This window comes from Thunnus thynnus, chromosome 24, assembly GCF_963924715.1.
Source record: "Thunnus thynnus chromosome 24, fThuThy2.1, whole genome shotgun sequence".
In the NCBI taxonomy this organism is placed as follows: Eukaryota; Metazoa; Chordata; class Actinopteri; order Scombriformes; family Scombridae; genus Thunnus; species Thunnus thynnus.
In genome coordinates this window covers 13,473,255-13,616,572 of record NC_089540.1, presented here as the reverse complement: position 1 = coordinate 13,616,572, position 143,318 = coordinate 13,473,255, and the positions used below count along the sequence as shown (strand labels likewise).

At 40.7% G+C, this 143,318-nt stretch overlaps 6 protein-coding genes across 14 annotated transcripts; 4 read left to right on the top strand and 2 right to left on the bottom strand.

Moving 5' to 3' along the window:
- Window positions 1–15,072: 15,072 nt before the first annotated feature.
- igfbp5a (insulin-like growth factor binding protein 5a) lies at window positions 15,073–25,751 on the top strand. The gene is made up of 4 exons (XM_067583671.1): window positions 15,073–15,999; window positions 22,669–22,877; window positions 23,335–23,454; window positions 23,584–25,751. Exons 1-4 carry the CDS (start codon window positions 15,666–15,668, stop codon window positions 23,719–23,721), a joined length of 801 nt encoding a protein of 266 aa, XP_067439772.1. The 5' UTR covers window positions 15,073–15,665; the 3' UTR covers window positions 23,722–25,751.
- A 931-nt stretch (window positions 25,752–26,682) lies between these two features.
- igfbp2a (insulin-like growth factor binding protein 2a) lies at window positions 26,683–42,716 on the bottom strand. Its single transcript, XM_067583669.1, has 4 exons — window positions 42,046–42,716; window positions 30,195–30,376; window positions 27,872–28,012; window positions 26,683–27,410 (listed from the first exon to the last, which is right to left on the bottom strand). The coding sequence occupies exons 1-4, from the start codon at window positions 42,443–42,445 to the stop codon at window positions 27,252–27,254; spliced, it is 882 nt and encodes a 293-aa protein (XP_067439770.1). The 5' UTR covers window positions 42,446–42,716; the 3' UTR covers window positions 26,683–27,251.
- A 4,859-nt stretch (window positions 42,717–47,575) lies between these two features.
- stk11ip (serine/threonine kinase 11 interacting protein) lies at window positions 47,576–70,260 on the top strand. 5 transcript variants are annotated; one of them, XM_067583665.1, is made up of 26 exons: window positions 47,576–47,647; window positions 48,062–48,129; window positions 48,595–48,797; window positions 49,208–49,282; window positions 49,461–49,556; window positions 49,666–49,773; window positions 49,868–49,939; window positions 50,077–50,206; window positions 50,397–50,500; window positions 50,639–50,728; window positions 51,198–51,239; window positions 51,434–51,601; window positions 51,710–51,791; window positions 51,992–52,480; window positions 52,751–52,974; window positions 53,271–53,381; window positions 54,362–54,599; window positions 56,210–56,367; window positions 56,461–56,713; window positions 58,203–58,312; window positions 59,672–59,769; window positions 60,843–61,024; window positions 65,205–65,289; window positions 66,476–66,558; window positions 67,648–67,916; window positions 67,979–68,900. In XM_067583665.1, exons 2-26 carry the CDS (start codon window positions 48,063–48,065, stop codon window positions 68,096–68,098), a joined length of 3,657 nt encoding a protein of 1,218 aa, XP_067439766.1. In that variant the 5' UTR covers window positions 47,576–47,647; window position 48,062; the 3' UTR covers window positions 68,099–68,900. The 5 variants fall into 5 exon arrangements, with proteins under 5 accessions (XP_067439766.1, XP_067439769.1, XP_067439767.1 ...); XM_067583668.1 differs by lacking the exon at window positions 67,979–68,900 and adding an exon at window positions 68,912–70,260 and having other exon boundaries at window positions 47,579–47,753; window positions 60,846–61,024; window positions 67,648–67,874; XM_067583666.1 differs by having other exon boundaries at window positions 47,579–47,753; window positions 60,846–61,024; window positions 67,979–68,901.
- Window positions 70,261–74,115: 3,855 nt separating this feature from the next.
- LOC137176878 (gap junction gamma-1 protein-like) lies at window positions 74,116–82,027 on the top strand. Of its 4 annotated transcripts, none has more exons than XM_067582886.1 (6): window positions 74,116–74,342; window positions 76,749–76,844; window positions 78,653–78,924; window positions 79,066–79,294; window positions 79,399–80,073; window positions 80,635–82,027. In XM_067582886.1, the coding sequence occupies exons 3-6, from the start codon at window positions 78,685–78,687 to the stop codon at window positions 80,646–80,648; spliced, it is 1,158 nt and encodes a 385-aa protein (XP_067438987.1). In that variant the 5' UTR covers window positions 74,116–74,342; window positions 76,749–76,844; window positions 78,653–78,684; the 3' UTR covers window positions 80,649–82,027. The 4 variants fall into 4 exon arrangements, with proteins under 4 accessions (XP_067438987.1, XP_067438986.1, XP_067438988.1 ...); XM_067582887.1 differs by lacking the exon at window positions 74,116–74,342 and adding an exon at window positions 74,349–74,515; XM_067582885.1 differs by lacking the exon at window positions 76,749–76,844 and having other exon boundaries at window positions 74,117–74,342.
- Window positions 82,028–82,298: 271 nt separating this feature from the next.
- On the bottom strand, window positions 82,299–85,799 carry inha (inhibin subunit alpha). The gene is made up of 2 exons (XM_067582889.1): window positions 85,316–85,799; window positions 82,299–84,405 (listed from the first exon to the last, which is right to left on the bottom strand). Exons 1-2 carry the CDS (start codon window positions 85,617–85,619, stop codon window positions 83,654–83,656), a joined length of 1,056 nt encoding a protein of 351 aa, XP_067438990.1. The 5' UTR covers window positions 85,620–85,799; the 3' UTR covers window positions 82,299–83,653.
- Window positions 85,800–87,598: 1,799 nt separating this feature from the next.
- LOC137177319 (striated muscle preferentially expressed protein kinase-like) lies at window positions 87,599–142,995 on the top strand. Of its 2 annotated transcripts, XM_067583501.1 has the most exons (45): window positions 87,599–87,779; window positions 88,767–88,853; window positions 92,181–92,676; window positions 93,286–93,327; window positions 93,873–94,435; window positions 110,594–110,692; window positions 114,391–114,541; window positions 115,739–116,626; window positions 116,824–117,278; window positions 118,563–118,709; window positions 119,022–119,204; window positions 121,506–121,669; window positions 122,037–122,125; window positions 122,297–122,472; window positions 122,564–122,747; window positions 122,850–122,923; window positions 123,257–123,415; window positions 123,503–123,692; window positions 124,495–124,724; window positions 124,811–124,930; window positions 125,021–125,125; window positions 125,482–125,688; window positions 125,784–125,907; window positions 126,577–126,749; window positions 127,163–127,275; window positions 127,376–127,544; window positions 128,001–128,100; window positions 128,939–129,139; window positions 129,636–129,693; window positions 129,775–129,852; window positions 129,983–130,155; window positions 130,284–130,310; window positions 130,414–130,566; window positions 130,675–130,717; window positions 130,833–130,898; window positions 131,454–134,190; window positions 134,315–134,482; window positions 135,995–136,117; window positions 137,141–137,305; window positions 137,955–138,618; window positions 139,620–139,859; window positions 140,128–140,351; window positions 140,451–140,526; window positions 140,717–140,866; window positions 141,414–142,995. In XM_067583501.1, exons 5-45 carry the CDS (start codon window positions 94,054–94,056, stop codon window positions 141,649–141,651), a joined length of 10,266 nt encoding a protein of 3,421 aa, XP_067439602.1. In that variant the 5' UTR covers window positions 87,599–87,779; window positions 88,767–88,853; window positions 92,181–92,676; window positions 93,286–93,327; window positions 93,873–94,053; the 3' UTR covers window positions 141,652–142,995. The 2 variants fall into 2 exon arrangements, with proteins under 2 accessions (XP_067439602.1, XP_067439601.1); XM_067583500.1 differs by lacking the exon at window positions 93,286–93,327.
- Window positions 142,996–143,318: the final 323 nt, after the last annotated feature.

Sequence of the window (143,318 nt, the reverse complement as noted above, 5' to 3'; positions counted from 1 at the left end):
AAATTGTTTAAGACTTTTTTATGGTAAAAACATTTCTTTCTCCTGCTGTAGTACAGTGAAATAATCTTTGTGCAAGTCTAAAGTTGGTCACATTAGAGTATTTTCAATGCATCATTGAAAAGAGGGTTTCTAAGTTATTTGTAGCATGCTTTGTATTATGAAGAGGCTTGAAACATGGTCAGTAAGCTGCAGGATAGAGTTATAGCCTCTTTTTAATTGTCTGGTCACTTCTGTTCCAAATCATTGCCTGGATCCACTGCAACACAAGCCCAGGCCACTTAAATCGCTCTTCATCTTTTTCACATTTAAATTTATGGCCGTTGCAGATCGTGATTTAGCTGTGTGTGCTGTACGGGTTCTGCTTTTTGCTTGAGTTATGTTGTTGTTTACTGCCAGATCCGTGACGTCGCCTATGCATGCAGGTTGTTTGAAATGTAAACAAAAGGGTTCCGGTGTAAATGCAGGAATCAGATATGGGTCACAAGAATAAGTATAAACAGGAGGTCAAGAAAATCAGACATTGCGAAAAGAAATCTGAGTTAATCATCAAGACCTGTGGGGGAAAATGTAGTCCAAGTTTCGGTTACGGGATGAATTTATTGGTCCTCCAACTGGCCTCAACAATGCATGCTGGTGGTGATGTGTAATGGTTATCAGTAGGCCAAGAAATACCAATTGCACAACTGGGATAAATCAGACCTATTTTTAGCAGTGTTGATAATATCAGCATGTCAACAGGCTTTTTAAAATTGCAGAGGAATTTCTTAAACTCCCTTAATGTCCAGTGAGCATTGTGTGAGGTGATGGGAGACAGAAAATCACAGGCTTCGACACAACAACTCCCTGACGATGTGAGCATACTATTGCTGTTTTGTCTTCCTGTGAGACTCTTGTGGAAAGAAACTGATGATGGAGGCATTGATGACAGTGTTGTGGTTCACACACACACACACACACATACACACATACATCTTGGGAGGCCTTTTTTTTGTCAGAATGGACACAAAGCTATTTAAAACCCCTGAAAACATGGTTGTCTATAATAGTCATGACTGGCAACAATCAAATTTAGAGTTTAACGGTCAAAAACTCTAATCTGCTTCATCAGGACTGAGCGAGAGTGGTTTAATCAGATTTGATTGATAGTTGCCTGAGAACTCAAACAACCAAACATCTGTCGTCCGATTCTGATATTCAGATCTTGCGAAGTCCTGATTGGTGCATGGAATTTCGTGACATCATGTTTTTCCGACTGAGCCCCGCCCACCCCAAAACCAGTGCAAAGAGCGCTGCCAAAAACACAAATACAGAAATCTCTCAAGTGCAATAACCAGAAACATTTAACTTTGGCAGAAAATTTTGTGTCTATGTGGGATTCTATCATTCATAGTGAAAGAAGCTGGCTGAGAAAATAGGTTTATGGGGCCTTTAAGTCTAGGCTGGACAGCAACTTTTCTCAGTTCTTGGTTTATTTTGGATTTTATCACCTATATATACATTTTAAGATGCCAGTAGCATGTGGCTTTGAATCTATTTACAGGGTCTGACCACTCAATTATTGATACTGTACACTGAAAACTATAGATAATGTTTCATGTCCAGTGTGTCCTAATTCTGACTAACTCACATTGTTGCTTGCATATTTCATTTTAGCAGTCTAAGGCTGGATAAAAAGTTTTCACGCAACAGCTGAACTTCATACCACAACCTGCAATCAACCAAAAAAGTTGGGAAACTTTCCTTTGAAGTCGGAAAGTATCAAATTTTCTTGCAGCCATCAAAAATGTTGATGACGTTAATACTTTTAGTTGGTTCTGCTCTGGCCAGCAGACAGTAAAATCAGCTCATTGAAACAAAAGAGATGAGTCAAGAAATACACGTCGACTTTGAAAAGTCAAAAGTACTTTCAAGGTTTGGGGATTAAGAGCTCCTGAATAAAAAGCTAACATTTTTCTTTAATAGCACACAGATGAATTCTTCATAATTAAGGACTATGTAGGTTGCTACCACTGTTACTATAGGGACAGATGTGGTCAATAGAAGAGATAAAGCTGGGTGACATTTATAAGCAGTTGTCCAGAGGAATTTCTTTGACAGAACTGCATGTTCATCTACTCTGAGTTAAAGACTCACTGGTCTATGTTTGAAACCAATTTGAGTCAGTGAATTGAACATGAACCAACTGAGCACTGTCACCATTTTCCCTATAATCAGCACTAAATTACAGCCTCATTCCAGGAAACTTCCTAATAAATTGTGGTTACATATCAGTTCTTTTTTTAAAATAAATGATACCATGGGATCTATTAAACAAAGAGTTGCCAAACATGTTACATGTCATTTTGACAGTTTGAAATGTTCAGTGTATTTGCTGAAACTCTGAATGCCCACTGTTCAGCATGCACAAACGCAGCCTGTGAGCTGGTACTGTCATCATCATCCAACAACATCAGCAATGTTGTTTAGCGTAGCAGCAAGCCGTGAGAGTTTTCTCTGCTCGGCAATGATCCTGAGGCCCCCCGTGGGACGCACAAATTCACTCCGCACACATAAACAGCAGCAGTGTGTACCACCTCAGCTGTCACTCAAACAGCCCACTGGGTATCATCTCTCTCGCACACCTCCACAGGCAGATCTCCCTCCACATCTTTCCATCAAAACAACACGGTCTAGCCTCATCCATCATCCTGACACTGAGTGTTCTCCCTTTGACTGCACAGGATGTCCTTTCCTCACAGTTTGCAGGTAATGTCAAAGGAATAATGGCTGTTTACCAAGTGTTTATGTGCAGTACTGCGGGACGTTGTCGAGGGGCCCCCAGCTTTAAAGGTTCAAACTGTAAATTGACAGTTTTGAAGAGTTTCGGTGTAACTAAATCCTTTTCTAGCTAAATGAGGGTGACTTGATTTTGTTTTGATGGGTTCCACCAACAGAAAAAGCTTTGATGGGCTGTAAAAATATATTTCCAGTTACATAAATGTATCATGTTTTTAGTAGACCACCTCATGGAAAACCAAGTTTTTATCATCACATCTCAGTTCTTTCTTGACCTCGGAAAGGCCTCCTACAACAAAATGTAACATCTTGAGTGTAATGAATGCAATTTTCCCTTTTTTTCCTCACGTGCTGTTTTGCAGGGTTGATATGGTGTTATGCATGAGTTTAAAAACTCACAGCCTCCCACATAACCATCTGCTATCACGCCGTGTGTTGGAAAGTATTTATCGCGCACTCATGCAATCAGATTCATCTCATTCTGCAGAGGTTTGTTCATACAACTTTTTCTTGCTGCAGGTTTTGTAAGTTATAAACTAGGAAATACAATAAAATCACTTTTGCATGTTGCTTTCCCATCAGTTTCATAGTCAAGAAGTGAAGATGAAATGGGAATTATGATGCTGCAGCATGCATGATAACAACCCCCTGCCCCCCCCTCCTTCTCCCTCTCTCTGATCTGCTGTAAGAGGATCTGTGTGCCTGGATTTGGCACGACAGCTGTACAAGGCACCAAGCTTCCAAGCACACCGTATCTGTTTGCTTTGGATACTGGTGTTGTTGCGAACCTCCCGCAAGAGGATAATATTTCTTTGTAATTAATAGCAGCCTGCTCTCTTTTTTGGCTGGGGAAGGAAGCTGGTTTGCAAACAGAGAGACGGAAACTTTACTTCCTTGCCGGCCGTGGTTGAGTTGGATCAGCTGGATGGAGGCAGCAGGGAGACCGCCCCTCCACCATGAAAAACTCAGGTTCAGGCCCCTGCGGATGCGAGGAACTGCCTTTCTGAAGTACTTTGAGCAAAACTCTGAATCCCTGCCTACTTACCTGTGCAAAGTGAACTTTCCAAACTCTTTTTTTTTTTTTTTTTCCAGAAATCCTTTTGAAACCAGCTGTCTTCTTCACTAAACTGTTTCCAAGTTTCTGCAGCTACTTTACACAAGACTTTTAGACAAGAAAAACAATATTAAAGTATGTGTCCTGAAAATGAATGACATAGATGTTAAAGGTCTGGCAAATCAAACTTCACCTCATGCATGTAATAATTCAAAAATGGCTCTGCAAGCTGATACCCTTTCAACAATGTTGATGTAACAAAGCCTGAAAGGTGTGAGGTTAAATTGCCTGTCATATTCACATCTTCTGCCTTATCTAACGTCAGCGGGTTCATTAAGTTGACTTGAGCTCTACGTAACTTTGGCATCAAGACGAGTACAAGCAGTACATGCAGCATAATCCCGAAGAAATGCCACTGTCTAAAGCCATAATCCTGGAGGGCTTTAAGACTCTTGCTTTGCAAATACAGTACAACAAAAAGCTCTGTTAAGATATTAGTTCATCCCTAAATGAAGACATCTCACGCAGATTTCAAGAATCAAGGTGAAGACGTCAATGCTTAGGTGCATGTATGAACTAGATTTACCCCTGCACCAGTACAGCTTGGACAAATTCTCACAGTAGTATTCAGCAATTATAACTTATTTAAGCCTTATATAAATAATAACTCCTTTACACAATGGTCATAACGTCATCGTGCACACGACACATCCGGCTCTGGCCAAAAACAAGAGCGGCTCTGTATGTGTAGCGAGGAAAGAGACGCATCCCTCTGACAGATTTCCATCAACCCCCGAGTGTGATTGTAAGAAACCTGGTCTCCGCCAAGAAGTGTGACTCAGGCAACACTTATGACATGTCATTAAATCAAGGCTGTAGTGGGTATTAAGACGTGTCAGTGACAGCTTAGTGAAAGGTTTGTTTTGTGTTGTTTTTCTTTTCAGATGAGTGCAGACTGTCGTAGTACAGCTCTGGATGGAACGAAGTGAATGGAGAAATTAGGCCTCAGAAGTTGAGTGAGAAGGATTCAAAGTGTGGAGGTGGATTATTTTACCCACAAGTCTACAAATAATAAAAACATTTTATGTTGCAATCAGGTTGTGCAGCTCTTTTATGGTCCAATATGTTGGGAAATATGCTTATTTGTTTTCTTGCAGACAGTTAGATGAGAAGATTGATAATATGTTCATTTTGGTCCAGTGAATGTGAAGCTACAGCCTAAAACTCACTAATGAACACATTAGATCTTGTTTAATTTGCACAAAAACCCAAAGAATCAATATAATCAATCTAAGTGTATTTCCCAAATATTACTTAATATTACAAGTTGACATTTTTGGGTCAACTTTCAAGTGAAGGTGCTTCTAACTTTTGTGTCCTATAATTCCAGCTTTGTTTTGTCGCCATTTTCACCCTTCTTTCCACCTCTTTTTTTAAAAACATCTCCCTGCTGAAAGTGTCACGTCTGTATCTCTCAAACCGCAGCACTCTAAGCTCTGGAAACACAAGACTACATTGTGTCTCTCATTCACCGGCAAATACGTGCGCTCACTCGCTGTTTCTGAGTTTCTGTCTACAAAACACAACACCCTCTGACTCATTCCAGGGGCTGACAATGCCCTCCTGTTACAGTATTGCATGTCCTGCAAAGAGACACGGCTCTGGCAGCGACTCAGAGATCACCAAACATGAGAACAAGAGCTTCAATGGAGCTGATTTTTGGAGGCTGTTGCGTTGCACAAATCTGATACGTGACCAATTTTAAGGAGAGAGGAAGAGTGAAAAAGACAGGTTGGTTTTCTTTTTGTTTTGTTTTGTTTTGTTTTGTTCTTTTCTCACAGGAGACATTTTTCATCACGCATATTACCATGATTCTCATCAGTGTACAATCTCGGTATCTCAGCGTCCAAAAATGCGGAACTGACAAGCTCAGCACCTCTTGATAAGAATCTGCAATGCTCACGGAAACCTTTTTTTTTTTTTTTTTTTTTTGCTCACGTCCCCTCATCATGCTGGTCTCCTTGGCCTCTCACATTGCCGTCATATGCAAGATCCCCAAGGACACCGACGAAAGCAGGATTTCTTGAATTGCTGAGATGACTTACCTGATGCAAGCTGTGCCAGCATCATAAAAAAAAAAAAGAAAAAAAAAAGTCTGGATTGTACTCCCACCGCAGATTCTCCACATACTGACACATCATTATACACAGGGCAAAATCGTCAAAGATAATTTAAATCTGAGGGTGTAAAACCACAGTGTACCAGTGTTTATATAAGCCCACACCCACAAGAGAGATGATATAATCATTTCTCAGTTTTGCACACTTAAAAACAAACTTCTTTCTGTCAATTTGTTTATTAATAAAAAAACTTGCCAATTCCTGTTTCATTAATTTCTTAGTGAGTATCTGACTAAATCTGGAAAGGTATCAGGAAAAATGAGACTCTTTTTTTCAGTTGTTTTTGTGGACATAAGGACTTAATTACTGACAAAAAACGGCTTGCTAAACAGTCAGGTTTTCTTAGTCAGAGGATGCTGGGTTTTGTCTGCATGCATGTGCAAATGTGGAGTAAAAAAAGAAGTGTGCGTAAGGGGTGAGTGTGCACCAGGGGTATGTCAGGGCAAAGAGCTTTGACGTGCATCTTCCGCAAAGTGCGCTTTTCCGTTGGAGGCACATTCTTTTCTTTGAGTCAAGGATATACTCCCTATATAATACCATACTATAGTCTAACAAGATTAAATTAGGGGTGTTGCTTTATGAGCGTTCAAAACTGACATATTTACTACTTGATTGAAGGTTGCAGCGAGGTGTGCAAGCATTCCCTTGTCAGCAAATTTCAATGGATGATTCAACTATTTTGAATCAAATTACTCACTCAGGCTTAATCGAGACAGGAACCAACCTGATTAATCTGATTACACAGTTGCTTTATGGAGCTGGATGGAGGACACAAAGTTCTACATTTATGAAGATAGAGCCTCTGGTTATTTATGGTTGGAATAGGTGCAAAATTTGAAACTTTATGAAGGAAAGATATAAAGCACACATGAAAGGAGAATAGTATCAGCACAAAGAGGTCATAATCTATATAAACTTTTGACCCGAAAGAAATGTTTTGGATCCACCAACTGAATATGCAATTTCTTTTTTGGCAATTTATTTAAAGTCTTTGAAAGTTTCTATCCAGCGCATCAAGTTTTAGATCTTCCCAACCGTTCCTACCCAACAAAAACAAAAACAAAAACAAGAACAGAGAAATGAACAATTGTTTTAAATCCTTGTTATCTCATTATCTAGTTAGTGAAAAGTCTCTATTGTGTGTTAGCACCTCCCCTACACACCTGGGGATGATCACTTAATCACAATAAAAGGAGGATGGTGAAATTGCAGATAAATCGGTGAAGACAGTATTGAGAAATTTTCTTTGTGTTTTTGTTTTAAATCCAAATTCCTTTTTTTAACCACTTTTTTAATGATTAAAAAACACACACACACACAAAAAAACTAATGAGCCCCCGGAAATGCTAACAAATGTCTTGGTCATTGACATAGTTTGAGTTGAAGCTTAACACACACACACACACACACACACACACACACACACACAAACATAAAGATTAATGGGAGAGCAGAGATCGAATGTCAGCCAGGGCACGTCTGTTTCATGCCTGCTGAAACCTGGTCATCCACATTCTCTGTCAGTGGCTGTGTTTGTGTGTGTGTGTGCATATTTATGAGTACTTGTGTCTTTTTCATCTGTTTGTTTCTGTGAGCGAGCCATGTCAAAATGAGGACGTTAACTAGAGGAAACAGTTCTCTGGCACTTGACGTTTAGACAGACTGACACAAATGATGCACGAGAAACGTGAACGAGGCCAGGAGGAGTTAGTTTAGCCTCTCCAAGTCACACTGACCCCGAAAACCACAGCGGGACTTATTCTGGGAAAGACCCTTTACAAAACCTAACCATCACTCATTGCATTGTGCACCGAGGCCAGTGGGAAAGCAACAAAGCGGAGGACATCGTGACCGCAGCTTCAAACTGTGTAGGCCACAACAAGGGCTGAAGCCTCACAGCAGTAAATCAAAACGATTCCTCGGAGAGTCTCCTCTCGCCAAATTCATCCATATTTTCTTGGGAGATCTTCTGCATACCACGCTGCAGACAAGTAGAAACCGCAAATTCTGAGAAAGCACTTTGAAATGAGTGATGATGGTAACAAGAATGCCAAATTCCTGTTTTCCAAGAAATGTTTTGCTAGTTTCCGACGTTGCACTTTGCAGGTGCTATGGCCGGGTCGCAGTGCATCGTGGCCCTGCCCTGAATTTAGTGTCGGGTAAATCATTTGCAGAGAACTAGTGTACATTTTTATACTTTTAATAAAAACACATTAGATTTAAGAGTGTGTTTTGCATGTGGGATATTGGAAATACAGGAATTCCTAAAGAGAGTTAAAGGTTTGTGTAAATCCCCTCGCCGCGTGTCTGCATTCTTATGGATCAAATCTGAAGTGCCTCCCTCTGTGAGAAAGACCACCTGACACAATTTGTCTTCGCTGCAAGCCATCTATATACTGTACAGCTCACTTTACACAAGACAAATGATTTGCCGACAGATTTGAATATTCTGGTTCCACGAACTCATAAAAAAAACACTTGTTCTTTCAATAGAAACGCCATGGCACAAGCGCACCAAAGCTTTTCCAACATCTGGATCCAATGATCTGCCTTTGTCCAATCCACGGTTGCCAGGGCCACACAGATGTGCTGACAGGGTTTTAGCCAATCTGCCATCTCACGTACTGCTTCCTATAATCCTCCTCCTTCACCAAACCCCGTAGCCTGCAGAGCTCTTTAAACGCCTCGCTTCTGGTTGTTTTTCCCTCCTCTTACCTTACGCTAGTTTTGCATGCAGATCACAGCACCCTGCTGATTTGCGGTTTAGATTTCCCAAACATGCGCTCCCGATGTGTAATTTGGTGTTGGTGACTGCAGTGGCTGTGTCATGGAAATAAAAGTGCAAGGTCATCTTAACAAGTTTGTGAATCAGAATGACCGCAGACAGTTTACAGTAATAGGGAACTTTTTGGAGGATAAAAACAAATATTGATTGATGCAAGATCTTATAAACAACACTTCAGTTTTTTAACCATTTTTTTTGACTTGAATACGTCATAGGTGCTGAGCAGCCATAACAGTGGTATTGTTGGACTTTACTTCCCACAGATAAAGAAGAAATCAGACATTGTGGCCATGACCGAAACTTGGGATTTTCCCGAGTTGGAACTTGATTGTGTGTAGGTGTCGCTCTGCTGGATTGCTGCTCATATTCCTCATCGATTTATTCCAAACAAACATTTGCTGCTGCTGTCAGTAAAATGAAATGCATTACTTCCTGTGCAGCATAAAGAGTTGACAGCTGAGTTAAAAAATGGACAGTTATTCACATGATAATGACAGCTTGGTATACTTAAATAGCCATTAAGCATTCTTTAGAGATACAATATATCTTATTTATTCTTTTTTTTTTTATCAGTAATTTTCACACAAACACTTGCATCACTTGGAGTGTTCAGGTTCAATCTATCCAGCATGGACTCCTCTAATTCCTTCTGAAAATCAAGTGCTTACAGTATTCTGGGAATTGACTCCATCTCTGTGTGAGAACATGTATGGGGGAGGGCGACGCATGCTGCTTCAGCACATTTCCAGCGGTTTGCTCGGCTTTGTCGCTTACAGTAAGCTCTGACTGTGTCATAGAGCGCACATCAGTCACACAAACTAGTCATCTTATGATCTATAGTGGGCTGAGTAGATAGCAACAACTTTGTATGAACTGTAAGAATGTACTTGGGTTAAATCTATTTTCTGAGAAGTAGCCAAAATGCTCTTCTCTTCAGCCAGTAGTCTCTCCAGCATGGGTCTGCTTTGGGTCACCTCCAAGTCGGACCTCCACATTCAGGAGGAATCCTCATCAGAAACCATCTCAGCTGGCTTGTTTCGACACAAAGGAACAACTGTTCTTCTGAGCCAAGGCACCATGCTGCGCAACAGATTTTGTTGTTGATTGTAACCACAACCACATTCTTTCAGTCACTATCATCAGTAAAGGGGTTAGAATATAAATTGACTGGAAAATCAATACCAGTTTCAATCATTTTTAAAGTAAAATAACTTCACCACCATTACATGTGGTCCTTAGCTCTGGATGCTAAAAAAAAAAGTGTCTCACAGGTTGATTTACAGCTTTTTTCTTTAAAAGAGTTACAGGTTTTCTTTTAGAGGCACCAAAGACAAAGATGAACTATGTTTTCAGGGTATTTTACACAGCACAGCACTGGCTTGTATAGAAACATTAAATTTGTCATAAAGTCAGTTATGCTAACTGGCCAAGCTACATCATTTGGCTAATGTTTGAAGTGAGAAGCGTTTGTGATGGAAAATAGTAATCAGGTTGATCACACAAGACATATCCAAAATATTAATGTTGATGCTTAAGAAGGTTTTGGCTGGCTTGAAGTATGATTTACAACCTGATCAAATACATTGTGTTGGACCTATCACAAAAACCCTAGAAAACTTCCTGCAGCACAAGCTTTCAATGTATCACTTTCACAAAGATTACTTCATTGTCTGGCATACTTTTTCTCTCTCGACTCTGTAATGCAGCACGTTAGCCTGAGGTCCTGGGGCTGGAGAGAAATACGACACTCGAGCGCTGTTTCCCATAGATTGTATCGCAGCGTCGAACCGTTTTTGTGCTGAGGTTGCTTCTTTTCTCTGCTTTTGATCATTTTCTCCGTTTTCAGACATCGCTCAAGTCGAGCTCGAGCTCCATTATCTCTTCCCGAACAAGTGCAGCAGCAGCTTCAGTGTCTTTTGACAGATAATAAAGTAGGTCAGGATATGAAAGCCAAGCTGCAGACAGAAGCAGAGGAACAATGGTAGAGAAAAGGAGGGAATCACTAGATGAGAGGGTCAAAAGATCTTGAATGCTACTGTATATGACTTTTAGGAGAAAATTACTTCTCAAAACCTCTTGAGAAGCTACAGGCAGAGCTCTTGTCATAGATAACAACTTAAATATCTATCAGAATGTTCTCACTTTTGTGCCAACTTCTACATTATCAAAGTATGTATGATCCTTTTCCAAATATTTCCACAGGTTGAAGGAGTACAGGTACATGAAATAATCTACAGAAAGCATGTTTCTGCAGAAAACCAGAGAGGGAAGGATATAAAATATCTCTCATTTTCTTATACTCACAAGAACATAAAAGTTATCATCTTGACCTGACAAGCTTGTTTGTTTTGTTTGTTTGTTTGGTTTTTTTTTACCACAAAATACTTAATTTTTGTTTGCATGGTCATGAAAAAAACATTACTTCCTGATTAAGACTGCAACTCCTCTCACAAAAGAACAGACAGGCAAAGGTTAAGAATCAGGAAAACAGGGAGAGAAGAAGTTGCTGGAGGACATGGGTGTTGATAAGATTTGTGTGTCTGCTCACTCTGTCTGTACTGTTCATCTGTAGCCTGAGGGCCCTTCTGAGGCCCCCCCGAGACACAAGATTTGGTGGGTAGTAGTTCTGTCACGAGCCTCTTAGACAAACAGGTACAGTATGACATATACATACATCTCTTTCTCTACCACACACATGCTCTTTTTTTTTTTTTTTCTTCGTATACGGCTGCTATAGGAGTTGGATGCAGACCAGCACTGCAGGGTGGGGAGTGTCCAAGCATGTGCAGCAATGACATCATTTGGCTGGTGGATGTGTATTTTTAATTTACACTACCTTTCTGTTCCTGGATGTGATTCAAGTCAGCGTCTCCTCAATTCATGACATGTTTCCTCAAGAGTTCCTTAATGGAAATGAGCTGAAAAATTGAACTAAATAGTAAAAGGATGGGTGCCTTGGCTTCTTTTCACAGGCCAGAGGTCAGCATTACTTGAGCTGGTGCAGTTTTTAGTAGCGTCTTGCCTCAGTGTGTGATGAGGGTGCTCCTCGTCAACTTAAGGCAGTTCTATATTTATAATCTGGAAGTTGATTCATCAAAACCTACTGTAAGTCTTCAAATATTATTAATGGAGCGGTAATTGCCAAAATGACCACCGGCACACTTTATTAGAGGGCCTGAATGTGGGGCTTGAGACCATAATGACTCATTGAAAAAAAATATTGACTTAGTATTTCCAGAGAGAAGTTGACGCTTTTTGAATGGGAGTCAATTGGAGCCAGCATCTAGCTGCAATCGGTGGCATTGAACTTTAAGGGACTTCGGCATGGCTTCAGCCATGATAGTTACCACTTGGTGTCAATTAAACAACTGGCCAGTACAAAATGGATTGTGGGATACTGAATTACACTGATTTAAGGTATTTCTCAGCCACATTTTTGATGTATTTAGTCTAGAAGTGTGGACTCTGGAAACATTTGGTACTGGATGTTAGGTACATGTCTTAGCCCACCTGAAGAACTTTCGCAGTTGTCTGTTAGCTAAATTATGCTAATCAGTTTAGCCCCTGGATGTATAGGTCACATAATGAGTGTCATCGGGATGGCAAACACAAATAGAGTTGGAGGAGCCTCTACAGTCATCATCTATTGTTTGGGAGCATCAAGGTTTCCCAGTAAGTTACTTCAACACTGGACAAAAAGTGGTGGAACAGACATGGTCCAAGATGGGTCAACCAAAGTTAAACGTGCCACATGGTAAACCAAATACTGTGGTAGGCTACATACATGTTGCTTAAAAGACCTTCAGCAATGTGTTTTCTCTTTGATATAGATACCTGAAGCCCTCTCACAGACCTGGAATTGAAATCTGCAGGACATATTTAGCCTTGAGCTTAATTGCAAGGGAAACCCCAAACAGTTACCTCTATCCAAAGTAGCTTCATCCACCATCTGTGCATCATATGGCCCATACACACCAACGGACTCAGACCCCAAACTACACAGGAAGCCCAACCTTAACAAACGTAACGACAAGGTTTACGAACCCTAGCAGCAGTTAGACCACAGTTCCTCCATGTCCCACATCTGGAGAAAACAAAACAAGTGTAGACATCAGCATTGCCAATATGCCGCTGGGTAATAAATCATCAATTTATGAATCATAAATGTGCAGGAGAGTCTCAGGATGATCTTTGAGAGGGAGGTTTTTTTCATGTGGAGTCCGTGAAAGACAGATGTCTCCTATAGGTTTACAATCTGAATGGCGCTCTTTCTTCCACCCTGTACAGGTAGACGAGGGAAAAGTGAGCAGGGGCGAGGAGGCGACACTGAGCTGACCTTTCCGCCACGTGTGACGTCATATGACACCTGATACGCGGCAAAGGTCAAGGGCAAAGGCAAAAAGGGGTCACATGATCTGAAGAGAGCTTTCACAAAGGGGGGAAGCGAACTTTCACAAAGGGGGGAAGTGAAACTCGACGCAGCAAAGGAATAAAAGCTTTGATCAGTGTGGGGTTTGAAAGGTCAGTTTCAGGACTGACTGACGTTACAAACTTCTGAAATTGGATTTATGCCATTATGGGACACTAAAACTCCATTTAAACTGCAAGATGAGGAACAACAGGATGTAATCAAAGAGGAAAATAAAACTAAATAATCAAGAAACTACACAGAGATATCATAGCCTGCGCCAAGAGAATGAACATGACCAGGGTCGAAAGCATTAAATTAACTCAACTTGGACTCCGCTGGGACTTTGTTTACTAAAAACAAAAACATGCTGATCATCTACAACCCTCAGACATATATTGGTATCTGCCAAAACATCGAGTGAATTACGACCATTTTGTACTCAGTAACACTCCATGAGATCTGACCGCTATCTCGCTGGACACTGACCTCGCTGAGTCATAAAATAAGGTCATTCTGAGTGCAGTTTGCCCTGATCTGAACGTTTTATAGTGAGTCACTGCGCAGATCTTTGGAGAATACATTTGTTATGGTTAAGACAGCATCGTGCAAATATTTAAAGCTACAGTATTTTGGCAAATGAGAAAAACCCAAAGATATCTGAGGGGAATTATAAAGCTTTCTTGTCTCACATTCATGAACCCACCCTTAAATCTGGAGGAGTCTGACATATTGTTCTACAATAAGCTTATTTGGCGCCATTACACAGTCAATCATCCCTAAATAATTTCTTACAAAGACAGGAAAAGACCAAATGACACATACTAGGTTTAGGGTGTAGTGGGGTCTCTCTGTCCATCTGGCTGCTCCACAGGGGAACCATGTTTGTGGTCAACACAAGTATCTGAGTACTGGAATTGCTTTTTCCAAGGAGGCTGGAAGTAGATTTTGGTGGTGATCAGGATCTGTGATTTCTATTGTTAGCAGCTTTTTTCCATGATCGAGACCGTATCTAAATATTAACACTAGGGGTCAAGGAATCAAGATTTGGAATTTGAAAGCAGTTTTTTTTTTCTGGCAACGTGGAAATTCAGCAAGTCTGCTTATATCTTTTGTGCACTTAAAACACAAAATTAAATCACTATCACCACTAGATCAGGGAGTCGAGGCTGTAACAGATGTCCATGTGAGTGTGAGCAGTGAGTGAAATGAGTCTCTGGATTCTGGCATTATAATATAGGTCACTGAACATGCAAAAATCACCACATATTTATTTAGAGGCCCTTTTTTTTTTTTAAAAGAAAAACTACAAGAAGGGAGCAATCAGGATCAATATTTACTCTGTCTAACAATATTTTAAAATTAGAAAACAACAGGCAAGTTTTGTGGCAATAATTTGACATAAATCTCTGTCTTAACAACTCATTTAGTCTAGTTGGCTCCTAAAAATACCTTTATTAAAAGAAGACAAAAATAATGCCACTTGTTTCCTGTTAAATCTGCACCTGACATGAATTGTGGCAAATTAAATCACATTTTCTTCTGTTTCTGTCTATTATTTCTTTGCAATAATGTCAATTTATTAGCTACATATGACTCTTCCCTATAAGAGGCATGTAGTTTCTGAGATTGCATTTTTCTTTGAAAGCTTGGAGGTTTAATGGCTTTCCATTCAAATAACCTCTTCAGTCATTTAAATAAAGTGTCCCCAACCTTTTTGGCTAAAGTGTGATCCTGTATGGAGTTATCTGTACTTGTTAAACACAAGCATTCTTGTTCTAAGATAAATAATATATTCATAAACCTGTGAATAGTGGCCACTTTGCAGCAAGAGAGAGAGGTTTTATTCAATCGCCTTCAGGAGCATCGTCTCGTATCTGGCAGATCTGGAGGCATGCCAGCACCCGCCCTGTGAAATCAGCATCGCAGCGCACAGAGTTGACAAGTGCGCCTCCCACTCCAAACGTTGTTTGACATACCCATCGTTATAGGCTTCGCCTCTGGCAGTTTCTTTTTTAAAAGGCAAGCTCAAAGCCACAGATTATACATTCTGCTCACAAACCGTGCGGGTAAAATACCCTACAGAGAGAGCGACAGGGGGGATCAGGCTCGTTCTTTCTCATTTGGAGACGACAGCTTGCGCGTAAAACGGCACCGGGCATCACTGGAGGAAGAGATACGTGGTGTCTGGATATTTTATTTTCTTCTTTAATTTATTGGTGACTCTGCAAGGTTGAAGGACAGCGGAGGGGAGCAGCTTGACTGTCTTTGCTGTGGATTGCGAGCATCGGATGCGGTGACACTGTGGACTTTAGCGCGCAAGACACCTGTGGATGCAATAGACAACCCCCCCTGATGTTTAGACTGAAACCTTCTGCAAAGAAAAGATTCACCACAAGATTTAGTTGATAATCGTTGCGGTTTCGCTCAAACACACTTCAGATTAGACGAGAGAGACACACCATGCTGCTGAGTGTTTCCTTCCTGGTGGTTCCCCTGCTGAGTATTACCGGCTGCGGCTCGTCGTACGTGCCGTGCGAGCCGTGCGATCAGAAGGCCCTGTCCATGTGTCCGCCGGTGCCGGTGGGATGTCAACTGGTGAAGGAGCCCGGCTGCGGCTGCTGTCTGACGTGCGCGCTCGAAGAGGGTCAGCCGTGCGGCGTGTACACCGGGCCGTGCACGCGCGGGCTCCGCTGCCTGCCCAAGAACGGCGAGGAGAAGCCGCTGCACGCGCTCCTGCACGGCCGTGGGGTGTGCAGGAACGAGAAGTTGTATAAACTGATGCACCCGTCAAAAGGTAAGCCTGTGGAGAGACGGGATATGACTGATTCTGATCACAAGTGCTGTAATTTGGCCTTTAATTGGAATATTAATTAACTGAATGAGCCCTTAATTGATTGATTGGATTATTTTTAGTGTTAATATTAACTTCCTTTTACCAATTGTATCCCACTATAGGAGTTTAAAGTCAAATTACAGCACTAAATGTGCAGTGGTCTCCTTTGTTAAGCAATCATCTCAGTACTTCTATGATATTTCTGTCAGCTCTGGTGGTATTTGCGCAGCAGAAATCACGATTGAACCACAGATCTAAAAGGTTTTGATGCAAAGAAATCACCCGGAAAAAACAGCTGGATAGAGATGTTACTCCTCCCTTGTCAATGCAAGAATTTTAATGAAGCCCACAAGTCTCACACACACTCACACACAGAGAGAAAGAGAAAGAGAGAGAGAGTCAGCCAGTGATGCAGTGGTAAATGGAAAAAAAAGAAGAAAGACCTCCAGACTGTAATCACCAGTCCAGAAATCAATTACACTAATTCACACCCTGTCATAAAACTGAACTCCAATAACTTCTGCCATGAATTTACTCTTTGAGGGAGATGATGCACAAAAGGGTGAAATGAGTATGACTTCCCTCCCACCTCTCTTCAGGGGCCAGTGAGGCTGATGTGTGCTGATGTCAAGTCACAGCCCTCTTAAGATGGGCTGACACCAAGGGTTTTAACATTTTTTGTCAAACGGCCAAAATAATTGTGTATGTGTACTTGCTTTCTATCACTCTTTATCTTTCATCGGCCCACGTCCACACACACACAAAGAGCCTGACTCTGCAAAATGTTTACTTTACTCAATACGCATTTGCTGACTTGGCTGAGAGGCTGCGGCTCACCTGCTTGTTTGTCTCTGTGACATCAGAGCTCACCTGAGAGGCTGCAGCTCACCTGTCTGTCTGTAAGTGACATCAGAGCTCACCTGAGAGGCCACTGCTCACCTGTCTGTGTGTCTCTGTGACATCAGAGCTCACCTGAGAGGCCGCAGCTCACCTGTCTGCGTCTCCATGACATCAGAGCTCACCTGAGAGGCTGCAGCTCACCTGTCTGTGTGTAAGTGACATCAGAGCTCACCTGAGAGGCTGCAGCTCACCTGTCTGTGTGTAAGTGACATCAGAGCTCACCTGAGACGCTGCAGCTCACCTGTCTGTGTGTAAGTGACATCAGAGCTCACCTGAGAGGCCACTGCTCACCTGTCTGTGTGTCTCTGTGACATCAGAGCTCACCTGAGAGGCCGCAGCTCACCTGTCTGCGTCTCCATGACATCAGAGCTCACCTGAGAGGCTGCAGCTCACCTGTCTGTGTGTAAGTGACATCAGAGCTCACCTGAGAGGCTGCAGCTCACCTGTCTGTGTGTAAGTGACATCAGAGCTCACCTGAGAGGCTACTGCTCACCTGTCTGTGTGTCTCTGTGACATCAGAGCTCACCTGAGAGGCCGCAGCTCACCTGTCTGTATCTCCATGACATCAGAGCTCACCTGAGATACTGCAGCTTATCTGTCTGTGTGCATGTGACCTCAGAGCTCACCTGAGAGACTGCAGCTCACCTGTCTGTAACATCAGAGCTCACCTGTCTATGTCTCTGTAACATCAGATCTCACCTGAGAGGCTGTAGCTAATCTGTTTGTGTGTCTCTGTGACATCAGAGCTCACCTGATAGGCTGCAGCTCACCTGTATGTGTCTCTGTGACATCAGAGCTCACCTGATAGGCTGCAGCTCACCTGTATGTGTCTCTGTGACATCAGAGCTCACCTGAGAGGCTGCAGCTCACCAGTCTGTGTGTAAGTGACATCAGAGCTCACCTGAGAGGTTGCAGCTCACCTGTCTGTGTGTAAGTGACATCAGAGCTCACCTGAGAGGCTGCAGCTCACAGGATTTTCATAATTAAATGATGACAGTCACAAACAAATCAGTTGAAGTTATGGCTAATTTAGCTCATAAATAATGTTCATGCCTTAATGACACATAAGCAATAATAACTCTGCTCTTGATCCACTCACAGAGAAGAGGAGAGATGGCATTAAATAATAAATATTTCTTCCACTAATTTCAAAGATTAATGTTTGGATTGATTACAGAACATTCTTATTAACTAAGCTCAACTATTACTAACACTTTAATTCTTCTTTAAAAAGGTCAGATGTCTTAATTTGCTTAGTTGTTTAACTAAACAGCATGTCTGAGCAACGATCACACAGTAGCTAACAACACCTAAAGCCTGAAATTAATATAATATCAAATTATCTTAGTTCTGTCCAGTGAAGTCGTTTTCTATTCTGTGATGTTTATAACGGTTAAACTATAAATACTAACCGCTTCAGATTCTCTACCTCAGCGACTCCAATACTGTTGCATCTGCCAGGCTGCTGCTAGTCAATATCCCCCCCCCAGTATCCCCCATATCCTGCTCTTTCACTCTTTATCATAACAGTGCTCTTTTTTGCAGAAAACACACAAACCTGGCAACTCTGCAGACTAGACAGACTAGACTAGAAAGCGACTAGATTTTTTGAGATCTGTAAAAATATTGGTAGGGACAATCCAGCAACACCTTGATATTGGTAGGGACATGTCCCAATACCCATACCCAAATCTACACGCATGGCAGACACCTGTCATTACTGAGGCACACGACTCAAAAGCCCCCCCCTGCGCCCTGACCCCGTGAACTCTGTCAACAATTGGTGCCGAGTGCCGATCAACCTGTCATCTCAGTTTGAAAGGCCCTTGTGGGGCCGCGAGCTGTAAATCAGTAGGTTTCGTGTGAGTGGCCCATCGCCTCGGGGCCCCCAAGCCAACATAAAACAAGGGAGAAGATTACAGGTGGTGCTCTGTGAGGCTCCTTGTTGGCTCCTTTGAATGGCAGTTCAGGGACAGTCACTGTGTCTGCTGGGGAGCGTTGCGGAGAGCTTTGTGGGAAATGTTGGCTTGTGGCCCTTGCACTCACTTTAAGGTGTGAAATCATATTTTAGCCTGTTCCCTTCCTCTACAGTTTCTTTTTCACTTTTGTCCCTCAGCCTTTCTCTGTCTTTCTTTTGTCAAATGCCCCGCACACCTCTACTTTTCTTCGTCCACCACCTGTGCCTTTTCCCACACCTAACCCACCTTTTTTGTCTCCTTTTTCTCTATTCTCTCCCACCACACTGCCTCTTCTCCTCTTTCCCTGCCTGGCCACTGTCCCTCTTCATCTTTTCCACCCTACCACCCCCCCTCTACACCTCCCCTTCCACCCTTTCCATTCTGTCTTTTGCTTTATTTTCCTGCAGAATGGAGTTTTAGTGTAGAGCAAAGCTAGTCTGGAAACATAAATAATCTCACTGGCTGTGTTAAACCTCAGTGGGCTGAGCCAAAGAACCACAGTTTTTCTGGCTAAGTAACATTAGCCTGAAGCCCAGAAACAAAAGGCAGAAGATAAGAAAGGAAGACACTTATATTCTGAAGTCTACCTTAGAAAAAGCTTATCAGTGTCACATTCAAAGTGGCCCAAAATAAGCTCGTTTGCTAGGAAGAATTTCTTCTTTTAGAATATTTTGTGATTATTTAAAATTCCAGCCAATGTGCACTTTTTTTGGCTGCACTCTGTCAGCCAGGGTAAGATCATTTCAGCCTTCAGAGCATCTGAGAAAAGGTTGTATAACCAAAAAAACTCCAATCAGCTATTCATCTCCCCTTGCCTTTTCCTCCCTTTCCCACACTATCCTCTGCTCCCTCCCACCGCTCTTTGTTGGTCCCACCCTGGTCTCTTCACCTCCCCCCACCCCCTCCCATCCCCCCACCCCCTCTCGGCGCTGCAGGCAGGCCCAGGCTGTGCAGTGATTCAGCAGAATGCAGGCTGAGCGTGGGTTACAGTACTGATCCCCCATCTGTCTGCCCGTCAGCCAGCTTCTCCATTAACTCCACATCTCCTGCTGGGCGCTCTCTCAACACATAAATTAAACAAAACCCATATGCACACAGATAAATACACACTAAAATTACATTTTATAGACACACAAAATGAGCCAAGAAGGTGCATGCATGCATACTATACATAAAGGAGTTGCCAAGAGATTCAATATGTATTTTTGACAGATCCCTAAATATTCCTGAGGTATGATTTTGTACTGCTACATAAATACACCACTATGCATGTATGCATTTTGTGCATTTATCATGTGTCAAAGATCAGATAACAATGAAACAAGCAGTCATTAACTGATATAAGTATAAATAGGAGTATTTAGTTGCCTTTTTGTTATGTTTGCAAGTGCATGTAGTAATATGAAACTCAAGTTGTAAATCTTCAGATTTTCCAGATAAAGCAAAGTTAAGGAGGAAAAGAAGGAGGGAGGATGAGTTTTCTAACAATATATGCTGTAGGGATCCTGCTCTCCAGGATCACAGTTTCTCACAAATCAAACATGAGGAAAAGGGAGAGGAAGAAGGGGGAAAAAAATGAAAGATCAGTCAGCACAGGTCAGATTAGACGAGCGCAAGGATTAGTGAGTGAAGACTTGATTGGACTTACGCTGGCTGCTGATCTGCCTCAGCTTTCTCTGGAGGAAATCTCTCTTGCTGTTTCCAAGAACCTGTCATTATGGGGATGGATGACATCATCGTGATCTTTATCATCGTGATCATTGTGTGGGGGGGTGAGTGGGGGAGGGAGAAGGGGCTTGGGAGGTTTTAAGCATCATTTGCAACGAGGCAGTGACCTTGTCTCACCGCCCAGTTAGCTTAGTAGCTTAGCGATCACGTCTGTGCAGAAACGGAGGGGTTTATATGCAGAATTTGCAATCTGCCAAAATGAAACGGAAACAAGTGCGTGACACAGCAGTGGAAATGGGCCAATCGTGGCTTAGGACACATACAAGACTAATGCATGTCTAAAGCTATAAATGAAGTGAAATATCAGTTTAAAGTGCTTTTGGGAAAGAAAGCCACAGCCACTGGCTCTGGCCTCGACACAGTCGTTGTGGTCGTATGAATAGAGGGTGGGACGAGGGACAGGGGCGAGTGCTGAGGTTTGTGCGACTCCTCAAAATTTAGCAGAGAGCTGTATTTTTGCACAGATGAAAGATGCATGTACATGAGGGTTTCTGTGGGGGTTGGGTCCCAAAATGGGCTGTGGCTGTTTCTGGTGGCTTGCCACATGACAAGTGTAATAGCATGTTTTCATGGGTCTGGGTGCCAGGGTGAGACTAAATATCTCATTTAGGTCACTGGCTATAAAAGTTTTAAAACCCCTGGTCTACATATACCCCAAACTGGCAACCTAACTTGCCATAAATGTAGGCTATGTTGTCCCGTATGTCAACACATCCAATCTGAACCTGGCCAGTAGCCACTAACTGTGCTAAATAAGCATTTAGCAGCGCAGTGAAATCATCACGTCGTGTTGTGACGTTTCCAAATTCAACACTCTTGTACTGTGTCCACTGTCCCTCCTGAGTTTAGCTTTACTTTTTAATTTTAGCCACTCAAATAGATACAGTTCCAGGTGGGAGCCATCATAGTGCTCTTGATTCTGACCCTTCTTCAAACAGTCTCTTGAAAGCAGCAGAAAAATGCTTTGAAGCCCTGTTCGCACAGGACTAATATTACACCTGTGGACATTAAGTTGTTTGTAATAATTGGTATCACTGGTTATTTTAATCCTGCTACGTCTGTAATTTGCAAAGTTCCGGTGTAAATTACCGAGTGTACTTTGGTGAAGACAGAGCTCCTCTGATAACAGTAATCCTGTGTGAATCAACTTCCAGCGAACTGCAGCTGCTCTTTTTTTTTTTTTGGTATGCTTTTTTTTTCTTTCTTCTTTCTTTTATTTGTATTCTGTCATCATGCTGATAAACATTTAAGCAGTAGTGCAACTGATTTCTGTTTTGATGAATGGACTCAGAAAGTTCTGACTTACTTCTTCAGAAAGTGAAGTTTTGTTGAATTTGTCTCAACTTTAGTTTGAGCAATAGTGGAACTGATTTTTGGGAGATACGTAATTCATTAAATGAGGCCTCCTAATAATACGAGTGCTCTGCAAGTGAGGCTTAAAGGGATAGTTCATATTTTTTGAAGTGTGGTTGTATGAGGTAGTTATCCATAGTCAGTGTGTTACCTGCAGTAGATTTGGGTCAGCACGCTCCCAGTGAGAGGCAGACAAGAGTACTGGCACGGAAACTAAGCCATGTACTGAAGTGAATGGGGCCAGCAAAACGTATTTTATCCACCTAAAAAAGGCACACCTATAAAAATCAATATCAGTTTAAGTGTATGCTATATTTAGAATATTTTCACCGCTTTACCTTGCTGTCACACAGCCCTTTTCTTATAGCACTATAAGTTCTCAATGGTAGGGCTTTCATATTCCTACACATGCTGTGCACTGTATTACGCCGCAGATCAGCTGTTTGGGTCAGAAAGCGCTGCTGTACTCGTTAGCTGTAAAGTGCCAAAAAAACGAAGCAATGCACCAACAAAAGATGTGGAAGAACACTTTAAAATATTCAAAGAATAGCTTCGCAGATGTTTTATGAGGAAGGAAAAGCATTTAGCACTTTTATTAGGCCTAAAGTATATACGCACCTTTGTTTACAAGAAAACTCTAATGAGTAACTCCAACCCCCCCCGTCCCTCTTTGTCTTTGCCTCTCTATCAGGCGGAGAATCTCATGATGGCGCCCTGCTACCCATCCCAGAGTCGATGCTGCCTCAAACTAAGGTGCCCATACATGGAGACCGCATCAGCAGTCTAAAGGTCCAGGCAATGAAACAGGCCAAGGACCGCATCAAGCAGCTGGCCAGGCTGGGACCTGCCAGCAACCTGGATTTCCCTCCTCACAGCTTGGATAAACTGGAGCCTGAGTTTGTAAGTGAGGAAGAGATTACTAAAAATGCATGCCAGGTTGGAAAATTGACTCAACTTAGAGAGAAGTTTTTGGGCAATTTTCTGAATCAGCAGTAGATTATTCGATTTGGATATTGGCAATTGAACAGACATTTGCTTCACTTTAAACATACAAATCTCAGATACTGCATCCTACTGCTTCAGGCTTCTTGCACAGTGGAAAGAAACCAGTTCTGACAAATAAGCCAAGATGCCCCACGGGGCCACTTTCACATGTGACAACATGGTGTGAACATAGTGAAATACTTAAGTCCTCATTATAGGTCTGCCTCCATTTTTTTTCTTTTCTCTGGGGGCATTTTACAAACTTTCAAGGGCATGTTGTACCAGAGCCTTAAGCTGTTAATTTCTAACTCTGGTGCAAGTTAACATTTCATTTCACACTTGTGATCATGTATACCTGTGTTTGTTTATGTAGGGCCCCTGCAGAAGAAGACTGGATAATCTCATTCAGAGCATGAAGGACACCTCTCGGGTCTTGGCTCTCTCTTTGTACATCCCTAACTGTGACAAGAAGGGTTTCTTCAAGCGCAAACAAGTATGAATACATCCTTTTATATCATGTCATTCATTCAATCAACAAACAAATTAAACAAATTTGGTTCTGAGACCAAAATGAAGTATTTCAACTATCCAATAAAGCATTTATACCATTCTTTTTTTGCAGTGTAAGCCGTCTCGTGGTCGTCGGAGGGGGATCTGCTGGTGTGTGGACCGGTTTGGTGTGAAAATCCCCGGCACCAACTACGCCGGAGGAGACCTGCAGTGCAAAGATCTCGACAGCAACAGCAACAGCAACGAATGAGAGTGAACCAGCCGTACTCGTTGAGCCCTGTCCTTTTTAAAACCTGCCAATCAAGCTAGCACACTTAATGACTGCTAATCAGGAAAATATGGCACAAATGCTTATATATATGGTCAGGTGTGATGGACTGCGTTGTTTTTTTTTGTTTTGTTTTGTTTTGTTTTTTTAAGGGAAGCCAACCTGAAAGCTTGCTTAGGTGAAAATCTGCACATGTAGGTCTTAACTCTGGCTCCCCACTGACTGTATACTATGTTTGAGGTTAACCTCATCTCTTTATATCCATAGATAATAGAAAATTATATATATTTGTATGATATTGAAAACATGTCATGTACTGAGTCTGAGTGGCAAGTTATATATATTGCTAAATTTACTCCATGAAAGTATGAGACAAGACATATATGAAATGTGGCTAAAAATCAATCCTTTATACTTGTTTTTCTCAAGGTGATGATCAAGCAAACAAGTTTGGAGACATTATCCAATAGTGAGTCAGTTATCGTCGTTTAAATCAGGCCTTAGCAGTGTCCGAATAATGACTGCTGCCATTGATTTTTGCCCTCAACCTACTGTCCCTGAACACTATCACACTTGTAGGCTAGGGGGACAAGCAAAGGGGGGTCGGTTCTGCAAGACTCCTGTAAGACAACCAACCATTTCATATGCCATGCAGTCAAATCAGTAGACCTACAGCTAATAGAGGCCTACAATTTATCGCTTAAACTTTTTTAAGTGTTGCCAATTCTTTAAGACCTCTGCAGGGTCTTTAGGTAGAAACTGGACTAGAAATAATTACTTGAGTTGGAAAAGAATCACCCTTTTCCCACCTTCTAAGCAGCAGTTTGCACGTGGTTTGTGTCAATAGCTACTCGTAAACTACCTATAAAATATAGGAATTAAACATCAAATTACAGAAAATCAATGAGAGATCAACACCAGTTTGCTTGGGGTTCTTGTAATTGTAATATTAACTGTTGAGTAATTCTCAAAACTGCCAGGTTTGAATTTATTTAGGGTTAATAATCGATTAAAATCGCAATGTGATGATGTTGACATTGATTTGCTCTTGTCTAAATCTTCCTCCTTGCAGTGCACTTCACTTTCGCTGACTATTCTGCTGCTATCAGATAAACCTTGGATGCTTTTTTTTTTCTTGTCAGACCTGATATTCAGTGGTAAAACTGGTTGTGTTTGAGGCAGTTATGCTCTAACCTTCCTCCAAAGATGAAGTGATGCTCATATAGTAATATTCAGACTTCCTGTGTGTAGTCTTATGGTCGGTTGTGCCCAATGAGCAGACATTGAGGGCAGATATTTTTTAATTTTTCCGTTTCCGACAGTGGTGCTCATTGTTTGATCAAAGCTCAGACAGACCCATGGTGCGTTCATGAACCAGCAATTAGGACAAAATAATAATCCTAAAAAATACTCACAAACAAACATGTCTTATTGTACTGTAAAATGTTAGATATTGTTGAAAGGCCTTCTTTAAAACTGCTTCCATGTTGCTCCACTGTTTGTAAATGTATGTACAGTGTGTGTGTGTGTGTGTGTGTGTGTGTGTGTGTGCGTGCGTGTGTGTGTGTGTACTGTATGTGCCATGCCCTTCAAAAAGTTCTCATGAGCCCAGCCTACCCAAGCTACTGTCCGGCAATCACGGTGCCGTGCACCTCCCTTCACAGCTCGCACACAAATCGTATGCAAATGCCACGCATTGTTTATGTCTGCACGTGCAGGGTCTTTACTGCCACCACACAGGCAAATCCGTAGGTCAATGGTGACTTGCTCTCAGGGTTTGTGGGGTTCTTTATCCTGCAAAGAGCAAGGTCGCTGAGTTTGTATGTAAATTCAAGTGCCTTCTGCCCCACGCCACTTTGAATTCTGATTTGCATTGTGTTGTTGAATGAGGGATGGTCCAACACAAGAGAGGAAAACAGTTTTCGGTGTGGATGTCGTTGACGGAGGACAAAAGACTTTTGTTCTGTCGCTTATATCATTTTGTTGTTATAATCTAAATGTTCAATTAATGACTCAGACATTCCTAATGCCTGCACGTAACATGCTCACTTTATAGCGATATATAGGAGAGCAATGACAGGGGCTCGTCAGCCTATTCTTCCCAATAAAACACCTCTCTCATGCTGTTGATTCTAGCACACATGTAAACACAACACGGTGACACTTTGAACATTTCAGAATCTCATTTAAAAAGAAAAAAGATTAATGTGAACATTATAGTGAAATATTTATCAGGCGTGTAATTGATGTACTCTTTTTTTTTTTTTTTTTTGTAATGACGAATCACTATTTAAATAAAGTTCCTGTACTCACAAAAATGCATATGTGCACTTTTCTCTAACTTCCATGCAGGTTGTTTCCATCTGCTGTCGATGGCAAAACTCCCGCTGTGACATCACTGATTGGGGTGTGGCCAAAAGTGTGGCTATGGAGTTCATAGAGGGCCTTGCAAACATGAAATACAAATACTTTTTATTATTCTTTTACTAACTTTTTGCCACATGGGGGCAGTGGAAACTGTGGATTCATCACTACAAGCCACATTACACTTAGTCATTTCACCAATCATTACAATAAAAATATTGATTACAGCAGCCTTACGATATTTGGGGCTAAATTCAAGGAGTGACAACTGGGTCAAACATAGAGTTGAGCAAATCACAGAGAGTTTTTTTTTTACTCGTGATGTTGTAAAGTGGTGAAAAGCATTTTTCCCAGGATTTGAACTGTTCATACTAGAGCCAAAAACTGAGTCATATAAATGAATGTGGGTTTTAATTTTAGGGAGATAAAACCCTCCCTCAATAACCCGAAACCCTCAATAACTTTCCCGTCCTTATTAGTTTTTCTTTATTTACCTCAAATCCAAATACTTTCAAAAGAAATCCTGCTTAAAGCACACTTGCTGAGTGTGTCTACAAAACAAAACACACAGTCACAAACTGAATTTATTATCATTTTAATAGCTTTACCCGTTAATCACTAGGCAGTCTAAAATCATGTCCTCCCTAGCGTTGAACATTTAATGCAAACATGTACTACATTTCATCTTTAATACTGTGTTTTAAAAGCCATGTGTATTCAAAGCCTACAGTATAGCATGAGGCGCAACAGTAGTCTGCAAGCTAGGACATGAAAACACACCTAAAAACACCAAATATGTTGAAGGCTTTTTCAACACATACAGTACAAAACACTGATTACAGAGCAAATTTGTCACAATTAGTATAGCAATGTCACTGACACTCGTCTACTGGATATCTATGAGGAGAAAAGGAGTCTTATCTTTACCAAAAATTAATCTGCAGTTACATCCTACGCAGCAAGCTGGATTCTATCATTTAATCCATTTTGGTGGTTAAGATTTCAAATGTCACTGTCATCAAGTGAACTAGAGACACATACACACAGAAAGATAATATATAGCTTACTCAGATGTTCTTTGTTCCCATGTACTTTACAGTTTGTTTTTTTTTTGTTGTTGTTATTGTTTTGTTTTATTTTGTGCCACACTATATCTGGGCCATGTCGGGGAGCTCCAGCTCCAGCTCTCTGAGGTACTGGCTGCAGTTAGGGTCGCCCCTCACAGTGGGGGCTGATGGGATAGGTCGGCCGGTGTGAGGGTGGACGCACCAGCACTCGCCCCTCTGACCGTGGAGAGACATCTTGCACTGAAACACAAAATTGTTGTTGTAGATTATTTTTGCACGTTTCCGTGTAACTTTAGGTTGTTTTGAGACATCTAATCATGCATGTGCATGTAGTGCTTGTGCACAAATATACAGCACAAGTGTGTAATTATCAGTATTTTTAATATCATATTATAATAAATGTAAATATAATTACTATGTTTCAGAGGTTTTTGCAGATATTAATATTTTTCTGACATTATCAGGGAAATATAGTCATAGCTACATGAACATATAGTGTGTTAAGAGAGAAAAACATATGAATCAAAGGTGTCACTCTAAAAGTATAACATATTTCTGTATACATTGGTTATTGTGATGATTTACTCACCTTCTCCTCTAAATTCTTAGGCCATTTATCATATTATTATTATTTATTAGCATATAATCATGTGGCTACTATTCTGTTTCCCAATGGAGTAGTAGGAACTGCCAGGAGTTACCTGTTTGAGGTTATACTGCCCCCTCTTGTCACAGTTGGGGATGTGCAGGGCGTACAGGTCTTCCAGGGGACCTCGGTTATCTCTGAAGGGCATCTTGGATATCCGCTCTAGGACCTGGTCCAGCTCCTGCTGACACTGAGTCTTGAACACAGTGAAAACAAACAACACAAGTCAGCCCGTATAAGCGGCAGCTGGGTGTGTTAGAGCCACCAGGTTTCTGTGACAGACGGGTAAAATGTGCTCGGCCTGCGGCGAAAAATGTTCTGCACAAATTGTTCTATTTATTCCAACTTTTGTGCAAAGAAATAAGAGGTTTTTTTTCATTTGTTTTTTTGTTTGTTTGATTACAAATCAGAAAACTGGTCTTTTACATCTCCTTTTTGTTTATATTTTGGAAAAATTTGATTAAAAAATGCTCAGAAATGAATCCGCAAACCAGAAAACTATTCCCGAGATGTGTTTGTAAGGCAATCAGCACATTTTTGACTCGCTACATAAAATTTCACATAAAATACACACACATAAACACACACACCCCCACACACATACACACACACACACACATTCACAATAAATTTAAGGGGCTTTCTGTAATGGGCAAATGAATCATGTTTTCTTGCCAGTAATGAATAACAACTCTTGCCAGTGACCTCAGGTTTACCTCACAATTCAATGAAGCCAAAGTCTTGTTGAGACAGTTATAAAGTTTCTGGTAGAGCTATAACCTTTAAATGATTTTAATGGCGGATGGAAAATACCACGATGCCGGTTAGAAATGACCGGAGTTCACCTGTGAGTCCAAGCTCCAGGATGTAGAGCTGGTCAGGTGTATTTAAAGTCAGAAAATATCTTTTGATTGAAGTGGAAATAGAAAAAAAAGCCTTTTCTTTGTTCTGTAATCCATTTGAAACAGTTATTTGGTTAATAATAGATTTCCTTCTCGGCCTTTGAAATAATTCCTAAAGTGCACGACTATTATTTATAACTGCAACTAATGATTATTTTCATTATCAATCAATCTGTAGATCATTTTCTTGATTAATCGCTCAGTTGCTTGGTCCATAAAATGTCAGAAATTTGGGAAAAATGTCTTGTTTTGTCCACAACCCAAAGTTATTCAGTCATATATATATATATTCTGTCATATAGGATGAAAAAAACTGAAAATATTCACATTTATGAAGCTGGAATCAGAGAATTTGGACTTTTTTTCTTAAAAAATGACTCAAAACAATGAATCGATTATGAAAATAGTTGGCAATTACTTTAATCGTTTGCAAATCACCAATTAGTTGCAGCTCTACTATTATTTACCAATAGGTTCAAGCATTAACTGTACTTTGAATGATCCTCAAATATGGCAATAAAACACTTTTCAGTGCATCATCCAAACATGAACAGCTGCTGAACCAGAGGGAGGCGGCACTGCGCTCCTTTTTTTCCTTCCTCTGCAGTCTTAGCAGCTGATTCTCTACACTGACCAGGACTGAGGGAGGTTTACAGAGGACCTGCTATTTACACTCTCTTATCTTCAGTTATTTGCTGGTTGCTGACTGGCATCATTATGCCATGTAATGCAGAGCATCATGGACTTTTTTTTTTGGATGGATTAAAAATATCTCCAGTCATCTACAGGCCTTTGTGTTTAATTCCAAACTGCTGCTCATATCTTATATGATTTGAGCTGATTGATCCTGTCTGTTCTGTGCTTTAAACCACTTCTAACAACAATACAAGCCCACTCAGCCCTGCACCCCCTGCACTGATGTTTCCTCTTTGATGTGTACTTCCAGCCACATGTGACTTTACACACAGAAGACTGATCTCAATCAGTGAGGTAAACAGATTTATAGATCTATAGTAAGTTTAGTTTATATGAATCACAACTAATCAGAGTAAAATAATCAACAGAAACAGAAAAGGTGGGATTGGTGCATAAAAGAGTCTTTGGTTACTCGCACTTAACTGACATTTTTCTACTAAAACTACTGACAAATTCCTTACAATTAACAATAACGACATTGGAGTTGTTGCTGCAGTGCCACAGGATGTGATTTTGTACTACATACAGTATCCATTTATTGTCTTTTCTTGATCAAGCTAATTAGAAAACATCATCTGTGTCACACATGAAGGGAAATGTAACAGCTGGTGTGAAAATTTGTGATTATGGCACATAAAAGAGGCTAAATTCAGGCATAATTGACACATAATTAGACATTCTCCCTTCTTGATTTCTCTTTTTTTATATTCTGAGGCTTAAACAGGTGCCAGGTGCAAATCCCAGAGTTACATATACAACAGTTGCGATCCTCAGCCTCACCTGTTTAGGCCGTGTGGGTTTCACCTCTTCCACCTTGTTGGTCTTCATCTTAGTCTTCATCTCCTGCCGGTGCTGGCGCACAGCGCTCTCTTTGGGTCCCAGCCAGGTGGTCTCTTTACTGGGCTTCCGGATGGCCGGGATGTCACTCACACCCTGCTCAGGCAGCAGCTCCACAGCCTCACCTGCGGTCGAAGAGATGACATCAAATCCATGAAATTACTTCACAGATTATGATTCTTTATTAACAGCATGTTCTGATTATGTTTCATGTAATAGAAGGGAGAAGTCGGTATTCTTAAAACAGGTTTGTTTCACAACAAAATCTGTTGTATTTCAAAATCAAGAATGCAATGCAGCAACGGTAATAAATCTAGCAGGAAAAAGCTTCAGTGTCTTGCTCAAGGACACTTTGATGGACATGCAGTATTGCCTGCTGAAAGCATTTAACCTCTGACTTCTCTCTACGCACTAAGCTGCTCTGTTGCCCTCCTGCAGTCATTTTGGTAATAGATTGGGCCTTTTTTTTTTTTTTTTTTTTGAGGCTGGAAGTGGAGTGAAATAAGCTCAGAGTTGCACCGATCATTTTTCAGAGTGACAAAGTTAGTGACCTGGTCTGCTAAAAATGTTTCTTTGGAAATGGACGGATGGACTTCCAGCAGCTGCAGAGGTGACGCTGACCCTGCAGTCAGTTTCATAAAATGAGAACTTCTGCTCCTTTTTGATGGAGTGGAGAGAAATACGAGATGTTTCATACTTTAACAAGCAGATGACCCTTCTGATAATAATTATGGTCCATGTCACGAATATTTGATGCCTGTACATTGTTAAAGTGTCTTTTAGCAAGGGGGTGTCCTCAGCTGGGTCTGACAACATAAACTTCCTTCCTTTAGTGAAAAGTTTTAGCTTTACTTTAAGTATTGCATGATTTTTAAATGACATATTTTCAATTTTATTTATTCCCTCATTTATTTTTTCCTGGAGAAAAGAGGCCTTGGGAGGTAGGAGAGATGGACATGAGACGGTATGAACTAGTGGGAAATTAATAGTTTTCTGAATTTGCACAATGTTCTGACGTCAAAATAGCCGACTTGGGAAGGGTCATCAGCTGATTTGGCTCACCTGGGCCCTCCAGGACATAAAAGCTGGCCCAGGAGCTCAACTCTTTCCTCAGCTGGCTTCTCTTTCTTTTCATTTTGGCACAGTTCAAGGCCTCCACAGCACATATCTGACACATCAGTGCTTTGCTGACATCGCTAATTTCCACCCCCTGTTGTTTATTTGATTTAGATTTTGCTCACATTTTTTGTACATTTCTTGTGTTTGTGACATTTTTCCACGTTGTCACAACTGACATTTTCACTAAAGATAATGTTGGGGGAGGGAAATAAATAGCTATAAGTGTCCAAACCACTGTTAAAATGCTCTGAAATGCCTCGGCACAATCAATGACTCACTAGAATCCTTTCCTTTCTCATAGAGCGAAGCAACCACATGCAGCTCCGTTAACAAGCTTGCGGGCTGGGAAAAGTTGGCCACTGCTGAACTTTAGTCACAGTCAGATTTCCATGGTTGCTTTTTTTCCCTGCTAATGTGATTCAATTTCATGAGCAGATGTTAGGAGCGGTGATAAATGGGCACAACATTGATATCATCGGACATTCAAAGTTTTCCATTTTTCTTCTACTTGGAAGTATCATCTGTGTGTTAATATATCTAATAATGGATCTAAGTGGACTCAAACTATCACCTCTGATCATCTGGTGCATTATAGTCACAGCTGAAAATCAGTTTTTTTGATCTGAAATGAAGAGTGTGAACTGTGAAGTGTGGGGGAAAATGACCCAAATTTGGGGGTCTGTGGTCTCAAACTAAATGGCACTCACTAGCTAGCTATAAACTCATTAAAAGGATGTTAAATACAGAAGTAAAGTGGCCAAAAAGTTCCACAATTTCACAGTTAAAAAACCCCCTCCATAGATTACAATTAAGCCTCTCACATTCCCTACGGTTGGTCAGAACCAAATGATACAACAACAAGTCTTTAACCCTCATCTTACCAACATATTTAACATACAAGGACCATACCGACTGGGGTCCCTGAGGACCCCAAGAATAAACTACTGTAAGAAACAACCATCATAGCAAAATGTTATTTGTTAACTTATATGTCAACTGAAAGAAAAAAACATTATTACTATTTTAGGAAAGTTACAGTTCATTTGCATATTTATCCCAAGTACAATCTTTCCACAAAGCCTTCAAAATGATTGACAGAGTACCCCGACCCCCCAAAACAATGATATGAAGTCATTAGGAAGAAACTGATTGACAAAGTTGTAAAAAATTGGGATGATAGAATAAAGCACCTGTGAGATATGACAGAAAGTATACCAATGGGGTCTGCGGGTACCCCAGTCGGTAGGATCTAAAAAAGCAAGCTAGTTCATCATTCAAATCTAGCTGTTCTGTGAATTTAAATCTATGGGAATCACATTTTAACAACGGGGAATCAAATTTACTCAAGAAGAAAACTCCCTCCAGCTCTTCTGTTTCTGCACTGAAACCATGTCAAATAGCCGAGTCCCTGTGGCCATCCACTGATTCCTCCAGGCGGTTTTCATTGACTTTGACCGTCTCTCCTCTCTCCTTCGAGTCTTGTTAAACATCAACCTAAAAAAAAAAAAAAAAACCCTCTCTTCAAACAGATGGAGCAAACAATGTGAGAGGCCATCAGGTCCAACCCAACATGTTGTTTCTGACAACAGAGCATACTTCGGGGTTGAGGGTTGACAGGGAGGGAGTGGAAGAAGAGTGTCATTCCAAACCAGCTGATTTTAGGCGAAAAAAATGTTACATGATGCAAATACGTCAGAGAAGCAACTTGATCACAGCTCAGCTCAGTTCAGTTTGTAAAAACAATGTGTCAAATAGTGAATATACATTGATATCCCCTTTCCTCTTGCTCTGTCTGAGAGCACCAGAAGAAGACAAAAGTTTCTTTTCAGTGACTTTTTCATTTTGAGGGTGTATTTTACCTATGCAGGAAAGAAGGGAAATAAGCACAGACAGTGGGGAAGGTCAAATAGCTGGCCAGTAAGAGGATAGTTCACAGTTATGCAAGGGCCAAGCTGTAACGTGCAGTTACTGGTGGTGGTGGTGGACTGGAGAAGCATTCTCTGCGCTCTGCAAGAGGTAAATTTGACATCCGGTTGTAGAATATGATTACAAAAGGCCTAAGAGAGAACGGGAGAAAGGAAATTCCAAACGAAGCAAAAACAAGGTGCTGGCGCCTTTTGCCATCAGATAGAACTGGTGTTGTTGGACTTCAGTTTCCCCTATGACGCTCCACCGCGCTCTCTCTGGCTTTACTTTGAAGACCGAGTTTCTTCGTAAAAAAAAGGGCAAAAGTCAACTGAAATCAGGTGTGTGCTCGCATGTGTGTGTGTGTGTGTGTGCGCGGATAAACACACAACACACTCAGGAATACTGGCGGCTGGGGTGCCTTTTGTTTTGCTGCCTTACATAATCCCCACAGTATCCAAGTGCAAAGCCATCACTCCCTCTCTTCTGAGGAAACCTGAGATGTTCGCGCAAACACACAGTCTGGGACGCACACATGAGCACACAATTTAAGGAGCGAAAGCAACAATCTCCCTCTCGAATGTACATGCACACACACACACAAACACAGAGGGTCAGGACCCCACTTTTAGAGGGACACTAGGCCTCTGCAGTACAAGCCGTTCCACAGCGGTGGGCTGGGGATCAGCAGTATCAACAGAGCAGCAGGCCTACTGTCCAGTCTACTGCTTGAATTAATCCTCAGACAATGGCCCGAGAGGCTTCCTTTCTATATCTGATCCATGTCGAATTCCCAGATGGCACGTAGGTCAGAAGTGTCATGTCTGATTGTCAAGATTCTGGTCAACTGAGCAAATGTCAGACTTGGCTGGATCACGAGTAGAATGGAAAGGTTGGAAAAGGGAGAGATCCGAGCACACCAACATTCTCGCTCCATCACATTTCCGTAGATACAAATAGTCCCTTGTGTTATTTTCGGATAAACTCACCGGTGTCTTATGTTTCTGCAGTTATGAAGGGAAGTTGACTGGTTGTCTCAGCTTGGCTTATCAAAGTTAGCGGATGTCAGTGGCTGCACTCACATTACAGGCCTTAATGATTAAATCAGATTTTTCAGTTATTTTGTTGATGGTTCACATTCATGGTTTTTAGTGACGTGTGTGCGGTTCCAGTATGAGCGCCGTTGAGGTCCTAAATTGTGAGACGTTAAAAAAAAAAAAAAACACATAAATTCCAATCTGACTGTTCTGACAGCCGTCGCATAGCCAGAGATCAGATATGAATCAGATCTAGCACCGTATATGCAAGTGGCCCGGATCTGATATGAAAAAATCAGATTTGGTTTGTTCACACTTATGTGAAAAAATCTGATCTGATTCACTTGGAGGCAAAAAATTGGATTTGGGCCACTTCAGCGTGTAATGTGAATGTAGCCAAAGAGATTAAGAAGCAGCTTCTCTCCAAATTTAAGAAATCTACTTCCAGAACTTCAAGTATCACCATGAAATGCAACATTTGCAGTTTCAGTGTAGCGCTGACTTTCATTTGAATTATAAAAATTACACCCTATTTTGTTACACGTTATGCTATGATTGGCTACTTGTGTTGCCATCACGGAAGTCAGTAAAAAAGTTTTTTTATGCATTGCTGCACAAAATAGCGTGTTTAAAATTCAAATGAAGTCAGTGGCTGACTTGTGGTTTGTGTGTTTCAACCGTAAATGATGAATATACAGTATGGTAAGCCTTATGTTACAGTTGAAGCAACCTTTTACCAAATATATTGTACATTTAAACAAGAAGTACATCAGAAACTTGACAGATTTATGTTGTTTTATGAACATATACATTAAAGTGTGTATGTCTATCATTGTAGAAAGAAGTTTTACAGTTCATGTGCCAATTTGAGGTACAGATCAACACTCAAGAAACCTTCAAACTGTATACAAAGACATTAGTTTTAGTCTGACTCTGGATAAACAAGGAATATTCCTGCAAAATGAATTATCCAAAGGTTCATCTTCTCTCATTATGGCTCTTAACGCAGCTCTAAGGTGCGAAATAAGTCATGTGCCACTTCGGAAGTTGATGAAAGGTCCTGAATCAGAGTAACTGCAGTCCATCATCCATTACAATGTCAAGTGGGACTGTTTTCCTAGAAACACAAACTCAGCAGAGTGCAGATGTGTTTACCTTTCAGGCTTTCTGGCCCACAACAGTCATCTAAAAGCAAGGTTTGGACAGGTTCTGGCACGTATGTACGCACCGCGGCATCCAAGGCCAGGCATCTCGCTCACTACCGACACCGCTGGCTGAACTCTGCTGCGATTGTGCGGGACCTAAACTAGGACATGAACTGAGGCAAGCTGGAACACAGTGAACTTGTCGGGCATCACATGCAGCTACAGCTGGCAATCATTCATAACCTCTGGGGGATATATGATGGATGTGAGCAAGCCTCTTGAGTTATTGACCAATGTTTTATTATAGCAGTGACATGTCGGTCTCTAGGTGAAAACCCTGTACATCCAAAATGTCGCCTTTTTTTAGGAGTTAAGAAACAAAGCATGATACTGTATCTCTAATCCTATTTTATCCTTCCGCTAAAGTTAGACCAGGAAAGTTCAAACTGATTTTATGTGATATTTACCTGACGACAACAAAACAACCTGTGCATTAGATCAGCAATGAACATTTTCCACTACTTCCCCCCCTTCAAGAAACCAAAAGGTACTGGGAAGGAAGGGATTTGCATTACAGCTTAACCAACAGTATTCAACTTTCAGTTCCTCTAGAATAAAAAGTATAATTCCACAGCAGACTTTTTAAAACCACTGAATAAGAAGTTGTTCATCATAAATTTGGGTTTTATTGTTGTCCTTTTTAACACATTAACACAGTAACAAAGAAAGTCTGTCCTACTGTCAAATATTCACATTTATAATGTGAGCAGCTAATGAAGAACACTCACTTGCACAACTGCTCTGACAGCCTAATAGGGTCGGAAATTATGCATATTAGAAAAGTTTGCATGCTGTAGATGCTGCACATTCATCGATGTGTGCTGCAAACATTTATGTTAACTTGTAAATGTGTTAATAGCCAGTCATTAACCCAGTTAAAGCTTATTATTTAAAGCTAGATGTGTGCATTTTTTGCTCTATTAATCCGCAAGAAAATGAAACTGTGGTTAAACTCTTTTTGTAATTAGCAGCTTTAAGAGGATTCATTTACAAAAACTATTAAATAAAGTGTTGATTTTTTTTGTTCTCGAGTTTCATGGAGTGTTTTGTTGCTGTTGTTTGTTCGGGAGGAATCTCAACCACATCAGCAGAGGAAGAAACTGGTCAATATTGGACTTTTATTAAAGTCAAATGGCAGAGAGAGAATCTCAAGCTTCTGTAATGTCACGTACATCAGAGTAAAATGGAAAATGGAAAATGTGGACGAGGTATTATATTGCAAGGGGAACTGTTTTGCCTCCACCCACATCTCTCTCATCAGCGTTGTTAGATCAAGAGGGGGAAGACAAGGGGAAAATGAATTAATTAGTCTGCAAACATGCACTTTTGGAGATGCCAAATGATATCCAATAACGCATCCAGCCACTGATATCACTCTGCAAGTTACTGCAGCCCACTAACTAACAAATTCAAGTGGAAATTTATAGGATGGAGGGATGGAGGGACCCTCTCCCCTGCAACACCTGCGCCTACGCCCCCTTCCCCTCCAGTGTCAGTAGCATATCAGACAGTGTTTGTATTGTCTTAAATCACCCTTGACCAAAAAGGAGGGTGGGAAGTTATTCTGGTTCTCAATACAAGCACGAGGAGATTCTTGGCACGGGTACACATGAAGTTGATGCCTGGGGGGGAGATGGCACAAATACCCCTGTTTTTGGAGAAGCCTGGGGTGGGGGGGGATTATCTCAGAGCTATTTCAGTCCTGCGGGCTCCGTCTGGTTGCCCCCGCAGGTACACAGGAATGCCCCTTGTTAGCTAACAATGTTATTTCAGATGGCACAGGAGGTTTTGTTCCCCTATTCTTTCCACCTCATTTTTCCTCTCCATAACGAACTTTACAACAGTATTGATACAGAAGACTTCTCATGGTTTGTACGCTCAAAGCTGCCAAATTCAGACTGAAGACCTGACTGCAAAGTTAAGAAAGTTCTATGTAAGTCTGGGGAAAATCAACACCAAAGCAAACGGTTGCTTTGTAGATTAATATCCAGTTAACAGTATCCAATTACAATGGCGTTCATGTGACATTTAAGCAAGCAACCGGGGTCTGTTCGAGCTTTGTTAATCAACTTGTTCTTCGTTGAGGTCATATATGGTATGAACCCAGTCAAAACAACCAACCGCCCATCCAATCTGATTAAAGGAACCTTTATTTGGATCCAGGTTTCTGTGGGAACAGAATATCAAGTGATAGTGTGCATAAACAGAGAGGGTAGTGGGAAACTTGTGGGTGTTAGTTTTAGGGGGATATTTCAGCTCAAAATTAATGGAATATGAAATATAATTGTTATTTGTAAAATGATGCAATTGTAATAAAAACATACTTTTATCATAAAAAAATCTTTTAATCAGCTCTTGGGGTTATACCTAACCAACTTGTTGATTGCTTGTGGGGCTGAAATGTTTATTAGCGAACAATTCTAAGATATAGAATCTCATTTCAACTTCCCGTTTTCAGCACATCACAAAGAAATACCCTCTCAGATAAAAGATATTTTATTAACCTTCCTGTTCTCAAAGTGCCAATGAATCCATCTCATAATGCCCTATATTCCATATTTCACGGAAACTTGCAGATAAACGCCTGTATATACATATATACACATACAAAGAAAAGGACTTATGTGCAAATGTCTGAGACATTTTGAAACAAACACCAAATACGGCTCGACGATGTCGTCCCTCACATGGTCTGATGTTTTTACACCGCTTGAGGGTACAATACTTAAGACTTAAACGCTATCTATAGTCATCTATCTTAACATACGCACGTTATTCAAGATACTTCTGGCACAGACTTAAGTCAAAGTTTTGCTTCAAGTTCAGTGGCTTGACTGCAAATGCAAATGTGATGCCTTCAGGTTATATGTATGAAAACATATTCTCTCACAACGAAACACATGCAGGCAATCACTCATGCAGCACACGCAAACAAACAGATCGGGAAACGCTAAAGGTACAATGGGGTGGAGGAGGGGTGGGGGGGGGAAATCTGAGCACACAGGATTCTGTTTTGGTCTTATTCAACTTAACCGAGTGCAATTTCATACTCTCATGTTTTCAACTCAGACATGCATCATTTTAGCCTCATCTGGGAACCGCATGAACATCACAGGCTATTAGCTGAATTCAAACTGTCACAGTAACATCTTCATCTTCTGTAGCTGTGCATCATATTACGTACATGTTTAAACCCACATAATCAAAGCCATGACTTTAAATTCACGTCATTCGGAGAGATATTTTAAACAACGCACTAAATAGGAAGATACACACGAGGAATGCAAGAATCTTACTCACTAAAACTAATATAAAACGTTCTTTCTTTGCACTTTTAGCAAATCAGAATGTGAGTCTGCAGCGCTGATTCAAGACATCCCCGTTTAACAGCTGCTCTCACAGCATCACAAAGTGAATTTTCAGCATGGGCCTGGAAGAAACAACCTGCCGAGCTAAACAAGACATTGCTTCATTTTGAAAATCGTTGCATGAACTCAGGTTGAGTTCATTCCTCAGGTTTGTGGGCAATATCTCTCATTTACTTTACTTAATTAGCGCGTTGCTAATATGCTGTAATTAGGTGCTTCAATAATTCAAAACAGTGAGCAAAAATGCCTGTGGTGTAGACCAGAGAAGAGAGTAAACCAGTACATTTCATCTAATTAGAGTTTCATCGAAAACAGACAAAGAGCTAAACTATTCTTTGCTCCATATTTTTTTATGAGACTTCCTTCAGATTTTGATTTATCTTTTTTAGGTGTTGTCTGTATGACTCAAGCTAATAACACTGCGATATAATTTATATGACAGTGACAGAAATGACCTGATTTTAATAAAGCAAGTGCAGTATTCTTTTTTTTTTTTTACATAGATCCTCTCTCATGCACCTCTCTCTCGCTCTAATCTCTTTTCCCCGCTCCTCTCTCTTACATGATCATCCGAGGGTCAAAGGAATATTAGCTCTGACCTTTGACCTCCTTACTGCTGGTTGCCAATAGTGCTGATTGTGAAGGTTACAAGGATACTGTTGTTGTCATTGTTAGTCGCTCTGGATAACGCCACCAGATCAATTCTTCAAATACAATAAGGGCGATAAAACCTCAAAGGGTTACATGTTAAACTGACAAGGAAGTAATTCTTGTTCTGTTGTTTCATAAATTGATGCGACAACGTTTAGGCTGTGTTATTTGTGTCTGTGCCATTTAATTTGAATAAAAACAGGATGTTGAGGTTTATTATAACATCCAAATAAAGCAGCTGCAATATGTCACCCTTTGATTCTTTTCCAAAGGTGTCAAATCAGCTCAAGAGTCACAAGAAGCCCCCCTTTCCTCAACTCAATACAACCACTTCATTATCATATTATAATCAGATTTTTTTTTCTTTCATTTACAGATTAACTCCTGGGAAAGAGGAGATTCCAAAGAAAGACAGCTTCCAGCAGCCCTTGTGAGCTGATTTCTATCTGGGATTCCATTACTTCCTCTTTTTTATGTGTATCTGAGAAGAATTTATTACAGGAAATCAAGCCTGTGTAGTCTTAAACTGGGCCAAATGAAAGCAGGAGACTGACAGTAACCATCTGTAACACCAATGGCAGCTTTATAATGTCTTTTTACATGAAGTGAATGGCATAAATAGAGGGCAGAGGCGGATGGGCGGCCTATCAGCTCATTTTGAAGCTGATACGGTGGTTTGGCTGTTATATATCTGGAGAAGTGGTTTTGAATTGGATTTCACTTTTGACCCCAAGAAGAAGCAACTTTCCGAGGCCTGTTCACTTTGTCTTGATGAAATATGTTTCTCTTTTTTTATATGTTGACCTTGAGGAAGCTGTGCACCTCACTTAGACCACTGTAACAATCTCTGCCTCTGTCTTTGTCAAGAAATCACTCTTCCATCTGTGGGAAAGCTTTTATCCAAAACAACACTGCATTCAGCCTTTAGAGCCAATTTATAAGCTTTTACTGCTTTTTTCTTTACACATCTTGCTACATCTCAAGACTTTTTAACCTGCAAGCTCAAGCACAGCCCAACCCCAAGCTGAGAAAATTGCCTTCTTACAAGCCTTTACATGATGTGTCCATGTATTTTGTTCCCTTTTTGTTTCCCTCTTACGTAACCCTGCAAGTTATTTCTGGTCGTTTTATGACTTGTCTGTTATTGTTTAGGAGAGGCCTCCATAAATAAATGCTGTGTAAGGGGTTACATAAAGGTGGAATTAAGTCATGATGGTGGCTCTATACCAAATCGCCAATGTGTCATGAAGCACCCTGACAAAAGGTCAAAACCTTTTGTCAGGGTGCTAGAGGGTCCTTACAGAGAACAGTGTTACTCTGATGCCGTCTCCGGTAGTTTCTCTACGTTCCAGGAGTTCAGTGCCAAAATAAACACGTGTCAGTCTGGAGGTAAACTCTGACAAAGCAAGGATTTGGAAATGAGTAGAAATCACACCCCGGCTGGCTCCACTGGACACTCATTGACTGTGTGTTTGCAGTCTTAAAATCAGCCAATTAATGAGGCTGTTTACTTTTCTTCTTCGCTGTGACCTGTCCTTCTTTAAACACAAACCACATGAGCCAAGCTGGCTCCGCTCCACACCAAGCTTCAGACTCATTGTGATCCTCTTGCACATACATCCAGCTCATTTTCCCAGTTAATGTAGTCACTGTCAACACCAGTTTACAGTTACTCCTGGTCAAAGCCTAAAGTCCACTTTTCCAATCAATGCAGCATTCCTCCTGCTGTCTCTCTCTGTTTCTTTCTCTCCACTCCCCTGTGGAAATGTCAACATCAATACTATGATGTTTTCTGTGTCCATCCCACTAAGTACAATTTCTGGGAATTTTGCAAGCCACCACCTCGTTCTCTGTTTCAGTGTTTTAAAGGCAGATTTTAGGGGGGGAAAGACTGGAAGACCAGCTGTTTGGAGCATAGCTGAGGTTAACTTGGGAAGAGTGACTGTTCCTTTTGTTTCTCCCCATGCACACCAGGATGATTCACAACACTTTAAAACAGGTCTATGCAACACAGACTTACACATGAGCGCAATAATACCTCCACATACCTCATGCAACAGGCATGACAATGGTAATTACTGCAAATAATGGTTTTTAAAAAAAATGCACACCTCAAATGCATAAGAAAGGGCATGAGCAACACACCAATTATAAAGCTAAGAAAGTGTTGTCAGTACAATCTTCTAAATTATGTCAATTCTGAAAGTAAAAGCTGATGGCAAAGGCTCCAAAAAGGGTTTATAATAATCCTATAAATGTTAAAAGGATGCAGTGAACACATCAAAGCAAAACGACATGTGATTCTATTAAAATATCTTAGAAATATCATGCAGTAAAGTGCAATAAGGTCACTAGAACTTCACTGTTGAGAAATATTCCCTATATTACAAAGATTTGGGCTCAGCCTTCATGACAATGCACTATTTCTACACTAGTCTTCTGGCTGCAGTCTAGACAGTGTCATTAAAAATTGATAGAAGAAAACCAGGTTTCCAGTAAACTGACTGACCGCTGGTTTGCTCCCGGTGCTCCTGGCTGTAAGTGGTCGTCTCGGTGTCCACTTTGCGCCGGCATTGCCCCTGGCCCTGCACCAGTTGCTCCAGGGGAAGCTCCGAGTCGGGCGTCGGGTAGCAACGCAGACCGGTGGCGCACCTCGGGGTGTACACGCCGCACGCCTCGCCCTCTTGCCGGGCGCACACGGGGCAGCACCCGCAGCCCGGTTCGCGCACTATCTCCGCGCAAGTCTCGGTGAGCTTTGGGCACAGCGCCTGGCGCTCCGCGGTGCAGCCCGGGCAGCGGAACACCATCTCGGCCAGGGAGGCACCGGCGAGAGACGCGGAGAGGATCAGCAAGCTGCAACCCGCGTACGAAAGCATTGTTATAGGCATGAGGTTTTTGGTCATTATCATGGGGCGATGGAAGGCAATCCCAAGTGAAAAAAAGGGGAAGAAATGTGCATGCGAACAGGTGAAGCCGGGGGCTGGGAGGTCTGCTGGGTCCTACAAACCCAGGTTTGCTCTCGGGGCCACACATGGGTGTCAATCGGGGAAAATAGGAAGACATAGGATTTAGCTCAAATGTCATCGTTTAGCTCTCTTAAAACGCTACAGCAAATAACACAGACGACTCCAGAGACGATTAAATAATACTTCTTTCCTTATTGTATCCTCGAATCCTCTTATATGGTCCAGAATGAGTCTAAAAGTTGAGCTGAATTAGTTAAAACTGCATGCATTTGAAGGTCTGAAAATACTGCTGCTTGATTGGATAACATTACCAGCCCCTCTATGATGGACTGTTAATAGTCCACTTTGTGCAGCTGTCCTAGGAGAAAGAGGGGAAAAAAAGAATATATATCCTCCACTCTCCACAAATCAAATTGTGTCAGATGACCATTCTTAGAGATATCTGTAACATGAGGAAAATCACAACATGTATCCAAGAATGGTCAAAATTTCAGACCAGGCTCCTTTTATGTGGTGTTTATTTAAAGATAAAACACCGCAGACAACAACAACAACAACATATTCATCATAAGATATGGTACATTGTGCTGATTCCAAAAGGGGGAAATTAAAGCGTCACTGTTGCTTTTTTCATTTCCCTCTATAATATGTGATCTGCACTCCTGCTCTCTAGCTGACCCTTGACCCATTTGTGGCAACATCATGGGGGGAAAAGAACTTCCTAAGGGCGGTTATAAATTAATTAAGAATTTTATCAACAAAAAAAAGAGAAGTCGATGTGAAACTTGAACTTATGCTCAAAAACAGGGCAGTGAATTGTAATGCCCTTGCTTGAAGAGACTGCATTACTATACATACTGTGGCCTGTTTGTTTCAATCAGCACTGCCTGCCCCAACTCCCAGAATGCCTAAATAAATAAACAAACAAACAAAAGGACTATGTGCAGAGCATTCCTTACATGGAAAGACCTCCCCACTGTGGCTGACATGTCCATTGACACTCAATTAAAAGTCGCCAGCTGCTACCATCTTATATGCCTGTGTACAGTAATGCTACTGTAAACGCACACAGCAATGTTTCCTATCGATCGGTGAGGCCAAGCCTTGAGGTGTCGTGCTTGCCCACCGAACAAGCTCCTATTAACCCCGTCCAGTGCGGTGGACTAATCGGTGTTTATCCAAGGGCCCAGAAATAGAAGTGGCATGTGTAACCTTACTCTGTAGATATAAATGCAGATTATTTTGTTTTGTGGGTGCCCCCTGATTTAATACTATTTGGCCCCATTCACGATAGGCATCCTAGCTCACCTTGGGGGTGGAGGGAGGGAGAAAGGGCACATTTGAAGCTGTCTTGTATCTCAGGGGTGTGAGTCAGGAGGATGCCCAGAGGGCTGTTTGCACATAGAACCTCATATGTCATTTTATGAAACCGTGGATGGAAAAGCAGCAGGGGAGAAGGCCCGGCATTTTATAAATATGAGCCTGGGGGCGAGGATCTGTGTCTGGGATGGCCACTAGCTAATAGGCCTAACAGGCCGCAGTATCTGCCCATGTGTGCAAAGTAATCCCCACCAAGGTCAGTTACTTAAATTCCTCCCCATGGAATTGTAAAGTAAATACAAACTCTGGATAAACTCTACATTGATAGAGGAAGGTATGGGATCACTGATGGACTGAGGACACATACAGCGCATGTGCCTCAGTGAGTATACAGAGAGAGTTTTGTATGCGAGAGGTCATCTCCTTAATTACAGTACAGTAAGTCCCCAAAATTCAGCACAATCTTTTAATCATAACCTCACTAAACCATCACTTTTATACCTCTATAGGAAACACTTTATTCTAACCTCTATATTAGCGTTTATAAGCAGAATATGAGCACTTAAATAAAGGTTCATAACATACTATAATGTAGCTGCAATCAAATATAAAGGCATTTTTAAAGTGTTTATTAATGTATTCATGAACTCCTCCTATGAAGTGTGTATAAACAGTGCAATTATACATGATTATATTATAATACACACATGAACAAAGCTTTTATAAAGCATTTATTAATCGTTTACATTCATGTAAATTAATCACAAGTGGATCTGAAACTGTTAGATGTGCTCAAAACTCACGACAGCACGTCATTATATATAATTACTGCTAGTTATATTATTTAAAAACTAAAAACTTAACCTAAATCTGCTTTCAACAACATTATAGTGTGTTATAAACCAAATCTTAATTGTTCATATGCTGCCTATAAAAGCTAAACAGATGTTACTGTTTACGTAAATATGCATCTAATTCACACATGCTTCTGATGCTGATTATCCTTTTTTTTATAGCGTGTTGAGTGAGAGGTAAACCATTGCTAACACTAACTGAATGACTATAAATCACTATAAAAAAAACACCTATATATCTAAATGGAAACACATTACTGGATTTCACTTGCCCTTGCCGTGAAAGGTTCAGTCCAAAATAGCCTCTCAGAACAGTCCAAATATTTGAATCCTAATCGATCCGGTGGTGACATAAACCACTAACTATGTTAATTAATATTTGTGAGGCTGCGGTACACTTCATCCAGTCTAATTTTGTGCTGCTAAGCCTCACAGCAGGCCCACTGGGAAACGGCTGCAACAATGGCAGCGACCATTTTGACAGTCAGGAAAGTTAAAAGAAGACTGTAGTGTCCTTAAAACACACCTATAAGACATGAGCCAGTGTTTTCACAGCTGCCTCTAAATCTAAAATCATAAAGCAAACAAAACAAAGTATAAGATTACTTTAATCCTACTGACTCGGGTACCCGCAGACCCCAGAGGTATACTTTTTGTCAAATATCACATGTGCTTCAATTTGTCAATCAGTTTGTTTCTAATGGCTGCATATCATTGTTTTCTGTTTCTTTTTTAATTAGTGCTTTTTAAAACATACTAATGTATTCAAAAGCAGTCAAAAGCACTCATTTCCGCCTATGCAGTTTTAATAGATGGAACTATTTATTGGGACCTTGTATGTTTAATATGTTGGTAGGATGAGGGTTAATTTTGGCCGTATTCTGGGTTCTTATCAAGTGAAACAGATTGGAGAATGACCTCAGAGTAGGCTCCCTAAAGACATCCTTGTGTTCATTTTTCAGACTTTGATAATGAATGAGTGCACTGTTTAGTGTTTGGCTTTCATTATACCTAATTAAGACTCCATGTGCTTGGACTACTGATTGGATAAGTAGATGCAATGAGTAAGAGGGTTGGAAAAGTAATTCATCATCTGATTAGTGGAGCTGTATGAAATTAAGTTATACGGGTCACATTTACAGCAGCTAAACAGCTGGATTATAGGTTTATTTCCTGAACTAAAATGCTGTACATTGGCATACATGCTCCAAAGCTAACAGATTTTTTGAGGAACTTGAGCATGTAATGGCAGCAGTGTTAGATATTATGTCATAGATATGCTGTCAATAACTTTAAAGGTTTTTTATTTGAATGTAATACTACTTGAGCAAGAGCTCCTACGAATAAGAAAACTAGCTTTTTCATGAGACTCTTTTTAGCTGGTACAATGTGCAACATCTCACTGAATGGAAATGTTTACCAAATTACAGTACATAAATCCTTACATGGAAATGTTCGCATCACAAGTCCCGAATGGAAAAATGCTTATGTGTGTGCGTGTGTTTTTGTGTGTTCCCAAGTGTGAGTGTGTTTGTTTGCTGCCTAGCAACAAGTGATGCATGTGCAAATTAGGAAAGTTCTTTCTTTATTTGCTCATGCAAATCTTTGTCAAGTATCTGTTATGGAGCCACAGTGTTATGTGTTCTCCAATGAAACAAAATAAAGACCTGCTGAAAACTGTTCTCTCTAATGTGTCGACTTAATGTGTGGGTTTACAGTTTTGGAGTTCAGAAGTTGAGGCTCTCAAACTCGTAATATGCTGGTGTCAGCATTACACTAGACGCTGTCATTACTGTTTTTCCTGTAACAAAGTTGAGATCATCACTATATAGCAATAACATTTAATAGATGTACCTTGCATGGCATTGCCTAACAATCCTCTCTCTACTGTTGCTAACCTGTTTGCCACAACATCAAATTAACATGGCTTGGCTTGTGGGCCATTTTGCATGATGGTTATGTTATGTGTGTAAGTGCAGCACAAATCAAAATCAGATTTGGGTTAATCTGCTATATTGAGAAACCAGTGCACTCTCTGCAGCCGTGTAATGTAAGCATCAATAACACTCACACTCCATGGCCAACCAGCTATTCAGCTCTGTTTTTTATTGGTGTCATGACTCGGATACGGTTTGACCAACATCTGCCAGGAGACAGATGTGGTGCAAGTCTCAGGTTGGTAAATTTGACAGCTGGCATTTATTAAAACCTATGAAGCCTATGCCTTACTGCTTGGATTCTTAAAAGCTTGGTTGGAAGCACAAAAGGTCTAGTATTGACCTTTACTGAGTCCATAAATTCAAGATTTGTAATGCTGTGTCTGGCTTTAGTGTTAAACCATACTGTAGACATAATGTTTGCTCCAGACTGCATAAAGAACTAGCCTATATAATGTTATGTAAGTTATGTAAACCTCTATTGCATGGTGCAGCTGCTCACTTTTCTGAGTCATGAATGTTCTGATGCATTAAGTGCCTTTTCTAGTTGTGTTAAGGGTCAAATTTGACATTTTTAATTGCTCTCATGCTGTCATGTGTATGTCTGGGTTCCTTGCTTTAGGGCGCCACCCAGTGGTCAAATCCTGTAATGACAAAGGAGCACAGATATCATTATGTTTTGTCATTTCATGGTAAAAAATGTGCTTAAACTGAATGTTATTTAAACTGAATATACGCTGCAGCAATAAATGTTCTAGCAAGACCTTTCAAGTAGTTTTGTGGCGTCAAAAGAAACTCATAAGTGAGTTTTAGTAGACTAGTTTTTACTCTTTATATTTGTCAAGCAGAGGACAAGGAGGAAGCTGTAATGGTCGGCTACATTGTCATTATGAAACTGTTTATTTTTCCGGCATTTTTGCCTTTCTTTGACAGCTGTGACTATCCATTTTGGTCTACCGCGGCCACCGTAGAGGCTTTAGGCAATTGCTCGTCATGTGATGCAAAAAATGTCAACATTACCAGCAAATTACTAGGTGAAACATCGTTCCTGTTCATCAATAAATATAGACTTTTTATTACTGGCTTTTCCAAGCACAAAATTCATGTTAGACGTTAATTTTTTTGGCTGTCACTGCGCAGGTATGTTGTCGTTTTGGCTTAGCTAACAGGAAAGGTTAGCTTAGTTTGCATTAGCTGACTAACGTTAGCTGCAATGGAGTTAATGCTAATTTCAGCTAGCTTTGTTTAAATGAATTGACAGTTACAATAACACGCTAAAAAATGCTAGGAAAGCAGTAGGGTTGTAAGTAAGTGAAGAGTACTTTTACTTCAGCAACTTGTCCTCTCACAGAGACGGTGCTGCAGCTGCTTAAGGAGAACAGTTTATTTTATTTTTTGTTGACATATTGCTGTACTAACATTGTGTAATCTTGTGTAAATCGTCACAGGATGGCTGTATCTCCCAGTGGCCAGTCCTCCCTTGTACACAGCTTGGCCACACTCCTCCGAAATGATGGTAAAGTTACAGCTGATACACACTGTCTTCAATCCAAGTGTAGTTAAATTACCAATCTGTCCGGGTCGAAGTGCATGTACGTAGAAAATCGGGGCTACAACATCATCCCCACACTTCTCAGCAGGATGTTTTGTGCCAGTGGGTTTATTCCCTCACTCAGTCAGGATCATAATGAGACAATGTGAGCCATAAACTATCCAGATTTGCTTGGTGGGAATGTAATTGTCATCTGAGAGCTCTGATTAGTTTTTTTCAATACACCAGGTTATTTTGTTGTATCTATTTATTTTGTTTTGATTTTTTTATGTTTTCCTGATGTCGCCCCTTTTTCTCACCCATAAATTGTCTTTTAAAATATAATTCTGTGTTTTAACTTATTCTGCTTTTCTACTAATCATTATAAATTATTGTGGATAAAAATTGCCTGCTAAATGTCTAAGCCCAGTTGTCTTTTCTGCCCTCCAGGCGACTTGGTGCTGGATGGCAGCAGCACGCTGACCCTGCCTGCAGCCAGCTTGCAGCAGCTTAACAGGCTGTTTGAACAGTATTTGTTGTCCAGGAGCCAGCAGCACGGCTTCCTGGCTCTGCCCTCCCACCCTGCCGACACCGCCTCCCTGCTGCAGCTACAGTTCCTGTTCGATGTCCTACAGAAAACCATCTCCCTCAAGGTGGGCTAGGAGCCCAAAACTGGGTCTACTGTTCTATATGAGGTCTATTTTTTATAAGAAAAATATCCCAAATCTATGTCAGTTTATGGGGAAATGGCCTCATCAAAACATTTTAAATGGTCTCTGTTTTGTTTTTTTATTGGTGCAATATTTCTGTGATTTTATTTTTTATTGCTCGCTGTGTGTTGCCAATGTTTGTGTTACTTCAGTCTGTGTGATTGGTTGTTTTCTGATAAGAAATAATCTCTATCATGACTCATGATTGAAATTTTATGGTTATTTTATGGACATTCTCTGAGTTGTTGCCTTAGCGCAAGTGTGTATTTGTTTGCAGATGAAACCACTGAAGATAATTTCTGACATATTTATCTTATTTCTGTCATATTGTTTGTCTTAATGTTTAAATGCAGCTCATCAACCCGCCCGGGGTGAGACTTCAGTCTGTGCTGAAAATCTTCCCTTTCAAGTCTCTGAAGTGTTTAGAGGTACAGTATGACTTGACTACATTCAGTCCTTTGTTGATTCTTCTATCTCTTCTGTTTCATCCCTTCTTCTTTCTCTCAATGCCAATTTCTGTCATTAAACCTTTTTCTGTCTGTTCCAAAAACACATTTAGGGTTAGTGCTTTCTACTCACATGATGTTTACCTCTTTTCCTCAATAGCTGAAGCGTATCCCCCCACACTGTCTAGAGGGACTTAGAGGAGTTTACTCCCAGTTGGAGGTCTTCACCTGCTCAAAGAGCCTCAGCTCCCTGGAGGTACTCTCACTGCATTACTTTTGTCTGAGACTGTATGTATGGCATGTCTGGCTATGAGAGAAAGTCAGTGGCTAAGTAATATGTGTGTGTCTTGTTTGTTGTTTTGTAGGAGCTGCTTTCCCTGTGTGGCGGTGACCTCAGCTCTGCACTGCCTTGGCTGGAACTGCACACCCTCAACTTCAGCTACAACTCCATCGTCTGCCTTGACCAGTCACTAGTGAGACATAAATATTCACAGATGCATCAACACTGACTTATTAGGTGATGTTTCAGCTGTCCTGAGCAGACTGCACTCTCTCTCTCTCTCATAGAGTTTACTGAATGTCCTGAAGTTTTTGGATTTAAGCCATAACAAGATTCAGGAGTGTGCTGAATTTCTAAAGGTAGGATAGACACCAGTGTTCTTTTAATATGGTAATTAAACTTTATTTATATGATACATTTTCCTCTGTTTCTGTTTGTGTCAAACCCTTGTTCTGCTTTTCTTTATTTCACTTATTACCTCATTACTTTCCTTCAGCCCCTGAGTGAACTGGAACACTTAAATCTGGGCTACAACTGCCTGCAGAGGGTGCCAACGCTGGGCCTGAGTGCCAGGGCCAAACTCCTCACACTCATCCTCAGGAACAATGAACTAGAGACTATAAATGGTAAGGAAGACTGACAAAGACACATATTCATTACTCTTATGAATACTCTTTCCCAGATCCCATATTGCACTTGTTACACATTATTTTTTGTTACTCCATGTGCATGTTTGTGTGTGCACATATGTTTTTTTTCACATTTTTGATACTGTGTCTGTGTTTTCCTTCATCGCTGTGCTCTCTGGTTGAGCAGGAGTGGAACAGTTGTCCTCACTCCAGCACATAGACCTGGCCTATAATCTTCTGTTGGAGCATTCCCAGTTGGCGCCTCTCTCCCTGCTGCATTGTCTCAACACAGTAAGGACACACACTTACCCACAAAAGCTCCAGAAGGTCATTCAGCGGACAGATTTTTTTGTCTTCAGGTATTGCTTAACATAGAGTATGTGAGATCAATGCTATATCTACTCTAAAATGTAATGTTCTGTCTTGTAGCTGAACCTGGAGGGAAACCCACTGTACTTCCAGAAGACCCACCGCACTTGTACCGTCCGCCATCTCTCCCCAAAGGCTGTCAACCTCAGGGTGAATAATTGCAGTAAAAATAGATATAAATGCAGCATGTGATATATTTTTAGTTAAAAAAATGCTGTAATAAGGAAACAAAAGGTTTGTTGGCAGTTGTAATCTATAAAAAAGGTAGTAAAACAAAATGTAGCGTAGTAGTTCGACAAAGGAATTGCATGTCTTGAGTTATCTGAAAGCACAGCCTCTTTACATTTATAGTACTGCTCCAAAACAGTGGGCTTCCTCTGATTGGTGGTCTTCTGATTTGCTTGCTTTTAGCCAATAGTTGTCACATTACTGGGATAATCTTAATCAAAGATGCTGCTCCTATGACTGGTACATCTGTAAAATTTATCACCTTTACAGAAATTAGATTAGAGGGTGACGGAGATGGTCGCCTGAGCGGCAACTGCTGGAAAACAGATGAAGAAAAATATGGATGTTTTTCACTGAACTCAAAGTTGTTTTGTTGTTTGTTTCTCACCAGCTCAAACTTGATGGCACTGAGCTGTCCTCATCTGAGTTATCAGTAAGTTTCTCAGCCAATCACATGATTATTCCCACCATAGTGTATTGATACAGGGTAAATTGTATGAGCCAATGATGTTCATTTGCATTATGTTAAGGTATAATTTACAATTTTATATATACGTGTACAGTATGTTGCAGAAAGATATTACAGTGATGATACTTATTTATCATATTTTCTCTGTTTCTCTGCAGGTTTTGCCAAAACCAGGACAGCTGATTGTCCAGGTGCAGACTTCTGCTCCAGTTGCCCTGCCACCAGAACGGAGTAACCAGGAGGCGTCCAGTGGGGCCGGAGAGCTGAGTGACAGTATGTCGGTTGGAGAAGTGGGAGTCTCACACATTCGCAAGAAGAAATCCAGGGTAAGAGACCAACTCCTAATGTGTATTAAAATGGGTATCTATTGTAATATCTGTATAGGATAGTTTCAAACTGAATTCTGTGGCATATTTTTCTTTTCTGTGTTTCAGAGTAAGGTGAAAGTGCGGCGGGCCAGCATCTCTGAGCCCAGTGATACAGATTATGAGCCCAGACGAGTGTCCTCCTCACAGGGTTGGTTATTAAAGCATGTCTGTCCCATAGATTCTTACTGTAATATCATGCCAAGTATCTAAATTTACCTCAGTTTCTCCCTGATCTTTATTGTTTCCTCCAAGTTTTCCACTTGTTTTAACTACTAGTTGCTTTGCCAAGATTAAAGCTTATTCAGCAGTTACATAAAGATTGAAAAGCTTGTGTTGTTCGTCCACTAGGTATTGTCCTTCCTCACCAAGAGGAGATTGAACGCATGTCCAGCTTCAGAGAGCAGCTTGGTGAGGATTGGCTGCGGTTCCAACACCATCTAGATAGAGCGTCCCCCTCTACCATCACCACAGCTGTCAGCACCGACCAGCCAGCTCCTCAACAACAAACCCTCTCCAACGGCCTCAACGCCACCACATGTCCATCCACCATCGCCGAGCACCAGCCGTGTCCACCACCCGTGGACACGCTGGAAGTTCTCCCTTCACCGCTTCTCTCCTCAGAGCCAAGGATGGAGACAGACAGCGTGGATGCAGAACAAGAAACAGAGTCCACTCTAAAGTGGCGCTTACAGTCCACCTTAGAGGAGAGCACGGTGGACGGTCAGGTGATGAGCCAAGGAGCGGTCAGCTCACCTGGACCCAGTCTAGAGTCTCAGATGTCGGCTAGAGCAGAGAGCGGAGACACCAAGGAGGAAGAAGAGGAGGAGGATCTGGGAGGTAGTTAAGGAAACTCTATGGATCTGTCATTTGAAGTTTGGTATTAGTTTTACGTCTCAAATATTTGTATATGAAGAATCAGAACAGAACAGACAGATGTTAGCAGAAAAACAATGACTAGTACTGAATCTTTGTTCCCTAAAGTGTTTGACTAACTGGTGCTTGAACACAGTATGTTCTTCATTACAATAGATCTCGCAGCACCTCTGAATCACTGTGAAAATGTTTTTGAGGTGTTTTTTTTTTCTCTCTGTCGACTTGTTTTCATAGTCGACCTGTGTCTCCCCCTGCTTGTTGGAGTCTTATCCGACAAAGAAGAGGAAGACGACGAAGGCCAGGCTGAGATGAAGAAGAAAAAGAGGAGGGAGGTGTTTCTGCGTGTCAAACAGGGCCTCTTGCTGGAAGTGGACATGCAGAGCGGCCAGGAGAGATGCAGACTAGAGCTGGACAGCCTAGCCGGGGTGGAGACCACAGAGGCCGCCTGGACCCAAGGGGTGAAGACTTATAAACTGTTTATTGAGAAGAAACACAAGATTTTGCAGTACTTAACTAAAAAAAATAAAAAACACAGTGAAACACAGTTCATTGCATGAAATATAGTTTGAGTTTATGGGTGATTTTGTCTTTATTTGTCATATTTGGATATATATCAATATCAAAACAACATTCTCACAGATGTTGCGTAATTGATTTTAATAGTATTGCCCAGCTCGAAAACAAATGCATGAGGAAAAAAACATCATTTCAAGGAGTTGACCAATGACCAATTTCTTTCTTTTCTTTGTCTCAGGAAACAGAAGAGATGTTTCCAGCTGTGGAGCTTCAGTTCGACTACATCAGCAGGGAGAAGAGGAGGAGGCGTTACGTCCTGCTGGATGATGACCCGCAGCAGGCACTTCAGGTTAATGACACATAATTTACCCCAAAACCTTCAAATGCACTTACATTCACACACCCACACACCCACACAAACAATAAAATCCCCATGGGGGCCTTAGTCATCCTCTGTCATTTCAAAACCCTGTTGGCAGGGAAGTTTTTTGGAAAAATTTCATCCCGTAAGATGACACGAGCTTACAAAGGTCACACACTCGCAAAAAAACATTTATATCCGTGCCTACATGCTCGATATGTACGGCATGCGATGCAACACATATCCACACAAAAGAGAACACCCACACTCACCCACTGGCATCTTGGACAAGCTGTACAAGTCTCATCACGCTCACAGGCTGCCCTCTACCACAAACCCTGTTACCTTTTTTGTTTTCAAATTTTGACGTCAACATCCAGCAGTACACTCTGTACTATGTTTACTGTCTTGTTATGATTTTGGTTTTTTTCTCACATTGTGCAACAGCAAATCCGTGCCAGTTATAGTGTTAATGCAACACAGAAAGACACTACCATTTCTAATGTGTTAGATTCTTCTCCAGATTTGTCACGGACAACACACACATACCTGAAGTGAAAAGTATAAAATCTTGAACCAGACGTGCATTGTTCTTGTTTTTACTGGAACACTCAGACATTAACAATGATACATCCTGTGAAATTATCCTTAAACTCTTATGGTTTTTGGCTCTTTTTAGAAGCTTGATCTAGCTCCTACAGTTTCTGGTTTGCAGCTGCAAACACACAAATAGCTTTCTGAGCATTTTGTTTTTTTCCAGACAGAAGTGTTTTTCTTCTAGGGAAAAGGTGAAAGCTTGCGTATCTGATGAGCCGTCGACTGCTACAAAAAGTCAACTTTTCTCAGCTTACAAGCTTGATTTCTGCACAAACAACTATTGCTTGCTCCGCTTTATTGAATTAAATTTCTGTGTGAGCGAGCACATTCTTAAACTAATATGTAAAAACCTCACTGTTTTTTATGACTAGGCTCTGACCGACGTGCTATCTCATGTGGCGGAGGAAAACCGGCGTCGAGACTCCGAACTCCGCCCCAGCTGTGTTCGTCTGCAGTGCCTTCGCTGCAGGTCAGAGTTCACCGCTCAGGGAGGAAGGAGCGAAGAGGAGGCGGGAGGGAGAATGAGGAGTAGAGGGGCTGCGATTCTACCAGAGAGTGGGGAAGAGCGGGATGAGGAGGAGTCAACGGAGCGCGATGACAACAGCAAAGGTGAGAGGGAAAGTGAACAGTCGCCTTCAAGAAACACTTTGACAGAAACATAAAGAAGCTTATGGGATATTTTTCATATTATTAGTTCGTTTGTCAGGGACAAAAGCACCTGAAAAATATAAATTATATTTACAAGGTGTACATGCATAGAGGTACAAACAGGTACATCAAGTTTAAAACAAAGCAGGTGATGCAAGAAAAGAGGATTAAGGTGTTAAAACTGTCATAGACTTCCAGTAATCTATTATCATTGACCAGATTTTAAAGGGCATCTTTAAATAGAATAAAATAAGTTCAGAGAGGTGAAACTGAATCATACAGTGCCCACAAACAGTATGAATATCCCTTAAAAAAATACCAAGGCCCCAGGAACGTGATGTTTGGCTTTAGTTGTAATCTCAGTCTGTCATCCCGAGATGTCAAAGAAACCCACGCGAAAACCGCAGCCTTTACTCTGAAAAGCTTTTGTCTGATTCATGCTTCATACTGACTCACGCCCAGTCTCGGATGAGTCACGCTCAACCTCACATACACTCGACCACCCTTTTTAAAAAATGAGGCTTTTACTCCAAATCAGCACTTTTCCCCTTTTTTTTTTTTTTTTGACTCAATGTCAGCTGGTTGTGTTGTTGTTGTTGTTGAGTGAAGATGAGATAGAAAAGACACAAGACAAGGTCACACAAATTTTACACCTGGCACCTATCACCTATCATTTGACGTCTTTCCGACTGCTGCTTAACTATCAGGCTCCCATTGGTAGTCTGCACAGCGCTGCGTATTTTCCCAAAACAAACTCCTGGTTTCAGAAGGGCTCCTGTGAAGTGTTCCAGGCGTTATCTCTTCTCTTTTATTGCCAAGCGGCCTGTTCTGCTGAGTTCCCACCTCTACAATCAGCACAAAACTGATAATACACTTCGCTCTGGCAGCCTCCTCTCAGTCATTCAACCTAACCTGACATTAAGACCTGCACCAGCACGCACAGACAGTGTGCAGGCTTTGTTGGACAGATGTTTTGGGGATTTCTTGGAACCGCAGTCTTTTGTTAGTGTGCTTAGTCTGCAGCTATGCTGAAATTTCAGGCAATAAATACCTTTTTCGTTCGCACGTGTCTGAACTTAGACCATTGTTTGCTTGTGGGTTACAGAAATACATAGCCTGCAGAAAGGAAAAAAAAAAAAAAAGTGTCATCCTCATATGAAACTTGTTAGGAATGACAGCGCGCGTGTTTTCTATAAATTTGCTTGAATTATAGGTTGTCAGAGCCATTAAACTGTCCCCTTGTTCCTGAGTAGATGTAACAGATGATAAAGCCTCAGATATGTAGTAATAACATTTTATTTTTTCCATTTTTTTATAATCAAATATTACCTCCCCACATGTAAGAAACTGTCAGCTTCATAACAAAACTTTAAATGATGAATATAACTATATATCTCAATCTAAAACAGTAAGAGCTGCCACACAACTACAGGTTTAACTGCAGTAACTTGGAGTGGCCATGAGGGGGAGCACTTCTTATTCCCTATCAAAGATTTACAAGTGTTCTCTGCAGCACTTATTGCTTTCTGGAAATTAAATTCCTGCTCATATATTTGGTTTGTTTTTTCCAGGAAACACCAACATTTGTCCGGAGTGCGGTAGCGACCATGTGGTCCAGCTGGCTGGCCAATCAACTCCATACTGCAGCACACCGATCCGCCGTCCATCAAAGCCAGACAGCGAGGACGACCATCTCGATATAACTCAGAGCACTCACAGTGCCAATAAGGTGTCTCTGATCAGTATAACATCTTCTCCTTCTGTCTGTTTTTCCTTTCACTCTCTCCCAGAGTTTAATTTTTTTTTCTCTGTGTCATAACAGGAGGATTACACAGATGCCAGTATTAGCAGCAGTCCCATTCCTGAAGCTGCCGTCACCACAGAAGATCCCACTTTTGTCACGGCTCAGGGAAGCTCCTTCTTCATCGGGGAAGGTCAGAGTGATACCTGCAGTCTCTCCTACAACACAGAGTGCCAAAGTAAAGAGGATCTGGCCGGGAGTTACCGCTACACCGCTCTCGATGCTACACCACCTGGAGTCCAATCCCAACCTACAGAAAGAGCTACCCCGAATGGTGGGTATTTTTTACCTGTGTGAAAAAACGACAGAAAATAGTGAAAAAATGCTCAAAACTGTTTTTCAGATCCCAAAATGATGACTCCAAAGTGGTCTCCAACAATCCAAAACCCAAAGATATTTAATATACAATGATATAAAACACAGAAAAGCAGCAAAACCTCACATTTACAAAGCTGAAACCAACAAATGTTTGTCATTTTAGCTCGATAAAAACCAAATGAAAGCTTATGGATTTGATTAATAGTTTAATCGTTTCAGCCGCACACTTTTTACATCCATAATAACAATGCAGTGGTGGCAGGCACTGTTTATTGGAGGACAGCCCGAACGGCAGTAAAATACAAATGGTGTTTTATTACTTATAAATCAAATTCTACATTTCACATGGTCATTGTAAAACACATCAACTGTGGCATGCGGTATAAACTGTTTGCATCAGCTTCATTGTTTTTCCAGAGGATAGATTTCTGTCTTAATTGAAAGTGAGCGGAGATGGGAAGTATTTAGATTCCGTGGATGTGGTGTATCTCTGTGACAGCATCCGATTTCCCCACATCTGTCTGCCATTTTTAGATGAACCACATGGTGACTGTGCAACAAGACAGATTGGAGTCATTACTGGAAGTGATGGGAGAGGAATGAAAGCCTAAGAGGGAGGGCTGAGGCGTAATAACAGCTTTCTGTATCTTTTTCTTTTTTTTTTTTTTTCGTCTTACTGTAGCTGCAGCGCCAGTACCGTGTAATCTGTCCTTCTGAAACCACAGTCTCACACTGGAGACAGCTCATCCTCATCCTCATCCTCAAAGACTTACTTACACTGAATATAGTGTCTGTTTTTAGTGATACAGTGCACCCATTGTTGTGGAGCAGCCTGCAAAACTTTCTTCTTTTTCTGAAGGAGTGCTTTGTCTGCAACCAACCTGAGTGTGCGTCTCTGTGTGTGTGTGTTTGTGTGTTCATACACCTTTCACCCTTTGAGAAAGAACTCTGCCTCAAGGTTCAAAGGACCTTCTAATCTGATCTTTGTTTGCGCTCTCTTCAAAATGAAAGATGCTGAGTTTGTTTTGGCCTCTTCTGGTCTGTGCCCTGTCATTTTTGATTAGCTGTAACCATTCATCAGCGTTCAAATAACCTCTATTTGTGTTCATTGCTGGATTTATTGCTCTTAAATGCCTTTCTGCATGAGGGCGGTTGGCTAATACTGCAGTCTGCCGCAGTAAAAATCTGGATGAGGTTTCAAAAAATCCAGGAAATATATAAGTCTTCATATTGCTACCAGGAAACTCTGGCTTAACCATAAATGTAAATTATCATTTAAGGGTATAAAAAAAGTATCCAAAAATCATATTTTAGCCCTAATTCATGAAGATAGTTCTCATATGTGCTAAAAATGCAAGTATTGCTGCTTTAACTGGCGACTGTTCTCAAACTTTTTGGTTTGGTTTTATAATTTTAAGGCAGAGCTACTCTTGATGTGTCTTTAGATGATTTGGACCTGCTGTCTGAAGACTATGAGGCGGTGGATCATCGCCTGAAGCTGTTCCTGGATGTGGAGGTCTTCGAAGAGGAAGAGGAGGTTCATTCTTTTCTTAAGGTCGGTAACAGTAAGACTCACTTCTGTTAAAGCCCCCCGGAAAATCTGGGCTTTAAATCTCTCTAACATAAATAAGCAACAACCCAGCCAAAGGGATAGTTTGACATTTTTTGGGGTGATATGCTAATTCGCTTTTCTTGCTGAGAGAGATGAGAAGATCAATACACAGGCTCATGTCTGTAGGGGCCAGCTCGAGCAGTGACTTCCTGGACTCTTGTTTTAACAATTTGGTTCGTGTGCAAACTAAACAGACCAGATATAATGTGTTGATAAGTGAGCTTTAGAGGTAGGAGGGAGATTTTTTCAGCCTTTGAACAGAGCCGGGCTAGCTGTTTCCACTCTTGTACTGGCTACAGCTTCATGTTAACTGTACATTCATATCCTTATATAATAAGCACATTTCCCAAATCTATTCCTCTAAGAGATAAAGGCAGATTTGCTTCATCAGGACTGTGTGAGTGTGGTTTAATTAGATTTGACTCAAGAAGCAGATAGACAAAATAGGTTTTCATGACCTTTAAGTCTCTAATATTAAGGTTGGAAATGTTAGTATTACTGTTTCTTTAAGCAGCAGGCTGTGAATTATCACTGAAATTTAGAAGTACAATGTTTTTATGTTGCTGCTATTGTTGCTTTTGTGATTGCGGTTTTTAAAAGGTCGTCTAACATATCATCCTGATGGCCAAGAAATTCCAGTTTAATGGGTGGTGACAACTAAGACCTACAACACTTCAGCTGCGGTTTCATCTGAGTCAGCCAAGATGAACGCAGTCAAGTAAATCTCCCGGGAGCCCATTTAGCCCCGCTCTTCTTCTTCTTCTTCTTCTTCTGCACTGTAGCTCCTTTGACTACATTCGCGTATCCCCCCCCTTACCCCCCTGCTGTCACTCAACGGACCCTGAGACCTCTTTTAATATGCAGCACATCCTGGGAGCACTTCAGATCAGCGGGCTATCGCTCGTCTCTGTCAGACACCTGGACGAAGAGCAAAGAGCGGAGCAGGACCAAACAAACCGCAGCTGGAAACAGGAGGTCCCGCTCCATTCATCTTGGTTATGTTTATTTATCCAGTGACAGGGGCTGCTTGCTGTTTAACTTGTGCTTTTACTTGATGTGTTGTTTCAGAGGAAGTGAAGCAAGACCTCAGTGTACAAGTTAAAAACCTTGAAAGAGATTTGAGAAAAACTGAAAACTGTTAGCTGTCAGCTGAGAATATAGTCGTTGAAAGTGTGGGTTTTTAATTTATTGTTCTACAGTATGATGCACTGTTTAGTGCTTTAAAAAAAAAAAGAGCATGATTTTTAGAGTGCAATCATTTTCATGCTAATGTCATGAATACCTTTTTCTGTTTGCCCCCAGATGTCTGCCGTCAGATTCGGGGAGCCGTGGGAGGTTCCCTCTCTGCTGGTGGTATCAGACCAGCGGATCTACTTTCTGGAAATGACATCAGAAACCCAGTGAGTAGAGTTTCCAGAGTTTCCAAACTTTCCAACACACAAAAAGTACTTTCCCGGTATGATTTTCATTTTTAAAAAATACTTTATTGCAAGAGAGCACAAATAAATTTCTGGTTATCTTATTTGAATTCTTGAAATATTAGATATTTTTTCCAATGAAGAGAAGAAAAGGAAAATTGGCGTAGTTTTAAATAAACAAGTTCAGTAAAGTATGACATTTTCATTTCAGTTTTATCCATTAACATAGTCCAAAATCACAACAGTTTCTCAGAAGTTCTCACAATCTTGACAAGATGTGGCACCTTTTATTCATATAAAGAAAACATCCACTGAAAAAAAAGAAGGGAAAAACCACAGGGAGAGGATATATAGTCCTCTTGCCGACAGACATGAAATGAATCACAATATTCAGTAAACTTAGTGTTTTAGAGTTCCTGGCAAACAGTTTTTTTAAAGCTTAGTCATTTAGCTATTATAATGTCATTAATCATATGTTCTCCTGGTAGGTGCAGTAATTCAAAAGAGGGCGCAAGACTGCAGTTACAAATTAGTGCCTTAAACGTCGGTGTGCAGCTCCACACCCACTGTTTAGGATGTGGATAATATTGCATAACCTGCCTCTGGGTCACATCTTGAGAACACATTCACCTCGAGTGTCTGAGGTTTGCTGAGTTTATTTAACTCCCTCTGTTAGTTTTATCCCTTATTCTTATTTTTTTTCTCTCCTTTTGTCTCATGAATGAAAAGCTCTTCTTCTCTCATCAACATAAGAGTCATTTTGCTTATGTCTTGAGCACTTGGTGTGATGGCTCTTAGAAAACGAGTAGACTGCGATTTTAAAACAATAAGAACAGGCTTTCCTGGTTCTTGAAGTTGTGCAAGAAACCAAACTGTTGCTGAATATTTGTTTTTAAAGTCATAATCCCCTAAAGCAAGGTATTGCATATTATTATCATAATCATCTTTAAAGTGTCACACCTTAAAGCGTCATAGATCAAGTAAACCGTTAAATCCATGTCAGTGTGACAATACATTTTCTGCAGTTTCTGATGCCCTGCATTGTTTCCTCCCAGCAGAGGTCAGCTCTCTGATTGGCTGCAGAAGAAGGACAGCCACCCAATCATGGAGCTGAGCTACCTGGAGGTGGGGCTGGGCTCTCAGAGCATCCACATGGAGTTTGGAGACGGGGGCGTGGCTTACACCCTCCTCGTGAGGGACAGTTTACGCTGCAAACGCTTCTTTGGCCTCTTGACAGGTAAAAAAAAAAAAAAAGGAAATACAGCCAAATACAAGCAAAGTGGAAAATGCTTTCTGTTTTAATATATGGAAAAACACATAAAAGGAAGTTTTATTTTTGTGAATATAGTTGGAAAAAGAAACTCGCTGACCCTGTTTTCTCTTAACTCACTGGTTACACTGGTTTCAACACTTTCCTCAGGGCGCTTTGAGGGAAGATGCCGCAAAATAATAAACCGTGGACTAATTTTGATTTTAAAAAAAAACTGCTAGAGTAGCGTTGAATCCCTGAGGCTGGTATTGGAACAGCATGTTCCTCTCACAGGCATTGTGCCACAAACTGAGAAACCCAACCTACTCCCCTCACAAACTAATACTATACCATATGTGTGTTATGTGAAGCAAATATCTGGCCCGTCCCCCTCTGTATTGGGGTTGAGTACATCCTGCCCAGACCAACTTGTCTGCAAGCGAGGACCAGAGGCTGAGAGGAAAACCTTTTATTAGACGGGGGCTCCGGCTCAGCCCTGGAATGTCTGGAAAAATATGGAAAATGAATTTGACTATTTCCAGCCCTTTAAACGTTTTAGAGAAAACAGGAAAACATCTTGGCATGTCGAGAAAAGCGTTGCGGCTCGGTCCTAGTACGGATAACTCCAGATTTTGGAAAAAACTGTGACGTATGAAGGTCCCATAATTAGTGCTTCATGTTACCGCTCACATGGTAGGAGATACTGACAAAAACAGATCATCAGAAGAGCAGTTCCCCTTTTTTACCACAACGCTCTGCTCTCAGCTGCTGTCTGATGACATTTCTGTCCGGCTCGCTCTCTCGAAAGCATCATCAAGCATAATTATTTTTGGAAGCGCATGGAAGCGTTTAACAGTTGTGGCTGTGTTTCGTGCATGATCTTACAGCATCACGTTTCTTACATGTCATCTTTCATAGCAGCATCAAAACATACAAAAACAGACTACAAAAGAGTTTAGACATGATCCAGGTAAGATGCATAAACAGGTACAAGTGTCCAAAACTATCAAAATAAAGTAAAAACTATAGATTTAGAAGTATTGTCCAAGAGTGTGAGTTGTCCAGAGTCTTTAAAATTGACCTGAATTCACCAAAAGTCTTTCTGTAAGTTGTTGCAAGAAGCGTATTTAAAAGCTTTTATGAAAATGCTGCCCTCATCTTTCTTTTCCCCCAAAGAAATGTGCTGAAAAGAGCAACTTTCTTTCTTTCTTTCCATTTCTCTCCCTGTTTCTCCAGCTTCCCCTCTCTCCTCTCCGAGAGCCTTTTTCTTTTCTGTGTATATTCATAAACAGCTCATTTACTGTGTTGTATTCTCCGTCGCTGAAAAACGGTTCCAGATTGCTCTCAGCAACACCACAGAGATGGTCCAAAAACACAGAGCAAACAACACAACACTGAAAAACATGTTTGTTGTGAAGTTCCTGATGCGTCCCTAAAAAAAAAAAAAAAGATGCACAAAAATCTGATGTTTTCATGGTAGCTGTCAGTGATTAAACTACCTACACATCACATATATGATGATCATATCCCCTTAGTTACTCAGAGACAAAGAGAATGATGAGGTCATTATGCCAAACTTTATTTTCATTATGGCAAATTAAGCCGAAAACAGCTGTTGTAATATTTTGTCAAAAGACGTACGGAAAAGCTTAACCATAACAAACCCCGTCTGTCGTCCAAGCTGGCTCCCATCACGTGGACAAAGTTCAAAACCACAACTGGAATGGCGAAAGGACTCGCTGGCTGGCTGGAAGAAGGGAGAAAAGGACGTGGTCATGACGTGGACAGTTTTTCTTGAGCTCAGCAGACCTTCTTGTTCTAAGTCTGACTCAACTTTACTGAAACATGAGAGATAACACCACACTTCTGGAAAACAACAAAAAAAAAGGAGTGTTGTCGAGAATATGTTAGTAATCTTCCTTTTTTCTTTTTTCTTTTTGTTGAGGCAAGATGTTTTCTCTCATATGGAGAAATTTGTCAGATTTTTATTGTTATGCTCAAACTGTGTTAGAGGAGATTTGGCTAGAGTGATGGATGCATCTCTTCAGCGTGGTTCTAGTCGTCACAACATGATTTAGGGTGTAAACGCAACATAAGCTGCTAAGTTTTCTCAGTCACTCGGAAACTAGAGCTCAAAATCTAATCTTTACTCCTTTAAACACATCTTCTCTCCCTCTCTCTATCCGACATATCAAACATCGGTGCGGTGTTTGATTACATGTGAAAATAATCAGGGGCATTGGTATTTGTGGTCGAGGCAGCCAAAGAGTCTGGGACTGAAATAGGAGGAAGCAGAAATGACACAGACCAGAGCACCAACCAGAGCCCATCCGTTGCAAACTTAGTCTGTAACACGATCGGCATGTCACCTTTGCTTACCCGTGATTGCGATCTTGGATGGCACCTCAGTTAAAGCTGTCCACATCGACATGTTATTTAATCTCGCTGTTTCCCTTCAAACACATGAAAAATGTCCTGCCAGCGACGAACGCAGTGCATGTGTGTGTGTGTGTGTGTGTGTGAGACTTTGACTAGAATCCAATGCAAATTTCCCTAAATCATATTTTCATGAAAGCGATTGAACCATCTGTCAGTTTTGTCCAAAATATTTTAAGGCAAACTCAATCTTCGTCAACGTTTTTTTTTTTTTTTTTTAACTCCATTCAGAAAGAAAACAGAATTACGAGACCGAAAATAGAATTGAGCCTGATTAGAGCTGACGTCCTCGCTGTCGTGCAGAGTATTTAGAAATATCAGACATGACAAAGAACAGGGCAAGAAAGTTAACTTTTTCATCCAACAGCAACACTTTTTGATGGACACCAGAATACTTAGCATTTTCACTTTTCTTGTTTTCTACCACGGTTATTATCTCAGGATCGTTTACACCGTGTCACGTCGAGATATAAAAGCAGAATTATATTCAGTCTCCAGCAAATTCATGAAACATACATGGAGTGTGATTTCTTTCCTCTTCCTTGCACCTTCATCATGTCATAATCTTATTTTTCACCCTTCATTGTCCTCCACCTCCCCCCCACCCCTCAGTGTCCCTTTAAATCCTTTTTTTTTTTTTGAAGTCCTGCCTATTCAAACTTGACTGTGAAGCCACACTGCAGATATCCTCTCTGCCCTGTATTGTTGTCACACTCAATGACACGCTACGAGTCGTGAATGCGAGCGTGACCCCGGCGCATTGTGTTCCCGGCGTTTTCTCACCCGACTGATTTCTATGGAGCTGCAATCTTACACCTGCAACAGGAGACCTTTTGGCTTTCTTAACGTGGGCTACAATAGCAAAAGAAGAAGAAGTCTCAGATTTGAGTTTGGCTTTTGTGTGTAGACCTCCTTTCCGTGAATGTTTGGGTGTGACATAGGCTACTTTTGCTGTGTCTTTTCAAGTCGGAGGTGTGTGTATGTGTGTGTTTTTTTTTTTAGGCCCTCACTCCAACGCTTTCACCCCTGCACATATTTGCCTCACTGATAACATTTTTATGATGCCAAAATCTGAGCTCCAAAGTCAGACAGAGAGATGCTGCCATTGACTTTGAGATTTGTTTGACATCTCCTGTCTGGACAGTTACACACAGCTGTTGATCCTCGCAGCTGTTTCACACGCTTAGGGCTGTAAACTACAGTTCCGCTCGAATGCGATGCATCATTTTCATAATAAATCTCAGAAATTCTTAGCTTGTAAAAATGTCATCAAATGCATCTTTGCTTGGCAGATAAGCTTTGACAATCTTAGTCCATTTTCCTCTTTTTTTTTTTGTCCTTTTTGGTTTGGAATCATTTATGAATCTTGCATCAATAGTCAGATATTTCTTAAAATGCGTCATGGAGGATGCGAAAGCGCACAGTGAAAACAAACTTCACAAAAACGCTTTTGATCAAAGAGTTTAGACTGAAGCTTTGATTCAAGGCTGCAGCTAATGATTATTTTCATTATTAGTTAATGTGTTGCTTATTATGACCATTAAAGTATGAAATTATATCATGTGAAATGTTAGAAAACAGAGGAAACACCCATCACAACTTCCCAGAAACCTGCTGTTTTCACATACTTTAACTAGTTTCATTCAGTATAAAAGCCAAACGTGTGATCTCAGCTAATTGTTTCATTGTTTCGCCTGATTTCTCCGCCTTTCTTTTGTTGTTATTTCTTAAGGAATCGTGCGTGAGATGGCTCACAAGTCAGACAGCAAGCTAAACTCCATCTCTACTACAAGACTCAACCCTCAGCACCATCTCTGGTATGCTCCACACTGCCTCTGTTACACCTCCAGGGGAACCAGTAACCGGGGGGGGTGGCTGGGTGGGAAGGGGGGGTTGCAGTGAGAAAATAGCAGATGTCTTTAATTTGATTCATTTGATGCTAGAAGTTGTAAACTAAACAGTGTTGTTGTGTTCATTTGTGTGTGGTTGAGAGGTGTAAGTAGAAGAGGGGCTCGAGTGGTAGAAGTTCTAACACTGCACAGTTCTCGCACATCTTTAGATAATTACAATCAGCTTTTCTTAGACTTCATTTTGTAAAACTGCCCCACTAAATTAGCTGGTAAACCACATCTTAATTTGTAGCATGTGTTGTGCCACAAATCCCGAAGCATGCTCGTCCTGTGGTGGGGTTTGTTGTTGCCTCCTGTTGTTTTTTCCGACATCTTTATTTGTGTGTTTTTCCTCTCCAAAACTGAATATGGTAGGTTTGCTCCGGGTTCTTGCTGGGTTATGTACATGACAGTATTATTTCAGACAAGAAAAACGGCGAAATCTTTCACAAACAAGTGCGAAATGTGCAAAAAACATGTTGCGAATAATCAAACATTTCAATTACGCAGACCGTGCACGCCTTTCGCAGCAGTTTGGACAACCTGACAAACATGTTTTATCAGAAGTAGAATAGCAATCGTCCTTTAGTGTAGATTAGAAAATGAAAAACAAAAATTTTCCAAAGAACTGCCTTCATCACGAAGAGTAAACTAGATGGAATAAATCTATATCATATTACCAACACTCACCGATACCTCAGATCTCCCAACATGTCATTTGGCACCGGACTCCACAGCTCAATAATCAAAAATAAAAACAAATCAAAGCAGCCCCTTGATGTGTTGTGAAGCAGCTAACCGCACTCTCAGAACACACTTCCAGTGTTTGTGCAATCTAAGACAAGTCATGTCAGCTATTATTACATCAATTTGCCCTTTTTTTACTTTATGGTTACTGTGAAATTCACCCCGAGATGTTGAAGCGCTTCCATCTGAGACAGCAGCACCTGCCAGCTACAAAACCGCCACAACAACTCTGTTATCTTTTATGAAAACAACGTCTGTGATATTTTAACAAGACAGCAGCCAGTTTAGATGTGATGGGAGGTTTTTGTGTGAAGATATATATACATGTTTTATGATGTTAACACTTCTTTTCTTTTTGATCTATTAGGCCTCTAGTGTGCGAGGACATTCAGGCAGATGTGGAGGACGGCCAGCTGCAGTTCTTCTATATTCTGGCTTTCGTCCTGAGAGGTGACGCGTTCTGTAACTTCATTATGAAATCACACGAGTATTTAAGATCTATGATCAATGTAAAAACCTGTTCTTTCAACATACTCTCCTACATTTTTTTATTTCCTCATGAAAGATTACATGTCAAGTCCGATCATGTCGTGTGTAACGGCTCCGCAAGATGCAAAGATTAGCGCCGTCATTTTTTAATTACTTCACATCCAATCTTCTGCCTTTACAGATTTACACTGATGTGGCTTGTGTATACATGCAACTAGATATTTCTCATTTGTATTCAAGCGATTTAGCTTAAACTCTGATGAAAAGGCAGAATAAGTTAGATAATCAGCAATAAGGAAACCAATGAAAGCCCTAATAATATTTCTATGATCCTATATAAAAGAGAAGTGCCAAGAAAATAAATGTAAGAAATAAGAACTAAAAAAAGATATGAGATTTTTATTTCCTTCAAGATAAAACTAGATTATGGCAGGAAGAAGAGAGGATGTGATTTTTGTGGGGAGAGGCTGACGTGAGGCGCCTGTTAACTATCAGTGTTTTCATACTTTGCTATAAAAAAAAAGGGGGGGCTAGAATCTACTGTTTTGACTGGACCGGCTGACAGGCAACTAACTGTGTTGCATGTGGTCCGTACATGTGTACCGGTGCTACAGGATGCCTCTGTCTGCGCTTCAGCAGAAAGCCAAGGTAGCTTCAGGCCACACAGCTGTGCACGTCCATGGAATTTCAAGTGCCATAATTTTAGCATGCCTAGATCTGCCTTTTCCCCTCCGCTCCTTCCTCTGAAGTCAGAGCTTTGCTGACATGAAATACAACACCAAAACTCATCTTAGTTTGTAGCAAAAAAGGCACTTTGTTAAGTTTTGAACATCAGTGATCCATGACTGTTACTAACAATACAAGATCAGAGGCTAAAATCTCCGCTTGAAAACAGCTTTATTTATATGAAAGCTGTAATATCTATTTTGGGTGACGCAGATTAAGTGATTTTTCTGTGGAAAAAGTACACACAAATACCAAAAGAAAGCTGGAATATTGTCGTTACAGCTTGAGCGCATCCATTAATAATATTTTCATATCTTCTCCCAGATGACATTTGGATGCCCTTGACAGTCCTGGCAACAAGAGAGACTCTCTACCTGCTCAAAGAGGATCATCAGTGGAGGAAGAGCTCCAACCAGCTGACAGTCAGTGACAACAAAGAGCCGAGCAGCGGGGGCTTCACTGTTCTAGAAACGCTGCCAATCAGCTGCGTGAGCTCCATCCACCTGTGGCCTTCGGATGAGTGCAGGATGGATATTAAGCTTTATGATGAGGTTAGTATGTGTGCAGAAAGGGAGCTTTCTAAAGGCATGAAAGTTGTTTGTGCACATTGAAAAGAGCTGAAATGTTGCATTAGTGTTTTTGGTGCGTGGCTGAGGTGGAAAAAAGCGGCATCATCAATCACAGAAGATGCAATAAAGGCAAGAACAGACTGTATTTATTAATATGCCTTGACATGAGGCACCGTCTGTTGCTTGACTGGCTTTTTCCTCCATAATTAATGGAGCAGTAGCAACTCAGAGCAAGGTGGTCGATGGAAATACACGATTAATTTGAATGTAAACATCATTCCCGTTCATGTAGGTAAATCCATTATGAGCTGTTTTCTTGGCAACATGTCTGACCCGTAAAGAATCAAAAACAAGTCAAAGTTTGTTTAGTCAGAGAGCAATCAAGAAGAAGCACTCAGAATTAGTAATGAAGCTCCGTAGCTCAGTAAAACAATCAGTAGAGGTGAGTATTTGCATGTCCGTTTTGTGATGTTCTGCAGGCTCAGTTTGCTGTGATGTAGATTCAAACGTTCGTCATCCCATCATCATCCCTCACTCCCTGTTCTATCACGCCCTTCTCTCAGCTGTTACTTCCTAAATAAACACAAAAATGGCAAAAGAGAGAGTTATTTATACGTTACGCCCTGTTTTTGTGTTTTGTCCACACAGTTACTTCAGCGCTAAGCTAACTGAATCCTCTAATTTGTCACCTTTTCACCGGGATCACAGTTTGCTTATTTAACCCTACGAAGAGGAATTTCACTTGAATCAAATGCAATCCAGTTGGTTTTAATAACAGACCATAATCCCGAGTTGAATCTGTTGGTTTTATGTGCACTTAGAAATACGTTTTATGACTTTTTTTTTTTTTACATCAAATGTATTTTTTGTGAGTTTTGATATATACAAACTCTGCTTTTCTCATCCTCATTCAGCAGCAGCCTGTTGCAGTATGAAGCATTGTCAGGTTGGATTTTCTTTTGATTAACTGCTTTCATTTTCACTGCTTCCAATATTGTGTTTTTTTTTTTTTCCCGCAGACTGTGAAACAAGAGAAGACCTGGTGTGTGCGCTCGGAGAGCAGCGAGCTCCTCCAGGGTCTTCTGGCCTGGGTCAGAGCACAGTGGGAGGCCATGTTCGGAGTAAAACTGCACACAAGCCTTCAAGACAAAGAGGCATAATGGGGGAGGCCAAAAAAAAAAAAAAAAAAAAGTTACAGACTGTGTATGCGTGCTCCTGTGTGTTTTGCGAGCATGGATCTGCGTGTTGGTCCTGGGAAATGTTTACTGAGCGTGAGCGAGTGTGTCTTTATTTTCTCTCTACACAATCTGCACTCAGTCTGGTCCCATTACGCTCATTGCTTTCATCGTTTTTTAAGCCAAGTACTTGGAAATGATTGCACTCATTCATGTGGTACACAAGCCTATAAAAGCACTGGTTGCATAAGATACCACATATCTAGATACCATCCCACTGAACTTTTCTACAGCTGAAACGGAGTGTGCCTTGTTTCCTTTGCAGCTGCCACGTTTTCTTATTGAAATGCACCTTAATGCATCTCATTGTGTTCTTAAAGCGTTGTAGCATCCTGCTAAGAGGGAGCAGATTTAAGGTTTTGGAACTAAAAGAGCATTAAGTTAGGAAGGAGAAGCTTTTTAAGGGAGTAATGAAAAGGAGCTGAGCCCAAAATATGTATGTGCTCTCTATGTGCGTGTGTGCGTAAATCCATTCCCCCGCCCCCACCTCGTTAAGCTTGACATCGCCATCTTAGGGTGCAGTGAGTTGTGACATCACGCGCTCAACATGAGGCTCGGAGGTGCCTCCGAAAGGTCAAGTCTCGAGACGCTGTCATCGAGGGTTCCCTCGCACCTTTTCCTCCCAATTAGGGTCTTGTGATGCGTCTCTGCACTTTGTCATGTGAACTGTAAAAAGGATCCCGGAGGTGCAAAGCTGCAGAAACTCCTCAAAGATGAAAAAGTAGCAGTAAAGCTTGGGAACAGATTGTGTTTATTTGTAACCTGGGTCTGTTTTTTGTTCATTTCTAAGTTAAATATGAGGAAAAAAACTGTTATCATTTGATAAGTGTGGTACATATATATTACTCAGTATCATAAGTAAATGCTTTAGTTAATATTCATCGGTAAAACGTAATTGTAGCCACTGTGATGTCTTTATTATCATCATGTACAGATGCAGTAAAGATCAAAATCCACTCAGCACTGTTAATGTCAGTTTAGAGAAACCAGTATAACTTAATTTATTTCTTTACTAGCATTTTTTTTTCCATAATGGGTTGATGCAGAAAACTCTTTATTTTTATATGAATTTAAAAAAAGAGGTGACATATGTTTGTGTATGATGTATAATTCAATACAAAAGTAACGTGTTAACTCAAGTGTTTATTTTTTGAGTGGTTTCTTTTTCCTTAACTCAACCAGACATACTGATTTTTTTTTTTTTTCTTTTCAATTTAAATATATCCACAACCGCAGCGTTTTAAATCCCCAGAAAGAACAGAAACATGCCTCAAGTCTGACAGTATTGTCTCTAAAACTGTAGAAAGGGTGAAACAAATCCTGTTTTCTCTCATTTCAAGTGTCACATGTTTGAAGAAACTCATCCGAACAAGATGAAAGAATCTCTTCTTTCCTGTCAGGTTTGATGAAAAATACCAAACGGTTAATTAAGACTGTGAAATGATTGTGTAACCTGGTGCAAGCTTGTTCTATTCAAAGTTTGTATGGACAGATAGAAGCTTGCAATTTTCTTGATTTTTTCTGGCAAGCGTGCTCGTAGCGAATTGTGTCACTGCTTGGGTTTGAAGATAGTTTATAAAAAGGGGATATTTTCATCAAGAAAAGGGCAGAGAACAGCTGGACCTCTTTTAATTATAACATTTTTTATAACTCGTGCATGACTTACTCTTTAACCGCTCCCACCATTCACTTTTACTGATTGTTTGATTCCTACATTGGTGCGAAATAATAGCTTTTTGACCTGCTCTTTTCTACTTTATTGAGTCAGCTTAATCACTACATTATTTCTGGCTCCAGTTGAAAGCAGCAGCAGTGAATGAATGCTAAAAAGCTGCAGAAGAAGTCATGGATGTTTAATTGCTGGAACAAAAAAAAAAATAAAAAAATCGAGCACTATTGTTTTTTGCCACTCAGAACCAACTTGCCCATCCCTCCTCTCATAAGTGAGTCTCAGCTGTGTGAAAGGTATGTTAACCAATTTCACAGTGTAAATATTTCTTTAGCCACTAGTGCTGTACATGTGTTGTGCACATGCTTGCTGGAGACCTGGATCACCTTCAATTGCGCCCACATGGCTGGCATACTCCCGATCCCCAAACCAGTGAACAACAGCGGGTTTACACACAAATGACTGGCGACTACTCATCCACTTCCCCATGCAGCCTGGTTTTAATGTTCTTCCCATAAATCCGATTCGCACAATAAACAACAGCACATTTTGTGGCTTTCTACCTCTTGTCTCGGCAGAGCGAGGTCAAAGGTCAGCTGCAGGTGCAAGAACCACTTCCTTGGTGGCGGTACGGGTTTAAGCGTCGTGCTCGAAGACGCTTTCAGTAGGTTGGACGCTTGCAGTCTGAGAGGTTTGAGCTTTTACAGCTGAGGAAAAAAGCTCCAAACTCCCTTTTAAAAATACAAATCTGTTGACACTTTGCAGCTCTTTCATAGTGCACAAATCCAAAAGAACCAAAGGAATTAAAGGATATGTGGGGGGAAAAAATTTGACAAAGCTTTCATATTAAGAACTCATGCATTGCAGCTGCAGTTACCCTTGTTGAGATCAGCACATAAGTCAATAAAAAATACATTCAGTGTTTGAACTGGGATCAAAAAGGACCTGCTCAGTGTGCATCTGCAGCTTTTTGGAGGAAAACATTTGCGATACACATTGTCACGAACGCTGCACGGGCTACAGTGTTGTCTTAAGGCTATCTAGCTCTTGTGTGTGCAAATGTTTGGGGGATAATTGGTGTTATTTTGTATCATTCTAGGTGGAGCCATCATTTTCGTCTGTACACTATGTAGCCTGCTGTTTGTTCTCATGACAATTTTCTGTGATAAAGACTTTGTGGCTCGAGAAATTGCATTAATAGACTTTTTGGGAACTTGCAGATGTCAGTGTCCAGACAAGCTTTCCTTTCGTGCGTAGAATCACGTACAAGCACATAATGGTTGTATATTGTGCATCATTAATGAAATTCCTGTTGTTATTTGTTCATTTTTTTTATTGTTCTCTTGTAGTTTCTGTATGTCTCACAGTTTCCCCACCTGATAATCTAAACACTGTTTCAGAGCCATCTCTGTCCTGCCAGGAATAAACTCCTGCTGGGGGAAATACTGAATCCTTTTGTTTTTGGCCTAAAACATGGTGAAATTAATGAGCCTAGAAATGAAGCCTGTGAGTCCATGAGTCATAACCGCTGAATGCCATGAATTTATGTCACAAAGTTTTATGTTAGGGGAGGGAATAAGCAATCTACCCTGATATTTAAACATAACCACATCATGCTACCTGCTGTATGCTCAGTGGGAAGAGGTGGTGAGCTGTGCAGGTGACAAAAGTGAGTCCCTGCCTTTATTCAAGCAGTTAATATGTTCACTGCAGGGGTGAAGGAAGGAATTTAGAGGCAAGGGAAACTTGCCCAAACCCCCTAACCCTACTCTGATCTGATTGTGGCTTAAATTGCATTTATGCCCCTAGAATTAACACACCATTCACTCCTTAAAAGCAAAACGTAATCGCTGAAGAATCCATGAGTGATAATGAAAAATGTAAGACTTCCCACAAGAGGCTAAAAGATGAATTGTTTTTCTCTGTAAGTAAGCAAAGGTGAAAAGGTGCAGGTGAATGAGTTCATGCCTCACTTGGATCAGATTTGAGAACCAGAGGACAGGGAGGATAGTTAGTTATGAGAGGAAGCTGGGATGCAGCCACGGTGAGTTGGCCGGGCGCAGACATCTGGCCTGATTCGACTTCCCACAGCCTCCTCCAAACATTTTGGGTCCGTGCATGACAGCAAGAAATCTGTTGTTTTGGTGAACGCTCGAGAGTCAACGAATTTCTTGGATGGTGGGCCTCTTCGTCTAAAAGCTGTAGTCACGCAGTACTCTGTCAGACCGGTGGGCTGCCAAACTGTGGTCCAGGGGATAACATGGGGTCCTCAGCAAAAAAAAAAAAAAAAAGGGGGGGGAATGATTCGATTATGGTGTTGTTGCACTCAATGTACTTTTAAAGCATAAAAAAAACTATGAATGTAAACAGATTTCTAACAATATAAATCCTCTCAGGTGGAGTTCTTTGGGATGTGGAGGCGTTTAAAGGGGCATTCCACTAACCATCAAGATCAGTTTAACTTGTGCGATGTCTTCTGTGGCTCTAGAGGTGCAGATTTTGTCATTAGGGTTATCTCAGTTTGAGCGTGGAGACTTTAAATTTGATCAGAAATGCTGCGTTACAAACTTTTTTGGAGCTTGGCCCATAGCAGGAGTCAGAATATCTCAGCCTGATGCATCAATTATGATCATAATCTGTATCTCACAAATCCCCAACTTTATTGAAATGCTAAATCACTCTTATTGACATATAGATTAGTTGCCAATTTAGGTTAACATATAGCTGAAACTACTGCAGTGCAATACAAAGATTTTGTCCACAGTATTAATATCAGAGAGTAGACTAAATAGCCTGTTAGAAGCACCTAAAAATGACCATAAAGTTGACTCTCCAAAAACTGAACGTTATAAACTCTATTAAGGCAGAATTTATAAGGAAACGTGCAAGAATAGCTGCTTTAGTCATTGCACAGGCAATATGAATACACATTTTGTGTACAAATAACTTTGTTATGAACTTTAACAACTTGTATGTGTATTTATATGGACTTTATTTGAATATATAAAGATTTTAATACCAGTACTTTATTTAATCTGGCTGAACAACACCATGATTATGAGGTAAAGTAATGCACTAAGTATAGCGTGCGGTAAAAAGGCGTTTTTTTGTGCGTCATGGTACTTTTCAGTCCTATGAAATTCCTATGAAGTGTCCATGGGCCACCTGAGGTTTAGCTGTGACACTTGTATAGCATCATCACATTTTAAAACTCATAATAGGATTCCCATAGTCCTTTTTTTTCGTGGGGGCAGAACGGTAGTCAGCGTCCTGGATCTCAGGTTTCAGGAGAGGGGCCTCCTCTTCTTGAATGGGGCCGAGTTACGTGGAAGAGGAGGGGAGCAGGAGCCTTTTGTCCTCTTGTTCGGGACCCCGACACATGGGGTCAACACAGACTGAATGATTCAACTTGGTTCAATGGTTCATGCTGAAGGCTGCCTCGGACGCGGACGCACGCTGACGCAGATGAGAGTGCGCTCTAATTAGGAAAACCTGGTCGAGCAATTAAGCGCGAGGAGAGAAGACGCGCGGATTGCAGCGCAGAAGGTGGGTGTCTGGTCGCAAGAAAAGTTTGTTTGGAAAAAGTTAGTTACAATTTACAAGTTTATGAAAGCTCGTTTGAGCTGTTTTGTCATCCAGAAAGTTTATTTTAGTAGCAGGTTTTGGTCTAGTGGGTTCCGCGTAACGACTTTTGGATCAGTGCGTGCTGCCGGAGAGTGGTGAGTCGCAACAAAGTTTCTCAGTTTCAAATGCCAAAGAGGAAAATTTAATCCTGTAACACTTTGTAAAAGACAATTAGTGCGACTCGAAATGCTGTGAGGTTATAGAAGTGCCAAAAAAAGGCTTTTATATTCTAGGAGATTTAAAAACTGCCACGGCGAAGTGGCTCAAATAAACCTCCCATTACAGACTAAGCATTACAGTGATTTTCCTTTGTTTATTTAATGAGTAATTCTCTCAGTAATAGTAGCTTCAACTTTCCAAACTAATCGTGTCTCTGACTCTTAAATGTGACGGCTTCATCTTTTAAAGCACCGGATTTTTGTTCCCCACTGAAGCTTGGCAGCACTTTGTTTTCCTCCAGGAATGCCACAATTTCCAAAACAATTCAGTCTGACTCAGCAAAGCGTGTTCATAGCCTTCAACAGCTCTGCTGAGGATCTCTTTAAACCTCCTTTCAACTTCGTTTCACTGCTTATTTGAAACAGGAAAGGAAAATCTGCCTTGTGGTTAAAGTCTTGTCCCTCCTCTGGTGGCTTTTTGCAAAGTCAGAAACTGCAATTTTTTTTTTCCACAGTGACACCACAGAAGTGAGAGCAGTGATTGACATTTGTAGGTGCTGTGTTCTTCTCTTGTTGCTTAGACTGCATGTGGATTTCATGTGCCCTCCGTCTGCTCCCTGAACCCTAAAATCCAGCTTTCTGCTTTTGGTTAGGTTGGAATGTTAACTCGCCTCTGCTTTGTCCAGATCCTTTGCCCAAAACTCTCCAACCCCCTCCATCTCCTCCTGGAGCCCAGTGACTCCTGAAGCAAAAAAGCCATTAAATCAGTTGAGCTGGGTTTAGCCCTCATGAGCAAATATGCTACTGTTTAAAAGCTTTCTTTGGTCAGCTGTTGGGAGGATGGCATTGCAGAAATGTTTGCGTTTACTTGAGCCAGAAACCAGTTTATATTAGGCAAATACATTGTTTTCCTTTGTACCTTTTATCCAGACAAGAGGAAGGCAGCAAAGGCATTTAACAGTGTGTTAACAAGGGCTGCTGTAAAGCTTTCATCTGAGTACATTTTGTCTGTCTGCTCCTTAGTCGTGCACCCTTGGAAACCTTTCATGGACCCCCCCGACCCTCCCAACCAGGAGCCTGAACTCCTCATTGGAGCAGTAGCACCTGCTCTACAGATTTAAATCACACCGAACAACTTAAAAAACCAAAAATCTAAACTACATCTTGATCCATTCTTGGCGCAGAGCCGGAGTCTCAAATTACAGCAACTTTTTGGCTCCCTTCCCCTAAGAGACAGACTAGTTCTTGACAAACACAGAGATGCTATCTTACCTGTCTGACGTTTCATGTTTGAGATTTAAGAGAAACATGCAAAACAGGGTGAGGTCACTTAAAACTTAAAAAAAAGAACATGTTAAATAGATTTGAAGCATAAAAAATGCACTGACAATGAGGACATTTGATGGACTTAATTAGCACTTTGTGGTGAACCAACCAACCAGTCATCAGTCTGTGTGACACCACATCAATCTGCATTACTAACCTCTGTCTTGACAAGGTCAAGTAATATCCAGTAAATTTTCCAGGTGCACTTGTGTTGCTCAGGTGACTAAAGCATGACGATAAGTTTGTTTGAAAGTTGATAAAAAAGGTTGAACCCCTTGGAGGTCATATGTAATTCTATTGCTCCCTGTTTTGGCAGCTAAACATGTTTTTCAAATTGTTTTCTGATTATAGAGATATTAAATGCCCATTAGTGGTCAGATTTGCTTTGGAATCATTCTTTTGGTCTGTGTATATGTGTGTGTGTGTGTGTGTGTGTGTGCACGCGTTATTTTGCACAATGGGTCGTGTCCTCAAAGCACAGTTTGAAGCGGAGATGGCTGAATATCAGATCACAAAAAAGAGTTTTCTGTGTTAAGAAACCAAACCCTCTAGTAACTGGGACACAGCGATGTTTTTAAAGGGGCAGCCGGCGTCAGTGAATGTCAGAAGAGCTTTAACGTTTTTTTAGCTGTGAGGAGTTGAACACATAATTAAATAATTAGTCTTAACCAAGATACTAACGCGTGTAAAAACATGTCGGATGTTGGATGTTTTTTGTTTTCTCTATATAGCAGCTCTGCTTGAATACCTTCAACGTTTATAGGTGGGGTTTTTAATTGTATAATAGGTTTAAGATTAAAACAGATGTCAGTCACCCTGCAGCTGTACTGTTCTGTTCTTTCAGGGTCACAAGCCTGTCTGTTGTTTAAACACCTCACCCGTTCCCACCACCACAAAGTCAACACTGAGAGGGCACAAGTGACATTTTTTTTCCAGAGAGGTGAGATGATGTCTCTGTAGTGGGTTAATATCATCATTTATCATCATTGATTTTATTTTAAAGTGAGATTTAGTGCCTTAAAGCATAATTTTCCCTGCCCGGATCGAGCCGAGACAGGCCGATTTCTAACATGTTTTCACAGCTTTGGTTTAGTCTCTTTAAACTTGACATGAAAGCCTGTATTGGCAGAATATTTTTTTGGTGAGCAGGGTCAGGCTCGGGCAAGTTCGGCCTCACCATTTTTGAACAACTGAAGGTGCCAGTGTTGAAGGATTTCGCAAAGGAATGGATGAGTAACCTGGCGAGGGCTTGAGTTAACAATGTTCTAATCTGAGGAGACATGCCTGCAGATGCTTGTAATGCTTAAAACATTGTACTCTTGCAATGAGTCATGAAATGCTGGTTATTTTCTTTGCTACACCCTGTTTTCCGAATGTAGGGATATAAAGATGAAGGGTTCTAGTTGTTCTAAATGTTCCTTTTTTGTGTCTTGTCGTTCAAATTAGTGTAGAAATAAAAGTTTTTGTGGCGTTAAGTAAAAATGTTTTCTCGTGCCCCGTTTTTAGTTGAGGGATGGATCCGTACAGATATTAAAATAAACCAAAATTAGATATCTTTTTGAAACTGAGTGCTTTAATTGATGCGTAGTATTCAATTTCAGTGCTCGGCAAATTTTTCACCTAGTTTTGGAGAGAGAAACCAAATAATCCGATCTTGGAAAAACGATCAAACAACTCTACAAAGAGAAGTTCTGTAAATACTTGATCCACTTTAAAGGAGCAGACACTCTCAATGGTTATTGAACTGAAAAAAGTACCAGCATTGTTCCTTTTATTATGGCATTAACATTTTAACCTACCACATTGTGAATTTTTTTTAAAAAAAGAAGAATTTAAAGGGATAACTTCTGGCAATGTGACAGGAAAAAAATTCCTAACTCCATTTACCCCCTTCAGCATTACAATTCCTCCATCTAAAGCCACTCCATGCTCCCTCACAACTAGCTGCAACATGCCAGCCAGTACTTTGATGTTTGATTAAGAAGCTTAAGCTTGGCATGGCAGGGAGCTGTAAGAATGTGGGTTTACCTCATGCCACATGCTACCTGGACTAGTGCATCCTGACCCACAGGATGGATTCACAGAGAGAGATTTAAAAACAAAGTTTGTGGCTGTTTTTTATGTCTTCTTAGGTTTACCAAGAATACTGCAGTTGCATTCTTTAATGATCATGCAAATGGATGTGTTTGATGTGCACACTCTCTATTAATATCTATTAGTATTTTAGTGATGCTTATAGGCTTCAAAGTGCATTGATTGACACTTTGGCACTGCTGTTTTACATCTTTTCCTTTTGTTTTTACCTGAAATTTTGCATAACATCAAATAGTCATTCATTTAATCTGTTGATTTTCTTTGAGATGGATGTGTCATTATTGTCTGAGATTTTATACACCAAACAATTAATCAGTTTCGCTGAATATGAGGTGATGTCTTCAAATGTCTTGTTTTGTCCCACCAACAATTCAAAACCCAAAGATGCACAGTTTGATGGCAAAGAAAACCAGCAAATATTTGCATTTCAGTGGCTGTAAATGGTACATTTGTTTTTTTTTTTACTTTTATAAATGATGGAAAGGATGAATCAAAGTAATTCACTTATTGTATCAGATACATCAGCAACAAAAAACACAACAATACAGGTCAATGTGCATTAAGTGGGTCGCTCAGTTTAAAAAAAAAAAAGGAAAAAGAAAACCCTAAACATTTTTGGTCATAATATTAATGTTCTGTCTCTTTCTCACCCAGAGCTTGTTTAGCTCCCCGGTCACCTTGGCACCATGAGTTGGAGCTTCCTTACTCGTCTTCTGGATGAGATCTCCAACCACTCCACCTTCGTGGGGAAGGTCTGGCTGACGGTGCTCATCATCTTCCGCATCGTGTTGACAGCCGTCGGCGGTGAGACCATCTACCACGATGAACAGAGTAAATTTGTCTGTAACACACAACAGCCTGGGTGTGAGAACGTGTGTTACGATGCGTTTGCGCCGCTCTCACACGTCAGATTCTGGATCTTTCAGGTGAGTTGCATCACATTTTCAACAAATGTTCAATGTAAAATCTTCAAAAATGCTACCTACAGTGATGATTTACACATAATTATGTCTGAATGATTTAAGTCTAGCTGAATTTTTCAAATATGTACATATTTTCTTGTCCAGGTGATCATGATTACCACCCCCACCATTATGTACCTGGGTTTTGCCATGCACAAGATCGCCCGCATGGAGGACAAAGAGTACCGGCCAATCAGAAACAAGAAGAAGAAGAGGATGCCCATTGTCATCCGCGGGGCAGCTCGGGACTACGAGGAGGCAGAAGACAACGGCGAGGAAGACCCCATCATCGCTGAAGAGATTGAACCAGACGAGCCAGACAAAGCAGAAAAAGGTATTCATCAGAAAGCAGTTTTTAACATTGTAATACTCTGAAGGTTTTACCCCCTTTTGAGACTAACTAGATCAGGTTCTTACCAGAGTTTCTCTGTTTTTAAGGCACAGAGAAAAAGCATGATGGTCGTCGGCGGATTCTGCGAGATGGCCTGATGAAAGTCTACGCGTGCCAGCTGCTGTGGCGCTCTGCCTTTGAGATCTCCTTTCTTTTCGGCCAGTATATCCTCTACGGCTTTGAGGTGCTACCTTCCTACGTGTGCACTCGCTCACCGTGCCCGCACACAGTGGACTGTTTTGTGTCCAGGCCCACGGAGAAGACCATTTTCCTGCTGGTGATGTACGTCGTGTCCTTCCTCTGCCTGCTCCTCACCGTCCTAGAGATCCTCCATTTGGGGTTCGGCGGCATCCGAGACACCTTTCGCAGGCGAGCCACCCACAGGCCACGTCCCCCACCACCGTCATCCTCACGTTCCATTCCCACAGCTCCGCCAGGATACCACGCCACCATGAAGAAGGAGAAGCTGAAAGGAGAGATAAGGGACTTGCCGATGGGTGACTCCGGGAGGGAAAGTTTTGGGGATGAGGGGACCAGGGACCTGGAGCGGTTGAGGAGGCACCTGAAGCTGGCCCAGCAGCACCTGGACCTGGCCTACCAGGGAGATGAAGGAAGCCCTTCACGAAGCAGCAGCCCAGAGGTCAACACGTCTGCGCAGACAGCCGCAGAGCAGAACCGCCTCAACTTTGCCCAGGAAAAGCAAGGAGAGGCGAGCGAAAAAGGTATTAAGATACTGCTAAAATATGCTCTTGGCTGATTTAAAAGTTCAGTTTTATATCTACAAATCTACTAAGTCATTTACCAAGAAAAAAATGCCAAACAGCCCCGAATTCCATCCTCTTAAAAGTGAAGGTTTGCTACTTCTCTGGGGTTTTTTTCTATGTAACTGAAAACGAAAAATCTTTTGGACCTTTTTTGATTTGGACTAAATCAAAAACAAAAGGCATTTCAGGGAACTAAACCATTAGTTTCAGCCCCAATCCTTTTGCAAGACGTATAATAATCATTTTATAGGGTTGCAACTGAGCCCAAAGGTAACAAATTGACTGTTTTAGTCTAACCAACTGTCTAAAATCCAAAAATAATCAGCAAATCCTTACATTTGAGACAGTGGAACGAGTGAATGTTTGGCATTACTGCTTAAGCTCTTTTCTGAACATTTCCTGAAGTGTGCATCAGATTTTGTTGGTTAAATTTTTCTGTCATATTAGGCCTGAAGTCAGCACAAACTGAGCACAACACACAGCCTCAGTGTTTATCTGTTTTGTCTCCCTCTCTCCTAGGAATACATGCCTGAGCGTGCTTCCTGCCTCAAACGTCTGTCCTACCATTCCTACTGGCCTTAAACACATGGGGGAAGCACATATGGGAATGCAGTCAGACCACTGAGGGAGACCAAAGCGTGTGTGTGTGTGTGTGTGTGTGTATGTATGTGTGTGAGTGTGTGTGTGTTTGTGTGTGGATGAGAGAAATGTGCCTTTCAGTATTAGGGGTCAGTCAAAAAGAAAGAAAGAAAGAAAGAGAGAGAGAGAAAAATGCTGACCAAGCTGTTGAGACAAATGGTTCATCTCCACGACTCTAAACTTGAAAGCCTGTCACATCTCGAGTTTCTGCTTGCTGACCTACGTCCAAACCTCGACTGTGCCTTCGGCTAAAACCTTGTCTACACCCTGTTCTTTCAGCCACTCTGTGTTTTGCGGCCATACAGTAATCCACATTCATTTCAGACCTTGTAAGGATTATTGTAAGCTTTAAACTCCTCTTGCCGAGTGTAATTTTTTTTTGTCTTCCTCACAAAAGAGGCTTTTTTTTTTATATATATATATATATATATATATATATATATATATATATATATATATATATAAAATGTCGCCGAATGTTAACAACTCACTTTGTTGAGGCTTGTTTGCCTCAAGGCAGAATCTGAAACAACACAGCCTTGGGTTATGTCATTTCTGGAGCGTGCGCAGCAGCATTATTCATAACAAGGGCGGCTTAACCTGTGCTAGATGAGTCATGTTTAATTTAAACAGATTTGATGTCGGGGATTATTGGTGTTCATTAACCAGAAGCCACACTATTTCAAAAAAATGTTTGACAGAGTTTTGAAGTCTGTATACTCCAATCGGCCAAAATTGTTTACCTGGGAAATGCTTGAATTCTTTATCAACAGGAAATGCTTCAAGGAATTTCCAAGAATCATTTTTTGTACAATCAATTCATTTAAAATATTCCATTTATTTTACTAGTATGTTTTACTTTTGACTTGACCAAAGCTCTAGATTAGTTACCTTTTTGTTCAGAGGGAAGTGTTGGCTTCACAAATGCCACCTATTTCAGATGATTGCAGAAATTTGCGCACTTGGATGCCAGTAAACCCTCCTCTTCCCTAAATAATGTGCTATAAAAAATGATTCAGAATGTTCGTCATTGCATAAAGTTCAAAAATAATTTCTCTTTTTGTGGTTTTTGCTAACCAGCTGGAAACATCTGTCTTTTGGGCTACTGTCAACAATGAAATTCCATCCACGTCTTTTCAAATTTACATTCTTCTTCGGTGAGACATATTTTCCATCCTTGACATGCACTTCGCCTCCTCTGTGTTCAAACATGGATGCTTTTATGCATCCTGGAAAAGAGAAAAAAAAAAAAAAAAAAAAAAAAAAAACACAACCCAGCTGAGGAACCGATGACAGTTGGCTGTTGAAGGCAGATCCTGGTGCCATGTAAACAGATGTAACCTTCACTTCGTCTTGAGACTTAGCTTCAGTGTTCATACCAAGTTTGTACTTTCTTAGAGCCTGTTGGTTGGTTTTATAGTCTTTGGCTGGAAACTTAAGATTGCCAGAGAGCTGTTTGATGCTGTATTCTTGTAATCATCTCACTTCCACTTTTGCTACTTCTTGTTAGGTACGACATTCCGTTTTGAATACTTCTTCAATGGTTTATACTTTTTTTTTTTTTTTTTTTTTTTTTTCTATTGCAAGTTTTGTAGTATTTGTAACTGTAGAGATTATTTTGTCTTCAGAGTAAATAAATATATTTGAACGGGAGGTTTTGGTCTTTGGATTTTATTTCAGTGGTGAAGTTGCTGTGTATACAAAGCTGCTGATTGTTACTCAGTGAGCTGATAACTGACAAATCAGAATATTAAATGTGAAATTAGAACAAAAGATCCATGAATCAGGGACTAAAACATTTAATCAGTTAAAAGAAAACACTGTGGAAATAAGAGAAAATTGGGATCATGTCATGTTGTCATGTTTAACAGAGATGTTTGTGGTAATAACATAATTATTGAAATTTGAATCAGATGTTTTAATATCTTCCATCATCACTTAAAACCAAGACAAGTCAGACTGAATATTAAAACGTTGAGCAGTTTAAACGTAGGCCTACACTGCCCTCTAATGGTGGTAGTCAGAACATCAATAAGGGAGACAAAATACAGTTTTACTTAAGAAGAAATGACAAAAAACAACTTAACAAACAAGATAAATGGCATTAGCTAACTCAAAATCAGTGTTAAAGGGTCAGTTTATCCATATTACATCATAGTAACAAAGATTTTCTAACTTTTCCCTAGTGGAATGCAATGTTTTGGTTGTATGTGTTAGATTTTGAAATATCCACTTCTGAAACTAAACATTGCATCTGAAATGTCAACATGTTTTTCTACAGAAAACGTCCTCGTATAATCCACAGAGCTTGCTGCAAAGACAGTTGGTAGTCATTTTCACACTGAAAAAATAACACAAAACATCCTAGAAATCAAATCAATATATTAAATGTGTATTTATTTTTATTTTATTTGATTGGGATGATGCAATTTAACATAGTTCCAATACAGAGTTGCTGCACAGAGTTTGTAGTTATTGCTAATTTGCAACTCTCAAATAACGCTGGGTTCATGGATGTGCTATTGAGGGATACTGTTGTGCAATAATGCAATACACAAAGGAAATGGAGAAGCCACTAACAGCTGCAAAAAATTAAAACAAATTGTGAATGGTGGTGATACAGCTTTGTGAATAACCCAGAAAACAAAAAGTAACTATTAGATACTTAGAAAAACATTTTTGCTGTCTATTTGTGAAGTTTAACTGGAGTTTGTTGCCATTTGATTGTACATCTTGTTAGTATAAAACTTTTTTTTTTGTTGTTTTTTGTTTTGTTTTGTTTTTTGTTACATTAACTGTAAAAACAGTATACCAAGACAAATATAACATATAACTTCCTGTGTACATTTATGGACTATAACATGTAATTTGGGCGAACTAGCCCTTTAACCTTTAATGCTCAGATGCAAGTACACTCTTCAGGTATGATGTTGGGCAAGGTCTCATACTTAAACGAATACCCGCCATCAGATGTTGTGGTGATCCTCAGGGACTTCATGGTTCCTGGGACCGGAGCGCAGCACTGTGTGATCCCCAGCATGGCGGTGGTTCGATCCCAGGCCGAGCAGTTCCCGTGACAGTAGTAGAAAGTCAGCACTTTGGGTTGGATGATCCAGTAGTCCCAGCCCAGCTCCTTGAAGCTGATTTCGATTTCTGCTCGGTGGCAGTCGCTGTGTTGTGGTCTCTCCCCGGAGGGACGCTGGAACAAGTCGATGGCAGAAGGAGACCAGGGTATGGTTACTGCTGCATGGCGGGGTGAATGGACAGGACCACGAGGCTGTGCATGGAGGTAAAGGAAGGGTATCTTGTCTGATTCGTTGGCGTGACATTGGCAGGTGGCACAGCGGACTTGGAGCAGGAAAGGGCCCTCAGCCACAGAGGCCAGCAGGTTCTGATCCAAGCTGTAGGTGGTCCATCCATCTGAGCTCGTCTTTGATGGAGCCTCTGCCGCCTGAAAAAGCTGCTGAGCTGATGTGAGGATGAACAGCTGGGCAGAGGAGTTGGCTGCAGCTCCTTCTTCGCCCGCATAGAACCAAAAGTAGGCAGATGTGACCAAGGTCTCCTGGTTGTTCACGGACGGCTGGAAGTAATATGTGAAGTGGCTGTTGGTGGTTTCTTCGGGAGCTGAGTAAGATCTGGCACAGGATGAGTCTGCCAAAGAAAGATCAGAGAGCAGTCAGAGAAGTTTATTCTGTTATTACTGGACCATCTGGGAGTGCTTGATTCAGATCAACCCATAGACTGCACAAATGTTTACTGGAATACTTTCATTTTTCTACAAACAGAAAGTTATGCCATCAGAATAATTTGAAAGCTGTATAATCACGAAACAAATCTTCACACAGTGGCTTTAAATTTACCATTATCTCCATGTGCTGCAAGGGCACCTGCTTACCCCCATAATTTGTTACACCATAAACTAAATTAGAAACAAGTTCTGCTGTTTGGCATGATTTGTTTCAGACTTGCATCATGTTTATAGAGAGTATATTGCATTTTCTAAATATTGCATTGCAAGAAGTCCAGTAGTTTCAAAGAAGAAATACAAAATGACTACAAACTCATACAAAGAAATATGAATGTAATATTAGATTCTAGGTCACTTCTGGGTCGAATTATTCCTCTTCAGGCAAAACTTTTCTAATCACTGAGCAACTCTGCTGCTCGTGCTAAATTGTTTTATTTATATATTAATATTTAATCTAAAATCTGCACAAATTGTCCAATGAGGCGTTATTGTCAGGAAAATAATGACGCTACAGTCACTTAGCAGACGCTCACATGCTTCACTGATTGGAAAATGGCTGAGATTTATTTTCACATGATAAGATGAGCTTTGCTGTGCAGTTACTATGCAAGGAAGATATGATAAAACTGTGCTATATTGGAATGTAAATACGTATTATTTTCTTTTACTATGAGTAAAACTGGATTTGTATCATTTCATCTTATCGTGTGCTTTAAAAAAAATTCCCAGGAAACCTAATCACTGACTTGAAATAAAGGGTGCAAAATGGATGGGAAAAAGAGATTTAGAGGTGATATTAACAAAGCTTCTCACCAGAACTGGGGAAGAGAATAATTTGAAATGTTTCCTGGTTCGGACTGGTGTGATGATTGACCCACGCTGTCCTGCTAGTCCTAGGGGTCCTCCGGGGTGCATGCCTTTCTTCTGGTCCTGCCATGTCCCTATCAGGACCCCGCACCACCGTGTCCACAGGTGGCTCCTCCAGCCCCAAACCCTCCAGAACCCGCTCTCTGAACCAGGACAACACCACTTCCCTGGACAGCTCCTCTCCACAGCAGGCTTGTGCCAAACTGTGGATCCACAAAGAACCCAGGATAAAGAGAGCACAGGCCACCATAACTGTACAGTAAGACAACCAGGAAAGACTTTTTTTTTTTGCCGTTCCAGAGAAGTACTGACTTTCTATAAGTAAGGAATTCCAATTAACTCCAGAAATTTTATTCTCTCCTTCTGTTTGGCTCTGCAGCTATCTGAGTCTGAGCGAAGTCTGCAGGCAAAAGCATTTTGTTGTCAACACACAAACGCAAGATAGCAAAGAATGACCTTGACGGATGGGATGTTGCAGTATCTGTTTCTGTGATTGTTTCACACAGTATTGAGTGGAAAGTGTCTGCATGTTTTACTGTTCTCTACTTTTGTGGCCTGGTGAGTTGCTTTTGGGCTGTTTAGTTGATGTATAGGTTGAAGATAAGGGTCAAGAAATCAGCCACTGGCATGCAGTGTACAGTGCATGTGCATTATTAATGTAAAGCACACACACGGACGAGTTTAACTTAGTCTTGGATTGTGTTGAAAAGATTTTAGATGTTCCCATAAAAAGGCAAATACACAGAAATCAGGTTTCTTTGTGTTTGTATTAGTTGTAGCTGAAAACATTAATCTGAGGCCTACAGTCGTTGCAAAATAGTTAATTAGTGTCCTGCCTGCTTTGACTTCATCACAGCAGCCATATCTATAACAACACACACCTGTTTTCCCACAAAATAAAAAGCCTTTGTCTACTGTAACGGAAACGTGTGTGTGTGTATGTGTGTGTCTTCTTTGTCTGACTGGCCTTGAATCCTTCGAAGAGAAATATTTTTTCTTTCATAATGTGTGTCTCTGAACAAGGACATTTTATCAGTTCAACAGTGAACCAACCGACTGTCACTGAGTTGTTTTAAAATAGGATGTTGACAAAACAATGTCACAAATCACGGTCAGAGTACTAGTTTTTCAAGAGCTTTCCACCATATCTTATGGTTTACATCAGAGGATGGAGTTTGCTAAGTTGTCATGGAGAAAAAAAAGCAAAGTCCCATCAAGTTGAAAGCTTTGTTGTTTTGTACTGTTTCCAAGGTCAAGAATGAATCTTCATGCTCACGACAAAGTATTTGAAAAACCCGCAATATCTAAACAAAAAATGATTAGTAATCATTTAATTATGTATTTACATTAACCGTTAATTTTAGTTAAAGTACAGGTTTATCAAGTCTGCCTTAATGCACTTGTCGGGTACTTAGACGAACATTGAAACAGGTTTTTCTTGCTATAATAATTCCTCCCGTTTATACTGACCATCAGTTGATCCCTTCATAATGCACTTAAAATATAAGTAACGGAGGCCAAAATCCACAATCAAAAATGTATTTAAAAGTTTATCTGAAGCTAATATGAAACTTTGGTCATCCAAATGAGTCAAATCAAGTAGATATCTTTCAATATCACAGTCGTTTTAATGCCAAAGTCCCTCTTTTTGTTACTAAACACTGTCCAAGGAAACACAAAGAGGGAATTTGATGTTTAAAAGACTGTAAATGTAGCAGATATCCACTTGATATGACTAACTCAGACTGCTGAAGCCTCATATAAGCTTCAGATAAACCTTTAAATCCACTTTTGCATGGAATGTGGGGTTTGTTCCCTATCACTTACATTGTAAGTGCATTATGAGGGGACCTACTGATGGTCAGTATAAACAAAAGGAATGATTACAGCGAGGAAAACCTCTCTCAGTGTTCATATGGGCACCTGACTGTTGCTTTAAGGCAGACTTGAAAAATTGTGAACCCACCCTTTCAATCAAAGCCATGTAATTTTGCTTAACAGCAACCACTGTGGCCACAAATGGAAATTACAGGATAATCACATTCATTTTCCCCTTATAGGCCTCTTCCACTGAAGATATTTTGACATGTCACAGTAGGAAAAACAAACACATAGCGTTAAATAATAAAATGTATCTGCTTCTGTTTCAGGGTTCTGGTATTGTTTATGCTGGCACAATACTGTCACATTGTCTTGGCTTTCAGAACACTTGAGTACAACAGAGCCATTGTTAGCTTTATTAGCAACACCTGTGCTTTTCCTGCTGTTGACAATTCAAAATGTCTGTTGTGAAAAAGCCCTATTTCCCAAAATTCCCTTTACTTAGTTGCTCTAAAGATCATTAGACAACCTGGCTGAGAGTGACTGGAGTTGGAACAAAAGCAAGAAAACAAACATGTCTCCAGATGAGGTAATGTTTTTACTTCTGACTTTCTACTCTCTACTCTACATTTATTTGACAGCTTTAGTAACTTTTCAGATGAAGATTTGACACAATGGATAATGCAACAAGCTTTTAAAATACAACACAGATGAAACCAGTGGTTTCCAACCTTTTTGGCTTTTGACGTTGTTACATAAAGCAGTGTGTAGACGGGGTCACATTTCAGATGTCTATGAGTTGTTAACAGCTCCAACCAAATAGTGATTTTTTCCCTCTAAACTTTTCACATGGTTTCATTTCAATAAATATTCAAATGATCCAATAATTCGCCAAAAATCAAAGATTAGAGAAAAAGTCAAAAAACTTGTTTTTAAGGTTAACATGACAATAGTTTTCATTCAGAGGCTAATAATACCTGTTTATTAGAATTAACTTATTATGAACATTTGGATCACAGAAGGATAAACTATGGATGCAATGTTAAAGTGGTGAAAGCTTAATTATGCAGTATGATGCTGATAGTCTTAACTGTTAGAACTGAGTATCATCAGGTGTAATCTGAAAGCACCATACCCTGTTTCTACCAGTAGAGGGCAGTAAAATACTACATCACCATTCTGTACAGTATGTGTCTGTTTCATGACAGTTAACATGTTTTGGCCAAATATAAGATATTTTGCTCCGACAGCTGATGGTGGAGAAACTAAATTTGAGTCTCTTCAATGTAAATTTTTAATTTTTTGTTGCATCTAGAGCTGCAATGATTGGTTGATTAATTGTTTTGAGTCATTTTTTAAGAAAAAAAGTTTCCAAATTCTCTGATTCCAGCTTCTCAAATGTGAATATTTTCTGGTTTCTTTAGTCTTCTGTGACAGTAAACTGAATATTTTTGGGTTGTGGACAAAACAAGATGTCTGAAGTTGTCAGCTTGGACTCTGGGAAACAGTGATCAGCATTCTTCACCATTTCCTGACATTTCATGGACCAAACACCTATGTGCTGTTTTTTTTTCAGTCTGATGCCTGAAACTTCATCACTGAAGGCTGTAAATGTGCAATAAAGCCAAAAAAGCAGCAATTAACATCTTCTCATCTCCTGCAGGTAGGTGACAGTGTTTGTCTCCAGGTGCATTTGGGTGTCGGTTTGTACTGTGCAGTTTGTTCTCTTAATGTGTGATATCTAAGAAATGATCACAGACTCCCAGCATTTCACTTGCCACAGAGAATTCACAGAAATAATTCAGCATAAATAAGTAGTTTGGTTTATAAGACCTGCATGTCTCCCCCTAATTGCTACAGCTGAAGGTCAAAGTCATTACTGTATGATTGTAAGGACAAAGAATTACAAAGATATTATGTATGTATGAATACAGAAACAAATATTAGACTGAACAGAATGAATTAACAGAAATACATCTACAAATTGATAAATATGGGAAATGTTACTGTATAGTCCACAATGTTTCTTTGTCAAATGGAATTTCATCTAATAACTCATATTAACTCATAACAGCTTGTTTTTTTCAGTGAACATTTGTGTTTTTTAATATATTTTAATATTTTTTTTGTACTTTATATAAAAGTTTTTGTTTGCCTTGATAGAAATCTGCAAGACTGACAACAAAACATCTTCCTTCATTAGTGCATATTCTTCATGTTTAGTAATAGACAACACTTTGATTTGAATGCAGAAAAAAATGTATTGAATTCACACATTTTCTATAAATGGAATGCAGCATCCAGGCATCTCTGGAAAACTCGTCTTAGTAAACCATCAAAATGCGAAAAATCCTCAGACATCACATCACATGACACTGGAGGCATTACATCACTCAAATTTGGCAAAAGTAATCCATCATCAGATACTGGGGAGACTGGTCACACTCACACTGTACTGCTTCCAAGATTGCTTTGGTTGACAGGAATCTCACACTCTTGCTTGTTTTCACACCTGCAGATGTGTTGAAAGAGAAGTGTCACCACAATAATTATTAGTCTACATCTGTTATTACATTTATTTTATTTCTTAAATTTCACTTTCTGTAGTGAAAACCTCCTTGGTCAATTCACCCAAAATACAAAAAAAACCCCAAAAACAAACCTATATTCTCACCTCTCTGTATTGATATTTAGCCATGCAGGGTTTGGTTTTTATTGCTTTTTATGTACATATCTCTCACTAAAAAATGTCTGCCACCACCCACAACTTAATAGTTTAAATACCTAATAAGCCTGTATATCAACAAAACATTCAAATATATAGAAATGCAATATATCCTTAAATTTCAAAAATTCAAATAAGAAACTAATGAAACAGAAGGCTCTGTTGTGCAGGTGTTACGGTCAAGATGCTTGTATGTGACTTTCTGGATTGAAATGAGTCTCTCATCTAATAAGTAAAGGGTTATAAAGACAGAGAGAGAGCCCAGACCAAAGTTGATTTGCTTGGACTTGTATCATTTGTCCTGTAGCTTCAGTAGAGATATCCTAATAAATGTCACTGTGGTAGACATGGACAGAGGAAAGTCTCAGATTAAACCTCAGTACCAGCAGTTACAAATAATACAAGAAGCTAATGCATCATTTTGCTTGTTTTAAGACAGACAAATATAATCAAAAACAGTGGAGCTCCAGCACTTCAGCCCTTTTCCTTGCAATGAATAATTAGTTTAGCCAGATGTCATTGTTTAATTGTTTAATTTCATAAACCGGAAACTTCTGCAGCAAGCTGAAAATCTCTCAGGGCCCAGATGTCACCACAGCGACAGCTTCTTAAATGAAACCTGCAGGATGAAACCAAAGTGATCGGAAACATGTCCTTTCATGCCCTTTCAAGCTCGGTCATCCATTAACTGAGCTCCACACAGGTTGGCATTTCTCCTTAGAGAGGTGTCAGCGTGCTTTGCTCAAGTTATTTCCACAAGGAAACCGGCAGTTTACCTACAGTACATACATTCATACAAATGAATACTGTAAAATTGAATTGATAATTTGAAATCCTTGTTCTTAAACAGGATTGCAGTTTACAGAATAACATTTAGAGAATATAAGAGGACACTTCTCTGTTGAGCAAAAAGGAAAAAAAAGGATTGATTATAGTATAGAAGAGATAAGGTTTTAAAAGGCACAAACAAAAGAAAATAAATACCTGTAAGAGTAGTAATAAATCCAGGTCCAACACCAAGCTGCAGCCAGGACTAATATATATATAGATATGGAACATTTTAAAATGTAATTGATCATATTAAGGGCATAAAACATTCAATGTTCTCACAGTTAAAGCCCACAAAAGACAACAGGAAGAGGTTGTTTACTCACAGTGGTTGTCAGTCTAATAGAAAGCATCTTGTCAGCCGAAGCAAGTGATGGTTAAATAGCAGACAGCAGCTTTTTATACAGTTTCTTCTTCTTTTTATCATATGCACACACACACACACATCCTGAAGTAGAAGAGTTTAATTGTACTTAACCTTATTCAAATCCAGATATTGGCTGTTGCTTGAGGAAATGTGCTGTATGCACAGAGAACGTCACGGCCGAGAAAATAAGTTTTGAGACTGAATAGTTCATTTAAAAACACATAAATAATGATCTGACTCTCCGTCTTAAGTAATCTGAAATTTACAAGGATAAGATTCAATATTTTGCTTTTTTGTCAACAATATGGCTCACAAATGTATAATCAAGTTTTTATATAAAGCCTTAATGCAATGATGCGGCTCATTTATGTCTTTTTAATAGTTTTTGGACAACAATTGAGCTCTGTGGCACAGAGGAATAAGCTACAGGCTTTGGCTGCATTGTTAATCGGATCAATTCATTGTTGATTTTGGTCTTTTCATGGGATTTGTTCACAACATGAAAAGTATACAATATCTAGTCAAATGCAATAAGTGAGTAAATGTACTGAACTTGAGTACTTTGTTATGCCCCCTTATAATTCTTCTAAATATTGACATTTTTACTCCATTATACTACATATCAGATTAACAATTTACATATAATATATATAAATAATATCATACAAAGTCTGTTCTGATATTATTTCTTTGGAAAAATACTACAAATGGAATAACAACAATAATTGCATTGTATCTATTGTGATTGTTATAACCAGTTATATTATATTGTATTGTTATATCACTGCCCTACAGTTGTATGAATCACTAAGGCCTGTCTGTATTCTTAGACTTTCTTTTTATAGCAGCTCCAACTGTCACACGCATGCTGTCTCTGCCTGTCACACACACACACACAAGCATATACACACACACACACACACACATGAACACACACACACAAGCATATATGCACACACGCACACAAGGTCCCACACTCCAAGCCCTTTAGATAACATTATCAACCAAGATGTGTGTGTCACTTGAGTGTGTGTGTGTGCGTGTGTGTGTGTGTGTGTGTGCGCGTATAGGTCATACATGGCGGCCCAAGAAATGTGACCTATCCGCGGTGGTGCAGCTGTCGTTCCAAACCTGAGGGAGCTGGGGGTGAAGCAGTGAGACGGGGGGGAGACGGGAGAGAGAGAGGAGACAGATAACATGAGCTGATTTAAGTACTTATAAGCCTAAAAAGGTTAAAAGTATATATTTTCTTAGTACTCATTAAAAACGCACCAGACCAGAAGGCCTGAGTGGTTTGACATTTAGAGAAAAGGATCTCTGTCTCTGTCTCAACACTCTTCATCGGGGTTAAAGCTGTTGAAAGGGACCATGGCAGTGGCTGCTAATGCTCCATGATCTAGGGTGGACTTACACCTACAGCCGGTGCTCACTAAAGGACACAGAGAGACACGGGCTTTAGCAAATGATTTGAGATGAAATATTTTGTTCCATGGATCTTGTTACCTTAACTTGGACTTTGCGGGGAAGTCCAAAGGGATTCCTTTCAGCTTTAATGGCAAAAGTGAGGTAAGAAGCATTTCTTTCTATTATCGAGTTAAGGCTATTTTAGGAATCACTTTGGATCAGCATTATTAGTGAAACACTGTAAGTTAGTTTTAATAATTAGCTGAATCCTGATGTGTTCTTTGATATGTACAATAATTTGAACATTCAATTTATTGCCATTTTCAAAGAAAATGTAGTTTCTAACTGTCACATCAGATGAATTCATGAAATTGCAAGTTAAAGTCTTAAAACTTTAAAACACAAAAGAGGTTGCTCATAATTGCATCCCAAAATGACCCGTGTGATGTTTTATGATCTCACATCCCTTCATCAGTAGGATGAAGACACACCAGTAGTGCCTTTTTCCAGTTTAGGAAACAAGAACTACTTGGTTGATATTAAAGAGAGGTTATAGATGTTATATGTGGGTAGGGGATGAGAGGCAAAACCTGGCCTCCAATGTCAAAGTCAGACCACCTTCCCAAGACTTTTACAACTCACGTAACTCTTACGAACAACGCACCCTGCCTGTGTATGACCTGCTTCGAAACACCTGTTTTCAATGTAAGCCCACACATCTGTAGCATCTATCGTACCTTGACAGCTATTTCTGTCTGTGTGGCACGTCAGGTGACATGATAAACAACAAGTCTACGGTACAAGAAAACCAAGGTCAGTTCTTGCTTTGCTTTTAGTAAATTTCATAAATTTGGGGGACTTGTTTTTAAAAAAGAATGGTCCAAATTGATGCAGCAGAGGCTGACATATTGTGACTGCAAGTCCCGAGACTCTGAAAAGCTGCATCATACACCTAATATGCTCCATAATGCAACTTGATAGGGTCTATGGTCAGACTGTCCCTGCCCATGTCTTTAAAAGACGTGTCTACAATTTGAAGCTGATCTACTCGGATGATGTTACTTGAGTAATTTTCTTCAGACTTGACAAAGGTCCCCCAGAGCCACAGAAGACATTATACAACTGTTTTCGCAGGCAGAGTAAGACTCCCCGTCTCTCTCTCTGAGTAAATTGATTTGGGCATGTAAAATCAGTGGAAGCTCTTGCACAAATGCAAGAGTTCCCTTTTAAAAAAAGTCTAAACAAATGACCAGTATTTTCATTTTTCTGGTGACCACATTCACTTAAAACCTTGTTGTCAAACTGTAAGATGTCAAAACTGTGATGCCATTCTGATTGTTGTAATCTGGTTATTACAGTACATTCCCAGGTGCAACAGCCCAGGTCGAGCATCCTCTGCACTCCCCATGAGCCCAGAGATATCTGAGCCAATGGAGTATTTCAGAAGACGCCTCCAATAAATGCAGCTCATGTTGAAACCACAATCAGTTACAAGATAAAAAATTACAGTTCATAAAAGAAGTAGGTAAAGAAATCAAGATGGAAGAACGCCCAGTACCCAGCCCCAGTCTTGACATCCCTTCCAAGAGGGCCAAAGTCACCAAGGACCAGGTTGTACCAGACAGCAAGACTTTAACTCAGGAACCCACGCCGCCAGTTTTCAACCGTAAACTCCGCAAAGCAGCAGTAGGAACAGGCTGTGATATCCGTCTGAGGGTGTCAGTGGCAGGATTTCCAAAACCTTCTCTGACATGGTACCACAATGACAAGCTCCTTCCTCCATCTGAAGCCCAGGACTCTGGGGGGCTGTGGATACGCGACTGCCACACCAGTGATGCTGGCTTGTATACCTGCATGGCTACCAATGAGTTAGGAGAGGCGAGCTGCAGTGCTGTCTTGGCCATCATGGACCTTGGAGAAGGTAATTTAAAAGCACCGAATCATACTTTTTTTTTTTTTTTTTAAGAGTTCTGCGTCATGACATTGGATTTTTAAGCTGACACTTCTCTTTTAATCAGGTTAATGTCAATCTGTAGTTTCTTTAACATCCAAAATAGACTATTTCCTTCCTAAAAGATTAAAATCTGGTAAAACTAATTTCCATTCTCTACACTTATTAATATTTGATCCCTTGAAACATCATACCTGTCAGTGCCTCCAGGATAAAAAAAAAGTGATTGTAGATTCAAGACCGTGTTTTGAATATTAGACAGTATCTCTGTCCTTCCTGCTCTGGGAGATACTTAAAATTAGCTTGTGGATTAAGTAGAGACTCAAATTAGTTGGAGGAGAGGAGTGTCACCTGCTGTTGCTTTCTACTAGCTGCACAGCTGAACCCATCACCTCTTGAACCCCTGGGTGGTGTTTGTTGTGTTTACTGAGCTGAGGAAGTTGGGATTTGGGCACTTGTTAAGAACAGGGCTGCCATTCTTAGTCTGAACATCTGCCAAATTTGATACAAGTCAGGAAGCAGGGGAAAATTTTCCATTAGCCTGGGGAAAAAAAAACATTTTAAAGATGTTAAACAAAGAAAATTCATTAGACTGACTGCAGCTGGGAACACGATTGTAGTTGTATTTGTCAATCTGTCATTATTAGTTGTATTACCGGTCTGAAAACTTGCAGTTTGTAACATAGTGCAAACAATGACGTGATAATAAGGTCAACACAAGTCTACAAAAAGATTATATAACTGCAAATAGATGTTTGCTGTGAGACTTTGAGTACTCCCCAAGTTCTTATTACCACAGTTCAAACAACACAAGGTTACTATCGTACTTGAAACATTTCATACTATGGTTTGAAACTAAGAGGTCTTCAGTGGTTGTTCTGCTTGTGGATTGTTAAGCAGTCCATTTTGGAGCAATGGCAAAAGTTAAGCTCATTTCATTCTGAAAAATTGTCATTTGAGAGAGGCTAAATATTGTGATTTTGATTCAAATCAATGTGTGCAGATTTATAATTCTTACATGGTGTTTGCAGTCTGTTTGTGTAGATTGAAACCTCCAGGATTTGAGCTTTGTATAAGTAAACATTTGTAAGCTGACACGCCAGCTGATTAACCGGGACAATGAGATGATGATCAAGCTGTAAAGATTATGTCTGTGTTAAAGCTAGTCTATTAACGTACTGCTGACGTCTCAGCTCTGTAACACATCCAAAATTAGAATACTTCGGTTGGATAGCTTCGCTCGTGGTGGTCATTCTGTCAGCATAAATTCACACAGCAAAGCATGCAAGACATAAATTATCTTTCTGAAAGGCTACACTAGCAGCAGTCCCCGGGCTGCTAGGTCTCACTCTCCCCTCTTGCACTGTAGACATAACATTTGCCTTCCCCCTATGAGACAACTAAGTTACTATTTAGCACAGGTTATATGAGGCAAACTAACCATTTAGTGGAAAAAGAAACATGCAGAGCAGCATGAAAATGCATTGCTAACATGTCTGGATGCTCTGTGACTTGCTCAAGGACACTTCAGCATGATGGATTTGAGTGGATTGTCTATTATTTCCCAGTTTATCTTGTCACGTGTACCTAGCAGAGATAAGGATAGCATTTGTCAGTGATGCTTCTGTAGCTTTTTTAAGCCAGAGATAAGCCGTTACCAGAGTCCTATATGTCACATATAGCTCTATTTGTCATATGTCATAGTCTGTGGTGAAAGTAGTACCTAATTTAAATAATTAATTAGTCTCGTAATGGCTGTTTATTCTTATTCTATTATGTGATATAATGTACATACTGAAGGTTTCTAGAGTGTATTTGGCTCACAGTTAAACAGTTTCAATAATCTTACACCATTGTCTGCGAGAAACATCAAGATTGAAACTTGTAAAGGATGATCCGATTCCAGATATTCTTTCCTGATTAATTTTATCGAGGACATTCAAGCAGTTCATGCATCATGTTTTCAGTCTGCACAAACTGCAGTGAAAATGTATCCAGACTTCAAATCCTATTGTGTGTTGCTTTTCTGTTTCGTTAAGGAACAATTCAGCAGAAATTTAACAAGTGATTTCTAAAGTTTTGGCTTGTCAAAGGGATAAAAACATACTGATAACTACAATTAGCAAGAATTCAAATTCGATGGCGTAAACGCACCTGATCAGTTTGCATCCTTCCTTTGAGCCCCATGCGTAGAAAGCAGAATATGGTTTGCAAGTGAGATCATTGTAATGCTGGTTAAATTTGATCATAGGCTTGTTGCCAAGGCCTGTGGGGAAAGCTTGACAGTTGAGGTCGCATGTCACCAGCTCTCTCACTATGAGCTGGCACACATGGTCCAGCTGGTATTACACTCAGCACCTCTCTGCCTCACTCTCTCTCTCTCTTAGTTTTGATCTTCTCACTTCAGTCAAGCGTCAGTTTCAACTTTTTGACCTCTGTTCCTCATAACCTTCTTCTGCTCTTTCATTCTTTCTTTTCTTTCTCTCTTACTGAAGCCCTTCATCTTTTGTTGCTCCGCTAACTGCGGTTGGATTTAGGATTTAGATCTAACACCGCTACAAGACCACCGGTCCATTTTTATCTGTCTGTCTTGTCAATGTTTTGATTAATCCCTCTCCGGTCGCTGTCACCCTCTTATGTTACTTTCTCTCTCTTTAGGCTTGGACTGGTGTCAGACTTAAGTCATAAAAATGAGGATTTAAGACTTGACTTACTTGAGACTTGACCTGAAAGCAAAAACACCCTTTCAAGTTTTGGAATATTTAAAAATGCAGCTTTGAAAGGAAAATATTCAAATTATGTCATTAAAAACAGTCCTATCTCTGTGTTTCTTGCCCAGCTTTGGCTCGATTAATGTTACTATATACATGAATCCAGCAAACGGGTACTAGACAGAAAAAAGCTTAACCACTGTGTCCTCATTTTTATGTTTTCTGAATCGTCTTTCTGTCTCTCTCTGACCTCTGCCTCCCTCTCTTCCATCTCTCCTCTTCTCTTTCCCTGAGGATATTTATGGCTTGGTATGTGCCGTGCCAGCCAGAGGGCTCGTGCTCTAGTGATGTGTGGATGCCGCCGGCCCCCTTCTCCGATGGCACCAGCAGACATCACAGATAATTATAGCATCACCACGGTCAAGACGCGGTGCTGTCACACTCAATCACGCTCAAGCGTGATGAAAGAGACCGGGAGGGTATGCTGGGGAGGCTGGTGGTGGTGGTGGTGGTGGTGGTGGGGTGACTTGTGAATGTGTGTTTGCGTGGGTGTCTCTTAGTGTGTATCTGCGCACGTGTGTGTGGTTAGTTTTAATGGCTGTTCTGGCGGCTTTTGAGCATCACTCAGTGAGTCAGACAGCCAGTCAGTCAGGTCTGTCACTTTAAGATATCACCCTTAGAGATCAGACCAACCAGAAACCAGAGTAGTGCTGTGTCACAAGTCTAGACTACTTTATTGACGTCACCCAGTGGCGTAGCGTTTGATGAACATACTGTCAGGCATCTAAAGGCCAGATAAGCAGTTTGATGGAAGCTTAGAAAAAGCAGCACATCAGTCACCTGTGGTATTTTAAGCTATTTTTACAAAAGGAGACGGTTGCCGTATTGTGATGCAGGAGCATGAACATCCCAGACATGACTTGCAGTTATTCATTTAAAAGGTCTTTAATGCAGTGATTCCCTATCTGGGGGTCGGGACCCCCCCGCCCCCCTCCCAAGTGCCTGCAAGATATATTTGAGGAGCTGTGATTGGACAGAATAACAGGATAGGAGAAAAACTTTCTCCTATACAGAAATCAACTTTCCTCTGATGTTTTGTTTCTCTTTTTCTTTTGAATTATTGAATATTGTCATCTCCTCAGGCCTTAAAAGATTAGACTGAGAAGAAGAAAATGACTTTTTGGTTGGAACTGGTCACAACCGGCCGACAGTGAATTGCAAGTAGGGATTGTTTCTTTTTTTAAAGGGTCACATGCCAAAAATGTTTTGAAAAAGCTATAAGGCAAACAAATCATTTAAAAGTTGACAATAAAAAGTTTTGTGGCCATATTCTCTTTGTTTTGTTTAACTGATATTTGGTTTAGCTGAAGCAGGATTTGCAGGTTCTCACTTGAACTAGGCACCCGTTTTCATGTGATTATAAAAAAATATCTGTGTGCATCCTTGAAACAATGCAGAAAAGAGATTGTTGTGGTTTGGGTATAGATCCATCCAATCTGATAAGGCAGATTTAGGTTTCTGGGTCATAACAAACTTTTTTCTCTGTTGCGCTAGTCTCCACTTCAAAGCACTTGATGTTGTGGCTGCAACTTTTTGTTTATGGGCTTTTTTAAAGCTGTGCTCCAGCAATTTAGTACTGCATTTCCATATAGTTGGAGAACTCACAAAAAACATTTTAAAAAGAATGGTTAAGATCAATGCAGCAGGACCCATCAACATTTTTAGTCCCTAGTATATCAAGCTCCAAAAACACTACATTGACCAACAGATTTTTTCATTATATGGCTGCCTGGTCAACGCCCATGTCTTTCAAACTCCACACAGGCTTTATGTTAAGAATTTATAGTTTCCAAGCTCAAGTTAAGATAACCCTGATGTCATCATAAGGGCTTATTTTCCTAGACTTGTGTCAAAAGACATTAGATAACTTTTTTTACGGATCTGTAATTCATGTCAAAATTTGGTGGAGTACACAGTAACATGTCACCAGGTTGATAAACGATGTCTGCTAATAAAGGCTACCAAATGCAGATTAATAAATGGCTCATATGTCAAATAGGAAGTAATATTTGTATTAGAAATTTTGCATTAGCCAGTAAGCAAATCAGACGTGGTTAGAGGACAGTAATTGTTAGCGATTAGATGCAGTTAGAGAACAAACACGCTGATATAAATCAATATGGAGACAAATCATTGGTTCAGTCAAATGCAGCAGAGGAATTAACCATTCCTGCTGGAGACAGTGACAGTCATTTAGATGCAATCATTTGCTAGAGATGTAGTTTTCCAGAAGATTTAATCCCCAATACGCCGGATCTGTTACATCTCCTGAAAAAGATCTATAAACAGAGTGACAGTCGTGCTGTACTGTCCTGTACAGGACAAGCAGCTCTATAAAACTTACACTTGTGGTCAGTGTTTGGTATTCTTATTCACGAGACAGTCTCAGCAAACGGCTCTGGTGATCTATAACCACATTCATATTTAGATTGCAGTGAATTCCACACATGTAAAGCATCACTTAGCTGTCTGAAATACATCCACCTCCTTTCAACTGGTGTCCCTCATTGTCCCATAACATAGTGCAGTTGTAACATATCATTAATGGTGTATTACAACATGTCTGCCTTGTACTAGAGTTTCAAAGCAGAGTGACCCACAGAGGACAGCAAAGGTTGTTGGGTTTCTGTATAGCAGTGCGTTTAATCTCCTGCTATAAGTGGGGGGGGGGTGGGGGAGCTTCAGGCTCTCTGAAAGGGGGTGCAGAGGGAAGGTACAGTACAACTGGAGGGGTCGTAGTATGCGGGACTCGAAATAGACGGCTGAAGTTGGCAGTCAAAGTTAGGGGGGACTGGGGGAAGACAGGGAGAGGGCAAGAAAACTAGATATGGGCTGAGGAAGATAAAGTTTGAAGGTCCAGCAGCCATCTTAAGACGGCATATCCTTGCTTGGCCAATACCTCATTTCATTTTGGAGGAGAAGCCATTTCAAAGACATTATCTGAAGAGCAGATGTAACTGGAACATAAGCATGTTAGATCCATTTTGCAGAAGTCACCTTGTTTTTATTGACTCGATGGGAAAGTTGAGGAAAACTTGGACCTAGAGGAGACGTTCTTTTGAAGAGAAGAAGCCATCTAGTGGGAACATACAAGGGAAGGAAAGAGCTATGCTGCGGAGGGAGCTGCTCGATGCAAGGAAGGCTTTGAGGAGCGTTAGGGAAGATGTGAGTGGGCCGAGAAGTAAGAAGCAGAGAGGTGAGTGGGAGCCGTTAGAAACACAATATTGTAAAATGGTTTGTTTGGGGATCCTTTAACAGGTTGAAGCAACAGAAGGCTTGTATTGTAGCAGGGAATTATAAAATGCATCCTCAACTAAGTGGAACAGCTGTAATGAAAATTAAAACAAGGTAATACACTTGAGGCGGCTATTATTGCTGCTTAATTGGGTTCAGTTTGTGTCTCTTCTCTGCTTTTCTCTCTTCTGTGAAGCTGCAGCTATTCATGGATTCTTCTTTTAACCGCAGGCTATACTTTGAGGTACAGCAGTCTTGTTTGTAATAGTGCAAATATGCATATAGTCGCCCATAAACACTCAAATGATCTGTTGTTTTCTCTCAAATTTCCAACTGGATCACATTTTAAAGAAAATGGTAATGATGAGCCTCATCTTTTTTTAGTCAAGAGCTACCCTGGAACCAGCATGTACAATTAGATGTCTTTAACAAAAATGGCTAAATTCGCTTATCCGGGACTCATGTAATGAAGAAGCTATTTCCAGAAACCCAATCCATAATCCAAATGAAAACAAAAGGGCCTTCCCACTGCCAAAATCCAAGGAAACCTGCCACAACGAATTGATTAAAAGGACATTGACTACCATAGGCTAACAGCAAAGTGTTTAAATGCTTTCTGATTCTGTCAAAGGTTTGTTTTCATCAATAGTATTCAAAATCTAGTTTTTTCATTTACAAAATGTTTATTTTACATAATTGAGTTGACTCTTATAGGTAAAACACCTGTAATTATTTGGTTAAAAAAATTACAAAGAGCTTTCGTTTGAAGATGCTGTTATTTTCTGGTAACTGAGGACTTAAAACATTATATTTCACATTTCTTATATCCTTTAATATCATTATTTTTCTGGATAAATGTGTCTCAGTTCAGTCTGTTACAGGCCATACACAGCATGGCATTCCTACTCTCTCTCCGTTCCTTATCGACCCAGTCCTCTTGTCTGGACTGCAACCAGCTTTTCACTGGCATACTGGAGCAGAGATAATCTATAACTGTTTGATGATTTCACATTCTCTAAATATTACATTCAAGTGGATTAAAGATTACGGACCGATTAATTAGTTTCTCCATTCTCACGAGGCAGCTGAGGCAATATCTGAGGGCTGTTTCCCTGGTGTTTGGTCTGGCAAAGGCTGTGTTTGTGTTCCATCCCTCTGGTACACAGTCATTCACAGGAACCCTCGGGGAATTTGGTCTGGATTAGGTGGTAGGATCGGGTTGCAGTGTGACTGTCAACATTGGCCACTGTCATGTGGGACTTCCAAACCACCTCACCATATGAACTGAATCAACATACCACCACTCATATTTGCCTCTGAAGGGCTCAGGGTGGCATATAAAGAAGTGTTTACTACAGTTTTTCTCTGTTGTTTAGATGCATTACTGTCAATTGATCTAAAACTTCAAATGCATTCACTTAAATTTCTTATCAGTGTTTTTTTTTCCACACAGTTCTCCTTAACAACTATCACATAGAAAGCAGGATTTAACACAAATACTGGCACTTGAAAGTGTGATGCCAATTCAACTCTGGCCTGATTATAATTAATAGCTAAGATATGGAGTGGGAACTGACTCTTGTTACATTTCTCCGTCTTTTTATAATCACTGAATTCCTGCAAATATGAAGTGCTAAAAAAGGTCTTTTGGTATGTTGGTTTTGGGAACACAACATAATTTTGAGCTTGTATTTGCAGCTGTGTTTTGTTACTATTCTCAAAATGTGGCCCTTTGTTTCTGAACAATAGAGAAAACTGCATAACTTATCATTACTGTCTGTACTGTTTTACTCCAAAATATTCCATTTTGGAGGATGTCGAACAAATGTTGTGTAGTTGCAAAGAAGTATATCATTAGATGAACACCAGGTTGGACAAGGACATCCATCATATGACATTAACTGTAAGCTAAGACGGTGACCTCCCCAAATTTGTCATCAGCACAGTAGGGCATCAGTATACACGATTTTGTTGCCAGTGATGAGGTTTTTCTTGAGTCCAGTGCTTTTCCAAACAGAAACCTGGTTAAAAAAGTAAAAAGGACACACATGATATGGAAGGTCTCGCTTGGTATGACAAGACTTGGTCTGCACTGATAAACAGAAACAGTGTGATCACAGTGGGATGTAACAGCAGCAGAATCTGTTTCCTGTTGCAGAGAGATTATGCCAGACTTGCTGCTGATAAAGCTGTATGCCTGGAAGGCATCCATCAAGGCTGCATCCACAGAAAGCAGCCTCTGTCACAAAATCGATGTGTTTCCGTGAAGTCTGCTTACTGTCTCGTTGTTTTAAGCTAATCAAACTACAGCAAGCTCCAAATTGCACCTGTCCAAAGTCTTTTTAACACTCGTTCGTTGTCCATGGTTTCTCCGTTTGGGTTGAAAATCACAGAAGCCAAACAAATTTGAAATCCGTAGGTCCGGCTGATTGAACAGAGATGTTTAAGTCTGCACAGACATGTCTGATACATGTTGTAGGTCAGGTCCAAGTTCATGTATACTGCAGGTTTAAACAGCACACCGGGCAGCGTGGCTTCCTGCACCATCCAACAAAACCAGATCCAAAGGAAGATAAATGATTCACAGCAAAATAAATCAAATTATGTTTCGCCTAATGGCTGATATTCTATGATATCCCAGCTGGAGATAGTTTGAAGCTGAGTCGTTGTGGCTTTTAGTGAGTATTAAAAAAAAAAAAAAACAACCCCTCATGAGAGATGTTTCCAAGCAGCATGAAATGGAAGCTTCGCCACGGTATCTGGCCTTTCATTGGACGGTGGTCATGGAGTCTTGTGTCATGATGGGCTTATCGATCCGGGGGGCGTTTGAACTGTTACTTGGGGGTGTATCCCGTATCACGCATAAAGCATTGGTATTGATTGCTGCACTTTCTGCCCGACCGAATGCCTCTCACTGGTGATGGATGGTGGAGGAGGAGGAGTGCGAGGCGGGCGAAGGATGAAGAGAGGGAGGTTTGTTAAAATAACAATAGCAAACTGCAATCCACATCTCTGTTTATCTTTAGTGAAAATGGATCTTTGAATCTAGTTTGGGAGGTATTTAAGATAAAAAAATATCACTTGCAGCTTGGTGATAATCATCAGATAAATGGAAAAAACAAAAAAAAGAGAGAAAGGCTTAATGATCCCAAACAAAACCCTCATCCGCTGAGCAACTCCTGATTCACGGCAGGAGTAAATCTCCCATATTGATTCTGTGTTTACAAGGCCGTAAACAGTAACATGCCTCACTTAACAACGCTAAAAAGCACATTGTGCAGCGAAGCAGTCGAGGATGGAAGTGCTGTGCTGAAATGTGAACGAGGAGTCTGGGCGGTTACTCAGGGAGTGAGATCTGGGTCTGCCTGTAATTATTTTTAGATTCATTTGATGGAGGAGGTGTGGAAAGCACAGATGTGTCTGAAAGAACAATTAACATGTGTCTGACTGTGTATTAGAAAGAGGGGGAGGAGGATAGAAGGTGGGAAACAGTTACATATTCTCATCACGTTTGCTCTTTCATGGTTTTTTTTACGGTTCTCAACCTCACTGTTTTCAATCACCTCACCTCTCTTATCAATTTCGTTTCCAGACGCAGCAGGCAGTTGTTTTCAATGAAAAATCGACTGTTACGCTACCTGCCCATCACCAGGCTACAGGCAAACAAAGTTAGCAACAAGCCGGTGAACGTGGTGGAACATTTAGCGGCCAGAGAGCCAGATATTTCCCTCGGGAGGAGGTGTACCAAAACAGAGACGGCAAGAAAGTGAATATTGGACTTTCATTTATCAGATGGCCAGAAATAGCACTCTAAATGAAATGGGTTTGAAAATAAGCCATTGTTTGCCATATCAACTTTATAAGGTGATAATACGCCCACATTTAACATGCCACAATGTTCCCAGGCAGTCAAAAATCAATGAATGCAAGTTTAACTGATTTTTTTAAAGGTATTCTTATCAGTGATGAAACAAGTAGTCGATTGGTCAAAGGACAGAAATGTCATTGACAGCTGTTTTGATAGCCAGTTGATTGTTTTAGCTGTTTTATCAAACAAAAATCACAAATCTTTTTCTTGTTCCAGTTTCTTGAATTTGTGGATTTGCTGCTCTTCTCTATGTTTTATCATTTGTAATTGAATATCTTTGGATTTTGCACTGATGGTTTGGCTGAAAAAGCCATTTGAAGATGTTACTCTTGGCTCCAGGCAATTGTGATGACATTTTGCAGTATTTAAAAGACTAAACAATTAATGAAAGTAATCTGTATTTTCATGTTGAACTGCAACCGCTGCTGGTTGTGTACTGAAATAAGTACATCATGTTGTAATCCACTAGGAGAAATGTGTTTGCTCTCCCTGTCCAAATAGCCTTCGGCTGCTTGAGACTGTAGCAACCTTGACCTGATCACTGGTTAAAGCTAACAGACATGGAATATGGATAAATAATTGATGGCCTTTGGGGCTGCTACTTCCCTCAGATAGGACAACAAAGAAAAGCAGAGTAGACTGAAAGGTAGAGGGAGCACTTGGTGTAAGGATTTTTGTTTTTTCAAGAGGTTGCACATATTCATATTTCTAAGAAAAAAGCGACATATTTCATTCACCCTTCCCCCTCTTTTATGTCTAGCCATTTCATCCCCTCTATTGTATCATCTACATCTCTTCCTCTAGCTTTCTGTTTCTTCCTGCTTTGCATCCTCCCTCATCAATCATTCCCCCCGCCACCCTTGTCTCTTGGTCTCTCCTCCACTCTCTTCTCTTTGTCTATATCCCTTTCTCCTTTTCTCTCCTCTTTTCTCTTTCACTGCTTCAATCTTGTCGCTCTTATCTTTCACTCCTGCTGTTCAGAAAAAAAAGTCACATGCTCTGCTGAAGCCAGTTGTTTTCTTCCTCGTTTTTTTTTTTTTTTTTCCTGTCTCTCCTCCTCTTTTATTCTCCACTCTCATCACTGCAATCAGGACCAACACACCCCTTATGCTCACACTTGCAACCCCCACCTCCTCTTGTTCTGAGTGCGCTCTCGACTGAGGCAGAACGGGCAGAGGTGGGGGGAGTTGGACAAACCAGCTGAGAATTGCCCCTCTTAACGGCAGCCTCTACGTCAGAGAGGGACGCGGTTCACATCAGCGGATACACGCTCAGACACAAAGACACCTGGCTCCGGCTTATTTGCATCCTCTTTCTTTTCTCTCTTTCTCCCCCTGTCTTGCTGCCAGACTGGAGAGTAAACACACCCACGCACGCAAGGCAGCTGAATCCCATTTTGAATCTGATTTCTTTTTGTTGATGCCACACCCTGGGCTTTTTCGGGGGGTTGTAGGGATGCTTTTGTGAGCTCATGCCACAGGTAATCTCGCACGCTTGACAGGAAACTTGAAGATGAAGAAAATCTGGTCCAAGAAGAGATTTCAGGTGAGTTTTCTCCTTTCTGGGGAAAAAAATCCATATAATGATGGTCTTGTTAAGCTATATCAATGTTGTTTTTAATAGAAATTGGTAGGTTTTTATATTTTGGATGTCATGCCACGCCCTTTACCTGATAATGAGACGCAAATGTGTTGATTTGTAACTGACAACAGTGGTACAAGAAACGTTTTAGGAATATTCTGTAAAGCATACATTAATTACAACCTGGCATTACTATTTTATGCATTCAGTTCTGCTGGGAAAATGCCAAAAAGAGCAAAAGTGTGGATAGGAGAGGTGATGCTCTCTGTTTTCAGTCGTTGTTATCTAATATCCTTCAGCAAACTGAGGACAGATCAGGACAACGCAATAAAGAAAGTCAGCCCAGGAAAACTCTGGTTGCTGAACAGAAAGATAAAAAGATGTGTTTTAGTGCACAAAAACATGGAAAATCATCTCTTATGACACCCACATTGAAATGCTAAATAGGCACACGTTGCAATAGATTAGACAAATACTCCAAGAGCACTTTAACATCATCAAACAGTCCAAATTGCTGCTGTGCTCCCGCTGAACCGGTGCACATTCCATGTCGTGAAATATGTATCTTGTCTTGGCAGTTGTGACAGATTTGTTATATAATAAGTAATTCATATAACAGGTTTCATAAATTCGGAGCAGATGAAAAGTGTGTCAGTAGGCTACACTCCATGGAGACATGAGAATCAGGGCAGCCAGTCACAGGGGCTACAAAGTGAGCAAAGCACAGGATAAAGCTGATTTCTGATGGTCGTTTTGCCTCCTCTGAAATTTCTGTATCAATCTCAAACCCCTGACATTTGTTCTTTTGCTTCCAGCAGCAGATTTGCGAGAATAATGCTTGTAGGATTTGGATTATACCCATAGAATATTTTTGAAGTATTTGCCAAATCCAGTCTTTTGAAAAGGATTCTGTTTGTGGCTGTTTTTCACTGATACGATTGCCTTGAAGCCATAACAATGGAGATCACGACAACGATGGAAGCTTCTAGCAGAGTCTGTCAAACAGCAGTTACCACCAGGCAACAGTTAATCAAATTGCCTGACACAAAAACGTTAACCAATGGGGAGAGCGCAGAAAACGTGGGGGGAAATGAGTGTGAAATGAGTCATTTCGCTTTGCACTTTTGGTACTTTTGCTTTCCAACACTGCAAAGCAGTGAGTCATTCTGAGGAGCTCTCCTTGGTGCTGATTGACAGAGTGTCCAAGAAGCATTTTTACCAACATGCTTTATCAGCAGGGACACTTTCTCAAACAAGGCCTGGAGAGTTTGTGAGATATTTTTAATTTTGGAAACTCATCTTTTGTATCAATATGGCTCAATGATGATTCAATATTTTCATTTTTCGGGTCTCGGTGGAATTGTATCGTGATGATACCATGATAATGATAAAAAATTAACAACTTGAGTTATTAAAGTTGTTGTTTGACATATTTGGAGGTTTGTGTGAAGTGATCACAGAGTTCACTGCGTTGAAAATCATTTTGATTATTTCAGATCGACTGATTAGTGGATCCACAGAAAAATTACTGGCAACCAATTAACTTTTAAAGTGATTTTTTTTTTTTTGGTTTTTGGACTGTTGGTCAGACAAAACAAGACGTCAACTTAGAAACTCTGATGGGCATTTTTCAGCATTTTGTGACATCTCAAAGACTAAATGATGTATGAAATAATTTGGGAAATAATTAGCTGTTTAATCGATAATGACAAAAAAAAGGAAAGCTTAAGAAAACTGACAGTGAATGAGCAGAAAACACTGCGGATTTGTGGCTTGCGCTACATGCATTATAGCACACAGCATACACGCTGTCTGATTATTTGAATTTACCTGTGTAACAAAATTATCTCAACTTAAAGGTCCACCTACCAGCTTCTTTAGAGCTCTCAGCCCCATGTCACCATCTCTACCACAGAATGGAGACAAAGGAAGCTTCTAGCGGAGTCTGTCAAACAGCACTTACCACCAGGCGACAGTTATTAAATTGCCTGACACAAAAAACATTAACCAATGGGGAGTGTGCAGAACTCGTGGAGTGTGAAATGAGTCACTTCACTTTGCACTTACTTGTACTTTTTGCCTGCATTTTCTTGGCTACAGAATGGAAGACATCTGAGCTATCTCTGTTCACACATGTAGACTATGAGATGCTGTTAAAAGCTCCAAAAAAATGTTAGAAAGTGGAACTTTGAGTCAAACATACTATCAAGAATATACATCCATGCTCAAGGACTGTACCTGCATTTTTTCCATACACATAGACATGTCTAAATGATGTCAGAAGAACAAAGACAGCTTATATAAACCAGTCATTTTCAAAGTAAAAGAGCATGCTACTATTCACATCCTCTCCTGCTTGACAACAACAGTACTTCTGGGTAAAAGGGACCATTCGTTAGTGTTTTGTGTATAACAGAATCATTGGCAACATTCGCTGTTGAATAATGTATTGTACTCTGTATCTTGTTTCAGAGAACTGGGCATTCCACACGGACATTTGGCCGATTTACCCATGGTGTGTTGTCAGTATGAGCTTTACACCATTTCTACTCTATTGTACTGTATCTATTCTAGTCCATTTTATTCTTTTCTATAAAAAAAAAATAGAAACTAAAGTATGATTTTCTCAGGCCTTTTTCCATTGTTTTGTGTTTTAGCCTTTGCCAACATGTGCTTTACTTTGATTTATTCCTGTAATAACTCCTCTATATATGAAAATTGCTGTTGTAGAACATCTATATTGCTTTAGTGTATTTTATGTTTTAACTGCTTACAAGACTGGGTTTTATTATTGTACATCCACCCCCATAAAGCAATATTTTTATAATCACGCTGTTGCCTCTCTCTGCATAAAATCCTTGAGTGAATAATGACTGGCCTCGATGGTTTATGGTATATTTGGCATCATTTGTGCAATCTATGATCCTTGCCAAACCAGAGTCTCCCTGTACTCAACTCCAAATTATATTTACATTACAATTGATGTTATACACTGTGAAATATATTCCCTTATAATTACATTGCCGAGTCGATTTCCTCCCCCGCCTGGTGTGCATTTGATACAGATGGGTGGATCTACATACCCACACCCAGGAAAACGCATACAACAAGCGATGTAATGAGTTAATGGTGATTGTTCATAATACATTGGCTTTCTTATCATTAGGCAGACCTTCTGGAATTATCTAATCAGGATCAGGACTTGATGTGAGGCGCAATGAGGTGCAACCTATTTTGTGGTTGTCGTCGTCCTCCTTCACGAGCTCTCTAACCAGTAAACATATCTGTCAGCCACCCAGCAGTTTGGATGGTGATTTTAGACTCTAATGGGTACGAAGAGGATTGGTCGTGTGGGTGAGAGAGATGCTGGTTTCCATAGTAACGGTGCTCTCCCGTCTGCCCTCTCTTGCTGCCACTACGGAAGCGAAGTTTTCCGCTCCTGCCGAAAGCAAAGCTATGGTAAACCTGCCTGTCTTGATTCACCTTCTGCCTGTTTTGTTTTTTTTTTTTTCCTGCTCCATCAGTCCTTCCCTGACTTCATCTGTTCGCTGTGGTGATGTGATGTGATCTCAGCCACAGAGATGTGGTTTCAGGCAGTTCATTTTGACCCTGTATGTGGTTTCTGTTTCCCTTTTATTGTGTTTTCTTTTTCACAATATTATAAGTTTTCTCTATAAATCATCTGCACCACCGCTACATGACTATATTTGTCATTTCTCCCTGTTTTTTTGAATGTTCTTTACGAATTCGAGACCTTGTCTTGCTTTTTGTTGATACTGATTACATTTTTGTGGTTTGTGTGTTCGTTTCTGTGTCTCACATTTATCATATCATGTTTAAATGGTTAATATTTTCTTCACTGCTACACAGAATTATCATCTCATGTCGTTTCATCTCCACTGATCCTTTGAAAAGGTTGCCGAGTAATAACATCATAATTTTGATTTAGTCTGATTTGGAGTCATAATATGAAGCAGAAAATGGAAAAATAAATCATGTTTAATACCTGCTATTCTGGCATCATTTGAATTTCAAAATATTTCAGGATATTCTGAACCTTGACTGGATTTTAACTGTGCTCTGGTTAAGAGGTGATGTGTTTCAGATGGCTGTAAGTAATGATTTTAGTGGGTGGAAATGGTCTTATTTATAGATTTTGAAAGTAAAAAGAAACAGTCTAAATAAAGAAGCAAAGCTGGCCCTGCTATTTTGTTATCAAAGTCAAACGGATAGAGACCTGAGGGAAGAGCATCTATACATAACCCTCCTCTCCATGTATCAGTCATGTATTTTTATAAGACACAGCAGGCTTCATGTCACGCTCCAGCTTCAACCCATTTATTTCACTCTGGGGGCTCTCCGCGGCTCTTTTCAGGGACCCATCAAGCTCTGGCCCGCTAAGCAAATGTGAAATGTCATTTTCACGGAGACTGCTGTTGTTCCTCTGCCACCTCATCTTCTCCTCTGCCTCAGTTTCTCTTTGCTGAATTTCTATCCAGGGGCAGCCCATGGCATAGTCAACATAGGCGGTTGCCTAAGGCACAAAATGTCATGTGGGCTCTGCAAGGGGGCAATCTAAAATTTCGCCCTAGGGCTCCACAACACTGATAGGGCCGACCCTGTTTCACCTTCCATCTTAAACCATTTCCTGTGCTCTACTTGTTTTTCTTTCAGACTCTGAGACCACAGAGGATGAGACCACAGAACCTCAGATGGAAACCAAAGAGGGGCCCGGGAGGCACCAAGACAAGGCTGGCCGGAGAGGACCTTCAGGTATTTCATCTAAAATCTAACCTTATGTGTAGTTTCAGTTCAGTTCTTAGATTAGCTTTTTGCAACTGACTTTTCAGCTTTTTTTTCCCCTTTATGTTTATAGCTACAAACATGCAATACCTACAAAAGATGATATAGTAAACAGAAAGAATCCGAACTACTGCATGCACATATGCAGTAGCTCTTAAAACTGTATTTATGAGGTGATAGTCAGTATGATTTACTGCAGCACTAACAGCACTGCCAAAAACACACTTCTGCAAAATAATGATTCAATGCAGATTGATAGATTTAATGGAAGGTTGTTATCAGCTTGGCTCAAGACATGCGTTGGATGAAATCCGATATGGCAGAATGCATTAATCTCTCATGGTGTGATGCAACAGTGTGACACACTGCCCTAGTTTCCAGCAGGAAACCTGTTTCAGGTCTGGATCTGACTGTGAGGCTCCACGCATGCAGTCTGGAAAACCGAAGCTGTTTCTGCTAGATAAATGAGGTTAAAGTTAATTGCACCAATTATTTCAATATATTCTATACTTGTACTTCGCCGTTGGAATTCAATTAGGATATAAATGTAGAGCATTAAGTTTGAATAGAGCTGTTTTGATGAGCAGAGACAGAGCTTTACTCACTGGGTGAATGTTAAGGCAGTTATTGTACATGACTTTTCATAAAACCTCTTTTTTTATTGCACTATATGTATATTTAAAGACTACAGCCTAAGGGTTCGGTCACATTTGCACCAGTCTTGGTGAATGTTCATTTCACCTCCCAGTCACGTCCATTGAAGCCTGTGTGACTGACAAATTCAAATATGACTGCTGACCCCAGCAGATCCATAGGTCAAAGTTCTCTGCTGTTAAAATTGCAAATTTGCATTTTCAACCAACAGAAACATTACTGTCATAATGCCACTCGGGAAACTGCAAGAATCAATGACTGCTCCACTTTGAAGCCCATCAACATGACATAATATGACACGACCAAACTACAGACTACAGCGTCACCCTGACTACTAACAAACTCTTATTTTTTATTTAATTAATCAATAATTTAGTCCATAAAACCTCAGAAAATTGTGTCATAAGGCAACATAGTGACTTAGGGGTTTAAGATCTTAATGCATCCCCAGTTTGAGTCCGGCAAGGGACTTTTCTTACATGTTATCCCCCTCATCTGTCTCTCCTCTCGTTTCCTGTTCTTTCTCTTTTGCTGTCAAATAAAGGCAAAATAGAGAAAAAAATATTCACAAAGTGAATATGATTGAATTACAAGAAGAAAAATGATCATCATAATTTCCCAGAACAAAGGTAATGTGATTAAGCTGCTTTTTTTGTCCGACCAACAGTCCAAAAGCAATGAAATTCAATTTAAAATAATAAAACAGAGAAAAACAGCAAAACCATGTTTGCCATTTTTGCTTCATAGATACAACAACTCAGTTGTCAAAACAGTCGGCTCGTTTTGTGCTGATCAAAAAATGATTTCAAAGCAATATGATTTGACTAAAGACTGAGCATAGACTAATGATATTTTTGACAAGAACAGAGGCAACAAATGTTGATTCACTCACTCTTGATCTCTTAACGCAAGGGTGTAAAATGGAAATGTAAAAAAAGATTTCCTTGAGTGGCAACCAATTATAACCTAATGAGCATCTTCCTGTGAGTTTTGCATAGATAAAACTAAATTTCCAATTTGCTAAAGTGTTGTTGGTGCATTGGCGTCATGGAACCTGCATGCCCTCACCACCCAGTCCTAAACAGGCAACAGGATGTCTGAATATAGATCAGAGATATTGACACCCTTCTCCTATGCCACAAAGAAATTTTATATTCTTCCCTCGCTTGTACACCGTGTTTGCACTTTCCAAGCTTTCGTGTTGGCGGGCCGACTACGCCCTCATCACGTCCCTCTAGAGACAAGCGTTGAGCAAAAAAAAATAGAAAGAGAATATCAAATGAGGGAGGGAAGAGGTGATACATCATTTGTTCTCTTCAAGGAACGCTCTGGTTTCCTCGGCTGCATACAAAAACTAGAATGCCTTGTTAAGTGAAAAAGAAAGATGCATATTCATCCCAGATGCCGTACTTCTGCTGGAGTTTGTGTCACTCCAGTGGATATGGGCGAAACAAGATTGTTTATGGAAATTACACACTCCATTAGTTTCAAAACGCAGCACTAAAAGCTTGATCTTGATGTTCACCTACAAGAAAAAAATTAATGTTGCTGCCCAATCTCGCTAAGAAATGAATACAGAATTTGGAAGCTCAATATGTCAAAGTCCTGAGTGTTTAATATTTTCTTTAGTGACCCCTCTGAAAAGATTTCTCATTTAGTTTTTCTTTTCTTTATGAGAAACTGCTACGGTTCCTGATCATGGGTCAGTATCATTTGTGATTGCAGTAGGAGTCTGTCGTTTTATATCCTCGACTCCATCGCTGTTTGAAGGTTTCCGTCGTTAACGGAAGATGCTGACTGCTCTTTCTTTTCGCTATCAAAGCTTTCCTGTCTCCGTTGCTCATTACTAAAATGCCAATCATTACCTGATTTGCGACGGGGGTGGATCTTTTTAAGTGGTGTGTGCTCCACAACATAGCCCTGACACTTTCTGCTTCATTTCCTGTTTTCAAGGCAATCAATAGACTCTTTATCCATCTTACCCTTAATGATGCACCACTTTTTACATCACTATCATTTTCTACCAGCTCAGGAGTCCTGCTCTTTATCTTGCTGCATCTTCGTTAATTAATTGATTTTTCTTTGGCTCTTGAAATGTCCTTTTGTTGTATATAACAAGGAAATATATAATAAAGAGTCATCAAAATGAAAGCCTTTATTAGTTATATGAATTACATTTCAACAAAAGGACAAAGGATTAAAGGGGACATGTTCTGCACATTTCCAGATCTATATCTTTAATCTGGGGCTCTACTGGAATATCTTTGCATGATTTACAGTTAAAAAAAAAACCCTAATTTATCTTATACAGGTCTTTTATGCAGCCCCTCAGTTCAGCCTCTGTCTGAAACAGGCTGTTGTAGCTCCTGTCTCTTTAAGGCCCCCCTCTCCATGAACCCTCTGTTCTGACTGGTTAACTCTCAGAAGCTGACCCTTTGCAGACATCTGCCTACTCCGTAAGCTATGTCAAAAAACCATGAAACAAATTACAGTAGTAGGATTTCACTACTTTTTCTCATTCTTTACTCAAAATGTCAACATCTCAAATACATCCGTACATGTTCAAGCCTGAATCCGATCCAAAATAGGAGAGTGGACAATGTGAACAACGCAAAACCTTAGCAACAACCTTAGCAACAATGACTACAGAACAGATAGCTGTTTATGAGCCAATGTCTGCTCGTCGGCAAGTTAGAAAAAATGTTGCAAACGAAGTGTTCAGAGCAGGTTGAAACCCTGGCTTTGACTTCCGGGAAGTATTTCTACATATGTTCACATCAACTTTTGGAATTTTGACCATGTTTAACATAGATATCCGACATCATATAAAAAATAACAGAAAACCAGAAAAAGCATAACATGTTCCCTTACAAAACATATTTTTGCGCCTTTCTTAAGTTTAAAGAACATTTCCTGACAGTTGAAAAGAAATTGTGTTGTTTTTTTTTGTTTGTTTGTTTTTGAGTATGTGATAACCAAACTGCAGTCAAGCATCTCTCTCTGTCTCTGTCCAGGTGAGGGAGGCAGGATGATGGACTATAACCCAGATGCTTCAGATCGCAGGGCCACTCTCCCAGGCGCCTATGATCCTGTCGTGGAGCGAGAACTCCGGGCTCTGGGCTCACGCCCACCGGGGCCCCACTTGGACCCAACAAACCCAACCAGGCAAGCCGTCGGTGGGGGTCCCACCGAGGGGCCCCCTCCTGTCCGTCACCTGGGTGTGGAACCACTAATCCGGGCGTCTCATGCTAACCTGGCTCGGCCCGTTCAGGGGTCAGAGGAAAGTGTTTCTGTAGGCAGCGACTACTATGGGAGCATGTTCAGCCTCTACAGAGGGAGAACATTTTCTATGCCGTTATAGCACATGGCTTCATGGATTCCACTGAAAAACAAAAAGACTGGCCACAAACCCCAATTCGCAAAGAAAACTGACACACAAGACAAGACATCATATCCTCCATAGACCCAACTTGCAAAAATTGTATTCTATATGTCATCACTTATTAAGGTTATTCATTTTTTTACTCCTATTTTCTTCTTATTTACTATCATTTTAGTTTCCTGTCACACTTTCCTTTGACTCAGTCTTTCTATTGCTGTGAGTGTGGTTGGATTTCAATCTAACAATGATTGCCAGTCTTACAAATATCATTGTTAATGTTTCTTATAGCCATTAGAGACGATACAATGGTACACTCTACTAATATGTATTATTTAGCACTTCTGAAAACTGTGATTACACTTTTTACCCACTGCATGTTTTCTAGAGCAGCCCCCCACTTTTGGATTAACATCATAACTTTATAGGTTTGCTGTGGCATGCATGGGTTGCCGGCTTTGATCCAAGCTAATAATAGCATGAATGTTCTCACAAATTAATGATCATGTGATACACAGGTTTTTTTTTTTGGTTTTTTTTTTAGGCATGAAGGTTTTGTATTTGAAGTTAAAGCAGGGGTACTTTTTCTGGCATTTTGTAAGAGTTCATGTTGTAAATCTTGAGTCATTTTGTTGCTGCAACTAGCCTACGATTTCAAGTTATTACTGTCTTAGTTTGTGGTTTTTCCATTTCACCACAGTTAGATTAAATTCTTGAGAAGTTCTTACATGTGGGTAAAATTATTTTATTTCTGTTTCTTTTCTCTGCCATTTCATTTTACACTGTCTAATGTGTCTGAAATTGAGACCCAAATAGCACAGACAAAACACAAGGAACTCACTGGTGAATATGAAAACACAATAAGACAAAAATGACACAAATGGACATTCATCTGCTTCTTTATTACTCTTCCAAAGCCTTCAGCAACCAAACTAGATCTCTAACTTCACACCTCCATTTCCCCTCAATCCTCACCCCTCTAGGACTCAAACTGCTGACGAATCACAGGGGCGCTCCTCCCGTATCCCCCTGTCTTCTCCTCAGCCACCTCCCAGTACACACAAAAACAACATCAGTACCCAAAACCAAGACCTGGATAAAAAACCTTCAGATGCCCATCCCCAATCCTCTACGACAGAGCAGGCATCTAATGTTAACAATGTTGTCATGACGCCCAAACTGGCTCGTGCAGGGCCCAAGATCTTTGACAAGGTCCGGGCTTTTGAGGAGCGAAGGTCAAGTGTGGATCTGCCAGGAGGATCTGTTTCAGGATTTGGACCGGCAGCTTCTTGCGACTCAGATGACAGTGGGAAGAAGACAGGAGGCCCGAGCAAAGAAGAGGGTCGCAGCCTGCGGGATGCCGCCCAGAAGCGAACAGCGTTCAAGCAACGGGCCTCCTCTTGGGAGGACAAGACAAGCTACTCCCAGAGGGTCCAGAGCTACCAGAGCAAGTTCACCGAAGAGCTCCAGAGGATCAAGAAACTTGTGGGGAAACCGAGCTTGAAGAAGGCGTATTCCACTGAGCAGCTGCCACAGAAAGAGAGGCTGACCACAAGGAAACTGGAGCCCATCCCTCCTCAAGTGCTTAAAAAGTTGGAAGCAAGAGAGCAAGCCCTGGAGGGAAGAAAAATTGGGGGGAGGGAGGGCGAGAGCAGATTGCAGGTTTTTCCACAAGCCCAAGGCAATGATCTGGGGAATCAAAGCAACAACCTTGAAAGGGATAAGATGACACAGGCAGATTCACAGGGGAAACCAGTGGATAGCTCATCACGAGGAAGCACAGGGAAAATCTCTGTTACCATGGAGACGGCACCAGTTCACCAGTTACCAGGGCAACCATTGCCAACAGCCAGAAAGACAAGATTCACCAGGTTTGGAGGAAATTATCTTGGTGATTTCAAATATGTGTTTTTAAAAATTCATTTGTATGTCTATGTTTTGTGTGTATTTTCTATAAGATTAGTAATTGGTAACAAAATGGAGATTTATTTAACACTACTTGAAATCTAATATTTATTCCACACTTGTTGTCAGTATTACATAACAGCTTTCTTGTCTTTGCACGCAGGGAAACCCTGCAAAGCTCTCCGACAGCTGACAAAGACGCTCTTGTTGCGACGTCACAACAACCCTCATCCCCTCCCGGAGACCAGGGGACAGATGCAAAGAGGGACACCAAGATGGACAACAAAGCCGACCACAGATCACCCAGCCCGATAGCGAAGAGAGTATCCCCAATAACAGCGAGGGAACCAGGCTCCCAGTATCCGCCCAAGCCCCCTCGGCTCGCCCCGTCACCCACCCCTTCCATCAGCCCTCTCCTAAAAAGGAGGAAGGCGGAGGTGGGGCGAACGTCTCCTGCCTTGAAAGTGACCGTTCCCACCACCCTGGTGGAGGATGAACCCATGGAGACAGAATGTGTTGCAGACAGGAGTAATGAGATAAACCAGAGCAAGAGGAAGGAGGGGAGGGGTCGCAAAAGCAAGAAAGGCCGCTCCACTCAACCCAGGTCACCAGACGAAGGTAGGAGGTATTTTATGGTCATTATTAATAAGCTGTTATAGTATGATGCAGTTCTCCTCATGGCTCTTATCCAACCAGCCACGGCAGATGGCCGCCCACCTAGAGCCTGGTTCTGCTTGAGGTTTCTTCCCGTAAAAGGGGAGTTTTTCTTTGCTGCTATCGCCAAGTGCTTGCTCATGGGGGCATGTTGGGTCTCTGTAAATTAAAGAGCAAGGTCTAGACCTGCTTTATGTAAAAAGTGCCCTGAGATAACATCTTTTGGCGCTATATAAATAAATGGACTTTACTTGACTCACGGCCACAAGGCATAACTCACTCATTTGACTGCATTGACGTTGGTAGAATAAATCAGAACTTCTCTCTTGCAATAAATATGTTTTGCACAAGAATTAAAGGTCTGTGCAGTTAATTACATTTTTTCTAATGTCCTTGTGGGAGGTATTTCCATTAAAAAGGGCTACAGAGAAGTAATTTTTGGGGCATGTTTGCTTTGACTGACAGGTCACATCCTGGTGGCTGCTGTTTGCATTGCCAATTTTACTCCATCCCATTTGCCTGAATTGGTGTTTTCTCATCCCAATAACTGAAACCAAACCACTGACTTTAAAACATCCCAGAACATACAGAAAAATATGGGTAGAAGCTATGTGCACATATTTTCTGCAGTCTATGAACTAAACAGAGCTTTCTTTAAGAATGCAAATTTAAAATGTGGCTATACTATTATGCAAAGTAGTGGTTCCCAACTGGGTGGTCACCAGCCCTAAGGGAAAATCTAGCATGATTAACAAGTTAGGAAATAAGAAAAAAACAAATATTTCTGCCACATTACTCTCACCTTAGCTTTTTAGGCTATTTAGGCTTATGAAAAAGGTTTAAATTAAACAAATCAAGAAAGTAAAAATAACTTTCTTGAAGAGCTCAGATAGAATATGTAACCTTTGTCATGAGGGTTGCAAGTAGACTTTGTTTTCCAACCTTTTTGGCTTGTGAGCCTTTAAAAACTTGCAGTTTGCTTAAGCTTGGCTAAATCAAAATCCCAACAGAGTAAAGATTTCAAACAAATAAAAAATGCATATACGAGTCTAAAACTGAACAAAAAAGTAGAACATGTATCCATCATGCTGTGCACCATGGAAAATGAATTCTTGCTGCAGGGCCCAGACTTATTGATAGAACTCAAAAAAGAAACTAGCCCATGACTCATTTTGGGGCCTGACCCATTTATGAATCCAGGTAATAGAGTACACAACTGTTCCACACAAACCTGACTGTCGTTTCCAGGAGGCTCATCTGATGACTCCTACATGTCTGCTGATGAGGAACCAGCTGAGGGCCCGAGGTTTGAGAGGCTTCTTGACGACACTGTGACACCGAGTGGCTCCGAGGTCACGCTGAAATGCATCATCACTGGCAGCCCGCCACCGACAGGTACAGTTTAGGATATAAGATGCAGTTTTGTGCAGGATGCTACTGAGTCTTTTTTTTTTTCTCATAAAAACTAATGCCAAAATTGGTATTCATTTTGTTTATTTTAAAATAAGAATAAAATCTGGGAGTCAGTGTTTATTTTGGAAATAATAATATGATGAGAATTTGTATTTATTTTTCTGAAAAAATGTTTAAAAACCAAAAGCGATGAGCTGTATTCATTGCACATCTTTGTAAGTCAGATTGTGCTATATTTGTTTTTTTCTGTGGGAGGATTCTCTTGAGTGTGAATGTTTTTTTTCTGCCTCTCAGTGACATGGAAGAAGAATAACGTGGAGATACGCAGCGATGCCTTCCATGTGGTTAAGTCTGAGGGCGAGAAGTACAGTCTGGTGATAAAGCAGATGAGGCCGAACGACGCGGGGTCGTACTGCATCACAGCTGTCAACGCCGCGGGCAGAGCATCCTGCAGCGCCATGATCTCCATCCAATCAGGTGAGAGGAGGCAAGAGACGGACAGATATCCCATCAACAGAAAGGGATTTGCCAGCTTTGCAGCGCCACATTTACAACCATGTCACATAAATTTAAATGAATACACGTAGACGTCGAGGCACATGAAAATGATGCTCTCCTTGAAATACATGAACACGTTGACTCACACACAAACTCACTTTAATCCACTGCCAGCCCTCCTCCGCCTGACATTCTGTCTTAATGACTACAAAGGCCTGCTGGAGCTCAGCATCCCGACCGGGGCTCCTCGCAGCGATAGTTGCCATGGCAACCCATTAAATCTTAAAGGCACTGAGCTCCCCTCGGTGCAGATTCAAAAACGCAGACCTGCCCCGTCACATAAAGGTCTCCTGAGCCTTAAAGACAGGCATGGCATTCAGAATCAGGAGTAAACAAAATGAATATTCCTTTCTGGACAAGGTGTCTGTTATAAATGTGCCCGCGGTGCAGAGTGTGGGTGAAGAGCTTGTAGGCCTACTGCTGCACCATGTTGATTCAGCTCATGGAAATGCAACCTGCACTTCCCCAGTTTTGTCAACAAATGTGAGCGTACACTCTGGTACTGTCTCCCCAGCAGCACGGGGCCTGTGTTGCCATATTAGGCCAGCGGAGTCTAACTTGCAGGAGTATTTTTAGCCGCCCTCCCTCTTGTTCTCTCGGGTAATTGCAGTCTGCTTTATGTCCCTGTGTGAGATTACTGCCGCAATCATGGAGTTTTGTCATCTCTCTAGATTTCACGCTACAGGCCTCGGAGTCAGAAGTAGTCAAAATGTGGTGGGAGATTATATGAGTCATTTTAGCTGGTTTGACTAGGAACAGAGCAGAAAAGTAGGAGAGGATGATTCATAGGCTACAAAGAATATCAAACCTCAATATGGTGAGGCAGATTTACGCTGTATTCTTATAATTTCTGCATAAAGCATTAAATAACTTTAGAATTCCCCGCTGTTTTTTTTTTTTATTTCACAATATCATTATCGTTTGTTGAGTCTATTATAATAGAAACATTTAAAAAAACCTTAAATATTCAGCTATTCAGCGGCACTTGCGTGAGCTTTAGGAATTTGGATGTAACAGTGAGGGGAAACAGAAGAGAGAACAGAGGATGAGACTGAAAAGGAAGGTTAGCTGGGTCGGATTGTGCAGCAGTTGTGTAAGAGTTGGCAGGTTTGCGTAAATACTCTTGGGAGTTATCCCCTGGTGTACAGACGCTGCTCGGAGATGTGACTCTAGGTAGGTTATTTTGCTGTATTTTTCTTCTTTAATGCTACCGTGGTTAGTTTAACTTAATAATTAGTTAAACTTAACAATTTGGTATAAATTATGTTTTTTTTTTCTGTGGAGAGGTGATCTCTTTATTGCTTGAACTCATTCTTGCATATAAACTTGTGTTTATATGTATTTTTTAGCATCCATGCATATGGTCAAGCCTGTCTTTGACTTCTTTCACCAGCAGCTTACAGCAGATCACTCTGTTTCCTTTCTTTTTGTTCTACAGACGTAGTTTCACAACATTATTTTTACAGTTTTATCTGTCCACTCTGCTGTTATTTTCTTGTCAAACAAGGATATGTCTCAGTTCTGTTCAACCGATGGATATTATTAATTTTCAGTCCGATATCACAGCGTTATCTGCTTTTGCCAGATGTCTGAGTTTAAGTTTTTACAGAGAACATGAGAAGCGGAGACAAAAAGAAAGCAAGAGAGGCAGAAAGAGAAAGTAGTCTGAAATAGAGGCAGGGTGTTTTATATTTCTCTATCCAGCTGTGAATTAATTCTGACTTCAGTAGAAGCTGCCAGGAGTCCAGACACAGTGTCTGCTCTGGAGCTCCAAGGGAATAAACGAATGATTGGGTCAGGGATTAAGGGATTAATTCATTATCTGTTCAGTTACGGTCACTTCAGAGAGGTCCCTACACTCCGTGCGTGCATGTGTGTGTTGTATATGTGGGTGCACATGGCCCACACATCTCTACAATAACTCACCGCTCCATGGTGCCAACTGTTCATCTTGGCAAAGATAGTAATCTACAGAAAAGCAAGCAAAAGACTGTAAACATCAGAGCTCTGACAGATTGTTCCCATCCGACGGTTTAACGAGCCACCCTGGTGCTATGTTAACCATATTTCAGAGACATTTGCACTTAATTATTGGAATTAAAAAGTGTGCAAATCAGAGTTGACTTTTTCATGAACCCGAGCAGAAGTGAATTAGATGGAGAGCAGCGTGCTTGAAATCCTATTATACTTATGTTCAGTATCACACTTGTGTTCTTTCAGAGACGACCCCCATTCAATGTGGGAAACCAGTTGGGTCCCTGGAAGTCAGTGGTTCCATCCAGTCAGATGAGGAGTACCTGAGCCCTCAAGAGGAGGCGATGGAGCTCGGGGACTCGCCTGCTCCGAGTAAAAGTGTCCACTTCAAAGAGCCTCCAGCGTTTCAGGTAGGAGAATCTCAGAATAAAGGCAAATCAATTTTGTTTTAATCAAATCTGATCTGAACTGACTATCCACCAACGTTGTAGATGTGTAGATGCTTCCCCAAATGTTGTTGTGACCCAAAACAGCAAACTGCTGGCTAAAAGAACTATGGTTATGTATCTTTTCACTCCTCCACAATGCATAACTCCCTTATCACGCCATCATCAAATTGGTTGGAAGGAGCTGATAAGGCCTGCTAACATGCCACAGTGGTGGAGAAACGAATTCCAATCTGAATATGGGCAGTTGAATTTCGGTGGTGAGTTTGAGAGAGAATACTCTCGAACCATAAAAGCCTTTACACTTTACTATGTTGTAATTCTTTAAAAGGTGGCACCATGTGACCAGGGGGTAACTGAGGGCCAAGATGTCGTCATTTCGATGAAAGTCAGAGGGCAGCCCAAACCTATGGTTTACTGGTAAGATCCTTCTCCTGAAAGCTTTATTGCACACAAACCTCGTAGGAGACATCTAAAGCAATTACCTCACCTAGTCAAGGTCACGGACTGTTTCCCTGTCACACGCACACACCGTCCTCTATTAAACACCTGAGCATAAACGACTGTGACAGCCACTTTATACTGACCCAGGTTGAAGGACAGAGTCACAGTAAAGACGGCGGGGCGCTTCGCTATGCGAGAGACAGATGATGGCACCAGTGAAATGAGAATCAGCTCAGCTCAGAGATCGGATGCAGGCCTGTACGTCTGCAAGATCATCAACGAGTACGGAACCAAGCAGGCAGAGTGCAGAGTGGAAGTCAAAGGTGAGTAATGAGGAATTGAATGTGTCTAGTTTAATCATGTTGTAACAGATATCTTGTAATATTCTTAAAAATTGTCATTTTTTATGAGCAGCTGCGGCACAAACAGCGCTGACGATCACCAGGGAGGTGAGAGATGTGGCGGTGAGGGCCGGAGAGTCGGCCATGTTCGAGTGTCACATTACAGGACCCCCAGATGTCGATGTGGACTGGCTGTCCAACGGGAAGCTGATCCAGCCGGCGCTGCTCAACTGCAAGATGCATTTCGATGGCAAGAGGTTGGTTCATGTGGCTGGAAAACATTTTGTAGTGTAAGGAAACCTGGAATGAGGGAAATCCTAAATAATGCGTGCAACTGTCATTCACTGTTTTGCTTTTAGGTGCCGTCTCCTGCTGAATTCAATACATGAGGATGATAGTGGGACATACACTTGCAAGCTGAGCACGGCGAAAGGTGAACTACAGACACTGTTTTCCCAGTTGTTTAATATAATTGTGAAATATGTGATCATATCTCTGTTTTTATTACCTCTAGTCTTGTTTTTTTTGTCTTTTTGTAGTCAAAAATAGTCAAAAATATGTAACTTCCCCTAGATTCCTTGTTTCAAGACAAATATGTTAATATAGGCTGCATCCTTTTCTGCCTTTTGTACCTTTTGTTTTGCAAAACTCTCTCTTCTCTCTAGTACACAACATATTTGGATAATTTACTGACGTTAACTAATATTGATGCCTATAAAAGTTTCCAAAAATCTTTCCATTAAAGCCTGTAATATTTCATTTGCAGAGGAGTTGACCTCAAGTGCAAGCCTGAAGGTCACTCCATCCAAGGAGCCTCTGTTCACCCGCAAACTGGACATCCTGGAGGTCATCGAAGGTCGCACTGCCCGGTTTGACTGCAAGGTGAGCGGATCACCTGCTCCTAAAGTCACCTGGATGCATTTTGGTAAGAATCCAATCTAGTCTTGTGTCTGATATTCAGTGCATGTGTTAATATGCATTGTGTAATTGTTTTTACTCCACATACTTTCAGAGACGCAAGTGGAGGAGAGTGATAATGTTCGCATCCTCAAAGAGGGGGGTCGTCACTCACTTGTCATCAGCCATGTTAGCAGCGACACAGAGGGCTTCTACACAGCAGTCGCTCAAAACGTTTATGGAAAGTCTGAATGCACCGCTGAGCTCTACATGCAAGAACCCCGAGCTGCCATCTCTTCACACATGTGAGAAAAATCATTCATATGGAAAACATCTCTGTGAGCCTTTGTGTCATAGAAAAGGCTTGAAAAGGAAAGCCAAGCTGTTGGTATAAAAGTCAAAGGAGACATTTTTGTTTTCAAGGGCAAAGAGACGTGCTTCAGGGGGAAGGAAATCCTTAAAATGACTGGAAGGGCACACAATAAAAACAATGACAGTAAAGAAGTCAATCTTGCAGTCTAGTTTTACAGAGAACAGATGTTCATAGATAATATTTATCAGTTTTTTTCTTACGTCTTGAAGTGTCTTAGGCGCTGCTCAATGCAGAACTTCATCAGTAAATCAGTATGCCAAAGACAAAGTAATTTTATCAGCATTATTAATACAGCACTTGTCAAAACTATACTGATAAAGTTTCTTTGTAAAACCAACATTACAAAATGCTTCATATAACATGGATAATAAAAAGCAAAATATGGGGGGGAAAGCAACAAAACAGAATATTGGTAAACGATGTCATGAAGACTATAAACCAATATGTGAGATCAGGCATAAAAGGTTAAATTATTGGACAAGGGTAGATAAGGACAGGGTAACTCCTCACTTCTTCTCCTGGACGTCCACTGGCATTAAAAGAGCACCATCATCATCTTTTGTGCCATAAATCAAACCATGCTCATACTTGTCTACAGTAATTCAAATAAAGTCTCAAAATCAATGTGATAATGATTTATTGATGATATAAAGTTACATTACATTAAGCATAAGTGTATTTAACCTCCTCTGTAATCATAATGCTCAGGTTTGTAACCAGTCTCTTTCCTCCAGGGCCAAGTTGGAGAAGATGCCATCCATCCCCGAAGAGCCTGAACTGCTTGAGAGTGAAGTGGAAAAGAGGACGATGCCGGATTTTGTCAAACCTCTGGCTGATGTAGAAGTGATTGAAGGCAAAGAGGTGGTGCTGAAATGCAAGGTGGCAGGCCTGCCCTACCCAACCATCACCTGGTACCACAACGGCAAGCCTATCGAGAGCAGCGAAGAACGCAAAATGACCCAGCGTAAGCAAAGACGCCAATAACAAACGAAGCAAAGGCATTTTTAGGGTTGGAGATGGTAAATAAAATCTTGTGTGTCTGTTCTTCAGACAGGGATGTCCACAATCTGGTCATTCGGAGCGCTTGTCACGCTCATGGGGGCGTCTACAAGGCTGTCATCTCTAACAAAGTGGGCAAAGCAGCCTGCTATGCACATCTATATGTCACAGGTAGGGATGGAGGTGTTAAGTTCGATGCAATAGTTAACAGAATACAAGATTTCCCTCTTAATAGTTATATATTTATGTATTTGAAAACAGATATCGTTCCTGATCCCCCTGATGGCCCCCCAGTGATAGAGACCATTACAGGGAAAACTATAAGCCTCAGCTGGAAGAGACCCAGGAAGTTTGACTCTTCATTTGGTAGGGTCTTTAGTTTTCCAAGATACCTATTTTAACTTGTGGGTTGGATATGGCGTAATTTCTTTAGTGACAATAAAACATTTTTCCTGCAATCTTGAGAAAGGCTTTATGGAAAAGTAGAAATTTCATTTACATAAAAATACTTTGAAGGAAACTCTCTTTATAGCCTTGCAAGTTTGAGTTGTTTAATTGCTTTCGTTTCATCCTGAGGTGTTTAATAAACCCTTTGGGATTTTATATCTCATCAGCACAGATTTGAAAAAACATAAAATCCTTTCTCTCTCCACTTTAAGCACTTGTCTATGTGTTTTATTATTGTGCAGATATTTTAAACTAAATAGTGCATGTGTCTGTAGACACAGGCTCCTTGCTGTATGTGGTTCAGCAGCAGCCTCTCGGCTCTATCCAGTGGTCTGTCGTGGCGTCAAACCTGAAGGAAACCAACTACACTGTCACCTCCCTGTCCAAGGGAGTCCGCTACGCTTTCAGAGTCCTGACGTCCACCGGCAAGACATTAAGCAAACCATCACCTTCCACTGACCTGGTCCAGCTCCTGGACAGAGGTACCAAGGCTAGAGAAGGCTTTGAGTCACTGTACTGGTCCAAAATTCATTTTAAAGTTGTGAAAGTGTCTTTCTAAAATCTTTAACCTGTGTAGGACCCTATCTGAGGAAAGCACCGATCATCATGGACAAACCTGACATTATCTATGTGGTTGAGAACCAATCTGCAAGCATCACCATCACACTAAACCATGTGCATGCAGTTGTCACCTGGAAAAGGTTAGTTCCTCCACCCATAGTAACAAATAAGAGATAAATGTATGATGAAAATCGTGCAGAAGAATTTCAAAAATAATACAGCACTCTGCAGGATGGGGTTGTATACCAGTCAGTGTTGAACTGATGAGTTTTGGGTCTTTGTTTAAACACTAAAGCTGCTTTAGAAGTCATCTCTAAGGAGGCAGATACTTACTGGTTTTCTTCCCATTTTTGGACTCTTCAGGGACTGATTTGTACATTGGGATGCAACCTGTGATCATGGGTGTCCTACCTTTGCAGATAGAAAACTAGCAGGAGTCTGTATTCATAAGACTAGGACTGAGAAGCACCACTGTGCAGTGGTTTTGTGCTTTTTTGACTAAATTAAGGATTTTGACATTTAAGAACCACATGCTCTCTGTGAAGCTCTGCAAATTCTTGGGAGAAAGCTTTCTTGTCTGGTTGTCAGTAAAAAATCATGTTTTACAAATATGCATTGTACATTGAAGTCATTGAAATGAGCCTTAGTATCCTTGATTGTATTTTTTAACTCAGGAATTGTTATTTAGTTTCCAATGCATGTTTAAAAATCAAAATGCCAGTGTTTCTCAAAAGCACCTGAAGGCAATATGATCCTTGTATTACTGTTTACAGCCATAACTGGAATATGTTGCCTCCTGTCTTTTCCAGGAGGGGGGTGGCGTTGGTCAACAAACCAGGTATGTATGACATGAGCATGCCAGATGATGATCAACACACCCTGAAGCTTCAGCGGGTCAGGAGCACGGACGTCGGCCAGTTGGTGGTGACAGCTAGCAACCAGTTTGGCAGCGACCTCTGCACACTTCAGCTTGCCATGGCAGGTTGGTTCAGACAGAGCACTGTGATGATAAATTTAGCTTTTTAGTTTGAATCCAAAGAACTTACTACTTGCCAATGGCAGCAGTAAATGCCAACAGCGGTAAGCCGTTTATAATTTATGTTTAGCTTTTGCTATTTTTGAAGTAGAGGATCGTGAATTTAGAATAACACACTCTAAAAATGACTTAAGTGTTTTGTAATGAAGACTTTCCTTTTTTGTGACTCCTGCCTCCTCATTATTGGGATCAAGGATTTAAGAACATAAAAACATCAGCATCTTCAGGGGTTTTTGCATCTATTTAGACTATTTACCGCATGAAGACAGCAAGTAATTATACCCATTCAGTCTATTATGTTTCACACAGATGTATAAATGTGTAATCCTTTTTCTTTTTAACCTCTTATTCTTCCGTAGTGCCTCCTAAGTTCGAAACCATCATGGAGGATGTGGATGTGCATGTTGGGGAAACATCCTGTCTGGCTGTTGTGGTTGAAGGGAAACCAGACCCAGACATTCTGTGGTATAAGGTACGATGTTTGAGAGCAGAAAAATTAGCATTTACCATATTTTCTTTGGTCATCTAATTAGTGTTGTTTTAAACCATATTAATTGATTGGTCTGTTACAGAATGACGTGCTTCTCTCTGAGAGCAGCTACTTCACATTTGTGTACGATGACCCAGAATATTCGCTTGTGGTCCTCAACGCCCGGCCCGAACACTCCGGTGTTTACACCTGCACTGCAAAGAACCTAGCCGGCTCCAACTCCTGCAAGGCTGAGCTCACAGTTCACACAGGTCTGCAGTCCAATGCAACATCAGCAACAACATATCACACACACAGACTTTGCATGTGGAGAGATTTATCCCAGTTTAAATGATAATTATAATATGATTAGAATCTTTTCATGGCAAATGCTCAATCTGTTCTGCATTGAGAATCATAGAATTTGTATTTTAATTAGAAAAAACGAAGACTTGCTCCAAAAATGGTTTATAAACTGGCTTTTCCTCCATTTTCTGATCAGCATCAGCATTTAGTTTAGATTATATGCATTTGCTAAAGGAGTACATACCAGTATAAACTAGATCATGTTGAAAATTGCACCTCCAAATGTACACCATATGGGTGAGACCACAAAGTGTGTTGAGACTACAATATGAAACCATCTGTCACTATGCTGGCATACATGTATAGCCAAACACACACATGCACACACACCAAATAAATGCCTACACTGGTCCTCCCTGCAGAGCGAAAAGAAGAGGCAGAGCCAATGGAAGATGAGGGAACCATTCTGAGGAAAATGAGGCGTTTGACGGATTACTATGATATCCATAAAGAGATAGGACGGTGAGTATGTATGTGCGGCTGCCTCGCATCCCTTCACTCACAACGAGGACATCTAATAGCGGTTTGAGCGCTGAGGGTCGGGCCGTGGGAGGGAGGGGAAGGCGGGGAGTCGCACCTGAAATGAGAGATGAGTCACCAGCCTGAGTGGAGTGAATGCATTAGCCAACAGATGATTTGTTTTTGTCTTACTTGGTGGAGACAGGCATTTACTGTGAATTGTGGAGCAATCGGAATGGCAGAACGGGCAGACGGGAAAATGTGTTTCCCAACAGTCAGTGTGCTTCGGTTATTAAGCAGAGCGACAAAACTCAGAAATGGAATTCATACACTGAAAACAAACACCACAGAAAAACACACAAAGAGAATTAAAGTTAATCCCCTCTGTCTCTCCATGATTCTCTGGTTGGCACAACCAATTTAAAAAATATATTATTATTATTAAATTGAAGAGAAAAAAGTAAAGTATCCGCACTCAGTTGGTTGAAATTACTAAGTGCGTTGTTGACTCTCCAAGATAATTAAGAGGACTCTCAATTCTCAAACATCCCATCAGCCTTATTATAATCTTTGTATACCACAAAAATCTATAACTGCCCCTTACATTTTGTGCTAATCCTGTTCAGAATAATGCACAGAAATACAGAAATAACATATTAAGTATCCATGATGTAAGAAGACTTATTTGTAGAAGACTGTAATTTGTGATTTCTGCTTGCACCAGATTTAAGGACTTAACACAGAATAAGAACAAACTAAAAGTGTATTAACATACAATAAACAGTTTGCTTGGTGTGTGTTAAACACATGTCATATCTGTGCGTCATGCCTGTCAATGCAGGGGGGCCTACTCCTACGTGAAGAGGGTGACTCAGAAGAAGGGCAAGACCGAGTTCGCCGCCAAGTTCATTTCAGCACGAGGAAAAAGGAAAGCGCTGGCCCTAAGAGAGATGGACCTGCTGTCTGAGCTTGACAATGAGAGGATTCTCTATTTCCATGATGCCTTTGAGAAGAAGAATGTGATGGTGCTCATAACAGAGTTGTATCCTTTCAGTGCAATTTTATTTTTGATAATCGGAGATGTTGCACTTAAAAATGCTGCTTTCTCATAGTTTCTCTTTCAGTGACAAGCATTATCCTTTAACAAAAGAACAAAATATTTTAGCTGTTGTTTCTGAGACTATGCTGTGCAAATTTTCAACAAGCTTGTTTGTAAGTCAAAAAAAAGCACTGCCTTTCTGTTTGAATCTGTTTAATCTGCTTCACTTTGGACCAGAAGTGCACTTCAATGCATCTGGAGGACACTAAAGATTCAAGACATTATTCCTAATGTCTTCTGCAGTCCCCTGGAGGCATGAATGAAGTGCAGCATATCCACATCATTCTCTGTGACTCATCGGCGATGAGTGGAATTAGCAAGAGATAGGATGTGTGGGAGTTTTGCTCATTTATAATTCATTTCTCATGCACCTACCACTTGGACTGTGCAGTCAAGTCACAGCCCTGTGTGTTTTATTTTCCTCAACCGTTGTGTGAAGATGTCATGAGGAGCTGCTGGAGAGAATGGCCAAAAAAACAACAGTCATGGAAGTGGAGGTTCGTGTGCTTTAGCTGACTGCACTGCGCAATCATTATGTAACATGACTTTTAAGTTCATTCCCTTATGTTGCTCCATAGATCCGCTCTAGTGTTCAGCAGGTTTTGGAGGGTCTGCGTTACCTTCACCAGAAAAACATTGCACACCTCGATATAAAGGTATCTAACATATCCCCATTAACCTGTATTAAATTTATGAGATTAAGGTTGTTGTTAACATTGTTATATTCTGATTTTTTTTTCTTTTTTTAAGTAATCTGATGTTGTTTTTGTGTTCATCCCCCTCCAGCCAGAAAATATTTTAATGTCAGGTCCTGGCAGTGACCAGATCCGTATTTGTGACTTTGGCAATGCCATCAAACTGGAGTCATCCGAAGAGCACTACTGCAAATATGGCACTCCAGAATATGTTGCACCAGAGATTGTTAACCAAACTCCTGTCTCCACGGCAACAGACATATGGTGAGCCACCTGTTCTCCACACTGCAGGCAATGCACAGTTATCTGCACCGAAATCAAATCTCAACCTTTTATATGCTTTTAAGTTCCCTAAAATTAACTTCTATTTCCTCTGTCCTGTTCTCCCACAGGCCTATTGGTGTCATCACTTATCTCTGGTATGTAATATATTTTTTATTGTTTCAACTTAATAGAGCTTAATTACTTTAGCACAGAAATCTTCATTAAATTAAAGACCTGTTTTATGTTATATTTTTTTAGCCTGACAGGTGTGTCTCCCTTTGCTGGTGAAAATGACAGAGCCTCTGCATTAAATATTCGGAACTACAATGTGGCGTTTGAGGAGAGCATGTTTTCTGACTTCTGCAAAGAAGCAAAGGGATTTGTCATCAAGCTTTTGGTGGTGGACAGACTGTAAGTATCTGCCTGATCCTGTACTGGAAATATATATGCCATTGTTCCATTTAACTGTGTCTAAATGGCAGCATTCATTCTTCATATGCATATTTTTCTCTCTCCTAGGAGGCCCAGTGCCATTGAGTGCCTTCGTCATCCTTGGTTCAAGGTAGCTACCATTTAAAAAGATAAATCACCCTGCCTGACACTGTTCATTTTCATAGAATTTATATTTATGCCTCCACCAGGTAATCACAGCTCCCCCCTCCTTTTTTGTTTTGCAGTCACCAACAAATAAGAGCATCAGCACAGCAATGCTAAAGCAAGTTTTGTCTAGAAGGCGATGGCAGGTAAGGCACGCACTTTGTATGTGAAAATGAAAGATTGAGATACATAAAGACTTCCAGAGCAGACTCCCATAGAGCAATTAGAGAGCAGAGAGCAGGTTTTACTTAAGATCAATAATCTGTGTAATTGGAGATAAATGAATTATTTGGTCTATTTTAATAAAGATCAACAAGCGCAAGACCCTATTGGTGAAATCAGTTCCTGAAACTGTTTTCACTTGTCAAAAGGAAATTATTTTGAATAATAATTGGTATTTTAACAAAACATTATGCTATAAAATCAAATTCATTTTTCAATTGAGATGAGGGACAAGAAGTTGTCACCAATATTTAGTAGGAGATTATCCCTACAGTTACAACTGCCACCCGTGTTTACCCAGTCATACCAAGCTGGGTTGTGTTAGGCTAACTCACGTCAATCGGTTCACACTGACTTCAAACATGTTTCAGTATGAAATGCATATGAAATAGGGAGAGGAGATAAAGAAAAAAAACTATCTAAACAAATTCATTCACAAACATGTCACTGACACTGTCCTCTATTGGCTTTTTTTTCAGCGTTCCCTTATCAGCTACAAATCCAAGATGGTGATGCGGTCCATCCCAGAACTCCTGAATGACTCATCCAGCCACGTCTCTGTTGCTGTGGCCCGGCATTTGAAAGAAGGCTCCCCACCTCCATCCTCTTCCTCTGACTCCGATGCAGATGTGGATGAGCTGCCCTTCATTCCTATGCCACTGTCCATGGTTTTTTCTGGTTCCAGGGTCTCTCTTAATGAGATCCCAGGGGACGAGGAGGTCACTGTATGGCCCAATGTTGCTGCTGATGGGACAAGTAGAAAGGACAACATGGAGGTTGCAGGTACAAGAGGAGGGGTTAGTGAAAGACTAAAGAATGAAGAGGAAACCGTGAATGAGGAGAAAATGGGAAACACAAAACGAGCTCCCCTTAAAAAAGGATCAAGTGTGGAGTCAGACGAGTCACAGACAAAGGCAAGGAGGGCTACCATGAGGAGAGGCAGCTCTGCTGATTCAGCACTGATTCTCCACATTGACCCAGAAGAGGGAAATGTCAATGAGGATTCAGAAGCAAGTAACAAGAGCCTGAAAAAGGCTGTTTCTATGGAACTACCCAATCGAAGCCCAAGCCCTGGGGTGTCAAAGTTAAGCCAAGAGGATTATGCTCTAAAACTGGAGCTGATGAGACAGCGGCTGCTCAGGGGAGGGAACGTGGACAAGAAGATGAGCGGCCTGCGAGGGCCCTTGTTTGAAACACTCGGCATGGAAGATGAGAGGCGTACAGGGTCTCTTGATCGAAATTTGAGGAGATCCAGAGCGGGGCAATCAACACTCACAAGAGCAGCGTCTTCTGAGAGTCCTGGAGAGGACACGCCAAAGACCAAAGTTTTTCGGAAAAGCGCCTCCTTCACTCAGGAGGATTCTGAGCCCATGCCCCTGCACCGCAGGTTTGGAGCCCCCTTAGAGATCCCATCAGTGAGCAATGGTAGCATAGAAGGGAAGAAGCTTCAGGAGGCAACCTCAATGTCCGCACTAGCAGAACAGACATCACTGGAGTCTACATCTGCCTCACCCACAGAGCGTATTTCCTTTATACTCCCAACACCAGGAAGAGTGGACCAACAGCAAAAGCAGAACAATGTGAAAGAACATGAGGATATGCAAAGCATGAATGAGAAGAACATAGATGGAACAGAGAAAAGGACCAACAGGAAAGTAGAGTCTGAGTCTAGATCACCCTCTGTAATTACTCCTATAATTGTAATAGAGGAGGATGATGATGAAGAAGAAGTGAGGAAAGAAAATCAGGAGTTACGTATTAGTGAGGAGGAAGTGAGGGGAGACAGGAAAACATCTCAAAATAGTAAACCGTCGTCTGCATATGGAAGTGCAATGCAAGGTGTTGCAGTGCCATCTGGGAGGTCTGACCAATCCAAAGATCCTGCCGCTACAGCCAAGCCTAACCGAACGAAGCCCACAGATAGCCCCTCGTTACCTGAACATCCAGCAGTATTTGCTAAAGTAGCAACTGCTGACCGATCTCCTGGTTCTCCATCCACATCATCAAACCCTGATCTCCCTACCATGCCTCGTCAGCCTGTGCTCAGAACAGACATCAAAGACATCGACTCAGAGGAGGTCTTTGAAGCCAGGTTTAAGAAGCGTGAGTCTTCTTTGACCCGTGGTCTCCGAAAACTGACCAGAAACAAATCGGAGGAGAAATCACCTGTACTGAGCCGGAAGATGGTCGAGGGGGGCGAAGAAGTTTACAGGCCGGGGGCAAGGGGAGCACCTCTTGAAATGGTATCCAAAGGACTACAAGAGAAATCCAAATCTGTTCAAGACTTGAGGGGAGAAGCAGAAAAGGAGAGGGGCCTGGGAATTATTGGGAGATTGTCCATGCGGACCAAGAGATCAACATCAGTTGACAAAAAGGGGGAGAAACCAAAGGAGGAAAAGAAGCAGGATGTGCAGAAAACTGCAGGAAGCAAGAGGGTTTCTTGGGCTATAGGTCGCAGTAAGTCTCTGGATACAAAGGAGCTGAGCAGTGCTGGGGCAGAGAGGCAGTTGGATGAGAGAGAGCAAAAGAAAGACGAGGAATCATCTGTTTCTGCTATGAGGCGCAAGTTTGAGTCCAAAGTGGCAGGAATCACTGCCAAAATTAGGACCCAGTCAGAAGAGAGGAAGGATAAAGACGCTGAGGGAAGTCAGAAAGAGCTGGTGCAAAAGGATTTGAAGAAGGTCACAGATTCCCCCGTCTTGGCAATGCGACAGAAATTTGAAGACAAAGTGGCAGGAATATCCACAAAAATCCGCAGTCAGTCTGAGGAGAGAAAAGGGGAAGCAGAGGAAAAGAGGACGCCACTGTTTACTCGCCATCGTCATTCTCACTCAGAAGGGCGTGGACTTAAAGGAATGGGCATCCCCGAGAATCAGCTCGCGAAGCAGACAGGTGCTGGTGCATCTAAGGAATCAATTGAATCCACTTCTAGCATGCATTCCGAAAAAGCCTCAGAGAGCGACAGGCGATCGCGATGGGACAGGTGGGGTTTGACAAGGGGCAAGAAAGACAAAACTCCCTCCCAGCCCGACCTCCCTTCATCCGTCCCCAAAGAGGAGGGTCTGTCAAACTCTCAGAAGTTTATCCGCTCTGCTTCGGACTTTGCCCCCGTGTTCCACATCAAACTGAAAGACCACATCCTACTGGAGGGAGATCCGGTCACTCTTAGCTGCCTCCCAGCTGGCAGTCCACATCCAGAAATGTCATGGATGAAAGGTGTCTTACTTACTTAATTCTATCAATCTTACAATATAAAAACAATGTTCCTGTGTCAAATAAGAGGTTTCCCTTAACATATTGAGTTCTTCTGTTCAGTTGCTTATTTTTTGGGGTATTACAGATCGAAAACCACTGGAGGTGGACGACAGAATCAACCTGATCTCCCATCCAGACGGCAGGCAGCTTCTTAGGATCTTAAAGTCCAGCCGGAAGGACGCTGGAGTTTATGAATGTGTAGCTACCAACCCCATAGCTACCATCACCACCTCCTGTACACTGTCTATAGCTTGTAAGTAGCTTGTTCACCTCGTAATCAATCAAAAAGTGTGGTATTGTAGTTAATTTATTATTTTATAGAATGAGGAAAATGTGAATTTATTCAAGGAAATCTGCAAAATACAACATGGAGGAACCACTGCTCCTTCGCTATTCATGAACATACAGTGATTATCTTCATAATGTGATTTATCAGTTGAGGATTTTACATAATTGAATTTTAATAGGACTGAGAATGGTATGAATATTAAAACAATTCAAATGAATATTAATGTCAGCAGATTAACTTAATGGATTTTTGTATTTTCTCATATTCATTACGGCACAGGAGTAAATTATGTTGTGCTTTTGAAATCAGCTGCGACAGGTTATATTCATGCCTTTGCACAAATTGTACATAATGAGAATAACAATGTTTAGATAACTACTAACACTGCTCACAAATGCAACACAAATAATGAGACTTTTTGGGCTGCAGTGGAAATATATTCCTAATATGTCGAATACAATCCATTGCATTACTCATGGCTTTGGACATTCGTTGTCTTCGTCGGGTTACTTATCTCAACCACTGATGCTATTTGTCTCCCCTTGGCATTTAATCAGCAGTGTAAAAATACTCAGACAGCTTATCTCGCCTGAAGCAGTGGCTCCATTGTTCATGCTCCAACTTAATGGGAAATACATTGTGAAATTAAGGAATGGTGCTATTTGTGTCAAAGCTCAAACCATCATCTGGATCATTTTCTACTCTGGGTTCAAGAAAATGAACATCTAGCGTGTCCTTATTTGGCATCTTGACTCATAACAAGCTCATATTGTAACATTATAACCTAAATAAATGAAAATATTGCATCACTGAATGCTATAACATCACAGTAATGTAAATTATGCCTAGAATTCAAGCTATTATAACACAGACTGTCTGAGGAGTCTTCCCCATTTAATGTTTCACATGTTGCAAAGGCAGTAAACATTAGCAGCAATAAACAGACCGAGAGAGAACCCTACCTATAGAAACTCAAACATCATAAAGATGACTTACGATAAAATAAAAAGGCAATATATTATATGATTGACACTTGACCTCTTAAATGAGGAAGAAGAAACTTAAATATGCGATTGCACCTTCAGTGAAGACTTGTATTTTACACACACACCCAGTGGTAAAACTGTGCAGACATACTAATAAAACCACAAAAAAACTGAAAACACTCTTGTAATCACACTTGTAAAACCCATGCACGCTCTACAGTGAAACTACACACTTATACACCCTCACAAAGCAGTTAAAACCCTGCACGTACACATGAGAAACCCTCAGGAAAAAAACCCACAGAAATATAATTTTTATTCAGCTTTGGTTCACTTGGCACGAATGCTCTTTTTCAGCACATCTGTCCTGTACCACCACAGACTTGCCAATTGCTTAAAAGCTTCACTGGAAACTGTTATTATATGCTGCTATTATTAATACCTCAATACCTCATGGCTTTTCATTTATCCTTTTCCATAATTGCTAAAGGTGTTCCAAAAAGGCCAGGGACCCCTGAAGTCCCTCAGACTTATAACAACACAGCCCTAGTGCTCTGGAAGCCAGCAGACACTAAGCCTCCATGCAGCTACACCCTGGAAAGAAAGACAGAGGGTGAGTGAATACTGACATTTAACAAACCACTCATTACTATTTTTTGTTCATCATTCAGCAGCATTCAGCTCATCCAAAGAAATATCCTCTTTTTTTATTTAAAATGAGTTGTATGCCTTGCTCTGTAAGTCGTTTTGATGGTTTTAAAACTACATTCCCACTGTGCACTAGTGTCAGTATGATGTGTTGCATGAGGAAAATTTAAAATAAACTCAAAGATTTAAGCTCCTAGGAGGTAGCAGTGTTTGAAAAGTGTAGTTAAAGTTTGTCTTAGTGTGTGAAGAGAGATGAATGCCACAGGGAAGTAAAGTTCCCAAATCCATAGACACCACTTAGACAGAGAAAATGAGTCAGTCCATGAGGGAATAGTGACTGTACCAGTGCCACTGTCAAACCTTTTGTCGTTATACAGGATGAATCATCATTATCTCATAATGCGGTGGATGAAAATGTAGTCACACAAATCTAAGTGTGAATATTTATTTAACTTTTTGGCTCTTGGCGTGTATCGCCTTCTCGCCTCATTCCAAATTTAATCTTTGCCAGTCAGCACTGATGTAAGTCCACACTCACAGAGTAATCTGCTGCACCTATATAGAGAATAAGATACTCTGATAGTTCACTTTTCAGGAGGCAAACTGAGCATTAACTTGTTTGTATATACATGACATTCTTATACTGAATAGCATTAAAGGAATCAGTGTTTATCCATATGCATGTCTAGATTATTACCAGTTTATCAGTTTGACAACGTCGCCATCTGGTGTTCAATATATGAACTACAACACTTAATTTACCTTTTAAAGAGCACAGACAAGGGGTTTATTTTCTGACTTACATTACATATGTTATGATATTTTCCCTTAAGAATCATCATTCTCTCCGTAATAATTTCACTAAACATTGAAACACCTAACATGCATACTTAAATATATATAAATATTGTATAACTTCAAAGACTATCCATAAAGATCACGGTAACATCGAATAATCACACTCTTCTCTTTCCAATCTGCTCTTCAGGAGATTCTAACTGGATGACAGTAGCAACTGGAGTGGTCGACTGCTACTACAATGTCACTGACCTGCCACCAGGTAGCACCTTTAGGTTCCGCGTCTCCTGCGTCAACAAGGCAGGACAGGGGCCGTACAGCAACTGCTCTGCTCCAGTCAGACTGGACCCAACAGGTACTTCATACACTATCAAAGACTGAACATGCAGTAGATGAGTGACATGTATCAGGATGTAAATGATTGCATGTACAGTAGCTTATGAAAATATTTGATTGTACAGGATTTGAAGCTTCCTTTAGACTAATAGAGAGTTATTGAAATGCTTATAATTGTTGAAGAGCACCTCAGAGTGATTTTGAGTTGGTTTCCAACTTTTTCCCCCTAAAATGAAGCAATGCCTTCTTGTGACCCATTAACACCTGTTCCCATATGTCTCTGGATTATGACTAGGACAACAAAAAAGTGATCTTGATCCTGGTTTTATTTAAAGAAAGAAGAAACATTAGACAAATGTCTGAAAAACCACTGTTGTAGATAATATACTATATAAACATACATGTCATCAGTTCTTTGCTTTTCTCAGAAGAAGTTCATTTAAAACTGTGTATGAGCGACATTTTGATTGATTTAGTTAACCCTCTTGAAATTGCATTAAATACACACATTACTAAGCTTTTTTTCAAAGTAAAAAGCAAAAACAAGGTGTGAAAGCAATAATGAAATGCTTAAAAGCAGGTATATGTAAAATTTCTAAAATTTCTAAAGGATTTGGTTGCACTTCATCTATTAGTCTAAATGTTTTGTTTTGTTGTTTTTTCCACAGCTGGAGGAACTTCACCCACCGTGGCTGTAGTAAAAACAGCCCCAACCCCTGAACCAGTGGTCACCTCCTCAAAGACCTTCCCTCCTCACAAACCAATCCAAAACAACGCTCCCAGGATACCTGTTTCCACCATCACCACCACCACCTCTCCAAAAGTAACTTCACCTGTTACTTTCCCTCATCCAGCTGCTTCACCATCGTCCTCTGTGCCTTCCAGCCCTGCAGCAAACCCTTCAACGCCATTTGCAGGTGCAACAACTGAGGAGGCTCAAAAACCAAGCTCCAGTCTTCCCTCTTCACCCACAGTCAAAGCGGCACCACCCCCTGTCATGCCAAAACCCCTGAGTCCAGTGAACGTGGTGTCGCCTATGACCCAGACCCCACTGATATCAACACCAACCGCTCTTGTAACCCCGCCTTCAACCCCCACCAAACCAGCAGTGGCCTCGGTGCCCACTTATGTCCCCACCATCACTGCCACTGCTCGTGTGGCCCCGACTCCCATCTCCTTTTCCCCTCAAGTGCTCCAGACATCCAGCCTGAGTCCCATCGGTGGGACCAGTACCCCTGCCAGGGGAACCCCATCCGGACGCGCTACACCCTCCACTGCTCTACGCCAAGGGATTCCACAGAAACCCTACACCTTCCTAGATGAGAAAGCCAGGTGAGCTAGATACTGACCTTTTTATGCAAACAGAATAGTCATAAATCATAGAAAATATCTGGGTTAAACCCGTGTTTCAGGGGGAAATTAGCCTTTTAATCAAAAAGTCATTGGCTTAAATCGCAATATGATGGCAGCTCCTCCCTGAACATGACAAGTAAATGCTTTTGTAATATTTCTGTTTCAGATTAGATCCATACATGTATAGTTTGAGAGTATATCACAAGATCTGCTTGTGCCAAATTGTAAAACCTGCGATGAAAGCAGCCTAAATGAGCTTCTGATTTACTTTAAAGAAGTTGATTTATCTGGCTTTTAGTGGAGACTTTTATTTTCAGCTGTTTCAGAGGGTTTCCATCCTCCTTAAAGGTCTCCAGTTAGAAAATATTTTATTATCAACTGCCATCAAAAACTAATAATTAGTGGTCAACCTTTAATTCAGAATCATTATTGGCGAAGTATGTTTACATATAAAAGTAATTTGACTTCAGCTCAGTGGTTCTCATTGTGCTTACAAACAGTCTTCAGAAAGTTGCACAAAAGTGCCTAAGTAGAGCTGAAATCGTTTCTGTGAGCTGTAAACAGGATACAAATAGTGCAAAAGTGTGAAGAGTGTTGAGATAAATGATGATAAAAAAGGTGACATGTTACTGCATATACAGCCTGTTCAAAGAGTTGCCTTTCAAATGAGACCACAGTTATGCCTGGTAAGACATTAACTGTTCATAGTTGTAACATGAGGGGGAAGAAACTGTTCTGGTCTCTGGTGGTTTTGGTTTACAGTGTTCTGTAGTCCCTACCAGAAGTTGGAACAGGTTGTGTCCAGGGTGTGAGGGGGCTACAGTAGTTCACAATGATCGATCACAGTGATCACAGACTGGAGTTCAGGGTATACAGTTCTCTCATTGAGGCAGCATTGTGTTGGACTATTGTGAGAAGATGAATCTTCTTTATCTCCTGCTTTTGTTGTTCAGTAATAATCTCATATGATCCATTGCCAGGGGTCGTTTTGGAGTCATCCGGGAGTGCAGAGAGAACGCGACAGGCAAAATCTACATTGCAAAGATCGTTCCCTACAGCCAGGAGACCAAGCAGGAAGTCCTGAAGGAGTATGAGATCCTGAAAACTCTTCACAATGAAAAGGTCATGGCTCTGCACGAAGCCTACGTCACACCGCGCTACCTGGTGCTGGTGGCAGGGTACTGCACTGGCAAAGAGCTGCTGTACAGCCTCATAGACAGGTAGAGTGGTCGATATGTCACCTCATACTGAGATACACAAACTCAGACTGTCATTGATGGGGGGAAAAGCACGCAAGAAAAGGTTTTTCTTCACACAATAGATACAGAGATTTAACTTTAAAAACTTGCATTATAATGATAAAACCAGATCAAATGTTAATTCAGATGTTTTAATTACACTCTGTAACATTTGAATGTTAAATATCCATATAAAATGACTAAAAACACTTGAGATGTCAATTAAAAAACAGTTTTTTGCTAACGCTAGGTTCCGTTACTCTGAGGACGACGTGGTGGGTTACTTGGTCCAGATCCTTCAGGGAGTCGAGTACATCCACAACCGCCGTGTCCTCCACCTGGACCTCAAGCCCGAAAACATCATGGTGACCAACCTCAATGCCATCAAGATCGTGGACTTTGGGAGCGCTCAGAGCTTCAACCCTCTCAGCCTCAAACACCAGGACATAGGAGCAGGAACACTGGAGTATATGGGTGAGGAAGTTATATCCAATATGACTTATTTAACTTTTTTTGAACATCTACTGGTCATGCTGATCTCAAATTTTTTCCTCCTGACAAATATGATTCCAGCTCCTGAGATGGTGAAAGGTGAAGTAGTGGGTCCTCCTGCAGATATTTGGACTATTGGAGTTGTCACCTACATCATGTGAGTGAAATGCTCTCTCGTAATTCCCCAAATGAATTTAGATAAAAAATGCTTTTAAGGAAAGACATGATAAATGACTCCAAAGTTTTAATGTTTTCTTAGTTAAGGGTTCAATCAAATAAGAAAGTACTTCAATAAATAACTAATCCTTGTGAATATGTAATTTTGGAAATAATATCTCAAACTCTAGGCTTAGTGGTCAGCTGCCCTTTGAAGATAAAGACCCTCAACGTGTCGAGTCCAAGATCCTGATGGCAAAGTTTGACCCGACAAAACTGTACCCAAATGTGTCCCAAAGTGCCTCCTCCTTTGTAAAGAAGATGCTGAGCAGTTACCCTTGGTGAGTGCCAACACGAGCTTATTTACAGCTGACACCTTTAGTAGACTTCTTTTAAAAAAGAAAACCTATAAAATGTTAATGGTTGTGTTTTGCTGACACTGGCTTTACTTGTCCTCAGAACCACCGCTGTGTGTGTAAAAATGGTCATAATAATTTCTCATCAACCATTAATTTTCCTCTGATTCCTCATTAAAAGCCAGTTTGTAGAAAAGCATTGACTTCCTTTTGCCACAAACTGAGCTTGTGGTAAAGTCATTCACAGATGCATGTTTGGGGTTAAATAAACCTAAAAGAGGTCTGACTCTCTGTTAGACCTATTATTAATAGTATTCTCCACACCAATCACAGATATAGATTATATTAAAAGTAATGTACCATTAACTGAAACATGAAATCTGTTCAAAATCATGTCATAAGCAATTCTCATAAAGGAAAGGTAATAAAGATGATTAAAAAAAAAAGTTAAGTGTGTCTTTTGGGGTTTTAAAGATGACCCGGGACCCCAAACAGAACATTAGGGGTAATGCAGGTTTGTGTGTCATTTCAGGGCCCGTCCGAATACACGAGACTGCTTCATGCAAGCCTGGCTGCAGGACTCCTACCTGATGAAGCTGAGGAGGCAGACTCTCACCTTCACCACCAGCCGACTCAAAGAGTTCCTGGTGGAACAACAGTGCCGTCGCACCGACGACGCCACCAAGCACAAGGTGATGCTGCGCACCTACCAGAGCTCACCCCAGTCCCCGACGTCTGGGACTGCACGGCATGTTCCCAGCCCAAAGTGAAATAAACGGGGACAGTGTTTGTCTAAGTTTGACATGCAGCACCAGACACAGGTTTGAAGAGTTGGATCTGCCCAAAATGATGCAAAACTACTTTTTTATTTTGCATCGTAAAGCTGTAACTCCTCTGTGAGACTCTCCTGTGTCTGAAAATGTCAGCCTGCCAAGTTAGGCGCAAGGATGGCGGGCAGCTGGATAGCTGAAATATCCAAAGAAAAGACAGGAGTCCATGTGATATTTTTGGAGATTTCAACATTCAATACTAATGGGATTCTGAGATGAAACAAAAACATGAAGAAAGAGAAGCAGACCGCAGTGACATGTTGAAGGAGTTCAGAACTGCTCGTTAATCCGCTGAGAGGACACAGGATGTTCTATGGTTTTCTTTGAGTGCACAATTTCTCAGTTACATTCAGTCACATTGTGAATTCTGAAGTTGCACATTAATATTTGGTTTAGATAACTCTGCACGATCAGCCTGGAACATGTATATCATTAGCATTTCTACAGCACAGCCTTGTTTATGTCACTAAATTTAGCAGTAAACAACTCATGTGAATGTACCATAATTTAAGCTGCTAATTTATTTTTGCATTTACTTACACATTTTAAAACTCAAAACCAAAAATATCTTTTTTTTTTTTTTTTCTTGAAATTGTTTACTTTTTCTTGTTAATTTATTTGCATGTGTGTGTGCGGGCGAGCGTTTTTGATTCACTTTTCGAATTAGTATTGAGGCAAAAAAAAAAAAAAAAGCGTGTCGTTGTGATTGGTGTTTAAATTCACACAGTACAACTGAACTATTTTAGGGTGAGCTAGGAATTTGTGAACTTATTGTTCTGTGGTTACATCTGAAATTTACTGTAATACAACTATGAAAAGCAGTCAGTAATGTAGATAACATTTTACTTGGAAAAGTCATACACACTGGTAAATTACAGTACTGTGGTTTTTCAGTATTACCCATTGGTCAAATCACGGTTACCCAGTTAGTGCCTAAATCGGATTAATATCCAAAATATTTATCTTGTAAATGTGTCTCCATTGGTACTAATTCACGATTTATTATTTGAACAAAGCAAAAATTTGACTACAATATTTGGACTTTACAAGAACAGACAGATACGTATAGATTCTTACATACATGCAAACATTTATACATGCATACATACAGTACATGCAGTCCTTGTAATAATAGAATGTCTTGTGTATTGCTCTATGACAGTGTTCCTTTTTGTATGAATTTGGATGGTTGAAGATTTGTAAATGTACCAATTTGCGGTGTTTATATGTGGAAAAAGTTGAACATGTTTTTATGAGATAGTATGTAATAAACTATTGATACAATTGGGACTTTTTTTTTTCTTTTTCTGAGCAGGATTTAATATTGCACTTAGCTTCTACATCTTTCCCCTGAATGCCTGAGTACTTGGAGAACAGAAACAGTTTAACAGCAGTTGCACCAAATAATGGTGCCAACTATGTCTGAATATGTGAGTCTCACCCCTAACATACTACTCTAACCATTTCAGTATGTTAAGACCAAAAAAACTGCCTGATTTTTGAGTTTGGTATTGAACAGTTTAACTCTGAAGTACAGGTGCAATCAATAACAATAATAGTCTCATCTCATTCAGGTCTGCCAGTTCCACAGTGCTGCTATTATGCAT

Excerpts from the sequence above, each read along its gene's own strand:
- LOC137176878 (XM_067582886.1), top strand. The coding sequence starts at position 78,685 with ATGAGTTGGAGCTTCCTTACTCGTCTTCTGGATGAGATCTCCAACCAC. Across the intron at positions 78,925-79,065 it reads TCAGATTCTGGATCTTTCAG|GTGATCATGATTACCACCCC; the intron begins GTGAGTTGCATC and ends TTTCTTGTCCAG. Across the intron at positions 79,295-79,398 it reads GCCAGACAAAGCAGAAAAAG|GCACAGAGAAAAAGCATGAT; the intron begins GTATTCATCAGA and ends TCTGTTTTTAAG.
- LOC137177319 (XM_067583500.1), top strand. The coding sequence starts at position 94,054 with ATGGAAGAACGCCCAGTACCCAGCCCCAGTCTTGACATCCCTTCCAAG. Across the intron at positions 116,627-116,823 it reads AGAAAGACAAGATTCACCAG|GGAAACCCTGCAAAGCTCTC; the intron begins GTTTGGAGGAAA and ends CTTTGCACGCAG. Across the intron at positions 134,191-134,314 it reads AGAAATGTCATGGATGAAAG|ATCGAAAACCACTGGAGGTG; the intron begins GTGTCTTACTTA and ends GGGGTATTACAG.
- inha (XM_067582889.1), bottom strand. The coding sequence starts at position 85,619 with ATGGTGGCCTGTGCTCTCTTTATCCTGGGTTCTTTGTGGATCCACAGT. Across the intron at positions 84,406-85,315 it reads TATTCTCTTCCCCAGTTCTG|ACTCATCCTGTGCCAGATCT; the intron begins GTGAGAAGCTTT and ends TTTCTTTGGCAG.
- igfbp2a (XM_067583669.1), bottom strand. The coding sequence starts at position 42,445 with ATGATAATGACCAAAAACCTCATGCCTATAACAATGCTTTCGTACGCG. Across the intron at positions 28,013-30,194 it reads AACCCACACGGCCTAAACAG|ACTCAGTGTCAGCAGGAGCT; the intron begins GTGAGGCTGAGG and ends ACTGTGTTCAAG. Across the intron at positions 27,411-27,871 it reads GGCAGTATAACCTCAAACAG|TGCAAGATGTCTCTCCACGG; the intron begins GTAACTCCTGGC and ends TTTGTGTTTCAG.
- stk11ip (XM_067583665.1), top strand. The coding sequence starts at position 48,063 with ATGGCTGTATCTCCCAGTGGCCAGTCCTCCCTTGTACACAGCTTGGCC. Across the intron at positions 50,729-51,197 it reads CAAAGGCTGTCAACCTCAGG|CTCAAACTTGATGGCACTGA; the intron begins GTGAATAATTGC and ends GTTTCTCACCAG. Across the intron at positions 51,602-51,709 it reads TTCGCAAGAAGAAATCCAGG|AGTAAGGTGAAAGTGCGGCG; the intron begins GTAAGAGACCAA and ends TCTGTGTTTCAG.
- igfbp5a (XM_067583671.1), top strand. The coding sequence starts at position 15,666 with ATGCTGCTGAGTGTTTCCTTCCTGGTGGTTCCCCTGCTGAGTATTACC. Across the intron at positions 16,000-22,668 it reads ACTGATGCACCCGTCAAAAG|GCGGAGAATCTCATGATGGC; the intron begins GTAAGCCTGTGG and ends CCTCTCTATCAG. Across the intron at positions 23,455-23,583 it reads GTTTCTTCAAGCGCAAACAA|TGTAAGCCGTCTCGTGGTCG; the intron begins GTATGAATACAT and ends CTTTTTTTGCAG.